Raw genomic sequence first — 144179 nt, forward strand, 5'->3', positions numbered from 1 at the left:
CTGTGCCCACAAGAGGCCTGTCATTAGCGCTGTCGTACGTCCCCCGGCGTGTTGCTAACTGGGCCTTTAGCGGACCGATTTGGAGAAAAAGCAGAGAAGCGAGATGAGGATCAGCCATTAAAATAATGCAAAATAGTTGGCGAATGGTTCTGCCTGTGGCAGACCGCTAAAATGTCAATTTGCAAAATGCTCTGGGCCTGCCAGCCAGCACTGATGGTGGTCTGATAGGTGCTTACTCGCTGGGCAAGTCCCGCTCCCTAACCACTGCTCAGCACTGCTGCTATTTGCCACCTACACATCACAGTATTTAAAACGAGACGATTCCCTGCTATATCAAAAAGATCCATGTTTAGCTAGAGTGATACTGGTTTTAGAAATATTCTTTATATATTATGTATGTAATAACCTTCGTCTACATAATGCAAGGCACATGTGGTGGCTCTGCAACTAACTGTACCCTCGGAAAGGTTCTCAGGATACATTTGTCTGTCACCTTTATATGTGTTGGTGTGGTAAGTCCAACTATATCTTTCCACTTCATTTTCCAACACTTACTGCAGTTTTAATTGAATTACAGTTATACATAAGATCTTGGTACAGTAGACATGCATGTGTTAACTGATATTTAAAAATAAAGTAGTACCTGTTTTTGAGCAGTCACTAGATCCATTTTTAACTCTGCAGCAATTTGAACACTTTCTTAATTGTGCAGATCTCGTTTTGACTTGCATTCTGGGATTAAGCCTCGCTCTTTAATGACTTTTGTGATTTTCCACCAAACATGTCCAGAGAACGGTAAGCAGAAAACGGCCATTTTCCACGGAGAGAGGAACACTTGAGTGACAGTGCATATGTAGCATGAAATTAGGGAGCACCATGATGGATCTGCCATTCACAGAGCCCACAACACAGTATCACCAGGCAAGCTTGTACATTAAATACGGACCTGTGGCTAATAATTTCTTCAAATACTTAACTATATTTACGTATGCACCTACTGCTTTCAGAATCTGAATATCACACAAACAATAGGTCTTTGTGGAAACATTAGCAGAAGAGTGCTGGCTACCTGCTATACCATTTCACGGCTTAATAAACACAAGGCAATTATAATAATTTTTAATGTTGCTGTTTTAAATATTTTGACCATCACAGTCACCACACTTCCATTAGTGGTTGTTCAGGGCAGCATCGCAGGCCTTTTAAATAGACTAAGCGTTTTTGTTTAAGTCAACACAAAATGGAAATCGCTGCTTTGGAAAGGCTAAAAAGTAAATATTATTTTGGCCGGCTAAAATGTAAATATTATTTTGGCTGGCTAAAAATAGTTCCTGAGGTACTCCCGAATGAAATTTTCTTTTAACTTAATTACTCCGTGAAATAAAATATGCGCTAGTTGATGTGTTTTGGCCACTGGTAGCAGAGAAAGCTGGGTGTTTACTTGGGTTTCTTTTCCAGTTAATCCTTTCAAATTGCCCAGTCTTGATTCACAGTGTTGAGACATGACTAACTTCCCTTCATTATATTCGTTCAACCCAGTATGTTTTGGCTATAGCTCTCTAATTAAAGTACACCTGATTGCTCACTGATGTTTTGTATGATAAAAGCAGGGGGCGGGCGATGGTGGGGGCAATGCGGACATCGACTGCCTAAGCTCCTGCACACGTTGTTGTGTGATTATGGCCATTCCAGTTCCTACCTCTGAATGAGAGCACTGTTTCGATCACCAATCACACAAACCGCAAAAGTAAAAACAATCTGAGGAAGTGTGGTGAGAGTGTGTGTGTCGCTCTCTGATTTCAATTTGAAATGTATGCATTTTCCCTTCTTTATTCGCCTTTGTGTTTCTTAAAATTTCCGTCCATTAGCTAGTCTATTGTAAAATCATAGGCACAAGGGATGTGGAAAGAAAATGTTCTCTACTGGCAAAGTTAATGGATTCTGAAGACTAAAGATTAAATATGTTTTTAAGATGAGTCACACCAGGACTCGTAATAAATGTGAAATTAACAAGCCAGCAAGTAAATGCACAAAAAAAACCCCAGAAGCCACAATGAGAGACATTACTTCTTGTGCTTCAGAGCCCAGGCTTCAACAAATTAACTTTTAAGACTTCACGTCCTAAAAACACTCAAAGTGTTTAGATGAACCCTGATGTACACCATTGTGGAGTGTCATAAGCCAGCCTTCCTTCCAAACATTAGCGTTTCTTTACAAGGCATCTAGGATTGTGATATGAGATCCTTCTATTAAACTAATACCAGGAAAAGCATCTACTTTCACATCCAAAGTACTTACAGACTTAAGAAGTCTTGTGAGAAAGTTAAGAATAAAGTTCTGCACTGTCCTACTCACCTCTAATTGTTGATAAACAAAGCCATGCACTTCCTTTATCCTGTTGCATTCAACAAGGTCTGATGGGCCTTGGAAACTGGCAAAAAAATCTGGTTTCCCTGAAGGACAATGTGTTTAAGAATCAATACAGCCACCAAAAGAAATAACGCAGCATTTTACCATATAATTGCTGGAAAATACGAACCCTTGTGTTTATTTACTGAGAAAAAAATAAATCATAGTTTGGCTGATTGCGACTGTTTATGCATTTTTTTTGCCAAACTGAGCTGACAGGACCTTGTCTGTTAAGCAGATTGTCTGTCTGATTGGGCTGCTTGACTCATTGCCCATTTTCAGATGTTTTGTTATTTCCAGACATGTGTGAATGACTGCATTTTACAGAAACCCGACCCCGCGGACTGCTTTTCAAACTTTTGTTTCTGTACAACGCAAGCGTTTTAATGAGAGAAGAATCCAGTTTTGTCAGTTCCGTATCAGATGTCAAAAGCAGCTCAGAGGGAAAGTAGGGAAAAAAGCAAAGAAAGTACAGGCCATGTGAAATTAACCCATTTCTCTTTCTGGCTGTTGTAGGAAAAAAGAAGCATCTTGAACTTCTTTGATCAGTAAACACATGTGACTGACCAGGCCCCTGCAGTGCCCCTCAATTTCAAGTTTGATCTCAGACCTCACACGAATAAACCAGTCACAGGCCTCCTAACAGCTTCTACTCTCTCAGCACTAATGCCAGACCCAATCACAGGTCTGATGACAGTTTGTGCTCTCTCAGCACTAATGCCAGACTCAATCACAGGTCTGCTAACAGTTTTTGTTCTCTCAGCACTAATGCCAGACCCAATCACAGGTCTGCTAACAGTTTGTGTTCTCTCAGCACTAATGCCAGACCCAATCACAGGTCTGCTAACAGTTTGTGTTCTCTCAGCACTAATGCCAGACCCAATCACAGGTCTGCTAACAGTTTGTGTTCTCTCAGCACTAATGTCAGACCCAATCACTGGCCTGATAACAGTTTCTGCTCTCTAAGCACTAATGTCACAACCAATCACAGGTCTTACAATGCTCAGCAACTTCTTGGCACTAAAGCCAGACCCGATTACATGTATGAGGGTGGCTGGGAAACATGACATGGCTGAAGACTACAGATCTGATGAGGGAACTCGGGACTGAGCGCCGTTTCCATGGTGTCTTTCATTTGGACCCCCAGGCTCAGTTTCGGTGAGGCGCTGAAGAAATTCCCGCTGGCTCCCTTAGGGTACTGCCTCGTCTTCTCAGCTGGCAAAGAGGACAGCAGGTGTGAGCTTCTGTTTATCCGCCGAGCTCCAGGGTGATTGGCAGGCCCTGCAGGTGTCAGAGTTTGTCCTGTCTGCTGCTTGACGGTGATGTGTGTGTCCCCCAGCAGGAGAGAGGTGGTGGGTTTGGGGGGGGGGGGGGAGGTTAACGGTAGCTCACGCATATTTGAATATCTGAACGAGGTGTTTTGAAAGCTGTAGCTACTGTGACAGAGTTTTAACTCGCCTCAAAGGTCTGTTTCCACGCGTATCATCTCATGCGGTGTTAAAATGCGGACATACAGATAGAGTTAGAACACCTGGAAAAATACTGATTAAGGCCCAGTAGCCTGTATATAATTTATATCAGGGGCCTCCAGTCTTTACCATGGAGTTGGAGACTTGGCCTAACTAGCTTTAGTATGCAGCCAGCATTATATACATGGATAATGTGTAAAATAAATAAGTAAATAAATAAATAAATAAATAAATAATTAAAACATCACGTTTTTTGATACATTATTTGTATCAAAAGCAACATACATTATGTTGCCTTTGGTAAGAAAGGCATGTAATCAAAGTCGAATGATATTTTTGAAGTGTCACTCGAAACAGTAGGTGAGGAAAATGCTGGTGGGTTTCTGCACGGTGGTTTGGTTCCTCAGTTAAAACATGGCCCAGTTTTCCTCCTACACAGCTGCCAAATGGGAACATGCAAAAAAAAAAAAAAAAAAAAAAGCTTCAGCTTGTAATATGATATCCCCAGTCTACCCCAACTGTACTAAATATTAAATTGTCCTTCACTGTCAAGCCATTATTTGGTTTATACCAAATAGCAAAATAAAAGAATCCAAATAAATAAATAAATAAATAAATAAAGCTAGTATGGATTTTATTTTCTCTAAAAACTCTTTTAAAAGATGTTTAAAGAATCAATTTCAATTTCAATGCTTGGCTTCATAGAGGATTAAACAAGATACAAAAACATAGAAGCAGCCATAGAAAAAGTCCTCTTGCTGATTACTTTGGCTGATGTGTTTTCACAGGGTCTCAGAGCGCTGAAAAACAAACACAGATAAACATCTAGGTTTAACGTTAGATTTCACAAACACCTCCACCGAGCCTGATCTCAGTGGTAAGTATTCAAAATAAATCCACTGGCAGCGGTACGCGCAACAGAACTCGTGTGACCCCTGATCAGGTCTCGCTAGAAGCGGCGCTCATCAACCAGTTCCTAAAACAAGAGCTGAGCGGGTCTTGAGCCAAGTTTCCCAAGTCAGGCGTGCCAAGCAAAAGACAGAAACTCACCTCAACTGCTGGCAATGTGCAGGCCCACCTTTTTGTGCCATAATGTTCATGACACTTTAGATGACCAAAATTCCACATCCACAGCGGTAACGGGGTACAACGGGCCTGCTTGGTTCCAGCTCTAGAGCAGTATAAAGCAGAGGGCTTGTTCCATCCTTACAGTGGGAAAGGGATATAATGAGCTGGGCTTGTTCCACCGCTACAGTGGGAAACCGGTATTAGAGAAACAGCCTGGTTGCAGCGCTACAGTAGGGAACTGGCATTAATGAGACAGCCTGGTTCCAGTTCTGAAAGGAGTGTTTTAAGCCAGACTGGTTCCAGCTCTACCGTGGGAAAGGGGCACTAATGAGACAGCTTGGTCTCAGTGATTAAAGGGGCATAATAAGCCAGGCTGATTTTAGCTCTACAGTGGGAAAAGGGTGCTCTACTGGTTTCAGGAGTACATGTTTTTGTTGTCCTGCTGAGTCCAGTGACCCTGTGCCAGTTGTGACTGACCAGGCAGTGACCCAGGGCAAGCAGAGGGAGAGGGGGCATCTGGGGTCACAGCCTCTCAGCAGTCATCACCCCACAGTAAAGGACTTCTCATCATGGCTGGCAGGAATGTGCTATAAATAGCCGAGCCTAACTTACATATGAACATGCAAATATCCTAAGGATCTTTTACTTAAAGACAAAAGTAATACATGATTTTAAATCTAATGTTCCTTCTTCTTCATCTTCTCTTTTTTATTTGAATCCCAGCCGGGGTGTTTCCATGTGGAGTCTGTATGTTCTCACTATGACTGTGAGAGTTCCCTTCGGGTACTCCGGTTGTATTGAAATGCATTGGCCCTAGGTATGAGTATGTGAGCGAATGGTGTATGAGCCCTGTGATGGACTGGCGAATAGTCCGGGGTGTTTTCCTGCCTATGGCCCAATGCATGCTGGGATCAGCTCTGCTACTACAACTATGACGGCTACCACTACCATTTCTACTACAAAGTATAACTTTCCAGTGCAAGTTCTTCATGCCAATTATTTCTTAAGAACAACAACAAAATCTTTGAATTGTGAATAAAATTTTAGGAAAGCCGATTGTATTCAGGTAATAACTGAAGAACATTTCTTTTTTAAAGATAAGATGTTACATTCAAATAGAACACATTTATTACATGTCAGTGTTTGCAGTGAAATTCCACATACCATGAAGTCATTTTTGTGCACTCACAAAGCTTTTGCAGTTTTTTGTCCAAAGGCAAGTAAGATGAGCTCAAGCATAAAGTAAGATGAGCTCGAGCATTCAAAAACAATATAATCTTTGACGGGGTATCTGCCAGGAATTTGAACCCCATATGGACCCGGCAGCTATTCCAGTCAGCTGATGATGTAATGTATGCTTCACTAGGTTAAACATACATTTCTTCTTGGTCAGCTACTTCCATTGGTAAACGGATAGCTATCATATATGCTATCTGACCGGTTAATATGTGAGTGATATTGATTCCCCTTGGAACGAGAGGGTTATCCACCCCACATGCTCCTCTCACCGGCTGATCCTCTCTCAGAGATAACGACTGGCCTACTATTGACACGGACTATCTGCTAGCTAAGTATTAAAGATAACAGCGTTTCAGCATCTCCAGGCTTATGGCAGTTTCGCATTCTTCAATGGTTATGGAAGCTAACAAGCGTAACTAAACAGGGGCCTAATATAGTACACCTTTGTGCCGTATGACGTTTAGCCAAAAAAAAAGCACAAGAACGAGGAATATACTTTTACTTCAGTGTAGTCAAACTGTAATTAAAAGTAGTCTCCTGTGGTTAGTTTGAACCAATTGCATTAGAGCTATACTCTTCCTACAGTGATTGTTTATATACTGTTAATGCAATGCAATTATATTTACTGGCAGTATTCTAGCTGTGAATATCTGTTTTATTGGAAGAAATGTAGCAGGTGATAAGGAAACAGATATTATAACCAGAATGGTGTGTGCCTGAAAGTCACACTGCTGTCACACCGTTCAGCAGAACACTTAGTGTGAATTTTTAATCTTCAGATTAACATGATGAGATAAAATTAAATGAGCAGTCTGTAAAATCTGAGATTGTAGCAGAAGCAATAATAATAATAATAATAATAATAATTGTCATCATCACCATCATCATTATCGTCGTCATCATACTCATAAAGGCACAAAATGATGCTAACTTAGCTTAAATGTGGCATCTTGTTTTTATGAGTGTCAAGATCAAAGTTCCTTGGTTAAATGCATTGATTTGAAAATTAATATACTTTATTATTCCTCAGAAAGTAAATTCATATTGTCATCCGTCACAGACAAACAGGCACACATACAGGTAGGACACGGGTTCACTTCAGACATTGGGAAGTAATGACATAACCTCCAAATGCAAAGTGCATAATGCAGTACTATGGCTCCTAACTGGCCACCAACCAATGAATACCCCAGCAATAAAAGCATCCGGTCACTGTGCTGTTAGGCTTTTGGAAACACCAGTTGTAATGTGACCCCAAACTAGCTAAATATAAGTGCTATGGAGATCCACAGAAGTTATTGACCGGAAGTCTACGGAGATTTCTGGGGGAAGGGAGGTCAGGTGGCAACAGCTGTGACCTCATAGTGTGGTGACACCAGGGCTGCAGTGTTTGTGATGCCTTGGACAGGAGGCAGCAGGAGGTTTCTGCCTCTTTTCAGCGCTCACTTGCAAAGCGAAACGCTGGGACTTAGGACATTTTTCTTAATTTCAAGATCAAAATACCAAACGAGTAGCGTTACGAACACACTGCTGCACAGCCCGTTCATTAACCCAGCACATTCACAGAAGTAACACTTCAAAGCAGCTTCCTTCAAATTCATGACAGGAAGGAACCTTGATCCCCTGCATGTGTGCTATATCAATATTACCAGCGACACTAAGACGAGTGAGAATGGCAAAGACTCCCGCTGAGCCTCAGTCACCTCTGCGCCGCATTATTCTGTAAGAGCTAAATTCACATTACCTATCAAGTCAATGCTGCTGAGATGTCGGCTTAAAGCGGTTTAATGAGCTGACACAGTGACATGCCGTGGGTGGCCACACCCAATTTCTCTGCGGATTCCCAAGCCATTTTCATTACTTTATTACCGGAGTGCTAAGTAGGGTAGGATAAGAGGAACAATTAGCAAGGCTAGACAAGGTACTCTTGTCCTTGCGCCTTAAGTGCACGTTTATGTTTTATTTATTTTCCTTTCTCCCTGATTACATTTGTTTGTTGGTGTCACGGAAATTAAGCTATCCTGCAATGTCGTAGCAGCTGTGGGGCATTCACTGTCAGACGCCGTAAGCATCCAATCAAATTAAATTGTTGTATTTCAACTGAAAAAATGACATAGACACTATTTTTAGACTGTTTTAAAAGAGGGTGCTCATTGTCACTGCTCCTTCCTGCCCCATTCAAGTGAACTACTGCTTCACATCACTATCATATTCTTAATGTTATATTCTTTTACCCTCATTTCTGTGGCATCGGGGATGTTTAATGGATTTAAGGAAAACAGTACAAAGGCTAAGTTTCACTGTATATTCTATTGAAACATCTCCAGAAAGTCATTCTGAGTGAGCAACACGCTTCCCTGTCTGAATTCCAGTTTGCTTTAGGTCTTTTTTTCCTGTCTGCTGTATTTATCTGTTTGAGTGTCTAGGTCTTCTCGCCCTGAATTCCTTACTGATGTCTTTTTTTTTTTTTTTGTTAATCTTTTCCCTGAGCAACTAATCAGACACAAGCTGCATGGCATGAGCTATTTTTGAGGCTTACAAAGATGCTACAGATAGACTATATTAATAGGTCTGAATTCCCCAGACTTGGAACTCGCAAAATGCAATTGCTGCATAAAACAGCGGTACAATATTATGCATATATCAGCTGCCCTGGTCTGTTAATTGTATACTCACAAATACTCAATCTAATAAAAACTTGAGCACAGTGCTGCCTTTGCAGTATTTTGCTAGGACATTTAAATCACATGAGAAGATTCTGTTCATTACCAATGCATTTAGCTTGGTGTTTTTCATAGCACAAATTTGTGTACACTCACACTCACAGACGCGCGCGCACACACACGCACACACACACACACACACACACACAAACTAAAGCACACCAAACCTGATCACACAGCTGTTGTCTCATTATGAAACAAATACCTGTGACATGTCAAATAAAGTGAATATCAAAGAGAATACAGTTTTGATTAATGATACACTTCCTAAGTTATTGTGAAAAAAGTTATTTGGGACAGCTCTAATGTCCCAAACTCATGTTTACAACATTCAAAACATTGATTTTAAATGGATTGAACTTTTTTGTAGTTCCTGAGATTTATTGTCTACATTAAAATAAAACAGCAGATTGCTCATTAGGTTATTGTTCAACAAACCCAGCAGTATCACTGTCAGTGTCAATGGTAGGAATGGAAATTTAGGCCAGATGCTCATTAGTTACATTTTAGCGGACGTCCTTATGCAAACAGACTTGTACAACTTTTCACACAGAATTTCCACATAGCATCAGTTTATACAGCTGGATATTTACTGTCGCAATTCATTTTAAGTACCACGCTCAAAGGTATCACGATATTTTCCGAACCTGGGAATTAAACCTACACGCAATAGGATACAAACCCAGCTCCCTACCCATTTTGCCACACAGCTACCATTATATTAATCCAATGTGAATTTACTGAACATACAAAACGTTCTATATCTGCAACGAACAAACGGAACCATTATGACTCGTTAAAATTATTGTTTATATTTTCTATTGCAACTGCTTGACAGTACTACTTTGCTTGTATTTATTTTCTCGCGCGGGTTTTCTAATGGCCGATAGAGGGCGGCATTGACTGCACAAAACTGGAAACATCATGGACGAGAAATGACCAGTTTAATTTACGAAAATAAAAACAATATCAAATATATACATATATATATATATATATATAAAATCCACCAACAATAATATTTCAGATTAGTAACATATTTGTAAGTAAATTTGTGCTTTCTAGAGAGTGATTTACATTTGCTTTTATTGGTTTCTTACAAGGCGTTATTAGATGTTAGGTCTGAAACAACATAACCGTCATAGTCATGACACACGTAGAAAATAAATAAATAAATAAATAAATAAATAAACGTGATTTAAAAAAGGCTGAAACCACCAACAGGTTTGTTTAACAGATTACGGTCCACTGTTTGATACAAAACACAGAATTTATTTCTGGAAAATTTCCCACGTCCTTACCGCCAAAAAAGTAGAGAAATGGAAATATAAAATAAATTAAAGAATAATAATAAACCTTTAAGAGACAGTTCTGGCATAAAACAGTTTTGAAATTTTAAAGAAAACACGTTTTTATATACCCTTGCAGGTTAATTCGGCCCGGATTACATCTATTGGAACTGCATAACGCTGGATGAGAACCTCAAAGTGCGCTGTGATTGGTTGGAAGTCTAGGGGCGGTCCTCCATTCGTTGGAGCATCAGATTTCGCTTGCAGATCGTGTGAGGAGGGCGCAGTTTGAGCGATGCGGGCGAATAGAATGTGACAGTGATCATATTCAGAGTAAAGGGAAGCGAGGGAGCCGCAGCTGTGACTGTATGATACTATTTTTTTTTACTTATCTTTGCACATCAAACGGAAGGAACAGCTTTCGACACTCACCTGAAACTGAAAACAAATTTGCCGCGATTTGTTGTCACTACAACGTTGCCTTTTGGACTACGCGGTTTGGTGTGGATTGCAATGCACGCATGGTAATACACAAAGTGAGACGAGGAGGGAGATGTTTTGCAATTATTAAAATTGTTGGAAATTTACTGCATGGGAATGGAATATTGAAAGGTAACCTCTGACCAACGCATTAAGGATATCGGAGATAAGCGTCCTTTGTCTTATGTGGAGAATACCTCGAGGAAGAGGCACTTTGGACAGAGATAAAACGAATATTTTGGAGTTGGCATAACCAAGGGATGGACATGGGATTATCAATTTAGTCTCAGAGGCTAGTACACAGCACACACCTTGAATGTGCACATATTTTCAAGAAAAGACCAATAAAACGAAGGACAACCCAGTGAAAGATATTATTTTGTGTGTTATTGAGAACTGACAGCACGCTACCTGGTAGATAGGGTACATCGCTCTACGTCCGTACCAGTGCGAAAACTACATTCTTCGAATTTAACTGCATTTAAGAACTTTCTGAATCAATCTAAATCGACCCGCCCGTCTCATTGACAACTGATGTGAACATGCCTACGAAACTGTTTAGAATATCTCAATAAAACCCCAGTTTCACTTCGCTACCGTGTGGCATCGCTACTGTGTGTGTACCTTCACCAAGGCTTTGCAGTTTAACCAAGGACACGCGTGCAAAACGGAACACTTACAGTTCTTAGGAAAGTCGGATTTCCATTCACCGTCCGCTGCTCATGTCTTCTGCTTGTTGGCGAAAGAAATCAAACTACATGTGGCGGTAAATCCTCTGGGTTCACTTTGTGTCCGTCTCTTTTGAAACACAGAATTACTGCGAAGATCGGTCGCGTTACCGCTAAAAGCTCGGTGATAATGGCTGGAGCGGGTTGCTGTTGGAAATATTACCTCTGGATTTTGATTGCCATGTGCAGATCAGCGCTACCAGTTGCAAAATCCCTGGAGTCGGTTATTTGGAGCTCACAAAATCCAAAGTAAGTGACTTCTTTCCATTGGCATTCTGTATGAATCTATCTCGAATACATACTGTGGGTTTGGGATCGGGACGTTGCAAACTTAAAGATGTTGGGGGCAACTAGAACCATTATGGCAGTTGTAGACTTCGTGTTCATATTTAGTACCCCCCAAAAATACACCTCAAGCGTTTCGATTTTTGACATTTCTTAAGAATATCATGCGCCTGATTACAGCGTAAGTTGTCTACCGTTTCAGCAAAAGGCCTTGCATACTTGGAGCTCTTCCTCGTTATTTTCTATACTTCAGTGCGGACTAGTAAATATTGCTTTATGAAAACATAGTCCATGTTTGTATTGTGTCGAAATTTTGCTTGCTTATGTGACACGACAACATTAATCGAGACGAGCTGTCGGCACAAAGTAAATTATTTATTTATTTATTTATTTATTTATTTATTTATTTATTTATTTATTTATTTATTTTTGAGGAAATCCCACAATTTTATTTTATGCGCAAAACTGGTGGGTTGACCAAAACTGTTACGGCGCGATGCGCGCAGCGCATCAGGTGAGCTATCGGGCCTAGCTAGTTCATAATTCATCCACCGTTTTTGCTGTTCAGAACATTTGTATTGCCAGCCTAATCAATCACACATCGATTGAGTTTCTAACAATCAACGAAGACATAACTATGCACTGACGCGCATTATGAAAACGTGATTGTCAGCTCCTGACAAATTCAGCTGTCCGATTATATTTTTCGGAGTTATACACCTGCACTGTTCATATTATTCTTAAGATTACGTTTTGATATTCAGCACATTTAGATTTAATGTTTCCGTGAACACTAGCGTGTGCCCGAAATGCTTTGAAATGTAGGCAAATAGTCATAGGTGATCATGTGGCACTTCTCGATTCCGTTGCGTATAATTGACAATACATTTTAGAGATGATATCTTTTCAGTTCATTTTTATCCCTGTCTCGACTGGTGCTGTCTTTTTAATCACATAAATATTTATATCTAACGCTCAGTATGCAACTGCATACTTGTCCATATCTCTAACTATCCAGACGACATTTTGCATTTTTAAACAAAGGAGGTTTAGCTTTTATCATTCAAATCAATATCAGAAACATCATTTGTTCCCCTTTTGCACATTAGATAATCATTTATTATATATAAACTTTGCAAAAACGAGTGTTGTACTTCTCTAAGTTAATTATTGATTCGATGCTAATCAGTGTAGAGAAGTTGAACAAAAGATTACGCACCAATAATAGTAAAATGGTTAATGTGTGCACATAAGCTACGTGTGTACACACGCACGTTCGTAATTTATTTATTTATTTATTTATTTGTGAATTTTTAAATTTGATGTCAGAATTAAACACTGGCCAAAATAAGTCATTTTGGACTGTATGTGGAGATAACTGTAGGATCCATCAACTTAGAGCTGCTTTGTGGCTTAGGTCGTACATTACTAGTAGCTCTAGTGCAGCAAACTATACATTTTTTTAAGCAGAAGTTTATCCTTAAGAGTTTTTCAAAGTAGCAGGCAAGCTGGAATTGTAAAGTTCAGTCTCAGTATGGTATCTGTGTGCTATTTAAGCTCATTCCTCTGCTATTAAAATTCCCAAAATCTGCTTTGTGTTGATGAAATCTGTCCTTTTAAAAGGAAATCTTTTAGGCGTTTCTTAACACTAAATTTACTTCTCAAACTCAAGGCAAATGCACTTTTCAGTGATTACCTACTACAACAATATTTTTAATATTGAAAGAGAATCAAATTGTAACACACTTGAGTAACATGCGACTTTATGCTTTTTTCTCTACATGGGCAGTAAAACAATCTTTATGATTAGGTGCATTTAGAGACCGTGCGTTCTTGTTGCCAGCATCCTATTCATCAGTTTTTTTGCTTTTTAACACAGTCGAATGACAATCGCGCACAGAGGCTTTTGTCAGCATGTTGAAATCTGCAGGCATACAGTCAGGGCTCCAGCGATATGGCCCTGTTCTGAATGGCAGGAGGGCAGGTGTGAAAATAAGGGCCGGTTTTTTTTTGCAGCAGTTGGAGGTTGTTTTGTCAAGCAACCCAAAGTGTTTACTCATCCTACCAAGTGGCATTCCATTTCTTTATCCCACCCCCACCCCCCATCCCCCCACACACACAGAAATGTGATGATTCTGCCACATTACAGACCCCCAGAAGCATCAGAAGCGACACTTAAATTTAAGCCCCTGTTTTTTGTGTGAAGATCACCAAGATAATGACACCATGGACTAGATAATAACCTAGTGAATGCCTGAAGAAGTAGAACACTTTTAAAACGGATATTTTGTATGGCTTGCATTCATTTGTTTATTTAGTTTTACATTCCTTGGAAATAGAAAGACGAAGCATTTGCTGTGGAAAACATGACCTTCTGTGTTTTTTTTCTTTTCATATAATTTAGAGAACATTTGTTGCTTGAGAACATTGAGTTTATTTACCATTTGTGCAACTGACATTTTCATTAGCATTGACAAGTTATTTGATGAATTCATGTTCATAAAATTAAATTTTCAGTTTTTCAAAAAAATAAAAAAAACGGTTACTTGTTACTATTTTATAAAGAAAACTTTGCTGTGAAGATATGATTTTGAAGGTTTCAAAACCACTGTTTGGAGTTGAAGCACCATTTGTGAATCATTGAACATTAGGCATGCCCAGTTCATGAAGAAAATCATTGTGAACTGGAGTTAAAACCCTTGTACATTTTCTACAAGGTTTTTAATATATATATATATTTAATTTTCATTTTGTTTTAGCCATTAGGTTTAATAGCTGTGTTATTCATGTTGATATTTATCAGTCCCATCCACACACAGACAAGCATGCATACACCCGCACCCCCCCAGACTCATACACACACTCACACACTCACACACATATATGGTGTTGCCATGTCCATGTCAGCAGGGTGGTTTGCATGGGCCGACATGTCTGTTTTGCAGGGCTGCTGAACAAACATTTGCTCTGTTCCCGTCGGCCATAATGATTTTACGGCCGTAGTTGATCATCCAGTGGGAGGCCTGCAGATATCCAAACAGACTCGGAACAGACGTGTGCAGTAACGGCACGCTGTTTCTCAGGCCAGTAAATCCCCCCAGAGGAGGCTTGTGAGATGTCTGCTCGACGGAGTTTATGTAAACAGGCACCCAGGCCTTTTAAGGACGCCCGTCTCTGTGGGGTCCGGGGCGTAAAAACGCTGCACTGGACGATACTGAAGGCAGAGATAAAAATGTGTTTTTTTTTATCTTCCTTCCTTTGCTTGTGGCACATTTACTCTGAAATTTTCTCACTTGGCTAATACTCACTCTGCGGTGGAAATTAAAGTTTTAAAAGCCTTAAGCTTTCCATTTACACACACACACACACACACACACACATATATATATACAGTGGCAGACTTAATATGTGCTGTAGTGTTTTACTCGTACATCTTATTGGCTACTGCTATTTATATAATAAAACCTGCACTCAGGCAATTAAGCAGATGCCATTTTAAGGACCATGCCTTGAAGCACACAGCAGGGTGCTGGTATTTGTAAGGTGTGACCTGCGGGATTCTGCTGTGTTGAATTCTGTGTGCAGCGAGTTTAATGAGCCAAACTCTTGAGCAGTTTGCTTGGTTTCTTCAGTTACGTAGGCGCACTGTAGTTTCCTGACAAAAAGACTCTCGGATGGAGGTTGTAAGGGAGGTCTGACAGTTTATATATATATATAAACATTTCCAGAGAAATTATTAAATGTGGAGTGTACAACGGCAAGAACGTGTGTAAAAATATAAAGTAAATTACACTACAGTAGATATGAAATAATTTTAGGGTACTTTCCCTTTGCTCATTGTGTAAGAATGTTGAATTTTCTAATATATTTTTAAAATTAATGCTTCTGTCCTAACTGCTTCTGCCCTATGTCTTTGTCAGCTAATGCATGTCATAGAGATAGTTAAGCATTATTTATCTGTGATGGGTGTAGGGAGTTTTTATCTGGTTAGTGTACTTAGCCTTATCCGTGTAATGTGTTTACAATGCATATTAATGGCACTGAAATCCATGTTGTTACACCAACTTTCGAGTTTTCATGATAAGGTCAGTTGCAGCGGGGAAAGCTGTGCTTATTTAAAAGAAAGCGAGGTCTGAAGGCAAATTAGGGAAGGGGGGAAAATGGATGGGAGCCTAATCTGATTACAGACTGATTGATGTTGCCTATTTAAGGCTAATTTCTCAAGAGGAGCTCGAATGACCGGGGGATTGGAGGGAAAAAAAAAGCCTGCCTTTGATTAGCAAAGGTGATTTGCGAAGTTCCTAATAGAATTGAAGTTGTTAAAGTGCTTTAAACCGATTTATGGTCATTTAAATCTGGCAGGAAATTTTAATACTGCCAGCTACCGCGGCTGCTGGTTCCAGAGCCGCCGTGGAACAGACGGGGTGCGTTTCGGCTTGCTTGAGTGCGGACTTGGCCTAGTTTGAGCGCTGTCCTTCCCAAATTTACCAGCTTGTGCAACAAACGAGAATTTTATCTGGATTTATTCAACATTCGTCCTTCAATTTTAACTAACAAAAGAATACAAAGCGTTAGTATTAATTTAATCACAGTTGGTGTGCTCAGGCAACCACCAGCATTTAGTGAAGCCTAAGATCTTTCAAGGCCCATATAAGAACACTGTTTTGTATTTCTCATATATTTTTTAATATCAAAATATCGTAATATCATTCAGTTAACTTATTAAATTAAATAAACTGTCGTGATCTAATGCATGGCAAAAATGTTGATTGTATCCGGGGCCGTGTGCTTGGGGACAGGGGAAGCTGATCATAGTGGAGGTGTTGTGGTTAAGTAACTGGGCCTATAATGGAGTGGTCGCAGGTTCAAATCCCTGGTGGGTGGCTGCGTTGTACTAGGTATTCAACCTGAACTAGTTAATCCAGTATCTAGTTGTTTTAGTGCCTAATGGGTAAGGGGAAAGAGTAACCTAAATGCTGGGCTATGACGGTCTCGTTTTTAAACTGGGCCACGGTCGCAGCGTAATGGCGTGGGAGTTATGGCGTTTCGTTGCTTTGGCATTGCGGCGTAGCCTGCTCTGGCTCCGCGGCGCGTAGCGTCGCTGCTTTTGAACTGATGAATGGTTCCCTGCCACTTCCCCTGCTCCTCTGAAACAATAATAATCCAATCTAGCAGAGCCCTTCGAGCCAGATGCTCCGCGGGACCCTGAGTTATGCTTTCGGGGGGGCTGCTGAGCAGGTATTTCAGCCAGTTATATTTATTTCCCAGCCCGCAGTTTGTCATCCCGGACCTTCGTTCAGCCCGTGTCCTCCCACACCTTTAACCCAAATGGGAAAACGGACTCGGATTGATTAATTTCAACCCTCCTTCTCCCCTCAAAAAAAGAAAAAAAAAAAAAAAGAAAACAGCAACTCAACTTTACCCAGAAGCAGGAAGATGATAAGGATGAGAAGGAACAACTTTTTTTTACTAGGAGTGAAAGATCTAATTTCAGACAGAGAAGATGTTGCTTGGAGGGATGTGAGGATGTGCTGGGTTTTTTTTTTTTACACTACCTGCCAAGATGATGATGCTTTCTTTTGAGCGTTGCTTTTAAACTGTTGCTTTTATCCGCCCATACTTACTATCTGAGTTTGGCAGTTTTGAAGGCATAAATGTGCAAGGTTGTTAAATGCATACACGATTAGCAAAACGTTTAAGGAGGTGATTATAAATTATATAGAGAGAAAAGCTTGCTGTTGCAACATTTTGCTCTGCTGGCTGTAAACTAATTCAGTGTGCTATATTAATGCAGTATTTTACAGCTAAAGCAGTGTTTGTTTCCAAAAAAGTGTTAAATGTATTGAGTCTGCTGCACATTTATGGATTAAAATGGGCAACATTTTGTGCAATTTCAGTGTTACTGGATCATTTTGGGGTTTACTGTTCACCCTCAGACCCTCACCCCCATCCCCCTGCAATAAAATTTCACAGTTAATTTATAGAGCAGTGTAAAAGTTTGCTAGTTTAAAGCATTCTCAGCTGCATTATGAAATACTTTTTGTGGCAGCAAATAAATGCTAACTGTGAGGAAAAAGAAACATGTCCTTATTTATTTATTTATATATTTATTTAAATTAATTAATTTGAATTGAGTTTAATCTGCCACCCAACGCGGGGCTGTATATATCCAGTTCCCAGCCCGATCTGGAATGTCTGACTTGTTTGCAACCGCAGCCACGTTCCCTGCATGAGAACCACCTTGTAAATCTGGGAGAACAACAGAGACATCCGCGGTTCTCCGGAACGGGCAGTGCCCAACAGCTGCTTCTGTTTGCGTCGCGGACCTCAGCTCAGCTTGCGCAGGGCGGTGTCGGAGGAGGACCGTTCATTCGCGGCTTTGACACGCAGTCTAACGAGCGGCCTTCTCGGCCAGTGGGGGCTTCGAGTGCGGTGAAGCGTGGATCCCTGTCCGACTGAGCCCTCCTGTGCCCTGGGGGACGCAGGCGTGGAGTGGGCGTCGCCCTATGGAGCTACCGGCCGCAGACAGCGCTGGCACGGTCCGGGTCCGGATCCGGTCTGATGGCGTGAGGCTCATGCGTGCACCACAGCTTGCACGTGCCCCCGTAACCGAATGAGCCATCCAGCTGCCATAATTATGTGTATTTTCCTCTCTCCATTGGTTTAGAATGATCCGCCCAGTTTTGGATCATTCCTATGGTTCTTACTGGGAATACTGAAGAGCGTGGGGGAGTGTGACATTTCCTTTGAGTTGATTAGTGAATAATTATGTTTAACAGGTGACGGGCAGGCCGGCTTGATTACACGGCCGCGAGTGTTCTTCGGACTTTCACCAGCGCAAATGGAAGGGCTAATGCCCGTAATTCGTAGTTTGGGATAATTGCTCCAAGTCAACTCGGTGGCTAAATTGCACATATTTTAGCCCATTAGCTGTCATAGCAATGCCCACAGGGGCCGATTATTCCTTTTCCTCGGGAAGCGAAAGGGAAGGGGAACAGACGAGAGGAGCCGCGTGGTGCTTCCGCGCGGGCTCCCACCAGCTCCATCTGAGAACACTCTGCTCATTAACGTCTCCTCTGAGCTGGAAAACACCCCCCCGCACGCGCACACACACACACACACACACACACACACACACACTCAGCCACCGAGTACAGAAACTCTAATGCTACAAAAAGGAGTCACGATCGATTCGCATTTTAATTAGGCTTTTCTCAAAGTTTAGCAGAAACCGCAGTTCCGCGGTGTTGCTGTTAGAGAGAGGCTTAGTCCGGGCCCAGGTCAGGTCCCGTGTTATGCATTATAAGCCAGGGGGGGTTATTGAGTTTTAAGTCGGCCCGGAGAAGACCGGGGCTGCAGCCTCTGCCGTGCCCTCGCGATCAACGTTCCTGTGATTAAAAGTGACAGTTCCGGGATTAACTGTGTCACGGTGTCTGTGGGTGACGCTGGGCCCTCCGGCTCCTCAATAAACTTCCCCTCCGCGTACGTGGAGTTCACTAAAGGGAGCGGGACTCTGGTGAGAAGTGCCACAGAAGGGTTTTTGTTCTGTAGCTCCCCCCCCCCCTTGCCCCCCTCACCTACCCTCTTCACCCCCCCCCCCCCCACCTCTGTTCTCTTCACGTAGCTTCTGATCACGTTTCACAGGGATGGAGATCTGATTACAAAGACCAGGGGGGGGGGTGGGGAAGGGGGACTTTGAGCCACCTAAGGATGGCTTAACCCAGAAATAAAGCAGAAAGTAAAAGCAGGCATTGTTAGATTAGAGGCAAACTAATATTCCACTTGTGGAAAAAGCAACTGGTCTGTCTGCCCGGGAGAGCGTCTAAGTCTGGAGATATTTTGGGCAGCTGGGGTTGTTTCAAAGACTTGGGCATCTGTCCTGAAAGACTGCTTCACACAAAATGGTTATCGTGGGCGTGGAGGTGTTGGGTGTGTGTGTTTATTTTTTTTATCTGCGAGCATCTAGTGTGTTCATTCTGTATGTAGTAGTATCCAAGGCCAAACTATGTAGTCAGGGGGTATTGGGTCTATGGTTGCGAAGATTCTGTTAAATGCACCATTGATATCCCAGTCAGCTGAATGGTGTGGTAGGGATAAGAAGACCATATGGTTTAGTGGTTGGAGCATTCCAGTCAGCTTCATAGCAGATCTGGATCAAATAAGTGCTTGAAATACTTTAACTCTTATGATGACAGTAGAATGTTTACACAATCCAGAATGTCCATGAGAGTTTTCAACAGAATGTAAAAATGCACAATCTAATGAAAGAATATTTTTGTTCTTTGTGAATAATCTTTAGGAATCTTACTGGTGTCTCGAGGGTTCAAGTCTTTTGAGTAGATTTCTGGCCCTGGTCTGTTTCATGGTCCTGCACCCCAGCTCTTTCTGTTCTAAAACCACTGAACAAAAGGGCAGTATATAGAAGTATGCAGAAGGTGTGACATTTAAAGTTTTTTGAATAATATTTTTGAGTTCAGAGTAAATTAATATGTTTTTGCATTGGACACGTAAGACTTTTAAAATGTCTTGGCTCTTTATGAAGCAAAAAATCAATGTTTATTTCGAGATGACCTTTTCCAGTATTCAGACTTGCAAACAGGAAGTGTATTTTTATAAGAAGGGAGAGAAAACAGTGAAAACAGTGACCTCAATACCAGGTTGTGTCATAGGTCAATGAGTGTGACATTTTGTATTCTCTTATATAATAGGGTACCATAGAATACCATAGAAAGTCACGGTATTTATTTATTTATTTAGAGCCACACATTTTGTGTTAGAAATAAAAGACAACAGAGAAGTTGTTTTGTGCTTTATGTGAAGTTATTTATGATTTTTTTCTGTGTTTTCATCTTGAGCTTTCTTCCTGTCCCAAGGCTGAGTTTTCTTTTGTGCATGTCAGCTGCGTTGTTGAAGTGTTTTAGGTTGCCCTGGCCAAGGATTTTAACCAGTAGTCATACGACTGCATGGATGATGACCATAAAGACATGGATACCTGCACTCTGTTAGAGAAATTAAGAGGAAAAATTAGGAAGTAGGCTTTTAATTCAAACGGATGCTGAAAGTGGCTTGCTTTCTTTGAAAGCGACTTCTCATCTCAGCATCGCACTGTATTACAGTGTAACATAAAGAATTGAAAGTGTGAAACTTCCTGCCATCTTCTGCAAGAAAAGAGTGTGGGTGTCTGTGTATTATATCTTGCTGAGTTTCTGTACCTGTTTCCTTGACACTTTGAGAGCAAGGGGTTTTTCATGGATATTTCTGATAATGCTGATTCTCCACACAGCAACCGAGCTCTGTGGTTATAAATGCCAACCAGCCCTTATTCCACAAGTGTTTAATAAGTCACTAATTCAAGCAAAACAGTGAACATGCTATGCCGGCAGGAGTGCGGGTAATGTCAAATACCATCCATTATTCAAGAGTCACTTTGCGGTCAAGTGTGGATGCCTTATTCACGTTGCATTAGTTCAGATAAAAGCATACTCGTGGGTCAAGCTTCGCCACTGTGCGTCTGAAGAGCGGTCCTGTATTTAATGTTGGAGTTCGCACTAATGGATCAATGAAAACAAACAGAAAACTCGAGAAAAATCCAAAGGTTCATGTCAGTTTGAGAGGGCTCTAGGTAGGCATTAGTACACACATATTTTGCATTTCAACCACGCGGCATTTTTGCATGCTATTTTTTTTCAGAATTTGTCACTTGGCAGGTATTCAGTATGAATAAAACGAGAGACTTCGGCTATGATGAGGAAAACATGCTGAGTTCTTTGTTGTCATTTTTTATGAGCCCGGTGTACAGAAATAGTCTTATCTCAGAGACACCTGTGAGTTTTAAATGTGGGTATGGTGGTAGGAAGATGATTTGCTTTGAGTTTCAGCCCCATCCTGCCTTACAAAGTGGCCTTGTTTCCCTTCCTTACTAAACTGTAAGTTGCTCTGGATAAGATCGTCTGCTAAATGAGTGTAATGCAATGCCGTGTAAATGTAACCCAAATAGAAAGAAAGCTACTGCCGATTCTATGACGCCGCTCCTGGAGGAAATCTCTCATCGAGTTTGCAGAGGCACTCTACTTGGGGAAGTTAATTAGTCATCCATACAGATAAAATGAGGTAGATTTGTATTAGGCCTGTCTATGCAGCAGATATTATTTCGCAATCATTTAGGCAATATAACCGAGGCAGCGCACGAGAGGAAAACTTTAAACAGTGAATAAGCTTCATTTTTTCCTTTATTGCGATCACGCCTCGCTGAGAGCGAGTAATGAATGGCCCGTTTGACGAGCCTTGCGGGACCGAATGTGCTGTTCTCATCATCCTGCTCAAGTTTTTTGTGCTCTCGCCGCCATTTGCCGCCGTATCCTTAGTCATGTGTAGGTAATAAAATAGAACTGCAATTAAGCTCCCTTAATTGCAGGAACCAGGCACCCCCATCTGAGATGAATTCCGATGGCTGGGGAAATGGTTTTTAAAGGTTTGGGCTCTTTCACCTACACGCCAAGGTCAGTGGGGTCAAGCCACCTTCCGGCCTTGTCTGCCACCACCTGTGAAAAAGTGAAAACCTCTGTTCCAACCTGTGAAATTTATGGACTGGACCGGAGGCCATTTTCCCGTCCTGAAGCTAATAAATACGTCCTAATTGGCCCCCATCACCCAGACTCAAATGCTGATTGCAACCAGTTGGCTATCAATTCTTAGAACGTGTGCATAATTTAGGCTTTTCATTGTCTAGTAACCTGACACATCAGATTTTGTCTCATGATGGGTTTTATTAAGTGTGATGATCTTTGTCACCCTGGGTTGAGCCTTAAGAATGGTTTCAGACACAAGGCCTTGAAGGTTCCTTGCTACTCGTGTATAATTTTACTTTAAAGATTATTATTAAATACATTTAAGCATGTTCAGGCTAATTGCATTTTTCCCACCCTGTGTTTTCATCATAAAGTACATGTCAAGAGGTTAGCCTGTTCCTAACATGTGCAGTCCCCAGCCTAAAGCTGTCCAAAATCGACTGGAGGCTTGAGCAGGTACATAGCAGGATAAAAGCTTTAGGGTTGTGAGAGGTGTGAGACATACTGTCCATGAGGTGAGATGTCAAACTGTTCATTCAGAAATATAAAATCATTTCTTTAAATTGATAGCAAACCCGCTGTCTAGAACATTGCAAACCCAGCAAGATAGATGTTGTTGAAATTCACGAGATGGAGGACGCTGGCAAGTAAACTGTGCGATTGAGGGCAAACATATAGCTCACTTCTGATGGGTGCGACTTGAGAGCTTTGTGATTGACAACCAAATAACAAGAGAAATAAATGGCAGCCTGTTCTTGTTTCCAGTGTTTACCCCCTCCACAACGTACAGAGGCCACCTTTAATAAAGGATTGATTACTGCTCACTTATTAAGTAGTGCAGAGCAGGAAGGTTTGAATTTTACCCACTTAAGTCTCATGATCGCTCTCATCAGAACCCATTGATCCGTCTAATAGGAAAAAGCAAAGCTGGTCCTGAACCACGGCCTGAACCTTTACTATCATCTGGGGAATTATGGTTTCAAGATCATTTGTCTTTACATGAACCGAGTCAGGCGAATATATCTATGCAACGCATGTTAACAAATAAATGCTAATTTACTAATACTACTACTACACGACTACCATTGCTACTACTACGAATACTGTACTATTACTGCTACACTGGTACTAGTACTACTACTACCACGGCCTACTTCGTCTCATGGGTGTAGACTTTTTTTTCATTCCTCATCTTTTTCCTCACACAAACATGGCTTTGATAAAGACAAATACTGTGATGTTTGTCAGATCCTTTCCAGTTTTGGATGCGTGCCCTTTGGTGAGTGAGCGGAGCTGCTGGCTGGTGGACACGGGGCCCTGCCCTCTAACAGACAGATGCTGAATCCCGCAGGCAGAACCCCGAGTCCTCGCAGGCTTTGGAAAACATGCGGCCTCCCCTATTTCTCTCATTACACGTTTGTAACGCCACTGTCAGAACTGATATTCTTCTTGTGCTCATCTTGTTGTAATCTTATAATACTTTTGAACTCGTTGGGCGTACTGTAAATCAGTTTTAAATTAAAGTCACATGTGCTCACTTTCAGGGCATTCAAGCTGAGCAACAAATGCAGGAGGTTTAATTAAAATGGCAGGCCTCGATACTTTTGGAGGCTGGGGTTTACGGTTGGATTCTGTTGTGATTGCTGGTGCAAGTGACAAGGTCGGATGCCTGTTAAAAAGCTAAACTGTATCCTATTTCTCATCGTGTTTTTTTTTATTTTTTAAAAAGAGTCATTAAAAGCCTGTGAGTTCATATTTACCTGAAAGGTATTCAAGCTAACTCTGAAAGGCTATAAACAAGGTGCTGTTGGGTGAACTTGATATGTAGCAGTTCAAGTAAACAATAGGGACAATACAAAATTAATTTGGTCCAGCAAAATGACTGAGAGAGCTGGAACATGGCAGCTAGGCCTTCCTTTTCTGTGTCTTACAGTAGCTCAGGACGGCAGATATTCCCAGGGGTCCGTGCCGAGCGATGGAAGTTATATTGGAGAAGAAAAGGTTGAACACATAGCCGGTCCACCCAGCAGCCTGGGTCATTCGGATAGGGCAAGTGCATAGTTCGTATGACTGTGCTTCCCTGTTGCATCATGTGATTTCACTCCAAGGTGGTTCTTTTTTGGCGGTGGGGAGACACAACATGCCTGTCTGTGGGATTCTTGCGTGAACCAGGAGTGATCTTCTGCCATCGTTATACATTATTCATCTTTTCCTGTCCTATTCTGAGAGAAGAAAACCAAAAGGTCTGTCGTTTTTAATCTGTGAAGAGGACAAAGATTACTGTAATGTACACTGACAGCTCTTGGGCTGAACCAATGAAAGCCTTCTGCAACAACCTGCAAAGATGCCTGGCACTTTTCTCCTGGCCCTGCACAGACCCCGCCCCTGACCTGTGATTGGTCTTTTCATAGTGGAGGTAGCTCCAGCCTGTGTTGTAGTGTCTCATACTGGATCCAGGCCTTTGGCAATGAGAGTGATGGAGGGAATGGGATGGAACCAGGCACAGTGTAGGGTGGGGTTAAGGTAAAATGGGGGTAAAATCGGAATGGTAATCAGGCTGTTGTTCAGCCATTTGAAGTCTCCCTGTGTGAGAAGGGAGGCAGGGGGTGACAGAAAATGCGGAAATTTGATTCATTTTTATTTATTTATTAAATGCAGTTTTGTTTGTTTTTTTAAAAGGCATCGTGAGACTTTTCCCCTGCCTTGTGACTCACAGAAACGGGGGTATCTCTGTGGAATGGATGGGGTGTGACAGCCGTCTCAAAGCCTGTTAGAACCCTGCTTTTTTCCCGACCTGCGGGTCTAATTGAGTAGACGACATCCCGTCCTACTGGGCGGAACCCTCCGGAATTGTGTCACGGCGCTAGACAGACCCTCGCTGACTGCCCCATTATTGCTCATAAAACCGGCCCCTAATCTGTCTGGTGCTTAAATAAGGAGAAATTCAGGGAGATCATTACGGGCAGAGGTATCACTGCACAGTCTGTGGGATTTCATCACTGTTAGTGTGGCCCCAGGGGTGAGGACAGACTGCTAATTTCACCACTCATCAGTTTGGAGCCACCCCCTAGCACCCGGAGGTTACCGTCAGCAGAACAGGAAGGATAGTTGCCATAAGAAGCAGCAGTAATGGTTCGTGAATCACTTTTCTTCCAAGTGCCATCCGTGTTTTTATCCGAAGACACGTTCTGTAATATTTTATACGTAGTCTCCAAAATGACCTGGAATACACTTCCCTGTACAGTAGCTTGTCTTATTATTTAATTGCTCTATTGTACAGTAAGTCACTCTGGATAAGAGCGTCTGCCAAGCGATTGTAATGTAGTGTAATGTATGTGGCTGGTTCTGCACTTGTCATGTTACCTGTACATGGAATGTCACACCAATAGAGGAAGTGTCATGTCTTTAAATGTGACTAACAAATGAATCGGAGACCGAATCTGAATTTTGAGGAACTAGCCATGAATGTTTAGGAAATAGGTTGTATATGTATGGGGTGGGAATTGCAGATCTCTCTCTCTCTCTCTCCCTCCCTCTCTCCCTCTGTAGGTGAATGACAGATCTACATGGGCTGAATGGCCTGTTCTCATGGTTGTGTATTCTTATGTGCTTATTTTCTTAACCCGTACCACGGGGGACCTGGCGGCCTGGCTTCGCTTGTTTTCATGTTAAGAGACGGGTGTAGAGGAGGGGGGAGGGGGGTGGGGGAGTGGGGGGCGGTGGATTTAGCTGAGTAGCAAAGAAAGGGGTCGGATTAAAAGTCACGCTGTTAAACTCCCCGCATTGGGCCCAAAGCGCCGAGAGCCCTGGCAGCTGGGACGGACCGGCTCAATGGCCACACCCCGGGACGCCCCTGCCCCCCAAATTCTCCCCCTTTTCACTCCTCCGGCCCGGACCCAAAAGCATGTTACATGCAAATCCGGAAAACCTACCACCCCCCCCCCTTTATTCCACCCCCTCTGCATACCTCAGTCAGCTCATTCAAGTATGAAACATTTTTTGGATTTAACGGATAATATGTAAGTTCTAGCACCCGCACATTCAAATGCATTCTTTCCAGTTATCATAATGGTGTTTAATTTTGGCTGTGAGGAGACAGACTGGGCAGGTCATGTCACCAGCACTGTGTGTTTTTCTGTAGGGCTGTTTGTGAACAAGATAACCAAATAAATAAAACCATTATGGAAAGATTTGGTTCAGCCTTTGTGATATGAGTGGCTTGGAGACAAAGAAGAACTGAGTCAACTTTAGGGCCACAATGATCTCTGTTATGGTTGTTAGAGGTGTGTGCTCTGGCAAATGGCAGTCTAGATTTGAATGCATTCTTATAAGATGAAAAATGTAAAGGGGAGAGTAGAAAGATTGTGGAGAGGTATGTGGAGTTACTGCTATTGTAGTATAGACGCGCTCTTAGCTGCATTTGTCTGCCGGCATGCATACGTGGGACTTAAGCCAGAAGGATTTGATGTCCTGTAATTGAATTATTTTGATTGACTGCTTGATTGATGGAGTCAGATGTTCGCGGATTTTCTTGCTTTTTTGTCTGCCTGCTATTCATTTCTCAGACCAAGGCATTTCAGAAACAATCAAAGACAATAGGGGCCAGCAATCGGAGATTATCCTCGGTAACAAAAGCAGTTGTTTGGAAGCGCTCCGAGCGAGGGGGGTTAAAGTTTCAGGAAACAGCACGAAGTCTGGGCCCTGCCAAACCTGGCTCCAGTTTCCTCTCAACATGTTCTTTTTGGGGAGTTAAATATGACAGGTTATGAAGACGCAGCATTCCCTGAGGGGTTCTCATGACTGTCTGCTCACAATCCTACTGGGGAAGGATATTACCGGTGGGGGAGAGGGGGGTGACGGGGGGGGGGGGGGGGGGGGTGTCAATGAACCACCACTGACACCGTGTGCAACCCATCCCCCAACCCCCCCTAGGATCAAACCGTTTGTCCCAAATACAGTTGGTAAACCATCTGAACCCTCGGTGTGGATTCCTCGACAGTGGTTGGACCAAATCACTGTATGGCTGTCCTTGACCGAGGTTACAAATCTCTTCTGATAAAAATGCTATTTTATTTTTATTGAGCAGTTGCACCAACTATATAATGAAATTATCTATTTATCTATCTATCTGTATGCCTGTCTGTCGAATCCATCTATCTGTCTGTCTGTCTGTCTGTCTGTCTGACTGTTTTTCTAACAGTATGTCTAGTTATACATTTATGTGTTTACCTGTGTGTCTCTGTTCTTCTGGCAGAAGAACAGTAACAGTGAAGAACATGGACAATTTATGGGGATGGCTAGCCCTGCTGTATGAGCAGGGCCCTCAGTAACTGAATTTCCAGTTAGGCCAGCCAGGTCGAGCCAAAAGCTTGAGCCAGTTTGTGCTGACAGCCTCATATTGCTAACTCGTTGGCTTGTCCCCTGTTAGGGCTCAGAGGCGCCACCATCACTCTGTCCATTACAGCATTTGCTTGGCACTAACATTGCTCTCCCTTTTAGAGCAAGCTGCTAACTTCCATATTGTGATGATAAGCTACCTCATGTAATCCCCTCTTTGGCCATGACCCATCCCCTTCACTGTACATCAGCTGGTCTGAGGAGGACCAGGAGGACTGGCAAATCGGAGCGCCAAGGTTCAGAAGCATGAGCGTGAGGCACTGAGAAGGCACAGCAATCACCACCAGAGTCCGGAGGCATCTATGGAATCCCCCAATTGGCACTACAGAAGCTGTCAAAATGAAGGAACCAGAAGGTTCTTGGATCAAATCCCTTGCACAGCACAGTTATTCTTTACCTGCGTGCCCAATATATATTAGTTAGAAAACACCCATTTGTATAAATGGGTAATATGCAAAAACATTGAATGAATAATAATAAGTTCCAGTAAATTGCTCTGCAGGAAGATTAAAAAAAAGAGTACAGAAATTTGGACGGACTTTGCTTGTGGTACACAGGCTCTATAATAGTGCTGTCTGACCAAGAAGAATCTCCAGCTAACCCCTGTTCCGAAACGATGTTCCAGTTTGTCAGACAAGCAAAGTGCTGAATTTAAGGGCTGTGGTGCTAACAAAGCTCTCATCACTATAATAGGCCTCAGCCTGAATAATGCATTAAGCCACTTATTCCAAATCCTGTCTGTCCTGTTCTTTTCTGTCATTATGTGCAAGAGATGGCAACTATTATATAGTACACATGTTGTTAAAATTATATATATATATATATATATATATATAAACCAACTGGCACTTTGCAGCATTTTCTCAGACCTGAACACTGGATGTAATTGGCATTGCACTGCTGAAAGGGCTCAATAGTAGACAAATTGTCTCTGCTTCCCACAATGTTCAACACGGTTAGATTTGGGGCCTTAATTAGGGCTCGGTTAAGAGTAGACTGAGGCCCTTGGGGACCGGAGTTTTATCCTCATTATCCCCTAATTCATCTGTTACATATACACGTGGGCTCGCTCTGAAATGCGACCTGTTGCTTGGGGCCCTTGGGGAGCGCATTTTCGAAAACGGGCCTCAGCTTCGCCTCCCATCACCTGAGGCGCAAACATGGACCTGACCCCTTGACCTACCGGTTTCTCGCTGAGGTCACCCAGGTGGTCACATGAGCAGCTGCATGCCGGGGAGCTTAAAAAAAAGAAAAGGGTTATTTTAAGCTGCGATCCTGAGTTCCTTTGTTAATTCTTCTTGACACTGCACGTGAACTGGGAAGTGCTTAGACGCTAGACACAATTATGCTTTCGAATGCTTTTCAGTCCTCCCCACCCCTGCTGTGAGTCTTAAAACATAAAATTTTTATTAATCTTTTTGTGGAATTTGTACAAAAGTAGTGGATGCCCTCCTCCCTAACCCTGCCATGTGACCTGAACTTGTGTTGGGTCACAATAGCTGTTTCCCCTATGGAAAAACAAATAATAACCTTTATTATGTTGCCACTGGAATTCTGTGTTTACAGCATAAGTGGTAAAAATATAAGAAGTCAGAATGTCCTTTGTGTGCTTAGCCATCACCTTCATTCAGAGTGACTTTCATAACTTACGTTTTTCCCTCTACATTTTACCTCAAATTTATAGCACTGAATGGTGCCCTGCTCAAGATCACACCAGCTGTGTCACACTCAGGATTTGGGAATTGAACCTGCAATCCTGTGGTTACAAGCTGAACCACCATAGCCACTGTCTGTGCGCTTGTGTGGGTGGGGGGGTGGGGGACTTAGCTCGTGCATAATGTCCCCTTTTAGTTTGACGGATGAAAAAAAAAAATCTGTGAGTGACTGCCATGGTTGCTGTGACCTAGTTGTCGTTGGCTAAAAATAAACTTGAATAAAATACAACGTAGCCTACATCTCAAAGTTTATATAATATGTGAGCCATTAACTCAGGAAATGGGTAGTGATTAGACTCAGTAAGTGATGAGCAGTATTTCAGATGCATGTTATCTGAAGCATGGATTTGCATGCATGTATCTCATATGTAAAACACGTTGGGCACCACTTTTCATGTGGTTTATCCCTCCATACCACCTGCAAAGTAACCTATATCTCTATCATTTTGTCAACATACTTATCAAGTATGTTTTTGGGAGATATTCTGTATTTGTACTGTACGCTATTCAGTTGACTGTGTTTGTTTCCATCCCTCAAAGCAGTGCATTATGGGGCTGGAGATGGTTGAATTTGGGATGGATTTTCATAGCGCCCCATTAGTGTGAGATAGAGCAGGGCATCATGGGAAGGGGGTGCACCTGTGGCATTTTGGATAACAGGTGCTGCCTCGATCCCCCACTCCCCCCTTTTTGTGTCTCACATTGCCTCAACACTGGATGGGCCATTCCAGAATGGATTTCTGAATGAATGATTAAATCTTGTTTCGGTTTATCAGATTTACCCACAAGAAAGTCTTGACCTTCTTTGACGTGTTTCACTTACTTCGTTGAATGTGCTTTGAATCCTACGCAGGCTCGCCCTGCTAACCCCTCTAGCAATCCCAGTGTCTCAAAACCGAACCCGACAAAATAATTGGTTAAGAAAGCGTGGGGCTGCTCTGAAAACAGGAAGTCTCTGGGTGCATTGTACTGGCATCAGGGTTACCAGCTGCCTGTCCAGGGCTGTTAAGGCAGCGTGTTAACATTTTTCTATTACAGGGCTCGATTTGAAAAATAGCCTGGGTGCATTGTGTGTCTGGCTTGGTAACTGCAGCAAATAGCCTGCTGAGTTTTACCAGTCAGCCCTTTTCCCCCTCCCTCTACTCCTGTTCCCACCCCCATCCCCGCTCCCACCTCCACCCCCTCTGTCGGCTTCTAAATTCCGGAAAATAAAGCTTTAGGATGCCCTTTAAGGAAGTGTGCGAGCCGTCGGGGCAGATATTTGGATATTTGGAGTTTATTACAGTGACAGCTGGGGGTGTTGGGGACGGGGGAGGGGGGCGATCAGTTTCCTCACTTTACTCCAGACCTGCCTCCCCCCCACAGTCCCCTGCATCTCTCATTGCCTGCTAACCCGTTTCCATTGTAGCTGTTGGGCATCTGAGCAGAACCATTTCCCTGATAGATCCCACCCCCAAAAAGACACACACACATGTGCACACACACGCACACAGACACACACACACATGCATGCGCACACACTCACACACACACATACACAGACATACACACACACACAGACATACACACACGCATACACACACGCACATGCACAAACAGACACACATACGTACGCACACACACACACACACGCACTGGTCTGCCATGGCAAAGCATGTGTGAGCATTGAGGGTGTATTTGTTGAGTCATGCAAGATGAAGGAGACCTGGTTACAGTGACTGTACTGGGCACTTGACATGACAAAAGCAGTCGTTTGCCAGAAGACCTGGGGCCATTAGGCTGAACAGCTCAAAGGAGAGTGGGGATGTTCTGCAGGTTCAACCCTCCAGAGCGCAGTCCAACATCTGTTTGTCTGGCAGACCTCAGATGTTTTTGCGATCACCAGGGATACAGTATGTTTACTGGCTTTGTCAAAATTTTTTTAAGGATGGAAGGTTATGGACTTCCATAAAAATGTAGCATATAAATGTATTATAAATGCATGTGATTTGTATTATTTGCTTTGTGAAGCATTTTTCTTCCTGCGTGCTGGCTGCAGCTGGCATTTTGCGGCAGGTTCCTTTCATTTTCTAAAGATGTTCCGGCAACTCGTGTTTTTGACCTTCCAAAGTCAACAGTGAAACACAGCCGCTCGGTGGATGGGGAATACCTGTTTCCTCCATTTTGGCCTTCATTCCTCTGCAGTGTGTTCTTGGTAAAGGGCAGTGCTGTCAGGTGCCGTAGGAAGAACATTCTGGACCTAGATCTCGGCATGGCACAGAACCGGCAAATGCCTTATGCATCACACAGGAAGATGTGATTTTTCACTACCCAGTCAGCGAAGCCCATGTGACCTGCTTTCAGTCAACATTTGCTCGTAATCTTTTACTTAAACCCTATTAAGGATTGGTCTAGGTTTTCTTCAGGAACATTGTTTGGCATGTTCAGTAAATGTCAAAAATGTATTTGCCAAAGTATGTTTTTTATGAGAAAGGAAACACTAAATAACTGTAAAATAAAGAATGAATTTAGATCTTGGTTGGAATTATCAGGTTTTAGCTTCTATTTTTCAGAGAAAAAAGTGTTAACGAGGGAGTATGCGTTGACGTGTCTCTTTCCTAAATAGCTTTTTATAATCATGTTAACAGATCAAACACTGAACAATGCTGTTATGGGTCTTGAAAATTCTGTGCTTCACATCTAAAAACTATGCTGTCTGCTGATAGAACTCTGTCGTTCCGAGCTGTGGAATCGCTGATTCAATCCGGGCCTGTGTGCTCTGGTCAAGTGGTTAGGAATAGTGCGTCCCTAGGCGGGTCTTTTCACCAAGACTGCAGCTGTTTCAGAAGAAGGGACTGCGGGGGTGGGGGGGTGTTTGTGCTGGGTTTCGGGGGTGGTGTGGGGGGCGGGCAGGGGTGGTGTTGAGGGGTGTCGAGGGGGAGTTTCAGGTGTCGCTTCGGTCAGGCCCTAGGGAAGATTAAGGCAGCGTATCAGTTGCACATGCTGTTACATGTGATAATTTAGCTTCCCCAATGGCATGTCTCTCTACTTTTCACTGGCCAAACAGAAATTACATGCATGTCCTCAAGCATCTATGCTATGTAGGCAGATAATAATAATAATAATAATAATATCTGGAACTGTAGAAAAATGGCTGTAAAAGCACAAAGAGCATTTACATGTGCACTACATATTACATTCTTTGAATCTTATTTTTTAGTATTAAATTTTTTAAAAGTTTTCTCTGACACTAATCCAGGGAGATCTGAAGATGGCTATATAATGCTGTTTAAATTGAAGTTGCTCTGTGATTTAATGCTGATTAAATAGATTTTCTGGCACACCTAGGAAAACCTATAATTTACGTATATATATACTGTAGACTGTAACCACGGCAGCCAAGAAGGATATCCCACACACATGCACATGCGCATGTACACATACTCTCCTCTGTTCAAAAAGTATAGCTATTTATCAAACCAACTGAAAATCTGACTTTATTGACTATCATCACCATAAAAATGACATTATACGAGCACAACAGGGTATCTATAACAAGAAAGATAACAAACAGAATGTCACTTTGATTATTGTAGGCCGCATCTGTGACCGTTTAGAAAAGAAGGATGTGTATTTATTTTAAACATGCACAGAGAACTCAGATTATATATCTGTCTGACATTAGCAGTGGGAATGGTCTTGTGAATACATGTTTGCATATGGAATCAAGCAAACAGTTTACTCCGCTTTTGATACAAATCAGCACTTTCCGACATTTCTTTTCCATTTTAAGTGCTGTTCTTCCAGTAAATATTTAAATGTAATTCCCTTTCTAACCATTTCAGCACAATGTAATTACAGATTTGGAGAGGCCAAACATGAGCGTTTCTGTGACTGCCTCTTGTAGGTCAGTGCTTCCCAGACCCACTGGTGGCTTACGGCTGGGGTTGAGGTGGGTTTCGAGATGACATATGGAAAAAAATAAATAAAAATCTAATTACACGTGCACCTAAAACACACTGCAGTGACATAAACAACAATCAAATGAAACACTCCACTTGTTGCATGCACTGCAGAAGCTATGGTGTGCATTCGTTTTAATCTACGTAAAATGACATTTTAGTGTATGTCTGTAGGTTTTAATAAGGGGTGGGTTACTGAAAATCACTCATTAACTGGGTCATGGGCACAGACAGTCTGGATGACTCAAAATCAATAATGCTGGAACACATTCCTTCATTTGCTGTGACTGAAGCAGCTGAACTCCTCCATGTGTCTGTGGAGCACCAGCCTGAGTCATGAAGGACAAGCAAAATGACTGATTGAATAATGTGAGGTTTTTCTTTGTCTCGGTATAGATAGTTACGGCTGACTTTGCTGGGGCAGGTGTGAACATGGCGTCTGGTGCATTTTGGCCATATTGTGGTTTGTTCATTGAAAGACGTGTGGGACACCGAACAGCAGCCCCCCTCGTCCTTCTCTCGTCTGTCTTTGAAGCTCCAGTCTTCTTTTCTGCCTTTGGGTTGGGGAACAAGAGGAGTCATTGAGGTTCGCGGATGGAAAGGACTGTCCAGGCCTTACAGCCCTTCATCGCACTGCTGGCCTTCCCTCTTTTGAAGAGAGCGTCGACAGCATTAACATTAGGGACGGAGAAGGAGTCTGGTCCACCCCCCTCGTTAACCAATGACAAAAGGACGAGAGCTTACGCGCCGTCAACCGGGGGTTTAAATTTGACAAGGTCACATATATACCCACCCCCCTATTTTACAATACAATTATACATTTTTTTTGCCCCGAAAAGTTCAGTGAGCTCCTGTGATCTTCAGAGGGCATAAATGGGGGCGGGGCCTGCTGTCCACTGCCTGTGGAGTAATGGAGCCATCTTCTCGAGTGACAGGCTGTCGTTTCAAATGCACATTGTTCCCATGGCGCATTTCATGCTCCGCTCCATGTGGCAGGAAGCACTGGCTGTTTACAACAAACGAGCGATCCAGACAGTCTTTTGATATTCGCAATATGATTGCCTCAAAGGGGGGGGAAACAGAGTATAACTGAAGATTCAATTCATTCAAATAATTTTTTGAGGTCAGAATTATTTCTTTCTTTTTGACAAGCGTATAACGCAACCAGATAGGCCAAGTCAAGATTTATTTATTTTTATTATTATAATGTGTTTACAATTATCCTTGTACTCTCGTGAACAAATACCTCCAGTGTCTGCTACTTTGAATTTGACTTAAATTGAACACAGTGTGCTCACTGTGTTCACTGAAACAACCTGCTCTCAAAAGAACGGAATCTGCCTATATTTTTGCAGCAGTAGAAGAGGGCCTGAAACTCGGATTTGTGTCGTTTACTCCTGACTGGGTATTTTTAGTCTTTAAAGCTTCCTGAAACAGAAGCCAGAGGTGCTGTTCTCTGGGAAAATAAGGGCATACTCTTGGGAATCTGGCCTGCTTTCTTTCTCACTTCCACAATCAAAATTTGTCCCCATGACAACCTGTCAGACGGACTAAGTTCCTTAAATATTTTCCCCAAGATTAAGTGGCTTGCTGCAATGTTAATTTACCTGTGCTAGCCTTGGGCTTCTTCAAAACATAGCCTTGAGTTCAACTTCAAGTCTTTCGCTGCAAAGACATGTTCAGGACCAGGTGTTGACTGCATTTTTTTCTTGCATGCGTTATCCACACCTGGGACTGTGAGGCAGGGGTCTAACATCCCCCTTGCATCGGGTGTCCGTACAATTTTTTGTCCTGAAACGATTATTTTTTTTTGAGGGAGTATTGAGTGGGGTTTCCATAACAATGGGAGTAGGTCGTTATGTTCCCAACGGCCAATCCAGGATCCCAGTGAGGAGCGTGAGCTCGGTTGCTCCAGGGAAGATGACTGCCCAGACTTGTCGAGGGGAGATTAGAATTGGGAGCAGGCCATTCGCGGGTTGGCGCTTATTGTCTGCGCAGTCGGGGGAAAACGTCTATGGTAGATTGGAGTTCAAGGCTGCCGAGGTGCGACAATTCACTGCTGGACTTCTCACAGCGCTCGGGTTTTTCTCGCTGCCACCCGCTTCAAAAAAGAAAAAAAAAAAGCCCATTTCCTTGCGGCTGCGTACAAATAAAACTACCTTCGAAACAAATAGCTATTGCGTGTAGGGGCACGATTCTTTCTTTGGGGAATGCGGTTTTTAAGAGAGACAGAACCGGGGGACCGCTCCCCCAGGTTAGAGCAGCCTCCATCACCTTGAGTGTTCTCTGCGGCTAGAGTGTCACCGAGCGGAATTAAACATGCTTTATCATCGCAAAAAAAAAAAAAGAAAACGGCCAACGTCTCCTTCTGGCAAGGCGGAAATATTTCCGCGTGATAACGGCGCCGATTTCTCCGAAGCGCGGACCTGACGCGTACTCCTTCGACTGCGAGCGCTTACTTAGCTCATTTATGTAATCAATTCTTTGTGTGGCAGGTTTTTTTTCTTTTCTTCGCCGGAACGGCTGCGGTGGAGCGCTCTGTCCCAGGTTTAAGGGTTTTAACTGTTAGTGTAAATAAGCTCATTGGTGTGGAGGTGCGGAGGTGCAGAGGTGCGGAGGTGCGGAGGCGGGGGCCTGAGGTTAAGCGCTCGTTCACGGGGACTCGAGGAGTCTTCCAGCGGGGGAGTCAGCCCCGAGGCACACTGAACGCTCCCCCCCCCACAGGCTTCGTCGCGTGCGCCATGCTTTATGTTTCATTTTGCCATCGCGGTTATGTGATGCATTTCTTAAATGAATGAATCGCTAATTACCGACGGGGGAGGAAGAGGCTACACACAAAAACGCTCGGTTGGTAAAGCTAATGTACGCTGTCACAGGCTGGTAAGCCAATCATAAACGCTTGATTCCTGTATCGGAAGCACTTTCCACCAAATAATTGGTTCGAGTCAGTCATTTGAGACTCTTATAACTCATGAAAAGTTGCCAAATCAATGATAAAATAGCTGCAATGAAGCTACACTCTCCCTGCACGTGATAACGTAGCTGTATTGTATATGCATTTGTTATATCCGTACGCGTATGTACACTGTTATTATTAAGCATTTATTTATGTGGCCGAGTTGTCTGTCCATTGCGGTGCCAGATAAAATGGTAATTCAATTATTTTTTCCCCTTTGAAAGGCAATTCAAAGCAAGAATGTTACCCTGAGAGGGGCGCTATTCTCTGGTAGAATTTATTCTCCTCGTAGATACAAAGCAATTACAGAGCAGCTGGGACCGTGCGCCGGTCTGAGGTCACAATGAACGTGTTGAATATTCATGATGACGTTAATGAAGTTTAGAGCAAATGCTTCTTGGCAACCAGTAGAATCCTGGCATGGAAACGACAGACCCTTTCCAATCAATTATACTAATCAACCGCTCCAAACTGAGCAAACTTTCACTTTATTTAAAAAGAAAGACCCTGTTCTATTTCATCCAAATTGAACTCTCTTCTTCCACATTTACCACCTCATTAAAGGGGAATTTATTGCACAGCTTAGATGTGTTTCTGAGGTTATGCTCTGTGGAGGATTAGTTTTATCTGAGATAACGGTTATTGCTGCTAATTGGTATAACGTGGGGCCCCCCCTGCATTTTGTTCCATTTGAATTGAGATTCAGTGTGGCTTGCTGCTTGGATTTGAGCTCTTTTTTGCTGTAAGTACCTACATCAGCCCCTAAATTGCAGCAGGTCTGTTAAACTATGAGAACATTTGGATAAGATAGTGTTTTTTTTTTCAACACAATGGACTGCTTTGGAAACACACCACTGAAACGTGTGAATAATGAGGAGACTGTTACGCTGCTTTTTCAGCACAGAATGTTTCGCATTGTTAGCCTTTTCTGGCGGTCGTTTCAATGGCTCGAGGTTTTTATATTGTCGGTGTTGGCTTATTTCCGTAAAATAATAGTCTTCTGCAGTGAGAAGGCCAGATTCAATATTGCAGTGATTCGCCCTGTCCTTAATATTGGGTTACCATTGTAAGTAAATGCTCCAGTCTTTTTATGCGCTCACTTACTTTCTTTAGTGTCAGCAACCGTCCAGCCCATGATTTGTGGTCTTGTGTGAAGTGCAGAAAAAGCAACAGTTTTCTTAAATCCGTCAGTCAGAACAGAAGTTAAGAACAGAGTACGTCGTGGCCAGATTGACTCCGAGCCAGAAGCAAGGAACAGGCTGGCATCCGCACGTTGCTGTTGAGGCTTCTTTGGGGGTTGAGGGGGAGGGGGGGATCTTTGTCTACTTTTATTGACTCATGGTCCTGTCCCCCTGCTCATGGCCGACTGGTGGGTCGGGGGGGGGGGGGAAGAGAAGCAGTGGGGAGGTTTCGGTGGGGTGGAGAGGAGGTGTGTGTCCAGGGAGCAATGGGAGGACACACCGTCTCCTCTGCTGTGCGGGAACACCAAGGCAAATGTGATTTGTGACAGTTAATTTAAACAGAGATAGATATTTAACACCGACAGGGCGGGAGGGAGGGAGGGAGGGACAGACACAGTGGGGGCAGTAAAATGTTTATTCAGTTGGGCTGGGGAAACATCAGGATTTACGAGCTCTCTTGATTTGTTCTTGATGCGTTCGGGAGAGTTATTGCCAGTTAGGCCATGCTGGTGGGTTGCCAGGTTTGGAAGGAGGGGTGAAAAAAAAAAATAGCGCAGTGTTTCCAGGCGAAGGCTGGCTTCTATTCCTGGCCTGTGGGGCTGTCTAGACCAGGAAGGATGAGAAGTTTCATGCAGGGTGGAAGACTTGCATTATCATTGCGAAATAAAGGTCCACGTCTCCTCCAGGGGAGAGGATAATATGTCTGTGTGATAGCGAGACCAGCAGTTTTTTAAGTGCAGACCGCGGGGGTTATTTCTGCAATCAATTATTCACGTGATAATAATTGTTCCTGGTTTCTGATTCATCCCATTACTGTAAACGCCTGAGTAAGAATCCAAGGACAAAGATGTTCTAGGAATGATCTAGGACCACGGATAGGGGTGCCTGTTTTCAATTTGCATTTCTCTTTCCAACTTTCAACATATAATGCCTGCAGTCTGCGAAATGTCATTGAAATTCTGCTGCGGCAAGCTTCACTGCAGAATATTGGGCTTGGGTAGAAGATTAAACAGTGAGACTTTCAGAAAGTGAGGGTGGAGACCCAGAGCTTAGCGTTGTAAAACCTTTCTGCTCAAGTTCATGATTTGCCATTTGCAGAAGCACCCACTCTCTGCTGGGCCCGGGTGTAATTGCACACAGGTAACGATTTGCAGGGCAGATTAAAACGTGGAACAGGCAACTCGATTCTATAAGAATATAAGAAGGGGAGAGTGGAAAATTCAGCTGCCGCCCACAGACCAAGCATGTGAATGTCAGATAAAGTTTGGTGTGCATTGAGGGGCATATGCTGTATCGTTTAGTACCCAATTAAAATGTGTTTTAAAATTTGTATGAACAACCGCACGTGCCCCGTAAACTACTGTGGACTGCATGTAGCAGATGCAGCATTTTATGCACAGATTTTTTTTTCTTTCTTTGTGTGGCATCTTGCAACCCACTACAATCCATCCAGCCATCTCCCACTGGGTCCCTGCCCACAGTCTGGGAACCGCAGGCCGATGCGTATGCGGGTAACTGGGCTTCTGAGTGATTGAGCAGAAGCACGGGTTTGACTGCAGCCCTCTTTGGCACCGTGTCACTTTCACGTGGCCGTGACTCGCTTTGCTGAGCCTGACGCGTTTCGCCCTTTTTTATTTGTATAACTTTATTAGCTAATGCGTGCCAGGACAGTCGACTAGTTTACGGGCTGAGGGTTAGAGCCGTTGCGATTTACCGCCGGCCTCTCGGGGCTACACTTCCCTCCCCCCGCGGAGTGCCGCTGCCGTTCGGTTCCTCGTCTCGGCGCTGGCGTTCGTGTTCCAGTCGTTCCGGATAAGAGCATCTGCCAAACGGCGGGACTGTAATGCGGCGTAACGATCAGGCAGCAGGAGCACAGCTATGAAGGGACGGAGGAGAGGAGCGCTCGCGAACATTTGAAATATTCATCTGTCAGACTAGGACTCCCCCTCCACCCCTCCACCCCTCCCCCAGCCCCCCGCTGCCCCCCCAGCCCCCCCCAGCCCCCCGCTGCCCCCCCTGCCCCCCCCGCCCCCCCCGTCCCATTCCGGCCCCGACAGGTGTTCGTAGCGGAGCTCCAGGCGCAGAGTTTTCCTCATGTCTGACCCGCCTGTTTTTCACTTAAGCACACCGAAAGGGAGCAGCAAGCGGGTTTTTTTTTTTTTTTCTTTACACGCCTCCGAATAAATCTGAACCTGGACGGGACGTTTCACAGCCCGTTTCCTGCGCCTCGCAAGGAACATCGCAAGGTCACCGGTGATTACGTAATTGACGCACGGCTCATTAGAAACCGCAACCCCCCCCCCCGAGCACGACTGGTTTCAGAGCCGCAAGCGTACCCTCCTGCCATGCGATCAAAATGGAGAAAATCGCATTTTGCTATTCTCGAAGAGAAAGAATATGCGGGAGACTGAATAAAGAGCATTCACAGCCTTGCTTCCAGCACGTCCCCTTTTTGGGGGCGAGGGGGAGGGTTTGTGGGAACGTTCTCTGCACCTGTTGAAGCAGGCCAGGCTGACTGGGCACCCTGGAGACATCAATCACATTCTGATTTTGGCAACAGGGAGAATCCGCGTCACTGGGAGACGTGGCAGCTGACAGTAGACACTAGATAAACACTGGGCTATCACGCTGCTCGTGTGGTTTGTTGTTCTCTCAACGGTCCCTCCTCTGACACATTAATAATGGAACCTGTTTAAAAACTTGGGGCCCCTGTTATCTGCTACTCTCTCTCCCTGCCCTCAGATTAAATTCAGACTGTCAAAAGTGAAACACTGCCTCTGATCAATTTCTACTGTTTCTGCCTTCCCTTTTTCTCTTTCTCGCTTCACTCCATCAAACTGTTTTGTGTGTGTGTGTGTGTGTGTGTGTCTATCCGAGTTTGCCGCAGTATGTTAGCACAATTTCCTATAAGACTAAAGCTGTACATTGATATCCATCAAAGAAGAAAACCATAATAAAAGAAAACAGCTTTGCCTTAAATTAACTTCCTGTTGTCAGTTGAAGCAAACTGTCTGTCTGTGAGAATGGATGATAAAAGTTTTGTGTTGAAAGTCAAACAAAACTGCCTACTGGCAAAACACCCGCGTGATTCTTTGTGTCATTTTTGAGAAATACCAAAAAAGATAAGGTGTTTTTCTGACCTCACATTTCAGCTGACAGTGTAAATACGTAACTATATGCTTCTGTGATGATTAGACCAGGTGTTTTCAGGTCATTGCATTTGAAGTAATTCATAATGAAGTAATTCAATTACATTTTTTCTGCTCTTAAAATTTGATTACTTAATCATTCAATCAAAGCTACCCCACAATGCACCTGTACTCAAGTATCTACGACTTCTTCCACTCAGACTGCATAAACCTCACCATTGGCTCAGACCTTACAGTATTTTTACTGCTGCTTTGCTCTTATTGGCTTTGTCCAGGTCACGGTACTGGTGAAGAACGCTTGTATCACTTAATTTCCTCAGTTGAAAAATTCCTTTGTTCTGGGAGTCTTGCATAGATTATATATCGCATTCAGATTCCAAAGCTGAGTATTTACTGAAGCCATTCACGTTAAGTACCTTTGCTCAAGGCCCCACCCCGGGTTTGAACCTGCAGCTCCAGTTCCCTGACCCTTACAGTGCGTAAGTCATTGGCTCAGAGTTGCCATGTGTACAAATTTTGGCCCTGTTTCACTGATGCAGTGTAATAACATTACACCCTAATCATTCAAGTCACATTGGACCTGTGACTATGCTAATTGTGTAAATTAGTCATTTACACCTGTTTTCTCTCATTTACCATTTTCAAATTGACTTTTCATTTTTCAAGCATTGCAGATGGCTACAGTAACGAAGAAAAACAGTGGGAATCGGGGGGGATTGGTCTCAAACTGTCGTGCAGAAGTTATGCTTTTTGCTGACGTCAGTGACGGTAAAATCTATGATTCAACTGTTAAAGCAATAACTTTGTGTCAAGATATGAAGTGATTTCTTTAACAGATGGCAGAAGCGAATTTATCTTCTGCTGCCTCCCAGACAATAACAAAATAAATAAATAAATAAAAATAAACCATTTGTAAAAAGTCAGGCCGAAGTTCCAGTTAAACTGTGTGAAGGGTGTCACTTGTCCAGCACAGCTGGACTCAGTAGCTGCTTTACCTCCCCTCTCATTCCATCAGTGGTTGGACTAATCCGGATGGAATATGGGATTAGATGGCTATCGCTCTGTTGAGATGGAAGATGTCAGTCCTGTTTTTTCTCCAGCACATAACGACAGATGTGATGAAGGGGGGTGGGGGGAGAGGAGTGTAGCTGTGTGCGTGTGCGTGTGTGTGCGCGTGCATATGTGTGTATCTGTTCAGAATTGGTAAAACACTGCACGTACACCGTTTTATACTTTGTTGCAGTTTTGTTATCAACTGTCTGCTGATTTCTTTTGAACGTCAGTAATGAATGGGAAAACTTTTCTCTCATTTACCGTTTTTTACTTCAGGCTGATGAGTTGCAGCACTTCCTGTGCTGGGAAACAACATGTAGCCACTTTTGAGTGACAGGCTAACTCTAGTCTGGTGTATGCAACTTTAGCATCATTAAAATGTTGTTTGAATCCTGACCAATGGCCTTTCTATTTGGAGTTTACGTGTTCTTACAGTGTCTGCGTGGGCTTCTGTTGGGTACTTCTGTTTTTTTTTTTTGCCACAGTCCAAAGACATGCAGTAGGCTAATTGGAGGCTCTAAATTGCCTGTAGGTATGAATGTGTGAGTGAATGGTGTGTTGGCCCCGTGATGGCTTGGCTCCAGCCCCTTTCCCCACTGCCCACCTTCTGTTGGTCGACTCACATATTTGGTGAACTGTTCTTGTAGCTTTTCTGGGTGTAGGCTTGCCATGTCTATCGCTGTTATGGGACTGAGGTCAGGGAGCTCCATGGAGCCTCGTGTTCACTGGGTACCTTGGAGAGACGCGCGTGAAGCGAGTGCAGACTTACGCACTTTCCCGCTGAATCGGGGATTTGAGTGGGCTGCACCGAATACTGACTCTTAGGTGTTTGAACAGAGGGCCATAAATTAGCCGCTGCCCCATGTTCCCGGGTTACGGGGGATAATTGCTGCGTGTCTAAGGCACTCCAACGCTGAAAAGAGGCAAGTGCTTCATCTGAAGGGGATGCTCGACACGGGGTCCCTGTTACACAGAGCCTGCAGCCAGCAGTCAGAACAGGGGCAGGAGGGTGGGTCCGCTGGTTCGAAGGGGATGGCCTGTACCAATATGAGATTTATTTGCATTTAGGTTATTAGGTTATTAGTACCAAATTTACAGACTTTTAAAACAGTGTTGTTGATTTAGAATTCACTTTCCTGGCAAGATGTGTGGTGCTGTCTGTAGAGTGACACACTCTGGAATAGCTTATACGGGCCTCCATGCACGGGTGGGGGTTAGTTTCTTCTGAGCTGTGATCCCGTCTCTGCTTTCTATCTGTCTGAATAAAGCCAAAAACATGAAAGGAGGGTGGACTGTCTGTTCTGCTTGAAATAATAATAAAAACTTGTCTCTCTCTCTGTGTTTGAGGTCCTCAGAGAACCCCAAGTGTCCCCACAAAGTTGGTGTGCGTGTGCGTCTGTGCTTCTGTGAGTGCTGTGAGCTGTCACGAGTGCAGAAAGGGAACACACCCCTCGAACTCCCTGACTTGGCACAGAGGAGAACTTTCCAACACCGGTGCTAATTATTTGTACGCAAAAAAATAAAGGGAATATTAAGCGTGAGGTATTCAATTCACCGGCTTGTGCTGTAATCCAGCGGGGGGCAAATTAGCTTGTCTGTGAGAAAAAAAAAAGAAAAAAAAGTTCTAATTCTAATTGAAATAAAAGGGGTCTGTTCACGCTGCTTTCGAGATGCAGAAATCAGTTTATTACAATTTGCACCATATGGTTTTTTTTTTCTTCTTCTTTTATTCTTTCTTCCATTCAGCGGTATCCTCCGCACGCTTGTATCTGGGTTCACAAAAACCCGGCTTTGAGTGTTTCCTCGCCGCCGGGCCAGCGTGAGGCCTGGGGAGGGCGGTGTGAATGCCGGCGGTTGGCGGGGGTTGAGGCCTAGCCGAGCCGGGCACCGGGGGGCTGCCAGCGCACCCCGTAGCTCCATTGTATCGACACAGCAGTTCTGTCGGGTGGAGGGGGGGGTGGCATTGGTTGCCAAATCATGTGCTTATATTCTTTCTTGGAATGTATGAAGGGGGGAGGGTGAAGGGGCGCACATATCTGGGCTGGGCATGGAGGACCGTCCCCATCCCTCTCGCTCGAGAGTTTTCTTTCTTTCCCTCTTTATTTTCTTTTTTTTTTTTTTCCCGCAGCAAATTCAAGAGCATTGTGGCCGGGATGAACGGAAAAAAAAAAGTGTGAATGAAGTTCATTTGCATGGGCCGAACAAAAGGGGAGTAAAACGCACACTTTAATTGGTTGTATTCAAGTCAGTCTAAATCCCGTGTTCTGTTGTAGGAAAAAAGAAGGGGGCGGAGAAGGCTGGAAATACCCACCCCCCTGCTATTTTCACAGAGTGGTTTGCGTCGAGATGGGAAATGCATAATGCTGCAGTAATGATTCGCTGTGAAGTTAATAAGAAATCATGCAGGAAGGAGGCATGGGGGAGGGCTTTCTGTTTAATTGCAAAAAAAAAAGAAAAAAAAGGGAATAAAAGGAGGCTGTTTTTCGGGTCACTTTTGTCATTTAAATAATTAAGATCACACAGCTTTGGGCTTTAGGATTAAGATGTTCCTGGGTGTCAGTTATAGATTTGGTATGCATGTATGGTGATAGTTAAAGAAACTTTGATATATTTCTTTCGTAGGACATTTCATGGACGTTGTACAGAATGTAAAATACACCTTTATTTGCTAGACTTGGCTCCATGTGTAAAACGAAGGAAATGTGCATTCGATCATTGATCGGTCTGTTGGAGTCTGGGCCATGGACATACTTATATTTTCCATTGCAATCTCAGGGTGGATCCCCCACACAAGCCACATCATCGAACCCCCAGTGTGTCACTCTATAATGTGCACTCATATGCCATCTGCAAGTGGCCCTAGTCTCCTCTGGATGGCCCGTGAGCGAGATGGAGTCCTTCTGAATTACAGTAACATAAACATCCAGTGTACTGTAAACAAACACGGGTGGGGCTGGGAGGTAGAGAGAGACATAGGTCTGACCAATGTACTGAGTGATGTGGTCACCCACTGGGCATTTTTAAGGGGAAAGGGGTAGCTTGGTGGAGTGGGGGTGGGGGGTGGGGTGGGGGGGTGAGCATGAACTGCATGCCTGTTGCTTTATGTGTTTGGTGGGTGTATTTCTATTGAAATTTCTGTTGGTACTTTTGAGCTAAAAAAAAAAAAAAAAAAACCGTAACACACTACACAACACTGTACAGCTGTACAAACCTGACACCTGAGAAACGTGGAAAATATTTTCACCACTACAATATAGACAGACAAAGAAACACCATAATAATAATAATAATTATTATAATTATCATCATCATGATCATCATTTTATGTTTTATGTGCCAATAGGGCTTTGTATACTTGCAACTTACATGATTATTTCATGTTTTGAAAATGCAGGTGCATGTATGAGCAATGTAATTAATTCTGATAATACAAATACTAAAATACTTTATTACTTTACTGTCGTATTACGGCAAGGAACATTTAATACCAACATTTATGAAAATTTTTATGATTCTTTTCGGTCACTAAAAGTAACATCTACACACAAACCTTAGCTGATTAAGTCATCCTACTCAAGTGCACTGTGTGCACTTATTTAGCGTACATGTGTGTGCGAGCAAGCAAGAGTGTTTGCGTGTGAGTGAGAAGGAGAGTGAGAGAGCGGGAGAGAGAGGGAGGGCAGGAGAGAAGGGGGATCAGCCGAGAAGCTCGGCGTTTCCATGGCAACTTGTTTATGCCTGACTGGTGCATCTTGTAATTCCAATTGGGCGGGGGGGAGAATGAGGCCTTGTGTCCTGTTTGGCCTGAATAGCCTCGCGAGAGAAAAAAGTGGGTTTAAAGTTTAAAGTGTGTCGGAGGCCCCAATAAGTGAAGAGGTGGGAACAAAGGATGGCTGGTTTCTTCTTATCTCTCCGGAGTTTATTAATCGGGCCCTTAACCCCCTGCACATTCGAGGCAGACTTTCTCTTGAGGCCAAAGAGTGCGCACATATTGCAGCAGCTTGGTCTTAGCACCTGGTACATTTAACATCAATCACCAACGCCGTTTCCCTTTTTAACATTTACAAATCTTTCTTTTTTTTCTTTTTCTTTTTCTTGGACTTTCAAAAAAAAAAAAAAGAGTGATGCAACTAGTGAAATATCTTGAAATGTGCACTCTTGTGCAAATCTGGAAGGAGTTGGAATAGCTGGCTCATTTCAAATTGTAACAGCGTCAAATGAAATATTTACGTGGTAGTTTTATTACCTCCATTTCGCACAGTGAAGGGTAGATATTCCATCTCAAGTGGCTCCAATTACCCCAGCAGGAGGATAATGTCTGTAGCATTAAAATTAATAAATAAAATAAAAACACAAAGCTGGTGTATACTATTTTAGACTCTCATTTTTATAAGTAACATGACTTGGATTAATTAGGTTTGATTAAAAAAAAAAAAAAAAAAAAAAATTAAAATAGAAAATACTTTAACTCCAATGTGCTGGAAAATCTGCAGTTGTGAGTGGTCTCGTTAATGTATTGATAAACTGAGAGATGAGAGTCAGTGGGAACGCTGGTGTCGCTGCACGTCTTGAGGACCGTAGTTGGTCTCTTGGGTGATTATGCGGCTGCGTGTGCCGTGGAGATAAGGCTCGATACTTCAGTATGCAAAGGCCCAATCCCCAGCGAAGAGACGCCGAGCGGCTCGGAGATGTGAGAGACAACCTGTGGTGCCACGGGGGAGTACGCTCCTTAATTTAATAACATTACATCATTGCCCTCCACCCCCACCCTTTTTTTTTTTGTTGCGCCAACGGTTTTTATGCTAAAGTTGGTTCCTCGATCCAGAAACCCCGGATCAGAGATTGCGCTCGCAAATTGACACGAGGCAGATCTATTTTCATTTGGAGCTGCTGCACCTCAGGGCATACACACCACACACACACACACACACACACAAACACACAAGCATGCACGCACATACAGGCGCAGGCGCTCACAAAAGAAGGGGACAATTTTAGCGACGCCTATATCCTAGACAGCGTGTTTTGGGACTGTGGGAAGAGGCTGTGTTTGAAGTGGAGATATACTTAATAACTACATTTAACAGAAAGGAGATTTACTGTACTTACATGGGCAAGATTAACCCCACAGACAAAAGATGACTGATAATCTAACATTTTTGTTTTCATTTCCTGCAAAGCAGAAATTGTGGTTGAACAAAAAAAAATACATGAGAGGATTTGTTAGATGGCACAGTGAATCAGATGGCTTCTGTTGAATGTGCTTGATGAATATGTTAATTTTCCTAATTAATATTCATTACTTTCCAAAACATGCTGTATACCCTACTTTGTCTGCTCTTTTCTTTCTAAATTAATAAAAGCGACTAATCTTTTCTGGCGCTTTCGGGCTGTTTCCATGAAGATTGTGTGGGGAGGCGACGTGAGATAATCAAGCCCAGTTTGGTATGGAGAATGACCATGGACTGAGGGAAGGAATAACACCCCCTCCCCCTTGCCCCCATCCCCCCACCCTCTTTTGCTAATCAGACAATTAGTTGTTCTGTTTGAAACGCATTCAAACACAATTCTGTTTGACTGGCCCGTTGGGAGGCAAAAGTTTAAGCCCGGCTCTAATCAGGGGGCAGGGTACTTTATTGATAAGATATCAGCAGATAGGCTAACCCCACGCAGCTGGGAGCCATAAACAATATTATCACGGCAGCCCCAGGGGAAACCCTTTTCTCTCTTCATATTGCATACATTTGCATTTCTGTAATCTGTCTATGGACACAGGTGGAAGCCAGGCAAATACACTTTACTTTACACACCCTTTTGAGTTTGGCACCCGGTTTCCTCCGTGCCCTCACACAAAGGGCAGCGCACGTGGGTCACCAATAGGGGGGGCTAGGGAGGGAGAGCGGTAGTTACGCGGGACAAGCTCAGCAGTGAGTAAATGGGTGTGGCCAGGATAAACCACAAACACAATTTTTGCATGAGGGTGTTGAACTCTAACCTAAGAAACAAACAAACAAAAGTTCAAACGAAGGCCAGTCACTCAGACACACACTATGTGGGTCTATTGTTTCAACACACTGTACCTATTTAGACTTAAAACATGAGAGAGGCCCCAGGTGTTTTTTTTTGTTTGTTTTTGTTGTTGTTGTTGTTGCTTTCTTTTCTTTGATGATCAGCATTTCAGGTCGTCCCAGTTAAAATATTCTCATGGGAGAGATGAGAGATGAAGTTTTTTTGGTGCTTTTGGAAAATTTGACCAGAAAACTGTGCTATTTGCCAACTGTGAAGAGGAATGTTTACGGTGGCCTCTGCACCTTTCCCATTGGGGGAGAAATGATAAAAGGAGAAGAAAAAGCAAGGTTTGGAAACAATAAAGAAACTTACAGCGCAGTTACCTGATAGCGTTCTAAAGAGAGGCGGAGACCAGGACCTGCAAAGAAAACAGGAGTCAGGTTATGGAGGCAGCACTACGCATCAGGGGCTCTAGGGCAATACGGGAGAGAGAGGCAAGGAGGGGGTATGACCGAGGCGAGAGAGTGTCCCAAAGAGCAGAATGCCTACCCCTCCTGGTGGGAGAGATTGGGGTAACTGTGTAAGATGGGGGCACACGCTGCTGAAAGGAATTTCAGAATAAAAACCCCAAGGAAAGAGTCAGAATTGGGGTTGTACCAGTAGATCAGTAAACAAGCTTTGAAGTGACTCTGGATGTGAAGCATTACACCTTGGCTTTCTTATCGTGATTCATTTCAGGCTATGCGGGTTATCTGAAAGCTTTCTTGGCTATTATGCCTAAAGTAATGTTCCACTTAGCTAGTTGCTCTATCAACAATTGACAACTGATGGCACAGTAGGGCATAACATTTTCTTTCCAACCTTCCAGCACAGGTGTGGAGTTTCTCTGAAAGGAAGCAGTTACAATATCCAAACAGTTGCTGTTAGTTTGCTGCAAACTTGCATGACACAGTTATGTTTCATGGATAAACTCAGATTTCTACTTTCCTGAGACTTGGACAGGTGTTTTAGGGTAGTATGCGTGATAGACAAATATTGTTCATAATAACAATGTGGTCAGACTGGTTACCCTCTCACGTATCTGTATCCTTTTTTAAATTGCACTTAAATCTATGGCAGCTTGGCTGAAGGCTATATTACTTGTCTGGGAAACTGAGACATTTAAGAAATTCAAAGGCAAGAAAGCAAAAAAAGAAGAAAAAAAATCAAAAACTATACGTACACCATTAATTGAGCCACTGGCATGAACGTATTTGCTTGGATGTCCATCAGACACATATTTAATTCAGGTCACTAAGTCCTGATGTTGATTGTTCCTGGTTTTAAACTGTAGTTAACAAGACGTACTGTCTAATGGAAGAGAAATAACAGCGATAATGTGGCGAATCCCTCCTACAGCCTCTCATCTGGCTGTCTGCTCTGGTATTTGAGACAAGCTAATTGCGGGTTTTCTGTTTCACAGTGGAGACATGTCACCCCCCTGTCCACCGGCGGGGCAGAAAGACGGGCAAGCCGAAAAATTGCGTGTCGTGAAAGGAAATATCGCGGCTCGCTCGTTATCCCGTCCTAGAGCAAATCGCTACCCGAACGAGGAGCCTTTGAACCGATACCGTCTTAATTTAATCTCACTTAAGTATGTGCTCGGTAAGACTGTAAGACTGTGCGGGTAAATGCTGGGCAAAGTAGGCGTGTGCTCTGAGTCTGTGGGAAGGGTGGGGGGCCGGTAAATTTGTTGCCGGAGAGAGTACATCCGGCCTAGGATAAAGCACAGGGGCACAAGCCAATGCACTCTGCATCTTAAATATTTAATGCTTTACTGCTGACATTTTATTTACACTCCTACGGTCCCAGCTTCCTCAGCGACATTATACAAGCCACAGGTTCTCACTGCAGGGCTTTTAAAGTCTTTTAGAGAGTTGCATGTTTTATAGTCAAAGCCGGCTTCACTTTCTGGATTTTTTTTTTTTTTTTTTTTTTTCGGTCTTCGTGTCTGAGCTTTTACATCAAAAGTATACGGTAAACATGTGGAAGTTTGGTGTCTTTGAGCAGAAATAAATATTCATGGATTCAAAAAAGAAAATTTGTGGGCTGCATAAGATGTGGTAATGAGTTTATTTGGATTTTTTTTTTGTATTTAGTTAGTATTTGTTTGGATACTTCTTTGATGACATGGAGAAATTGGGCTAAATGTCTCTAGCCTTGATAATGTCACTGTGTTGATAGTTCATGTCAATCCATTTACTTGTGAAACTTGTGTTTTTGTGAAAGAGGCAGGATTTGGTACATGGCTCCAAACACTACAGAGAGCCCAAAAGGAGAAGGGGATAAGATGACCTTCAAATAGAAAGCAATAACCAGGACTGAGCCTCAAAGCTCATATGTCTGTTTTTTCAATAATCTGCATCGCAGGACACTATAAAAGGAATCGGGGCTCTGGCTGTTTTTTCCCGCATCACTGTGGTCTTTGACAAGCCTCGAAGAGGACGTTGGCCGTCGTAGAATTATTCCCAATCTTTCCAAACCTACGACTCACTTAATGAGCAGAAGCATCTTATGCCTTGGTGAATTCATCTTTAGTGCCGTGGTTAGAAACATCTTATGCGACTCCTCGCCTCATTAAAAACGATGCCCGCCATGTTCAAACACGGAATTAAGATATCTTCAGCATGTGGTAAAACTCCATGCATGTCGCAAGTAGGTTGTTCAATTTGTTTAGTGTGAAATATAAATGGAAAGTGTAGGATTTACAGCATCTGCTGCAAGTGCATCTTCTGACCCATCTCCAGCCCCTCTCACAGTCCGCGGGTTTGGGAAGCAGTGCTGCGCGCTGAAGAGGAGATACCGGAGGAGGCCTGGCGTGCGTCTGTCCCGGGCGTCCCGAGGGGACGGTCTATTTAATTAAAGGAGAAATGAAAGATCAGAGGGGGCTTAAGTGACGGAGGTTCACGGTGGTTTTTTGGAGAGCCTCTTGCGGGAATTTGAGATTGCGTCTGCCGGGATTCCTTGGCTCTGCTCTCCGTGATAAGGGGGAAAAGTCTGGATCAATCAGCTGTGATGTTAGAGCAGCCCAGGAAAATTTGTTGTCCTCGTGTTCGTGTGTGTGTGTGTGTGTGTGTGTGTGTGTGTTTGTGTACAGTCTTGCGTGACTGGGTGTGTTTTAACATGGTGCTAGTTTTGGTGCATGAAGGATGTTTAGTATATAATGAGTTTGCTTTTTTATTACCAAATAAGAAAATTGATGGTAAGGAAAGAAAAAAAATGGATTCTGCTCGACTTTCCCTGGGCAAAGGGAACATTTGTGATTGTCAATATCCCTGCTTGTGCTGGCTACAGAGTTTGGATGCCCTGCTCTTCTGGTTGTAATGGGCCGAGGGACACCGCTGTTCGTATGAAATTTCTGGAAGCTAGTCGATAGTAATTGTGCCGATGCAGAGCACCGCTCCTCTGGGAACTTGTGTCATTTAGAATTGCACTCAGCGAACTTTGGCCCACGAGATAACTCTTTATTTCCTCTCCACTTTCCCAATCCAAAGCCACAATCCCTGCAGTGTCATTTCTGAAGAATGACAGCCGACTTTCCAAAAGCCCTAAAAGCTGTGCTGCTTTTGTTCCAATACGTGTTATTAAAAGAAGTCTTTTTTTTTTTTTTTTTTACTAGTGTACAAAGCTTAAAGCAGCTTCATCAAGTTCTGCTACCACAGCAGTGTGACCTAATTCTAAGGGAATCGACCGTGAAATGCAAGTTAATACGGGGCACAAAATAACATTATTGTGAAACATGGGGTTGTGGAAACTGGTTGACTTATCAGGCTGCAGAAATATTACTGTTCTTATGTTCTTCAGACCAGACGCAAGAGATTATTTTCGGAACAAATGTTTTTCTCCCTAAGTATTAGTGTTGGTCCGTGGTATGAGATCACACATGGAAAAGATGTGATCTGAACTCCATCTGTTAGAGGCTGGTACTGTGCTAAGGATGACTGAGTAATAAAGGGTGCAGTTTGAACTAAAGCCACTGAAGAGCCATGTACAGCATTAAACTAGATTCATGCGATACAGCTGCACGCATGCTAATAGAAGCACATAGCATTCACAATTCACAGTCCTCTCTGCTGTAATCAAACTGATGGCATCGACCTGTCTGGGTTAGTCGCCCGGGTAACTACGGCAGCCAGCATCATACCTGGTTGATATCTGAACCTGGGCTGAATACCAAAACCGAGAATTCTGCCTCGCCTCTACCGGAACAAAAACATTTGTACCACTTTTCAGCAATATCTTCTCTTTCTCTTTCTCGTTCTCTTTCTCCAAGGAAACTCCCTAAAGTGCCGAGAAGCCCAGAGAACTGTGAAGTGCACAGTTTTTTTTTGAATCCTTAATTACAATGTTTCAAAATCACGTTGCTGTGGATTGGATGGAAAAATGTGAACACAGACTTTTAGAGATGAAGCACAGAATGCCATCTGTGTTCAAGGGCGGACTTTTCATCATCCATTTTCTGCTCGATAAGCTCAGATTAAACATTATCAGGGGCAGAACAATTCTGCTGCTGTAGATTTGTTGACTGTTCGACATCTGCTTAGATATCATGTGTTTGATAAGATACATTTTTTAATGATTTTTGTTGTTTTCTGTCGCTGCTGTTACTGTTATGGATTTTTTTATTGTTCCTGTTCTTGTTTTTGTTGCAGCATTGAACTAAAATGTTAATAAAGTTGATGGAGGAGAGGTGAATTTTGAGATATAGCCTAAACAGAGAGAAACAGAGGAGCAATAATAAGCTTTTTTGTTGATTTCTTTTTCCAAACACAGTTGTTTACTGAAACAAGCAAGCCCCTCCTGAGAAGTATATTTAAAGAGAACATTCCAGAACACAATACTGGAAAAAGAACAGCCAGGCTCTAATTTGTGGATGTGTTTTGTATGTCATCCCCATTAAATCAGTTTTTTTCTTCTGAGAATATACCACAAGGGGAACATGCAGGGCTATTTAGAATACACAAGTAAGATATGCACACACACACACACACATACACACACACAGAGTATTTTTTTCTTAAACAAACAAATTATAAAAGCTGGCAATTGAACCAGTAGAGTAAGCCAGGAAGAAAGTAAAACTTGTCAAAGAGAGACTTCACTGTGCATGTCAGGGCAGGCTGACTAACTTGCAGGCCTGGGTTTGTGGTGCTGTGTTGGTGGGTGCAAATTTCCAAATGAAAGTATTCTAATCAAGCATTTTCAGTATGTCTTCCAGAATCATTACTCATGGGCCAAAGTGCTCTTTTTCTGATGACGAGTCCAGCATTTGCTAGTTTGGTTTTATCCCAAACACACGCACACACACACATACACACACACACAGACAATGGAGGAATGCATGTCTGTTTCATTACTAGTACTGTGTGTGTGTTTTTGTGTGTGTGCTGCTGGCAGGTTTCAGTATTTTTTCCACAATGGTGTTACAAATGTTGAATTGAAAATGACTCTGTGTGAATAGGAAACACGAACAGTTTAGTTGTTGGACAGTTGTTGTATGATAGTTTTTTTTCCGTCACCACATTTATTTTTTATTACTCTGCGTCTGTTTGGATGTGCATGCATAATCCTTTCATTCAAACATGAACAGTTTGAAATAATCAGTTAAAAGAAAAGTGAAGCGGCCAATTAAAGGGATCTGGCATTGATGTGGCTGACACTGACATTGGATTGCATCTTTGATGAGTCATGTTTTGCCACAGTAACTCAGACTTGTTTTGCCACAGTAACCCAGGCTTGTGTCAGCTTTACAAGAGCCTTGCCAGCAGCACATTTACATTAGGAACGGATATTGTGAATTCAAGGCCTTGAAATTCAAGGAAGCAATTAATGTTTTGGTGTAAGGAGTGGGTAAACCATCTTCCTTCATAGCTGGACTAACAGCAGTGCACTGCAGGCAGTCAGCTCTGGTCAGTTTCACAGGCTTAGGCTTGTATCTTGGAGCCAGGCTTGGGTTTGATTGCAAGGCCTGCATTTATGTTACATTTTAAAGCTATTTGAGGCATGGCACTCAAGAAATCACACGAAGGAGAAATTGAAAGACCAGTGCCAAGACCAAACATTATCCTTTTGTGAAGCTGCAGCCCAGAGGATTCTGTAAAATAAAAAAAAAAACACGCCCCAATTCCCCCAGTGCTTTCACCCCCCAGACTTGCTTTGAGAAACTCACATGTTAGTCCTCTGAATAATGCACAACATGGGAGTTCCTCAAAGCAAGTCTGGGATTAGGGCAGCTAGGTATGTTCTACGATGAACAATTTGGGTAATTTACTGCGTGATAGCCGAGTAACCATTAGCATGGGGCCATCCAGTGTGTATTCCCAAAACTGTGGTGTGAAACTGTTCCGAGGAATGCCTAATGTCAACAGCTACTTGTCCTATCCTCTGAACAGTCCTCTGGAATCTATTCAGTTGTCCGTGCCGAGTGGGGTTGCTTGTCTGTGGCCCTTTTAAAGGATGATTTACAGGCACTTGGCTACGACCTGCATGTCAAACCTTAGACTCTCACTGGCAGTCATTTATTTATTTATTTTCTTTAAGAAGGAAAGCAAGAGAGTCCACCCTCCTTTTGTTTTTTTTTGTTTTGCTTTATTCAGACAGGCAGAAAGAGGCAGAGAAGGTAACAGGTAGAAAAGGGACCACAGCTGAGAAATTGCCATGGCAGGGATCTGGTGCCGGGAGGGTGGGGGGTGGGCGGTGGTTAGGGGTGCTACATTATGTGTGGCTGAGAGTCAGCTCCCCTATGGGCTGTGCCACACGTCTCGCCCCTGGCAGTTGTCTTTGTCACAGGAGCCTCCGTGAATGCATTTTAGAAAGTGCATGGACACGACAGCAGATCTGCAGATCTGATGCATACTGTATATCAGCTACGCCACTCCGTTTGCCATTTATGCTGAGCATGCAGGCTGTTGCATTATTTATGGTTACAGTTATCGTCATGAATAATATATTTGATAAGGTTCATCCTTCAGTGCGCACCGTTTACCTGCTTATCTCTTTACGGTCTCTACCTCTTGACCTTTCCACTGAAGTTCCCCATCACCCCATCCCCTGTTGTTCCACTGCGGTTCTACCAAGGTCTGCTTCTCTGTTGATCCTTTGTCCTGTTTCATAAGTATTGAATCAGAAAGATGGCACCTGTCACATCACCGGAGAAAGCTAAATCAGTCTGGGAGATGGTAGACTGTCCATATTTGCATGATGATAGAAAAACAAGGTTTGATGACATGATTTCTGTTGGCCTAACCCCTCCTCCTCTCCCCTATGTGTGCTACAGGTTCCAGGCGGGGAAGGGCCTAGTGATCTACCCAGAGATCGGGGACAAGCTGGACATTATCTGCCCCAAGGCGGACGTGGGTCGGCCGTACGAGTACTACAAGCTGTACCTGGTGAAGAAGAACCAGGCTGATGCCTGCAGTACCATCATGGACCCCAACGTGTTGGTCAACTGCAACAAGCCCGAGAAGGACATCAAGTTCACCATCAAATTCCAGGAGTTCAGTCCGAACTACATGGGTCTGGAGTTCAAGAAGAACATCAACTACTACATCACCTGTGAGTCACCATCTATCTATCTATCTATCTATCTATCTGTCTGTCTGTCTGTCTGTCTGTCTGTCTGTCTGTCTGTATGTGATCAACCTATTTTGTTATTTATTCCTTTATTTGGTGAATATACTCATCCTGATTTGCTCATCAGGTCAGTGCACACACAGTGACAGTGAATGTGTAGTTATGAAGGGTCCAAACAGGATGCTAGTGCTAACACAACTGGGAACTCACGGAATCTCATTGGCGTGTTTAATGAGCATGTGCGTAAGTGCATTTCTGCCTTTCTTTACTGTATGTGTGTGACGCTGAAAAATTTGGAATCAGCTCGGCCACTGTCCCCTGGGGGAAAGGCAAGGGTGGTGTTCATTGGCAGCATGCGTCACCTGTGCCGGCTGTAGGCCACCTCACTTACCGTACAGACGATCAAACGCGGTTAATCCACATTGATATTGCAATAACACGTTAGACATTGAAATGTTGTCCTGGGGCTTTTTTTTAAATTGGTGCTTTTTTTGCCCCATCATGTTAAACATAAATACAGCATGTAAAAACAGTTTTGCTGTTTATTTTCTCATGAGATTATAAGAACACAATTGTGAGTGAGAAACAAGAAACCAAGGCTGGGCTTTGAATGACAAATCTTCATTATCTCTGCAAACACCAAAAATTTGTATGTGTTGCTCTCACTAACTGCAATTTTCTTTGTAAATATTTGCAAATATTAAGGCAAATATCTTATTGAAATGGTAGATATAAAAATATATAGATATCTCTGAAATTTAGAAATGTGTGACATATTTATATGTGAAATTATGTGCCCTATTTGGTAAATATTTCAGGCCAGGTCCTGTCTCTTGTTCAGCTTTAAAAAATGAATAAAATAAACATATTTTCAAGACTCGATCAGTTGCTCCATTGCTGAGGCCGTGGTACAAAGAGGTCAACACAGGTTGAGCTGTCCTGATTCTCTGTGTTGCATGGCAGCCAGGGCAGGTGACAGGGCTGATTTCCATACCCCCATCTAATCCAGTCCCAAGGGCCTCTCTGTGACACATCATGACATCATAAGGCAAGATCAGGGACTGTGATCCCATGTCATGTGACGATGTTGGCTGCCTCTGTGTATGGGGTGCCTCAGGCTGACTTCAGACGGTTTCTGACTAGTTTTGTCATTTCTTTTCTTAATTTTTTGCCTTTTTGATCTGAGGCTCTTCCATCGGACAGATACATTTCTCAACATGCTGGGGTTTCTCAAAACTTCCCACCTTCCCCTTTCGAGTACAAAGTTTGACCATTCCACCAAAAATGATGAATGTGACAGTGCTAATGCTATTGGTGCCGCTGTGGAAACTTAATATAAATAATTTGTGGCTTTGGGCTCTTGCGACTAATCAGCAGCGCCCTGTGAGTCGAAGGTGCGAAAAGCTCTGTGCTTGCTGGAGTGTTTCGCGGCGCATAATGGCTCTAGTCATTCGGGTGTTTCGGGAAACTCGCTGCGCGCTGGTGTCGAACGTTAGCCCTGTCACGTGTGCTCGGTTCCTCTGTAGCCCCGAGGACCTGGGCCTATTTTCCGCAGCCTGTATGCTGGGGGCTCAGGATTCTTTTAGGATATAAGCATGCGGCGCCAACCCTTTAGCCTTCCTGTTGAGAGAGCATTTCAGACGTGACTTATTTTAAATGAAGGAGCCATTTTTACACTCCTGAATTTTCTCCTGAACAGAATAAACAGAGCAGGGCCCCCAGAAAAAAGAGTGCCTTGATTAGAAACATTTGGAAAATGTATAAACCGTGTTGGTTTTATTCATTAGCTGAGCTGGGTTATCAAGCCTGTCACAAAGGGTTTGTTTGCTTTTTACCTGGCATACTTAAGCCTCGTGTAGCTCCACACATTGAAAAATGTTTGTCTTTGGGAAACTTGAGTAAATGTGAAAGGATGATATACTTATCTGTGATGTTCTCTACAATTCAACCTATTCCCACCTGTTTATGTGCAATACTCAAAGCAACACACTTGTACTTTGCTTGAGAGACTCTCTGGGTCTGATTAATTTTATCAATCAGCTTCCTTGTTTGGCTTCTGGTTTCGGAATGCAAGTTGTTAAAGAGGACCTGTCACATACAGTGTGCAGTGTCTGTTTAATATTACTGACATGACACTAACTGATGATTGTGTTTAATCAAATTGACGAAATCAGATAATTCAGAGTTTGGTGTGCAAAACGTGTTAATCAAATGAATGAAATAACACTTATCATAAAACTGCAATAAAAATCTTGGAAACAGTAATGATGTGCGTGCGCTATGGAGATATGCAGCTTAACTGCAATCATTTAATTACACTATGTGTGCGGATGTCATTATTGAAGTGATTACTAAATAAGTAGAAAATAATGTGAAACCGTTACTGCTGTGTTGCGACAGATATGTCAGTATGAAGTATGAAGACAGGCCACCCTGACCTTTGGCTGTTGACCTTTGACCCTCAGCTGGTCCAGGCACCACAAGTCTTCCAGCTCTTTAATATGTGTGCTGCTCAGTTGTGTTCACTGCATCGGCTGGTGATTGAGGATTGCAGGCTACTGGATTTGGCACCTCTTCTGCGTGTTCTTTTTAAAAAAAAATGTGGAATCTTTTTGTGCTCTGTTTCTGAAAGCCTCAACTTATGTGGAAAAACCAGTAATATCAAGTTTTAATTGTATCAACCCTTTCGCGTCAGATATTTTTATAGTACTTTATTTCGTAATCATGTATGTTTGTATGTGTATATGAGCTGTGTATGTTTATATTCAGTTTATTATTCATTGTCAACTACACAAGATCACAAGTCCTGAAAACTCTTTTAATTCATACACAGGGTTGTATACACTTTCTCAATTCTCATGTGGCTTTGTAAAAAATAACATAAAAAATGATGACACTTAGTCATCACATTTTGCATAGCCTGTCGTTTTAAGGTCACATGACTTTGTTATGATAAGGTCAGAATGGAGGAAGGGAGGATGAAAAGCCCTGTGGCAGTTTTTGTACTGACCTTGATAGGAAAGTCAGCAAAGAAAAACAAGTCATGCGTCAGTTCCCGAAGATGGCTTTGCATGATGAAATCGATGTTTAGAAAAAAAAAAAAAAAAAGAAGAGAAAAATACTAGATTTTTAAGGGCATTGCTCACACGTCAGGGCAAATCGACACAGACAGTCGATCTTTTATGGGTGCCGCGGAGCGGTCTGAAGTGATTGTGACCGCGGCTGGAGCTGTTTCCGCGAGGCAGCCGGAGAACGCGCCGCGGCCGCAGACGGGCCCCATAAACGCGGTTTTAGCGGGTGAGGGGCGGGAAGGGGGCGATGACTGACCTCGTTGCTATTTCTGCCAGATTATCTCCCGATGGTTGAGCTTGCGAATGCTGGGATTGACGTCTGGGCTGGCCAGCGCTGTCCGTGATTCACTTCCTTTTAGGGATGGCTGGTCTCTCTCTCTGTCCCTTCAAAGTTCCTCTCTCCCATCCTTTCCTTATACTTATTTTCTCCAGGGTGTGCCAAAGATGTTCTTTACTCTTTTTTATATTCCCCTCATCCTTTTCAGTTTGTGTGTGTGTGTGGGGAGTGGTTGTTACCCACTAATCTAAACTGTGGCTGGCCCATTTAGGGTTGGGGTGTGGGGGGGGCGGGCAGTTGGGATCAAGGAACCAGTGTCAGGCCTGATTGAAGAATCGGTCCTGTTAAAAAGTCTGATGTTCCTGTGAACAAAATGCTCTCACTGGTCTGTGTTTTCCCTGCCTGGTCGTTCGCTGTTCTTTCAAAAAACGCTTTTCAAACATTCTTCTGCTTGAGGTTACTGACTACGGCAGATGGCATTATGCATGGTGAATTGCGCAGCGCACACTTTTAAAAATGTAACATCCATTTATTCGGCTAGATATTAGCTGAAGCGCATTCAGGTTAAGTGTCTTCTGCTGAAGGGTAAAAAGATGAGGGTGTGAGTCCTTATGCTGGATTTGAGTGTGTACCCTTCACGTTTCCACTTCACTTTCCTTACTCACCTGCTGTGTTACTGCTCTGTTTTTTCAGTTCTTTTTTTATCTTTACTTCTCTTTACTTCTGCCGTTTACTTCTTCTGGAAAGGTACGGAGGGGGAACCATGCTGTCAGGACCTTCCCAATGCAGCTGGCCCTCAGACAGGCGAGGGAGTGGGCGAACACACCCACAGCCTCCCCCCTCCCACCCCCACGCTACCCCGCTAAGCCCCACTGGCAGCCTGCCCCCCCCTCCGCTACCCCACTGAACCCCACCCACAACCTGCCCCCCCCTCCGCTACCCCACTGAGCCCCACCCACAACCTGCCCCCCCTCCGCTACCCCGTTAAGCCCCACCTGCAACCTGCCCCCCCCCCCCCCCCCCCCCCGCCACCCCGTTGAGTCCAATTTTTTCTGCGGGCTCCACCGCTGAAAATGACGTGAAGTGACGGACGCCTCTCTGGCCAGGCGGCGAAGGCGTCATCGCCCGGGCAGCGCGCACAGCGCCCCGAGGCTCTTGTGATGTAGGGACGGCTGCGGCGTGTGGAGGAAACCAGGACGGTCTGCATAATGAGCGTTAGAGGATTAAAGGTCAAGGTTAAAACTCCCACCAGAACAGTGGGTCATCTGATCAAATGCTGCTCTTATTTCAATTAGCCCCATGAGCCCGGAGGATGCTCTCTGCTTTTCCAACTGCAGCCTCGTGGTTGATTCAATCAATGCAGTTTGACCCGCTTGTCTTTGTGCAGACACCGATATGCGCTCGCCTATATCAGATGCAAGTAAACGTGAATGAAAAAAATCATACATTTCCCAGTCTTATTCCAGCTTGGGCTTTACATCACAGAATTATTTTATGGTATTTAAATTCCGTGTTTGCAAAGAATACACGATGACTAGACTAGTGTTGAAATTTTGCATCCATCCATCCTAGTTTTCCGGCCTGGTCCTAATTCCCTGAGCCTGCAGTGCCTGTGATTTCTCATGAGCTCATTCTCCTTTTCCAAATAATATGTCAACGAATCCCATCTGCGCGTCTCAGAAGTGCCAGCTCACCCCCTGTATCAATTCATGCTTTGCATATCGCAGATGACATCCAGCGTAACTGTAAACCGCTGAAGCTTCCTAGGGTATGGCCCATTTATAGCTGTCCTCGTGAGGTCATATGCGATTATCGTTAGAATCATCATTATCATAATGCACTGTATACAGCATGGAAGCTCGCTATTAGGCTACTTTGTGAGGACATCTGTTTTCGTAGCATTTGGTTTCTCTATGTTTGGAGAATTCCTGGATATTTCCCCCGCCTTGCTAAAAATAGCATCTCATTGCATCAATGTGTTTGTTTTTCCGCATTCAAACTTGATGTTCCTCAAAGCAGTGTGTCGAGTTAAATCTCCCTCCAGGCCGCGCATACACTCACACGCACAACTAAATGCACTCTCACACAAACACACTCGCATAAACACATGCATACACACACTCTCACTCTTGCACGCAACATCCACACACGCTTCCTTCATGGTCGTCTCTACCTCTTCCAGTTTGAATCACAAAGGATTTTAATGTTTCGGTTGAGCTGCAGCAGTCCAGTACGTAATGTTGGGGACTCAACTGTGAAGCAGACAGGACGAGCCAGGGCCCCAGAACAATATCGCGAGGACAGATGCTGAGACTCGGTCCGGTGGACCGCGGTGACACCCCCCCCCCCCCCCCCCCAAACCCCGGAGCTTGTTCCTCTTTCATTGGCGCTCGTGGCTCTTTCGGCAAGCACCCCCTCCCTGACCAAAAAAACCACAAAAAGAAAACGAAAATGGCAGTCAATTATGACGCACCTTTGCTTGGGCCCAGCCCCCCTGTAGCGCGCGACCGCGAGCAGGAGAGGATTCTGTTTGATCCCCCCCCCCCCCGCACGCCGGGAGTGGCGGCTGCATGAAGGCCCCCTTTTGTGGGAGCCGTTTCGCCCGCCCGAGCGTTCAGGAACATGGAGGCGCATTGGAGCAAAGCCTGTCGGTGAGTCCGGGGGGGGGGGGCGCTTCTGCCTCCCATCGAGAGGCTGTGTTTCTGCCTCCTATGCCTTTGAAGATGTTTTAACTCTCCACTCTCAGACGCGGTGCGCTTTCTGGGCTTACAGTCGGTAGTTTAATGAACATATAGATCAAATTAAATATAAATTGGCAGCAGGCGAAACGGGCTTTGCAGTTAGCCCTGCGATTAATGAGGTCCTTAAAACGAGGAGACTCAATTCCCTTTAAATTGTGCTCTGTCTTCACCTGGAAATGCAATAGTAATTTTAAGCACACGCGCGCACACACACACGCGCGCACATGCACACACACGCTGACGCACACACACGCACGTGCATGCATACCCACGCACACACACACACACCTTTTTGGACAAATTTTGAAGTTATCATGTTATCTCATTGAGTTAGGTGGACATTAAAATGGTGGCTAACATAATTATATCAAACCTTGCTTTGCAAACACACTTGTGCTACATTGTCGATCATCGCACTTGCTATAAAAACCAGGATCCCTGATATGTTTTTTATTACACGTGCCCCACTTTGCAAAGAGTCAAAACTGTCAAAACTGCAGTATTCCAGTTCATAAAACAGGGACTGAAGGCTGAATTTTATGCTTCTCCAATGACCTAGAATCCCAGGCTGGTTGCAATTAAACTCGTTCTGCACCCTCCGGTACGCCTCCTGCAGTGTTGGAGTTCAGCTTGGAGCTCTTTGGCGGTCACATCGATTAAGGGGGTGACATCACCTTTTCTAGATGCCACGATAGGCCCAGTTTGCAATGCGAATCAAATGCATTTACTGTATTTTTCATATATTTTGTGACCTGTAGGCATTTTTTCATTTTTTTAAAGCAGTTTTCACATGTGCAAGAAAAGCATTAAATAAATACATATGGTATATGTAAGAATATCTTCTTCTTCTTCTTCTTCTTCTTCTTCTTCTTCTTCTTCTTCTTCTTCTTCTTCTTCTTCTTCTTCTTCTTCTTCTTCTTCTTCTTCTTATTATTATTATTATTATTATTATTATTATTAGTAGTAGTAGTAGCAGTAGCAGTAGCAGTAGTAGTAGTTCTAGTAGTAGTAGTAGTAGTAGTAGTCAAAGTAGTAGTATAGGTAGTATACTGCCCCCAGTGTAGAGATTCTGCAGTTATCTTTTAATATTTGTGACCTGGTGTAGAAACCATTTAAAGTCACTGGATGATATTTGTATGCACAAGATGTAGTACTGTCCCAGTTACCAACATAAACACAATGCAAATGCAGCTTTATGTGTGTTTATTGGTAAATGTAGCAAACTTGGTAAACGTCCTGCATCCTCCAAGCTGAGCCGGCTCAGTCTAACTCAGAGAAACTTCTGGAGGGTGAACTGGTGACTTTCTGTTCCAAATAGCTGCCTGCGTGCAGACCCTGTCTCCTTTATCTCATCTGTGAGGTGGTAAGGAGTGGAATGGCCTTGCGGATCATGCTCTCGTGTGATGACGCAGAGCTGTTGAAGTGTTTTCCCCCCATCTCTCCGGGCTGTTCTGATTTATTCCTCGCCATACGCGGCGCTGAAACTCATGCCAGGTTTGCAGATCCCTATTTACAGATTAACGGGGAGGAGAAGCATTAGTTGGCAGCGGCGGGCCTTGTCACATTCATGGACGGGATCCCACCGCATCTGGCCCAGATGGGGCCCAGAAAACTCCTTCCCCCCCCCCCCCCCGGAACGCTCCGCGTGGAAATGGGGCATCGTCATGGAAATCTGTGGAGACGCCAGGCTGGCCGGTGATGTCATCCGTTCGGGAAGGCGCTAAACGCGGCCCAAAGCCCCAATCACTGTCACCGAGTTTGCTCAGGGCCGGGCGGAGATGGGATTTGTGTTTCCCGAGCACAGACTGGTTTGTTTGGAGAGCGGTGTGAACATCCAAAGTTGGATTTGGGGAAGCTGCTAAATGGCAAACAGACTGAAAGCGGGAGATTGGGGCGGTCTGTCTCCCTCGCGCGCGTGGAAAGCTGGGACTCGTCTTTCGGAACTCTGTGTGTCCTTTATCACGCGGCTTCACACATTCGCCTTCGTCTTTAGTAGAAAACGATGTGAGATTTCCGCTCACTGTTTTCAGAGAAATCAGCTCTTGAGAAATGTGTGGGCATCAAAGTATTAGCTGTGAGTCTGAAACCTGTCATCCTTGAGACAACACTGTAGAATGCTTTATTAGAATTTTAAAAAAATGATAGTAGGAAAGCAGGACTTTTTTCCTGTCAGAATAATAGACCACTGTCCTGTCAGCCCACTTTACTGCTGAGAATGCTTTATGAAACACGTTATCAACCAAACATAAAAGGAAACAAATTGTTTTTTTTGATTATTGGAAAAAAAAAGGTTTAAAACTGCCAGTAATTTGCAGGACCTTCACTGGTGTGTAAAGAGTTAATAATTTAAAGTAATTATTTGTTCCAGGTCTGAAAGCACAAAACAGGCTTGTTACGTGAGCACCTCTGAGAAATAGGTTGATGTGCTCATAGGGCTAAATGTTCTGCCGCACTCAATGTTGAGAGAGTGTTGAGTTCGTTATCAGAGACTGTCAAAGCGTCTGGGGTGGGTGTACGTGTGGGTGGGGTGCAGCGGTGACTGTGTGTCCCCCCCCACACTGTTTAGGTGTGCTTCCAGCACTCAAGTGTTTCATCGTTGGCAATAACCAGCTGCCAAAATACATATATTCATATATTTTTTATACATTTATAAAAATAAATTGTTTTGGAAAAAAAACAAAGAAAGACTGGCGTAATGAAGTTGTAGTTCTGTAAACATTAATTCCTTATGAGGTATGTGAGTACTGGGGGCAAGGCTGCAGAAGATGCCTCACTCGGAGGTTTGAGCTTGACCCTTCCATGGGGTGGGGGCGGGGGGGGGGGGGGGGGGGGGGGCATGGTGCTTGTGGGAGTTGAGCAACGGGGTCGCATTAAAGCACGGACATCTGATTCTAATCTACAGCATGTTGCTGTCACTTTGAAGCCCTCCCGCCCTGGCTGCCTGATTTGGACGTGGTTCTTGTTGAAGTTTTTCATAATGCCGTAGACGAGGAATGCAAAAGCCACGGATTCATTCGTCTCGGGGGGATGCGAGGGTGAGGTGGGGAGGGGGTGAGGTCATAGGTTCGGGGGTGTAGGTGTGGGCAGCGGGGAGGTGATGTGTGTGTTTGTGGTACAGGGAAATGGGGGTTCACCTGTCAGCGTTATAATGTTCCGTATAAGCGGTATGTGGCCAACATTCTTATGTAAGAGAAGTTTAAAAAAATCTAATTAAAAATGGCCTGGGCAGGGCATCGAACACTGAATAAAACTTTTGCGGTGGCAGTTTGGGGAATTTGAGACAAGTGCTGTGAGTTTGTTCTCCTGAGCGATGAGTGGTAGATGAACAATAAAGGGGCAAAACACCATGAATCATAGAGGGGAAAGAGAGAAGAAAGAAGCAGAACTGCTTGCGGTCGTTCCACATGTACAGAAGGGTAACGTATCCCTCTGCTGCCAGGGGCACAATCCATTTCTGTGAATTCAGCCCCGGGATCTAAATGGCCCGTGTGTCAGTGCTACTCGACCATAAACACACTCCTCAGAATATAGCGCTCCTCTGTGTCTCTGCTTCGCACTGCAGAGTTTTGCAATTTTTCCCCCCTCTCCAGATATATGCAAAGCCAGTGAAAGATACTTTCAGTCTCCGGTCCTTGCAGCAACGGTTGCCTTATCCTCATTTTTTAGCTTTACTTATTTATTAGTTTGACTTTGCTGTCTTGTCGAGCCATTGCACGCAGAAGTAAAACTGGTTGTGTGTGACGGTGGAGTTTTTTGGACAGACACCTTCCTGCAAAGCCGAGATAATTTAGCAGCTAAGCAGCAGTAGCAGTAATAGCAGTAGCAGTGGCGGCGGCCCTGTATGTGAAGGAGACAGATCAGATGGGTTACCAGGTTCTCTCTGTCTGCAAGAGAAATTGATTCGTGATCTAACAGGAGCTGCCTGTTTTGACACCTCTGGCAGTAATGAACAGGTGAGGTGGAGGGGGGGGGGGATGGGGAGGAGGGGGAGTAGTCTTCCAGTCAGTCACGCCTTGTCACAGCCAGACAATAACCCCAGGCAGATAGTTCCATGAATAGCAGCTCTGTTAAAAAAAAAAAAAAAAAAAAACTGAAGTCTCCTCCTCTCTCTTGGGACAATATTGTGGCTGAACCGTGGCACTGCAGTGCGCTAGCTGGGGGAATCGGGCTGGCGTGTTTACTGTAAATTGAAAACAGCAGCACTCTTAAAGGGCCAGCTTGCAGTTTCGTTCGGACGGGGAGGGAGAGGAGGTGAGGGCGGGGCTGGCGGTTTTGGGGGGCATTCCGGGTTTATATAACTGGAATTGTCTCAAAGTGTTTGTTCATTCATTACGGCTCTACTCAGGATTTATCATAATCTTTTTGCCTTCCCTGCTTAATCAATGCTGGTTTATCTGGAAGCCTGACCAGCATCCATGAGCCATCATCCATAAACACCTTTTAATCAATACAAAGGAAAAATTATACCTTCAACACTGTGAGTGAGGGAGGGGCAGAGAGAGAGAGAGAGGGAGAGAAAGAGAGAGCGTGCAAGGGAGAGATAGGGAGAGAAAAATCAGAAAAAAAGAAAATCAGACGCTCAGACACCTGGAGTCATGGAGTGAAATGTTGAACTCTGTCTCAAGACTCAAAGGCTAGGCCTGTTTAAAGGTCAGAGTTTGACTCCACTCTCAAAAGTTTTACTGTGTGACTTCACTCACCAAAAGGCTTCTTTTCTCCTGCTTTCTGTTGAGGTCACAGATGAGAAATACCGTATACTTTACAGGAAAAGGAAAGAAACATACAAACGCACACATGCACACGCTCCCTTCTCACACACACACACATGCACACACACGCACACGCACACACTCCCTTCTCACACACACACACACACACTCCCTTCTCACACACACACACACACACACACGCACACACACACACACATGCACGCTCTCACACATGGACACACACACACACACACACACACACTTCTGTGTTCCCACACAGTCTGATTTTGTGAAATGAGAAAAAGAGAAAGGTCATTAATATTCAGCTCGTGGGATCTAAAACAAACCTTATTAAGCGGTCGCACAACATACAAATGCTAATTTGTGCGCGCTGCTCCGAAACACACACAGATTCTAAAGTGGTTCCTGAGTGCACAGAGATGTCTAGACTCCAGCTCCTTCAGGGGCAAGATCCTCGGTCCCCCATAGGTTTTAGCGGTATGATTGAATTGAAGCCAAGAATGCTATTTTAAATCGCGTTCACTGAACAGGCGACAGAAGGAACACATTTCCATTTATTTAGCCTCTTCGTTCAGTAAACAAAAATGAAAAGCAAAAGCAAAAAAAAAAAAAAGAAGAAAAAAACTTGCATAAGCCCTGTTAAGGTTGAGCGCTCCTGTGATCTTAAAGAGGAACCAAGCACACCATTGGATTCCTGCTAATTCATTTACTTCATTTGCCTCCATGACTCCATGTTTATTAACCTCTATTAAGTTTGAAGAGGAATGAAAAGCGAACGCGTTTCTGCCGATCTGCCGTTAATGTGGACCGTGGACCGTGGACCGTGGAGAAGCAGCCCCCGAAACAGCTGGCATGATAAACCTCTCTGTGTGCGTTTATATTCCACACAAATCCATTTAGCGGAGATAACGCAAATTACAGTTTATCTGCATTTCATTCCAATGTCAATCAGGTTTTTTTTCCAGAATTCGTTTTCGTATGCAGATATGCAGTACTTTCATGTATCCTGTAAGTGATTGCACTCTTCAGAGGTGATCTATCATGTGGCTTTTCGCCAGGAGGCTTAAGCGAGATTGTGGGATCAATTGCAGCGTCAATAATAGGTGGTTAAAACTGGTGTATTAATGTACATTGGTTGTACACACTTTTATTAATTCCTTAATGAGTAAATGCCTTCATTTGTTTACACTGCGGGCACATGCACATATTTGTTATTATTTATAACGGAGGAGTCCATTGTATATTATTTTTTTAAATAAACTTTCCTTTGATGAGGAAGTGGGCTGAGAACATGTTCTCATTTGCGGTATTTGAATCTGATGATTTTTCAGCTGGACTAAAGGAGGATTTAGATAGCACTTTGTTTAACAGTTGGGCAGGGTTAACTCCTGTACTATTTCGGTAGTTACTGTGGATCTCTGCATGCTATTGGTGAATCACAGATGCTCTGTTTCAATCAATTTCACATGTTGGCAGTGTCCTTAGAGCGCATAAACTTCTATGGTACAACCGGCTAATTCCGTCGGTCGCTGATGGCGTCCCCTCCCCTGGCACTGCAATGGCTGTTTCGGTTAGCGGAAGCATATTTACTTTTGCCTTTCCCCCAAACTACGGTTTTCTTGGTTCTTCGTTCACGCCAACACTCGGGGGTTAGACATGTGCTTTCCATTTTTAATCTAATTGTAAACATGGCTTATGACTGGAGGCCAAGCTCTCCTTTTGGACTGGAGATGATGATGGTGATCTGATGGCCCCATCTGCGAGGCTCTCGCTCCAGCCGCATCGCTCTTCATGTGGGTCCGATGGGTTCAGTGAAAGCCGGAGCAGAGGCGGCGAGCAGCGGGAGTTTAGCATGTCCGCGTAGGAGCTGAAGGGAAAATAAAGGGAGCGCGTTTAGCCTGAGGCGAAATCTGTGGGGCAGAAGCATGTAGAACGCTCCCTTTTCTGTCTGTTTAAAAAGCGCCCCACAGGTCGCCTTTGAGCTACCAGAGACCTAGGGAGAACGTTTGTTTGGAACTATGCAGGATTTTTTCGAATTTCAAACCCTTATGCGAGCACTTAACTTTGTGTGTGTGTGTGTGTGTGTGTGTGTGGGTGCATGTGTGTGTGTGTGTGTGAATGTGTGTGCACGCACATGTGTGACGGACAGGTGAAGGCATGATGGGACAGCAGTATGGGATAATGGGAATTGGGCTTGTAACCTTGGAGGTTGCTGGTGCAATTTGCAGGTAGGACACTGCTGTTGTACCCTTGAGCGAGGTACTTAACCTAAATTGCTTCAGGGAACATCCAAAATGGCTGCTATGTAAAAATACAAAAAGTTGCGTGTAAAGCCGCTTCGAATAAGAGCGTCTGTTAAATGCCAGTAATGTAATGTAATATAATGTATGACGGGGGAGAGCAATGGTTTTTACCTGATGGCCATTGGCTGATGAGCAGAAAACAAAATGAGAGCCAATCCCTGCGCTGCCTTGGGCCTTGGCTGGCTGGCCTTGCGACAGCTGAGCCAATCAGAGGCTGGTGCTGTGGCTTTTTGGAGCCCATGGCTCACAGTAATCCACCTTTGCGGAACAAAATGATTTACAATAAATCATTGGAAATGTTGTAAAAAAAAGAAAAATAACAGATTGTATCTTTAAAAAAAACAAGAATGCACTTGTTTGGCAGAAGAATGCATTATTCTAAATGTCATTAGATTAAGATCTGAAATGAGAAAATGACCTGTAATGCCACTGCTGTCAATCATTTCCTTAGAAGACTATGGAAAAATATATTTGAGTGCTATTACTGATGTTTAACCGGTATTTGATGTGTAAATCATGGCAGTAAACCAGCTGGTCTGTGTCCTCGATAAGAATAATTCTTGGGAAAATGCTTGTCATGGCAGGGGCTTGTTCATAACTCATTGTTGGCTGGAGGCAGGCTGCGCTTGATTGGTCGTGAGTATGAAGTGCTGTGAGAAGGAAGGAGGTGTGTAAGTAGTGAGAGACATGGGAAGGGAAAAACAGAACACACACACAGACTCACACAAACACATACACACAGTACACACACGCTGACTCACACAACCACACACACACACCGACCCACACAACCACGTACACGCACACCCACACACACACACACACACACACACATACATACACTGACACACACAACCACACTCAGACACCGACCCACACAACCACGTACTCGCACACCCACACACACACACACACATACATACACTGACACACACAACCACACTCACACACACACACACACACACACACACACACACAGACTCACACAACCACATACACACAGTACACACACGCTGACTCACACAACCACACACACAGACTCACACAACCACATACACACACACCCACACACACTCACACACACACACATACACACGCTGACTCACACAACCACACACACACACCGACCCACACAACCACGTACACGCACACCCACACACACACACACACACACACACACACACACATACATACACTGACACACACAACCACACTCACACACACACACACACACACACACACACACAGACTCACACAACCACATACACACAGTACACACACGCTGACTCACACAACCACACACACACACCGACCCACACAACCACGCACACCCACACACACACACACACACACACATACATACACTGACACACACAACCACACTCACACACGCATACTCACAGTACAAATGCACACACACACACACACACACACACATACAGTACACACTCACACACGGATACAGACACACACACACGCACACATACATGCAGTACACACACAGACACACACACACACGCACACATACAGTACACACTCACACACGGATACAGACACACACACACGCACACATACATGCAGTACACACACAGACACACACACACACACACACACAGTTATCTATATCTGATACACAGCAGGCACAGCGGTTGGTACTCACCCGGTGCTAGCACAGTCAGCTCAGGGACCTGGACCAGCCAACGGAGGTACAGAGCACTTCATCCCTGTAATGTTTTGCTTTTATAACATCGTTCATAAACTAATAGGTAATAGTTTAGCAAGTGCCCGTATTATATTTTTACAATATGGACGCTTGCCGAGGCCAAGCGGGCGGGGCCGTTTCGGTGCAGTTTAACGAGCCGCCCCTCGTTTACCCCATTTCCTCCGCTCTCCGTTCCCTGCCAGATCGGGGGCATCCCGCGTGGAGACGGGGAGGTAGTTATGAGGAGGCTACTTCCGCGCCCACCGCGGTTTGCAAAACATGCATCTGTCCAACTGCCGCTCGTCAGAGAGCGAGCGTCGGTTCAATTTGTAGCTCGGTCTGCGAACGCACGAAAGAGGCATAAACGTTATTCGATAATAAAATCGGCGATGACATGTTATGAATCACCGCCATAACAATCGGCAAATAAAATTTTCCTTTAAGGAAATGATTTGGTGTGAAGAGATGGCTGATTTGATACTGGATGCTGGGAGATTGCAGCTGGAGCCAGTGGTGGTGGGGGTGGTGGGGTGGCCCACCATGGAGCTTTCTCTGCCGGTGCTCTGATTTAGGACAAACTTGTGAAATGGAGGCAAGGGCTCTTTGATTGATGTAATGCTGCTTGCGTGAGAGGTATATAGCTGTGGGTTTAGGCCTGGATGTGGTGTGGCCGACCTGGGGGTGTGCGATGCCAGGAGTGCCTAGCACACAGTGAAGAGGCTTCTTCAAGGATCCATCACTTATTAATTCATAACATGAAAAGGATAGAGAGTCTGGGGGCACACTTTCATATGTCATGAGAGATGAGTGAAGTCAGTTGGCTCAGCTGAACACCCAACCCCCCCCCCCCCACACTCACACACACGCACACACACACACACACACACATGCACATACGCACACACCCCATTCCCCCCTTCCAAAGCCCTGGAGTTACACTCTCATGTGTTCACCATCAAACACTATTCAGCTCTGATTGAAATATCAAATTACAGACACTCATATTGCTGTCACTGAGGACATTACAGATGCCTCCTGGAGAAACACAAGGGAAGATTTATCTCTCTCTCGCTCTCTTTCTCTCTCACTCTCTCTCTCAGCACACACACGCACACACCACACATTGCTCTCTCTCACCCCTTTCTCTGCCTCTCTCTCTCTCTCTCTCTCTCTCAACATGCATACACACACACCACACATATTCTCTCACTCCCTCTTGCTCACTTTCTCTCTCTTCAATAGGCCATCTGTCAAGTTTTTTTTTTCTTTTCAGCTGCCTAGCAATATCCAGCATTATGTACAACCAGCCCTATGATCTATCATTCATTCAGGTTCTCTTGATCCTCAGCGTAGACCTTGATTGATATGCTGGCATGCTCTTCCCCGCCTACAGTGCAACCGGACAAAGTTCAATTTAGACATTTGCTTAATTTAGTAAAGTAAACATGGTGCCTGTAGAAGTATATGCAGTTATTTTATCATCTATTCAAAATTACTGTTTTATTCCATGTTTAAAAACACTGGTTACATTACGTTGTGTGACGGGTCGCAGAAAATACATTGAGTCATTTACAAGGTTCTGTGTGTTGCAGTGATTCCATGTTTGGGAGGCCATTTGTGTTAGTTGATGGTCTGATTTAGCACGTTAGCACTCTACACTGGTTTACCTGCTTGCTTACTGACCACCTGACCAAGGACAGTTTGCCGTTCCCTTACTGTGATATGTGCATAAAATCAAAGATTAGGGGTTGCACTATTGCCAGTGTGTGTGTGTGTGTGTGTGTGCACGTCCGTGAGTGTGTGTGCGTGCGTGTACGCGCACGTTTATTTTTTTGAACTCTGAAAGAGGGCTGAGAGCTGAAGAGTCTCTTTTCCCCCGCCGCTCGTCCCTAATGCACTGTCCTCTGTCTTTCTGCTTGGCTTACCCCGCCGCTGATTGGATTCCTGCCGGGATTTACCGATCGGCCGCCTCGGCCCGCGCCAGCCCGTCGCTCCGCTGATGTCAGAGACGGGGGCCGGCCGCCATGTTTTATTCATGCGGCCCGCTTCAAGGGCGCGCTCCGCCGCGACCTTAAACTCCGTCGCGGGGAGGGGGTCAGTCGCCGCTGACCGCTTGGCTCTTGGCCGTGACTTCCCACGAACACGCTAAACTGACCGTGATGTATGGGCGGATTTCACGGGTCACACGGGCTGTATTTATCCACGGAAGGGAAGAATTCCATTTGGGTCCTTTCTCACTCTGTCGATGTGGGAAGAAAATTCCCCCCCCCCCCCACCCCCGACCTTCTTAATAGATTATTACTGTCAGATGAAAAAAGATTGTAAACAGATCAAAAGAAAACATAAGATGGAGGATACCTAGGTCTCAGCCTGAAGAAGGACGGAGAAACTATGTTCCCCTGATAGCCCACTCTGTTATTTATGAGAATGACACAAATTCCGAGATTGGACAGATGGTACGAGGTGCTTATGTTTAGAGTACAGCTTCAGTATGGCACAGTTCTTATTTCCTGGCTGTCTCCTTGGTGACAAATGCATTAAATGCTGTATACCTGTGTGCCTTTTTTATCAGTCAAATTATGATGTTGGATACCAGATATTTCCTGGAGGAAAACTGAGAAACTATGGAATTTATCCAGTGAGAAAGGCTTTCATTAATACTCTTTTCATGTGTGAAGGTATGCAAAAAGATACGTCTAATGCTGCAGGCTGTTCTTTTCCAAAACAGCACTTAAAAAACCATAGTAGCAATTATTTGAAAAGGGTTGTCTCTTTATTAGGTAGTTTTGGCCCCCCTGGAATTTATATCCAGTACCTAGCTGGAACTGGAAGGAGCAGAAAGCATATCTTCTGTTAATTGCCTGTTGTGGAATACAAAGCGACCAATTCAATTAGCTTTCTTCGGGTAGATGCCACACACATACTCCAAAGGGGGGATTACTATTTAAAAGGCTTCAGCCTGGTTTGCACACAAACATGCATGCATACATGCCCCCATATATACACATATACACACATTATCCTAAATATTTAATGTGAAAGAATATAAACTGACTCAACTTGCTTGAGTTATACTGAATTTGAAGTTATCTCAGCTGGAATCTCTTGCTCCTGACTACGCTGTTTGTTTATGGGTCAGGGCATAGACCTTGCCAGAACTGTTCAAACAAAAACACTGCAATAGCTTTGCAGCATTTTTTTTTGTTTTTATGTTTGTGGAAGGAAAGTATGAAGTAATTTTCCATGTCTCCTTTTTTTTTTTTTTTTTTTTTTTTTTTTTTTTGTAAATCCGGTACCGTAACCTTGAGGAAAACAAATGCATTCTAAAGGACAGTCCTGAACAAATTCTTTGTTCTCCCAAAATTGCCGTTTTCGCCACTCAATTCCCCCGCGGCTCCCGATGCATGATGGGAAACTCTGCCCGAACGTTTCCTCTGAAGCGAAAGCAGATACTCCCCGGCTCCGTGGGAGGAACCCCCGGCGGAGGGTCACGGAGAAAAGACGGCGTCTCCCCCGACGACCCGTCTCTCGGCTGCGCAAAGCCTTCGGGGTCGAGGAGCGGGAGAGGAGAGGCAGCCAAAGTCAATCTGCAGGGGCGTGCTCGCCGCATGCTTTTCATCTGAAAACACACTGACGCGGGCTTCACAGGAATCCCGTCCAGCATCCAGTTTCCCAACCGCTCCGGAGCCCCAGCTCTCTGCTCGCACACCATTTTTTACTCCGGGATGTAGACGAGGGGGGGTGGGGGGTGGGGGGTGGGGGCCGGGGCGGGGCGCGGCTTTGGTGTGTTATTAAAGCTCGCTACAAAAAGGAAAAACTAAAAATAAATACCTGGAGAAGGCGCGAGTTTGATCAGCTGTCGTGCACATGAGCGTAGCAGCGGAGGGGGTCACCTTTAAGAAATTAGGTGTTTCAGATTTGACAATGCAGGAGAAAAAAAAAATGACCTGCATTTTTTTCCCCCGTGTTTGTTTTTCATCATTAATCATTTACCGAGCACATCCGCGGGTTATTCAGAATGATGAAATAGGGGTTGGATGTGAGCAGAGGCCAACGGAATTTCTGTTTATCATTTTATGTCGTTAAAAAAAAAAGAAAGGATTTGCTGTGTTAGGCTTTGAGACAGATGAGCGGTTCTGGTCCGAACGGCCCCGAAGACGTTCTCTCATCTTTCATCGGGGAGAGAGTCGGACAGCTGTGGAGAAGGCTTGTTTACCTTTTCAAGCTGCCATGCCAAGACAAATGCTGATCTGAAATTAGTGGGGATTAAAATCGCATTAGGACATCAACTCTTCGGCGCAGAGAAAGAAGAAGAGAGCTCTCGCTAAAATATTTAAGATGGCATTTTTAACAATTTTCTTTGTATCTCATCCAAATCCTCCATCCAATTGTCTGGCGGTGTTGTATTGCAGTTAAGGGACTGGGTTTGTAGAGTTTGCATGTTTGATCACCTGTGGGGGCAGTGCCACTGAAACCTCTAGCAAGGTACAGTTTAACCTGAACTCTATTATCTATATCCTGCTCATTGAATGGATGAAAAAATAATAATTTAAGCAGTGTAAATGGCTCTGGATATGGACATCTGCAAGCTAAGAAATACAATATAAAAATATTTTAAAACTGATAGTGGTAGCAGTAGTGGAGGCGCCACTGTACTAGATTTGTTCTGGTTTCTGGCAGAGTGTGCCCCCCCCCCCCCCCCATCTCGCGGAGTCCGGTAAGACCAGACAGCGGAATTTCCTGCCCTGCTTAGACCCCCGAACTGCCGCCCACGGCTCTGCGGCTCCCAGATCCCATGGTACGGCTCAATCCCGGGATTTAAAGGTCACCTTCAATATTACTGCTGGAGCTGAAGAGAGCTGTAATCTCGCTGCAGTGCTGAAATCTCTCCAAAACCTCGGCTTAATTTGGCAGGGGGTTGGACAACTGTTCCTGATCTCATGAGGCAGCCGGGGAGCCCGACACAACCCCCCCCCCCAATCCCCCCACCCCCCAGTCTGAACTCTCTCTGTCTCTCTCCAACCCCACCCATCATCCTGCCAGTACCTCAAAAAACACAGCCAGACCTTCCCCGTAATTAAATTCTCTCTAGTTTAAGATTATTCAGAATTCAAACCCATTAAGTTGCATATTAGTCTTGATTTATTGTGTTATTTCCTTTCATGACTTCTGTTTTTCTGCCATAAAGTATTATCGTTTGAGTTAAGGTAATCCATTTTGAAAAGACATTTCGTATGAATTGTTTACTAATTCGTATTTATGTCTTCATCTATTAAATGTTGCTCTGCTCAATTAAGTATCGGGCTGACAGATTTTATGTTGTTTGTGTTCGAGATGTCAGAAAGCATCCCACATTATCATACTATTGCTGACCATGTCAAGTGCATCAGTGTAATATTGGTGAAAAAATATATACAAACATAATCTCAACAGTTTAAAGTGAAAGACTGTGAGATTTAATTGCTGGGGTTTTGAATGAGTGTACAATTATATTTTAACAAGGCATTTTTATGTTTTTAAAACATTTTTTATTTCTGAAGTCATTTCCGTCCAACCGTGTCCTAAGGCTCACCTGCTGTCTTGGCTTCAGCTTTTCGGCAGCGTGGGGATGGGGGGGGGGGGGGGGGGGGGGGTGGTGGTTGGGGTCAGCGAACGCATCAGGTGGAAAAAAAAATCGTTAAAATGCATTACCGAGCTAGTCAGTCTCCAGCTACTCTCTTTTTTCATTCACCGTTTTTTTTTCTCTCCTTTTTTCTTGAGGCGGGCTGGGCTTCTCGCCACTGTCGCGGAAAAGTTCTCCCGTGCCGCGATGGCCGCTCTCTGAACCCGGGCCTCGCGGCGGCGTTTAACGACTCGTCTTTGTGCCGCTGCCGGCCGAGCGCTCGCAGCCGTCTGTGGTAGTCCCGCGGCAGGCTACCCGGAGGGTGCCAAAACTGAAGAGATTCACATCCTGAGCGAATTTTAAAAAAAGCAAAATGTCCACAAATGGTCACTTACTACAAACTGTGTTCTGTGTCCTCTGTGAAGAAAGGGGTAGTCAAGCCTCTCGCACAATGAGACTCCTGCTAAGACTGTCACAAACACAGAGAATGGCTGGGAGGCCTTACAGCAACAAATTCAGTTTGGCTGGGACTCAATCTACATTTTTTCCCAAGCTCTAACTTTGCAATAATTAGCAAGGACATTTTGGTCAAAAACTTGGTTTGAATTGAAGATTTTGAAAGGGGAAGGAAAATTATAACTTAAAACAGAACACTTTCTCCAAACAATTGTATTAGTACAATATAACATACGTTTCCCTTTTTCATTTTAAGTTTATATTGTACAGGGTTTTTTTTTTTGTAATCTTTATCAAGGGTGCTAATATTTCTGGACCTGACTGTAGTTTTGTTTCACTGGAAACAAATTAAGTTAGTCAATCACTGAACATGTCAAAGCACATTTGTGAAGATGTCAGCTAAAGCTCGGATTTGGCATTTTGAATCAAAGTTAAGGGCAAATGTTAATTGAGCCCCGGCATGACAGATGGTTTTAGCTGGACCTACGTGCGCTTGGCTAGCTTACTAATGGAGAAAGAGGAGATTAAGGAAGGACACAGACTTCATATTAATACGTGTAACTACAGCGCTCTATGTGGACAATCTAAGCATAAACAGCTAGATAATACTCATCAGCTTTTACCACCTCTTTGACATCTTTGTATTTTAAACTGAAAATGAAACTCCTTCCTTCCTTCCATCTGCTCATTTTCTATAAATTTGTTGATACCATTTTTATTTCACTGAATTTTCACTCTAATTTTATTTTAGTAAATGTTCCTGGCAAACAAGTAGCTTACAGAAAAATGTCTGAATGCTCACAAATGCAGGTTAATCTGAACGAACACCAGGAAACCGTGACAAATGGCGAGGCGAAAGAAGACAAAAACCCTGGATACGTCCCCCAAAACACTGGAATACTTTCCCAGTGGCAATACCCTCGAGGAAGGTACTTAACCTGAATTAAGTCAGCAAAGTATTCAGTCATTTAACTGGATAATACTTTTAAAACGTAAACGATTGGAGCAAATAAAAATAAACGCGGCCCCTGGAGCCGCGGGCGGATCACACCTGCCGCGGTCAGTTGGGGGGGTGTGCCGCCATGTGCTTTGAATAAGTGCTCGTTAGCACCGCGAGGTGGGGGCCGGGTGATAATGTCGCTTGCGGAGCGGGTCAACGGTACGTTGGGGGAATTGCGGCCGGGCCGGAGTTTTCACTGTCGACCCTAAAAAATGTGGGATCTGCTGTTGATTACAGCTAATGGAGGGAGGCCAGGAGTTATAGCACCCCTCACCCCACAAGCCCCCCCCCCCCTCCCCAGGCGTGGGCTGAAGAGAGATCCGCCCTAACTCCGTGACGCCAAGGCTCCAGGGCAGTAGTGAACACCCCCCCCTCACCCCCCTCCTTCACTCCGGGCCGGGCCATGCCACAGCAGATGTCTCTCCGCTCAGAATGTTGGGCCAGATCGTCTTGGCTTGTTTGTTTTTAAAACTAGGGTGCAGACCGTGGAGACAAACAGGGTCTTGTTGGAATGGACTCTTGCTTCTCTGCTGTAGCTACAGTTTAGAGGGGGAAAGAAATCAGTTTGGCGTGTTCTGTGTGCGCATCAGAAGAGCATGCCCTGTTTTATTTGTGCATCAAGCTTACTTTGTCTGTGTCTCTTGTTCTCTTGCTCTCTTTCACACACTGTTTTACTCAAGCATGCACACACACACACACACACACACACACACCCACCTTCTCTCTTCAGGAGAAATCAGGCTCCACCCAGCCCTTCCTTGTCAGAGGGATTCTGGGAGTTTAGTTCACAGCAACCCTTTCGCTCGTATAAAGCCTGCTCCTCATCCCAGTTCTTGTCAAGATGCTTCGAAGTGCTTGCTGTTATTGGATTGGCTGGACCTTTAGAGTGTTGATGACCTATGGACTTGTCACTGCCAAAGTAATGTCCATCTTTCCATGAAGGAAACTCTCATGTCACTCTTGGGAGCGTGAATGATGCACATGCTTAATGAAAGTTCTTTTTTTTTTTTTACCTCCAAGGTGCGCAAGGGTATTCTGGGATGTCAGACATAGTTCTTCCATAGTAGAAAAGTGTGGGAATGGAACTTCACCTGTTTCCATTGAACCTGTCACGGTTTTTCCACATTGAATCTTTAAGAGTCTACCGCTGTATTCATAATGGAAACAAAGACGGTATGACGATGCCGTTCACGGACAGGAAACGCTGATTTTCCAATCACATGGGAGACACAAATTAGGCCCTTTGGCACTTTAACTTCTGGCGACTGACTGAGTCACTTACTTGCACGTATGCTCATGCAATCTTTGGCAATTACATATGCATGTAATTACCGGCTTTCTGCACACATGATTCACATCAATGAACACCATTAACACAGGTTCTCTCAAAGGCATGATTGCTTGGTTGGCATTAAAATCCTGTAATGCCTTGACTTTCAGATAATTAAGCTGTTTATCCCCCAAGACAATCTAGCTGCTACTAGGTTTATTCTGAAATGCTTTTTTTTTTTCTCTTCAGAGATGAATGCTGGGATATCGTCTTTGGAAGCGTGTTTTATTTTTAATGGCACACCTTGCTTTTAGAAAATGCCAGGTCTATTTAGCAGAACTTTCAGGCTGCAATTTCTAACGCATTCATAGAATCTTGCTGTTGATTCACCTCCCCGTATTCATTCCTGTCACCATTCCTGTGGTGGCAGGAATGAACTCACGCTGGATGCGTGTTTTGATTTGCATTCGTGGAAAACAAAGCCACAGGAAATAACATCAGCCTTGCATGCAGCCGTTTATGGTGGGCGAGAAATGAAGCTGTCTTGTCTTTGTGTCCCTGCTTGAATCACATATTAATTTCACATTCACCCAAACCACCTTCCTCCCTCCACCAAATTAGAAAGTCCCCCCTTGTCTCGCACAGTGAGTCGTGAGTCAGTGGGTCAAGCAGCTCCTGCAGTAGTGACCTTTCACCACTAGAGAGCAGGAAAAAGGGCTCATCAATGCAATGCCATGGCAGGCTGTGAGCAGGCCCCCAGTTTCAGCTCTCTTTTAATGGAGGATAAAGACCTTACTGTGACAAGACTGTGCTTGCCTGCTAAGGGATTGTCTGCCAGAGGAATAGACAGGGAGAACATGAGGGAACAGGTTTTTGCTTAATTAAAGGTGCGAAGACGTGCAAGATTGGGAGAGGAACATGCTCATTTCTGAATCGTAATAGAATAAATGTGTCAGGGTGTCACAAGGTACTGCATTCTGGCTTTTGCTTTTTTTTTTTTTGAAAGGAAGTTCAGTTCTTTTGCTGCCCCCTCAGTTCAGGAGCTGCAGACTGCTTTCACGTATGCAAGAGTTCTTGGGTCTTCCAGAGGCCCCTTAACTGGGGATTTCAGTGCCTCACGTATGTCTTTGCCATGGTTATTAATTGGGAATGTATACAGAATTGGACAAAATGTAGAGCATATTGCCCCATCTGTGTGAATACTCTTGCGTGTACTTAAATATGTGCATTGTTACCAAAGCTCGATTGGTCTGCCTCATCTCAATAAGTGTGTGTATATTTGTGTGTGCGTGTGTCTGTGTATGTATTTATGTGCGTCGGTCCCAAAGCCTTACCGGTTGGTGGTCTTTCCAATTCTGCATGTCTTGGTTTGACGGCTCCTTTCTAGTTGATCCAGGGGAAGGCGTCAGTAGACTTAACGAGCTGTTATGGGAGTGTCTCGCCACTAACAAGAGGAGAGGGGCCACACGGAGAGCGGTGCACCCTGGGAAATACCACCCTCCCCATGTGTAGCATTATTTAACTGCCATTGAAGCTTCTATTTGCTCAATTCAGGCTCCTTTCCAGGGCCAATTGCATTGCCATAGGTTACATTACATCTATTTGCAAGGCTGAAAATGTCTGAAAGCATTCCTTGCTAAATTCTTCACCTTGCTCAATGGCCTAGCATCAGTGTGAAAATTGCAACCGTCTGGTCGCATTCCACTATTATGACTGTTTTAATTGTGTTTTGAGTGATTTGCACCAAAGGTACGTTGTTTAATGTAGGGAAGCAGGAATGTTTCCAGTCCAAAGACAAAATGTGCGTAAAGTAATACAAGAATACTGAGGGTCTCCCGTGGTTTGAATTTCGCTGATATTTTGAGAGCAGCACCAAACATAGAGATGAAGAGTCCAAGTTTTTTTGGGGCGATTGCAGTTCCCACAGGGCTGTTCCTGGCCGTTTTCCTCCCAGCTGCGAGCAGCGCACGTCACCCCCAGACCGCATCGCCCGCCGAAAAGCGCCTTTTAACTCGCTGCTCTCGCCAAGGCCTGTAAACGCAGCCTTGCCCTGATATTTAACACCTTTTATTTTTCTTTATTGGGGTGGGATTCGACCGCGTAAATGCCGTGGATGTTGCCGGGGGAAACAGATTGGAAGAGAGCGTTTGCACGTGTGCCTGCAGGACCTCGGGAGCCGGCTGAGACCGCAGCCTCCCGGTTTGGGCCGTGCGGCTACTGGGGCGGAACGCCACGAGCGGTGGGTGTCGCCGGGGTAACGGCGGGGAGCAACGTTTAGGGAACTGGGAAGGAACTGGGACGTCTGAGGTCGCGGATTCGGTTACCAGTTGGGACACTGGTAATCGAAAACTGCCATTTTACCCTTGAGCAATGGTGAAACCTTAACCTTCAGTAAATATTCAGCCTTATAAATGAATCGCAAAAAAACGTTGTGTAAGTTCCCCTGGATAAGACTATCCAAATGGTAAATGCTTAAATTTAATTTAAACAGCCCGGAAAGAGCAGAAATCCTCTGCACTCAATAGTATAGTTGGCATTTAAAAAATGTTGGCAACAACAGACCCTAAAATAAAACCTGGCATAGATCTCACACGCAAAAGAAAATGTTTTACATCATCAAATACTCCTTATTAATGCACTTAAGCAGGAGAAAGACGGCCATTTTAGCACTCAAGCCATCATCAGTGTCAAGAAAGGTTCTTCCCTCACTCAGCATATGGTAGAAAAAGAAAAAGAAAATTCCCTCCGGAAAAGAGCATCTGCTAAATGCCATGACGTAAATGCAATGCAACGTGCACGCATGCACCCACGGTCTGAGGAACCCAGTCTCTGCTCTTCTTGTTTGGTCACAGGCAGGCAAGAAGGCATGGGGCTCCACCAGCCCTATATCTGGACCTCTCTCACACCCAGTCTCCTGAGATGCCTCCCGATTTTAAAAACGAGCTTCAGGGGATGAGGGTTCGGATCGTCAAACCCCCCCCCCCCCACCCCACCTCCCGGAAAAATGAGACAGCACGGGGGATGGACTCAAAATGGGGAGATTGCGGGTTCAGATCCCAGATGGTTCCGATGGAAACATGTTACGCAGCTCTGGCCTTCCTCCCGCCCCCCGGCCCCCGGCCCCCGCCCCCCGCCCCCCCGCTGAGTAGTATGGATAACACGCGGCGAGCGGGCGAGCTAGCGAGCGAGCGGAGCAGAGCGGAGCGCGACTCCCTGGGCGAGGAGGAGCACCACACGCTCGGAGACGAGATAAAACCGCATTTTAGACACACTTTACAGGATTACCAGCTCTTTTTTTCTCCAGCGTCTTCCTCCCACATAATTACTGCTGTGTTTAGGCGGACGGGAGAGAAAGATGGCGCCGGCCTCTACCCGGCAGCGACAGCGGCGGGTGTGAGAAGCGAGAGGATCCCATCGCTGCCTTTCTGGGGGTGGGGGGGGGGCGGGGGCGTCGGGGCTTCTGAATCAATAGAGTCATCATCTCCACTAGCCTTACTGCTGGGAAGATCTGTGGCTTCCTCGCTTTGTGCATCACAATATGGTTGAGTTTTGAGGGGGTGGGGGGGATGGGGATGTCTTGGCACCTTTCCCAGACCCATTGCCTCTTAATAGTGATGACATCATTTAGGGGGAAGGCCACACCCCCCCCCCCCCCCCTTCTCGACACCACCCACCCATCTGCTAATAGACCATTAAAGAGCCATTTGGAAAACGACAAATACGACATGACGGGCTCAGTGGGTAATTGCTGCTAGCTATTGATTTCCTTCTTTCCTCGTTTCTTCCTCCCCCTCCGTTCACCCCCCTACATTTTTGCTGTCCTTCTGACTACAAAAAAAAATAAAAATAATAATAATAGTAATAATAATAATAATAAAAATAAAATATCATTCTGCATGTTTGTTTCCCAGTAAGTGTAGATTCAGCGCTGAATAAAAAAAGGTGGAAAACGTAATAGTGAGAAGCAGGTGTGCGGTTCTACATGTGGAATGAGGCGGAACCGTGGGGTTAGCGGGTTCGCTACGCGCGTTGCCGGGGAGGCACCAGCAGCCGGACGCCATCCATGAATTTAAAAAAAAAGGAGTTTCTTCCTCCGCTCTGTCGGACCCCGCGGAAAGCGAGATGTCACTTTGGCTTCCGTCTCAGCCCCCCCCCCTCTCGGGTTCTCCTCCTGAGCTGTGGAGGGGGAGTGGGTGAAGTCGGCCGTTGAGGCGGGGGGGGGGGGGGGGGGGGGGGGCACGGGCCTTTGGGAATAGAGGCGGCTGGCAGGCTGGAGCAGGCGTGTGGGTACGCCGCTCGCTCGTCCCGGCCCGTTCTATATTTATTCCCCCCCTGTCTGCGAAAATTAGGTCACCCAGGTGATTTTTTTATGTTTTATTTTTTTACCCCACTGCTTCATTTCCTTCATCATGAATCATTGTGCTGTTTACTGCTTTCACTGTCTCTCTCTCTCTCACTCTCTCTCTCTCTTACTCCCTCTCTCATTAATGCACGTTTGTGCTGATTTTAAGCCGTAAATCTGAGGCTGTGGACGGGACCGGGCCGGAATCCCGAGCCCCGAGCGTTCAGAAGCGGGTTTTTCCGTGTCGGGTCGGCTTCGCTGCTTGCGTCCGGTTACCTGACGCTGGGCTCCCCGGTTTTCCCCTTCGTGACCACCGGCGGTTGAAGGTCTGAAGGTTTTTTGAAGCGTATCCTCCCATGTTAATGTGCAGGTCTAGTGTGATGTGATGAAATTCAGGTTCATCCATGGAGAATCCTAAAAATCCCTCTTGGCACCTGGCAGCCTGGCTCACCAGAAAAACTAGAAGTGTTTTTTTTTTTGTATTTACTGTCCCGGAAGTGTAAAATTAGCCCAATAGCGTGCAGCATGGTCTACCATCTAAAAGACACTACTTCGCTAAACTGCGCTGTGGGTGTGCTGTATCAATGTAGTTGTGACTAGTTTCCTGATGACTTAAAAAAAAAAAATTATTGGATCATTTTGATGTCATGGAACCATTATAGATGGATGTAAACATCAGGGAAGCTATGATATGGTGTGGTGCCCTTTGATTTCAATTTTAAGTAACACAAGCAAGTGCTGACACCGGCACTGAGTTTGAGTGTATAAATGAAACAAAAATAAACCCTGGCCTAGCCCTCTTGGTCAAAGCGCGGTTTTTGTCTTCGCTGTAAAATCAGCAACCAGTTCTGACCAAAGAAACCACAAGAGGTGAGTTAAGTTGTGTAATCAGCTGCTTAAATTGACCAATTAAGTGCTGAGTAACAACGCAAAGCTTTACGCCCGGGGGCTCTCCAGGGGCAAGAGTGAACTCCGCTGATTCACAACATTGGCTGGTTTCACCGCGTAGTCCTTTTTGCATTGTAGCCACCGTATTTAACCACATTGTTTAGAGAACTGAGAACCCTGTGCAGAGAGAGTGAGGCAAACGTGGAAGGGTTCCAGAATGTCCATTTCCATAGTTACAGGAGCTGCCGTTCACCTTCCATTTGTATAAACGCCGAGACCCTATACTTCGTTCTCTTAAAGTAGGGATTTTTTTTATTTAAAAAAAACAGCGATATTATCATGCAGAATATATCGCCGCGCTCCCTCTGTGTCTCGAATGAGAGTGTTTTAGGTGGTGAAAAGGCGGCTATTGAAAATGATGCAGAAATAGCATCGCGCATAAGAAGCAGATAAAGCAAAAGATGCCTGAACTCAGAAACTCGGAGCGTGACATGTCTCCTATTAGCGGGAGCTATGAAAGAACACGTCGAAAATGCACTTGATCTTCAAAGCCCCTGTTTTGTATAATCCCGCTCTTGAAAGGTTCATTAAATGAAAACCTAAGAAAGAGGAATGCTGGGAGCTTGTTGGCGGCGGCGGCGGTGGTGGTGTCTGTGTGTCGGGGGTGGTGGGGGGGGGGTGGGGTGGATTTATCGGAGGCAAGGCTTGGGGGCGGCCGGGGGGGTAGAGGGGGGTCAAGGGAAGAAAAAGAAACACGAGGTTAACGAGCGTTCCTTTCTCCCGGGGCCGAGGCGGCGGGGGGATTGTGGCCACTTGTCTGTGGCGATACCCGGCTCTCCCGGTTCTCATCTCCCTGAGCTATTGTGTGAGAGCCACAAAGAGAGGGCTTTGATTCTCCTGGAGTGGGATCTAATTAGCTGACCACTTTTCTAAATGGCTTCTCTGTCACGACACTTTAATTGGGGATGGAATCTGGACAAGTTAATAAGGCAGACGGAGCTCGAGTGGAGGGAGAGGGAGAGGGGCGGGGCAGGGTAAGGGGTGTTTTCTTATTTTTTTGGAATGGAGTTTTGGGGTGGTTTTAAGAGAGGGATGGATGCGAGGCAATGAATGGTGGACAAGGCTGGGAAAATGAGGGGATTGAAGGTGAAAATATTCAACATGGGGGGGAGGTTCACAATAATGGAGCACAGCAAATTTCAGGCTGACGGGGAGGGTGGGGCTGTGGGTGCTCCTTGTGTTTGGGCCTGGGGGTATTACTGAGATCTTGCCAAGACCCCCAACCCCCCCGGGCCCCCCCAGCCCACTTCGAACAGACTCCCAATTGAGAGACATTGTCCATTACATTGAGCTTTGAGTTGTGAGAGGGAAGGGGTCTGGGTGGGTGTGTGGGGGGGCGTCTCTGTAAAGTAAGGGTTTTAGCCTACTGTGCCACCCAGTCACTAATTACAGACCGTACAGACGGAGCAGCGCTAAGCTACAGGCATTTGCAGCTTGCTATAATTGCTGCTGGCATGACTCACCTTGCAGAATGCTCAGTAAAATTCACTCAGCGAAAGGAAGACCAAAAAAATAAAACCGTAGTTTAAGTGTTTAAGCTTGTCGCAGATGGAGGAGAGTGAGGCTGAGAGAGACAGAGAGAGAGAGAGAGAGAGAGAGAGAGAGAGCCTGAGAGAAACAAAGAGAGAGAGAAAGAGAGAGCCTGAGAGAGAGCTAGATAGAGAGAGAAAGAGATAGAGAGAGCTTCACGCTAACACAGAGCGAGGAGCAGGGCTGTCGCTCTGGCCTGAATCATAATTACAGCAGCCGGGGGGGGAGGGGAGGGCACGCCCCCCCGGGGATGAGATCACGATCAGAGTCGATACCTGCGTGCGGCCCCCACGAGGAGTCTCCGCGCGCTTTTATCAGCCCTGATTGCTGCTTTGCGCACTGCCTGTGCGTGCGCGAGCGTAAACACGCGGGCCCCTGGGGAGCCCCTCGTACCTGCGAGATGGAGGCGCCCCAGCTTCCCATCCGATGCTTCAGGAACCCCTATAAGGGGCGCGGCGGTAATGAGCTGTTTATCGCTGACTCGTTTGATCCAGCGATAAGGTTTTCTCTTGAGCATAACGCAGCGGATGGTTGAAATCATTTTTGGTTCAGCTTGACTCTTTTTTTTCATTACGAACTGCAGGAAATTCCCTCGTTCGCTTTGTCGTTACTTAGCGTTGTCCTCGAAACCTTGTTAATGCCACTGCTTCAGCTACGCATAAACAAGCAACATATTGCGGTAGATATTTTTAGGTCTTTAGCTTGTGAACCTCCCTTTTCTGACACATCACATCAGTTCAAGCTTTCCCTTGTACATTTTCAATTGTCTTTTTTTCCTTTTTTTAATAAAAAATTGTTGGAAGCTGGAAGCAATGCGGATTTGTGTGCGTTTCTCTAACTCTGGGTCATGTGACTTGTCTTCTGCAGCTACATCCAATGGGACCCTAGAGGGGCTGGAGAACCGAGAGGGCGGAGTCTGCAACACCCTCACCATGAAAATCATCATGAAAGTTGGACAGGGTAACGTACAGTTTTAATTAGCAGTCATTGATTCACAGCATGTTCACTAATTGTTAAGGAAGGAGTAATAACAGTTAACTCCATCTAGTCAGCCATTGAGAGTGTATAGTTGTTGCTGATTATTGTTATTATTATTATTATTGCAAAGTATGAATCGCTAGATACATATTCTTTTGGTGAGATTTTTATAAGATATAACTATGCATAGAATCCATAGGGTGGTATTTAAAAATAGCTGTCCCTAAATTAATATATCACGTACTGTACCATACAACGACTGCGAACAATAACTTAATAACATATATTTATTTGAAAATACAAATTCAGAATTGTGCATGTATGCCACCGAAAATCTTAGGATGATAGGCCCACTTGATATTTGCAAAACCAGTTTTCATTTTAGACTTTGCGTGGGTCTTTCTGATTTACTGTGCTCCGCGGCAAAGCGCGAAGACCTTGGCTCTGAACCGCGTGATAACATCTGTGTCCAATGAGTGTCCAATCGCACGCTGAGGTCTTCATCTGAACCAGGAGGGACGCTGAAATGGTGTGCACCGTAATGGGAGCTCTCCGGAGTGTGTGAACGCCTGGCTGATAATGTGAGCTTTGTGGACTGAAAGCCATGGACTTCACAAGCTATTGTTCCTAAAGTAGTCACCCAAGGGTCTGGAATTCACAGTGCATACTCCACCCCCCCAACTCCCCTTACTGATGGTGGAACGTAGCCCAATGACTTCATTTAAAAAAAACTCGCTTTTTAATATTTTGCTTTGTTTTTGGAAAAATTCTATTTACAATCTGTCGGATGAGAAAAAAGAGCTCTTATTTTCAAAAAGAGATTTATTATTTTTATATAATCTCTCAGTACATTTAAAACAAGGTTTTGGAGGCCGCATTTGCCTTTTTCATGTTATGTGCCATTTTCCTGTCCACTTGTATACATATTGGGTTTTTGTTTCCCAGAGCTGTTCAAATGTGGGCAGCCAGATTCACTTGTTGCACTCTGGGAGGTGGGCCTGTTGTTTCTGGGAGTTGGTGCGTGCAGGGGCGCCTCCGGACTGTCCCGGTTGCCTGATAGGGGCCTCCGTCACGCCTCTGCCACCTGGCAGTTGGCATGGGCTCCGCCGCCGCCCTTGGAACTGGGTCTCTGATTACCCAGCGGTCCCCGGTGGGGCGGGGGAGGGGGAGGTGTCAGCGCTGGGCGGGCGTAAAGTGGGTCAGGACGTGATGCGCGCGGTGATGGCTGCTGTCTGATCCGCGCTGGCGTTCCGTGCCCTCTTCCAGACGGACCGCAGCGGCTCTGCTCGTCTCTCAGGTGCTCAGAGCGCACGCTGGTCCCTGTGCTTACGCCATCCGCGGCTGCGGGTCTACTCCTATCCGCATCGCTATGACAGAATCAGAAACAAAAGCAGAACGGCTGTGTCCTCTGCTTCAGGGAGCTGATTGGAGGTCAGGAGGAGCAGAAGGAGTAGGGCGAGGTCAGGAGGAGCGGTGGGGGGGGGGGGCTGGGGGGTGTGCGGTCTCTCTGCTGCGTGAGAGCAGGGCGACCATCGCTCCAGCTCCCGCTGCCGTCCTCAGGTCCACACGGGGGCCAGATCGCTGGAAAAAACCACCAAAACCCATAAAGAGCAAAAACTATCCGACTGCCTCAAATCACACTAACTGTAATTTACTGTCCCCCCTTAACTCTCTCCCCCCAGAGTAGCCTTTTCCCTTTCAGTTGCTGGAGTAAGGTTTTTTTTTTTCTTTCTCCCCCCTCTTGGGTGGTGGAGTGGTGGTGGTGGGGGGAGGGGGGGAGGAGGGGATACAAGCCATTTGGCCCCATTAACTGCATGAATAATGAAAAACAATGGGAAAAAAGTGAATGTATGATCGCTTTAACCCCATTCTGCCACGGCTGTGAGCGGGCTCCGTATCTCAGCCGCGGAATGCGGCCCGTTCTCACGGGCCCTCGGCTCCGGCGACGCGCGGCTCGCTGGAAAACGCCCCGCTGCGCACCCTTTTGGGGAGACGTTGAGGTATCCCGGCGAAGAACGCGAGCCCCCTTTTCGCTTTCCATGGCGACCGTGATGCACTGCACAGGACGCGGAGACGGCGGAGAGGAGAAAATTAACTGTTTTTTAAACGATTCCTCCTGCCGCCGGGAGGGCAGACGTATTTTGTGAGACGGCCCAGAAATCTGGCAGAGTAGGGGCCTCATTAAGCCGCAGACATATTTCACACTGGATCTGTAAAAGGCGGAATTTGTTCCTCCCACATTTATCAAGGAAAGATAAACCCGGTAACAAAAAAGGAAACAAGATGTCCTCGAAGATAATTAGCCCTGCGCATTGGAGACAGAGAGAACCGGAAGGGAAACAAGGTTGTTCTTAACTGAGCCCCAGTGGACATCAGACATTGATTGTTCTGGCAGGCCTATCAAAATCAGAGTTAACGTATGCACCGCACTGACAGGCAAGCCAAGCGATCGGACAACCCTCAGTGTTGACTTACTGTTAGGCTACTATGCTGGCGGGCCATGCAGTCAAACAGGAATCGCTGAGTTACAGCCGAAACGCTGACTCTATCACCATTCGTTTTTTTATCACAGGCAACAATCTCATACATCAATATTATGGGCTTTCCACTAAATGAGCAGAAATATTATATATCTGTATAAAAAACATCAGGGTGTGAATTTCCAAGAAATGTCCTGGGGAAGTGGTACGGTAGTAAAATGCCAGAAGACATTTTAGTTCAGTGGCGCACCCGGTCATGAAACAAACCGTCGAGCTGTTAAACTTCCACCCCGACATATTTATATAAGGCAAGTAAACATGTGTGTTTTTATAGGGACTATTTTCAAAAACAGGAAACTGCATTTTAAAACGGATATCCAGCCACAGTCGAAAGATTACCCACGTCCCTGTGGTTACCTGTGTGATGGAAAGCCAATAAACATCCAGCCATTTGGCAGGCTTTGATTTTGCCACCATTTTTGTCTAATCTAGTTCATTAAGGATTGAGCCGCTGCCCAAACACGAAAACAAAGCTATTTACAGTGGAGGCTACATGGTAACAGTGTGTGAAATCGGTTACATTTTCTTTTCTTCTCCCTGTGTGCATGGCCATCAGAACCACGGCAAACAGGGAGACAGGAGGACGTCTTGGACAGAGGTCAAAGCTAAATGCAAAAGACAACTATAGAAATGGATTTTTTTTTTCAAAAATGCAAAATGTGCATTTTTATTACTAGGGAAATTAACTACTATGTTGGTTGTGGACTCATTTTTTATTTCGTTTGAACGCCTATAATTACACATAATAATCACAGATTCTTCATACTCTAATCATGAAGGGAGAAGCAGTCTGTGGTCTGTGTATTTGTGCATTCCGCGAGTGGAATGGAGCTTATATCCGTTGGAAGCGGTGGCAGTTTTCTCGCCCGTTCTCCCAGAACGTCCTGCGCTTTGCGTCCGGGCGAAACGCAGATGTGCGCTAATAAAGCCGCGAGGCGTGAGAGGCGGCCAAACGTCGCGGATTATCGGCACGGAAAGGACGGCTTATTTAGCAGCGCGAGGACACACTGGAGTGTGTCGTCTCCCCGGCGTGTAGCTTGTTCCTCCTGACGGAGCACAAAAATACGCTCCGGTTTCAACCCAGAACCCACAGCGCACATAAATCATGGGTTACTACATCTCTCTGGCTGACTGGCTTCATACTGATACTATGGAGAGAGTCCAGCTCAACCATCCCACTTACAGTACATGAGGAATTGCTACTTTTTACATTGGTCTCACTTTTTTTATAATAAAGTTGCAAAGTAATACAATATTTGTGCAAAGTAGAAGAAAAAATAGGAATTTCTTACTTAGATATGTGAATTGAATCTTTCTTTATTCCACTAAGAGAGAGAGAGAGAGAGAAGGTTGTTTCTGCTCACGGCTTCTGGACTGCAATTTTTAAGACTTTGCAGGGTAAATGAAACCAAAGTATCCAGATGGGGGCATGTGTGTGATAACACGGAATGGCCGCCAGCAGAAAATGGCCGTCGTGAAAAAAATTGCTGCTGCGATTCCCTTAACCATAAACCCCAAGATGCTGCTAAATCTTTCACAGAACTGACATTAGTTTGGCGAAAAAGGGGCTGAATTAAAGATTATAGTGTATGCTCTTAAATGTCATGCTTGGAATGTAAATGCCTGGAGAGGTGTGCAGTCAGCACTTTATTCAATATGGCTTCCCTTTTTTATGACAAATTAAATTCATTTCCTTTGGGATCCTGGAGTCCCCAGTCGAGAGAGTAAATGGTGAAACATACCTGCACTAATGACCATTTTCCAAGAGTCGGTTTCTCTTATTAGCCAATGTCTGTAAGTGTTGCTCTCGACTCAGTATACAGCACCCTAGAGATGCGCCGTAAAATATTTTAACGTTGTAACAATCAGGGAGTTTTAGTGGCAGTGACAAGTAGCCGTAACTATTTCTTATGCTCTTCGTTAAAGCTTTTGTGAAATGGCATTCAAGCTTGCAAGACTTTTTTTTTTCTTCTCTCCTGTACATTTTTACTAAGGTAATGTCTCATTTTTAATTTTATGAAATTCATAAAGGTGTCTAAATATTGGGTTTGAAAAAAATACTCTTCCCAGCCTGGCAGCCTAGTACCTGTGGATAAAATTGTCAGTGAAGAAGACAATTAAGACACTAGCGATTTGCTAATTAGTAGCATTACCAGGGCTAATGGCTACAGGGATAACAGCTGAATGTTTGCGTGCCGTATGCTAACCAGGTATCTTCTGCTGTCCTTTTTTTGTCTGGCATTTTATGCTGGTTCAGACCCAAATGCAGTGGTTCACGATCCAGTGGTTACAGAGGATCCAGGAAACGGGAAGGACGAGTCTGTGAAAGCCCCCACCACCAGCCCTGCCAAGAAAGAGGGGCCTGTGGAGCCAGGGAACACAGGTGAGTGCACCTGGACACGCCCCAGTTTCCTGGCTTTGGCCCAGTTTGCTGGGGTTTGGGGGAACAGCTGCTTCAGCTGAAATAGCGGCGAGAGGGGGTGATTCATAACCAGTGTGTCACACTATGATGTCTGGGCTCACATAGGCACACATGCACGTACGCGCACACACACACACACGCACACAAGCAGACTTACAAACTTGTGCACGCACACACACACGCACACACGTGTACAGATGTACACACATGCACAAGCACACAAACACACACACACATGCACACACACATATACACATGTACACACGCACACATACACAAACACACACACACATGCATGCGCACACACACAAACACACACACAGTAAGTAACCAGGTACTGTAAGATTGTGATGAATGCATTTATGCAGATCATACGGGCAACATAAATTTTTCATGCTGAAGGGAAACATTCAAAATTAGGACCAGGAGGTGGTCTTTGAAATTTAATTCACTTTTTTTCCCCCTGTACTTACTTGGGTAGTTTTTTTTAATGCAGAGGGGAAAAAAGAAATCATTCTTGGAAAAGAAAAAAGAAACAATAGCACTGATGCCTCGGCTATCTTTAATAACAAAATGACTCATCTGAATCCGAGTGATTCCTTTTTTTAATTATCTGATTTTTCAGACTTGATCCGCACTTCAATCCAGGCTTTAATTTTCCCTCTGTGGCTGTATTTATGACTGAGTCCATTACGCACATCAATGCAGTCCCAAATTGCTCCGATGTGATTGTAATAAGCACTTGAAGCAAATAATCATTAAATAGTTTACTTCTTTCTCTCCCCCCTGCTCTTTCTCCTCGCCTCTTACCCTCCCCATTTTCCCTGGTTTTTTTTTTTTGTTTTTTTTTTTTCAAAAACTTCTCCTTATTATCTGGTCGGGGGATACTTGGTCTGCCCTAGTTTTTAATTATGCGGAGCGCTTGTGCAGATAGACATGCAACTCAAGTGTGATAATGAAAAATTAAAAGCGTGGCTGTGGCACGGCGATGGAGTGGCGGATAAGATTTTGAGAGGCTGTTAGAATCCCTCGTCGAGCTCGAAGCAGTCCAGGGGGGCTCTCTGAAATCTGCATGGTAGACGTGTTCATTTCTGTTTTGTTTTTTTGTGGGGGGAAGCTGAGATGTGGCTCACTAAAGCTACACTGTAATTTTTTCTTTCTTTTTACTGAGCCAAGTAAAGAAAAATCTAAGCTCACAAATATTGAGTCCCCCCCCCCCCCCCCCTCTGAGATTTTGGCCTACTGAGAGACAAATCAAGATCAGATGTGCCTAAAAGGACTTTCTCTTCTCTACAAAGAGTAGACTTCTCCCACAGCCCTCTCTCTGCATCCATACTACTGTCCATAGCCAATAAGCTCCTCCCTCTCATCCATACTACTGTCTATAGCCAATAAGCCCCATCCTCTCATCCATACTACTGTCCATAGCCAATAAGCACCTCCTTCTTGTCCATACTGTGGCCCATAGCCAATAGGTCTGTCCCTCTCCATCTATACTACTACCCATAGCCAATAGGCCCCTCCCTCTCCATCCATACTACGGCCCATAGCCAATTAGCCCCTCCCTTTCTGCCCTTACTCCCTTTCCCTACTAACACAGACACAGTGCCGTAGGCCTGCTGTGTTAAATCTGAAGGCCTTTTAAAGGCCACCAGTTTAAGCCCTTAATGCTATCATTAACATCATGTTCCTAAGGACACAAAAATCCAGACAAGCTCCCATAACAACCTGCAAGGCAGAGCGAGCTCGACAACTCCACCCCCCCCCCCCCCTCACCGTGCCCCGGAGCAGAGAGGAATGCAATAAAAGTGTGCATTCGATCATGGCTGTCTGCAGCCGGTCTACACCTTCACAGCAGCACAAAGCCACACAAAAGCCAGTGTAGCCAGCCAGGAAGCTCAGTCAAACACACGCAAGAAACATCACAAAATGACTCCAGCTCCATCTAAGTGACATTTTCTTTTTTTTTAAAGACTACCATTTACGCGCTTGGGGAATTTAAGGGGGGAGGGGGAAAAGCGAGTCACGGTGCATTGTGGGAAGTCGGGAGGGACGGCGGGCGCGTCCGAGGCGTGACGGGGCTCCGCGTTCCGAGCGCGGAGCCCCGGCCGTTTCCTTCCCGCCGCAGCGCTACGGCGGTTAGCGAGTGAGTGATCGGAGCGGAGAGGTGAGACGCGTGTTTAATGGGAGCCGCGGTCGACCGGATCCACAAATCACGGGGAAAAGCACCGAGGCCGCTGGAGCAGGGGCGAGCCAAGGCAGATCGCTGTAAACAACTTTCACAGCTGCGGAATGCCTGCATTCATAACAATTATAATAAGGAAATAAAGAAAATTGCATTGGCGTCTACAGCCCTCTCCGGGGGAGGGAACTGACTTCATCCAGCACTGACATGTAGGACTGCACTCTGGGCAGACGGTCAGACCCAGAATACTTAACAAAATATCACAAAATTATTTATTATATTAATCTAGTTCAACAAGGAATGATGATTCTGGGGAATTCAGCCAGTGTACCTAGTGGGCTCCTAATGGAGGCCAATTTTTAAAATTTAAATTACATTATTTTTTGTTCGAGCTCAGCTTGCAGCATTAGCAAAATGCAGTGTTCTGTGTGACAGAGCTTCATGTGGTAGTGTTGTGCTCAACATCACAATGGTATAAAAGTTCACATGGAAATTCATAACTAAGTAGAACACTTTTCACAAATTTTAATGTTTTTAATTTTTGTACATTATTAGACACCCTGATCTAGCAGACAGTGAATTGACGTATCATTTGGCTGTCTGCATATCCAAACTACTCTTTGTACTCTTGTAATAATTTTTGATTGGTGCTCTCTTTGGTTTGTGGATCAGTGGCTCCTCCCCTTATATGAGGTCAGTGTCACTGAAGGGGATCTTAGAGGTGATTAAAGTTTGAAACACACCCTTTCTAGGCTAACTGACAAAAGCTTGGTTCATGCAGTATGTTTTAAGTCCTCATTTACTTTTTCCAGTGCAATGAAAACTCACTGAAATCCTCCAGTGTGACCAATTTTAAATGAGAGAGAGCTCACGTACAACCAGTTTTCTTTTGGGGGGAAATTCCCCGAGAGTCCAGCACCAGCAGAAAACAAAAGCGTTTGCATAAATGGGTAATTTGACACCCGAAACTGCGTCAAAGTGTTAGAGGAACACAAAGAATCGCTCGTGGTCACATGTTTGGAAGCTAATTTGCAATATCACCATTGCAATCTGCTCCTCATTTACCTGCAGGTGGCCTAACTGCATTAACTGCTGAGAGAGGGGAAAAATATATATAACGTTTTTCTATGTATATACAAATGGTATTTGTGCAGGCAGAATTCCCAGTGTGAGAAAATCTACATGCGTTTCAAAGACAATAATTTAGTGGGCTTATGATGTAAGGTTAATAAAGGAGAAAAGTTGGAAATAAAGACGGGGAGAGGAAGGCATGGCTCTGAACAAGGATTCAGTTCATAGTTTTATAGTTTCATCCAGAGTTCAGTCGCAGGTGACTGCATAAAATCAGCCCACTTTCAAAGCTTCACAAGAGTTTCCCACCATATTCGCTTTTTTCGTATTCCTGGATTTGGGTGAACTTGATTTAGTTCCCAGGGCTCTACGCTAACATTTATTTTCCAAGGAGCACATTTGATCCAAAGTTGAAAAATTTTGAAGCGCAATAATGCATTCCCAATTAGTAGATGTGCTCCTAAATCATTTTTCCAGTTGGCACACACAAATTTTCAGGAGCAAATGCTGCTAAAATGGGAGCACTGTGGAGCCCTGGTTCTGTTCGGGGTTCGAGCGAGACGGGGAGGGGAAGCCATCTTTCTGTCACTTTCAGGAGGAGTGTTAGCGCGTAATTTGACGGCACGGCACAGGACAGGAAGTGATGCGTCTGTCACGGTCGCGTGGGAGGCAGGGGTACTGCAAGGGAAACCGTCCTGTCGTCTCTAATTGGAGACTCGTCTGTGGGGCCTCTCCATCTAATGAGAGACTGCTGCCTTCTCTTCCTCCGCACACCCCCTCCCTTCCACGTCTGGAAATCTCTAACACATGGTGTAAAGTAATCAGGCTTTAATCCTACTCACAGACAGAGCCCAGTGTGTGTATGCGTGTATGTATATACAGTAATGTGCACTTACAAATTATTTATGTTGTATATTTATGTTGTATGTATATGGTATTATGTCTGCTTTATGAACCATATGGAATTCAGAGAGAGTGGTCCCTGCTGGAACTGTGTCTGTGGATACTTTACTCCATGTATTTTCCTATGCTATTTTTCATATCCGGCACTGATTTATTTTTGTATCCCTCTCCGCAACAGAATCCATCAACGACAGGTCCGACATTGGCGAGGGGATCTTCAGCTCCAAGGCGGCCTTGTTCGCGGCCATCGGGGCGGGCTGCGTCATCTTCATCATCATCATCATCCTCCTGATCATCCTGCTGATCAAGATCCGGAAGCGGGCTCGGAAGCACAGCCAGCCCCGGGCCCCGGCGCTCACGCTCAGCACGCTGGCCAGCCCCAAGGGCTCGGGGAACGCCGGGTCGGAGCCCAGCGACATCATCATCCCTCTACGGACTACAGAGAACAACTACTGCCCCCATTACGAGAAGGTGAGCGGGGACTACGGGCACCCCGTCTACATCGTGCAGGAGATGCCTCCTCAGAGCCCCGCCAACATCTACTACAAAGTGTGAGGAAGAAGAAATTCGAGAAAGAGAGAGAGAGAGAGCGTGTGTCGATAGCTTATTGGACGTTTGCTTTTTTAAAGGAATTCTGGCCTACCTTTTTTTAACTACCTTGACCTTGTGGCTTGAGAGGACGCTTTCAGTGTTTAACACACAGAGACACCGAGAGAGAAAGTGTGGGGGAAACAGAGCAGAGGTTGTCAACAAACCAACCCGGAGGTCAACCTCTTGCTTCACCCCCCTCCCCCTCCCAGCACCTTTATCCCCCATGAACTTGTTTTTTTGGACACAAGGCACAGGTCCTCTCCCTCTTGTTTTCCACAGTTTCTCTGTTCTGTATCACTCTTAGGAAAAAGGTGCCATCTTATTTTGGTCAGGTCTTTTGATGCAGGACAGTGTCTGTATGTGTATGCAGTGCGTCAATGAAGGGGGGTGCGGTGTATTTGAAAAGTAACAAGGACCCCCCCACTTAAGCAGACTGATGTGAGGGCTCCGTCGCCAAGGTGACCCTGTTGGGAGATTGCTCAGGTAACCGGGGACGATGCGATGACAAACAGCTGAAGACCATACTATTTCACGTTGTGTTCACCACTCTACTTCCTCATTGCAAGTTACCTTGTTCCCTTCTTCACAAAATAGTTTCTTTGCTTGTAAGACATTTATTGTTGGTTGATTGATTGTTGTTGCTTTTTTTTCCTCCTCTTCTCATGTTTACAGTATACAATATAATGGTATATTTTTCACTTCATCTCATTCGTTAGCAGTGGAGGTTTGTTACGTAGAAGGTCACGTATTTAAGCAGACAAGTATCTAAACAGAGGACAGGCTGTCTTCACTCGTCACGCAAACGCAAATGTTATTTTCCTTACGGCTGCAGGCAGAGCACGTCCACGCTTCGGGTATTTCGAGCCGCCGCTGGCCGCTAGTCGCAGCCGTTTGAGTGGCTTTCTCGGTCACGCTCGCTCAGGAATTTGACCGGTTAAAATCTGAGGAGCCTCAAGGCGCTCGCATGGCTTCCCGCAGAAAAGCCGGCAGGTGTTATTAATTAAAACAGCAAACGATGGCGGGCTATGAGGGGCGAACTCCAAAGCCACTGAAACGTAAATAAAACCCGGGGCGGGGTCACGTGCGTCCCTGCACCGAAATCGATCCGCAATTCCACACCTCTACCGCTGCCGACCCCAGGGGTCCTCCTGGTGGCAAGAAACAATAACAAGATCAAATTTGTCCTGCAAAAACAACACCAGTGTGGAAGCAATTAGGGTGTTATCTGGGGAAAGACTAGCACATTTATTGGGCACGTTTCCTTGTTTGAGCTATAGAAGGACAGGTCGACCTGGAACGGGACAAGATGCAGTGGGAATCGTTTATGGTGGCTGGACATTCATTTACTCCCTGTTCTATGGAAGCTGATTGGCTAGGAATGATTCTCATTGATATGTTGGAAGGTATTGAGCTGGGCAATCACACTCCCCCCACCCTCAGTAAGCCTGCGTCAGTGATCAGCCATGACCCATACACAGCTGGAGGGGCTTGGGGGTTTGGGGGGGGGGGGGGTGTTTAAAATTGTGCAACATTCTTTATTGGGTGTGTCTCCCTAAAATACACTCAGGAGAAGAGCGTGCGAAGGTGAAACACTCCACAGACCTGCTTTAGCTCGGTTCTCAGCAGGTTCTTGGTGATAGATGTCAGAAAAATGACAGATAATGGTCAAACCATATTCCTGATGCATTAAACAGTCATGAGAGTACAATTTCAAGTTGTAAATCCAGAGTCAAGAAATAAACATATGTTACTCATAATCCACCCTGCAACAAATCTGTATTGCTCTACTATTATTAATCTCAATAGTTTTATTATTATTATTATTATTATTATTATTATTATTATTATTATTATGGACTACATAGATCATGTAAATGAAATACAGACCATTCATTTCTTTACTACAAGGAGGTTGTTCAAAAGAAGAACTTTTATACTACCAAAATATCCAAATTTCTTGTGTAAACATGAGTCTGTTTCACCTCAGGTTTGATCTTAGGAAGCGCACATGACCCCCCAGAATCCTCTATCAATGTCAGCCTTCATAACATGACCTTCCAGTTTGCTGTTCTTTATTTTTGCCCTTATTTGACCATCTTGTGTTTATGGAAAAATAGAAAGATTAAAAGACTGACTGTTTCACTCTAGCTGTCACATCTTTGTAATGGCTGAGAAATTGCAACCATCTTTGCTTTTCCTGTCAGTGTCTGGCTTTTGAAATCAAATAATGTGGTAGCTCTCACTATAGATGTTGCCCACAGCTTACCAAATCTATGAAGTAAGCCTGGAACGAGGCCTTCTGTGCCCTGGGTTTGAGCCATTGTAGCCTGCCATTACCTACGCCACTACCAATTTACATACTTACAGACTTTCAAAAATTAGATTCAATTAACAAAGAGAAAACCTAGTGCTTACCTTGAAGATACATCAACAGTATTCGCAATGTGGGAAAGAAACAGCGCTTTGGATCTGCTGTTTAGTTTGCCTGTTGGACTAGTGACAGTCGACCTACATTTATCTGCTTATAAGGCTTCACCCATCATTTTTTTCAAAATATGGTATCAATTGGCCGTATGTATGCTACCACAATGGAGGGTCTGTTTATAGCACATCTAGATTGTTCTAGAAATCTCTGGAATAGATTATTCAGTGAAAGGCAGATCACTCAACTGAAAATGTACTGCACTGGCCTAGATTAAAGTCATTCATAGTTTGATTTGATCTGCACGTTTTGGGTTTTCTCCCTCTAAAATGCATTCTGAAATACTTGTAATGGAATACTGTGGCTTAAAGGTGATTCAACATGCATTTCATTTTTTTTTTTTTTTTTTTTTTGAGTGGTATGTTGTTCATCCCATTGATTACAATCCAGCAAAAAAAACAATTGAAATGGTGTAAATATGTGGGGAAAAAGATGAATTTAAAAGCTGAATTTATTAGAACCCCTTTTATGAAAAAAATATAAAATTAGATTTTTTTAATGCAGAATTTTTTGTAAATAGCTGTCTTTTTAAAAAGGCATTTTGTATAAACTTTAATTATTTTCTTGTTTGATTTTTTTGTTAATAAAAATAAAGATAAGGAAAAAAATCTCTGAGGCCGAGCGTCACACATGAGCTGTCTAAAGTGCCAGGTATCTTAACAGAACTGTACATTAAAGTTCACAGCATATGAGATTTTTGTTTGTTTACTTTCTTTTTTTAATGTTATTTACATGGTTTCAGTGACACAACTTTTGTTGTGAGGATGGGGGGCACATGGGAAGAAAAGTTTGAGAGAAAAAAAACATGTTTATTCCATTTTTCTGTGCGTTTGATTAAACTGAGACACTTGTGGCACAGGGGATTCTCTTGATACGAGTGAAACCATAGTAAAACTCTTAGAAGTGAAAAACCAGCTTAGAACACTTGTTGCCTTGGAAACGTAAACAGAAAGAGGGCTGCCATGGTGGTAGCGGCCATTTTATTATTTTCATACCACTATTTCAAATGGGGGGCAAGTTTCTCCCCCCTTACCTTCGAGCTTGTGTATTATTTCTGCTGATATGTCACTGCTCTTTGAAGCTCTCTGGACCCTCTAGTTGCTCATTTGTGGGGCCGCTGCCTAACAGCAGAGGTTGGCTCCAGTCGTCTCTTATCGCATTCCACAGTGGGACCAGACATGCCAAGATGGAGCTGACTCAGTGTCCTTCAGATCCTACAAAGCTGGTGGCTTTGCCGATTTAAAAAAAATCCAGTTTGAAAGCGCTATCTTGCACCATGATCAGCCCCTGAAGTTCGGCGGTGGACGACCTCTCGACCTCTAACAGATTGCCACGGTGTTATCGCAAGCTCGCTGTAACGAACAGTGCCAGCACCTGACTGCAGGGGAGAGAGACAGTCCTGTTGACGTGCTGTGAACCAGAAGACCCTCAGTGGCCACCTGAGGGTGGAAATGTGGAGATCCAAAATGGCAGCTTGAAGTGAACTTTCAATACAGAAAATCTGCATAACTGTACCACATATTTTTTACACCTCTTTGTGGTTACATAGAGTGGTTCAAATGAAGCTAAGAAGAATGGCTTTAAAGCATAATTAAAGCCAAATGAAAGCATACCCCCTTCCCCCCAGTCCACTTCTGGTCTCCACAATGCGCCTGTGTTAATTAGATTTTTCTTTATGTCAGAAGACACAGTTTTATGTTTGATGTACCTGTATACAAACCCAGTGGATTTGTGTCTCTTTGTATTTTGCTTCATAAATGTCTGTTCATTTACTTTTGCCATTCACAATGCAGCTTTTCCCAATTCAGCATAACCAGTTTCTATGGAATCAGAGTTCCGTTGGCCACGTACGGGGACCTGATATTACATATTGATAAATACATTTTTTTCCTATGGAATTCTTTGTCAAATGGTCGTCATTTCTTTTGCTTTTATTCAATGAGCGAAATGTGTTTATTGTACTTCAAGGGATGTCTGTACCATTTTGAAAAAATATTTCCTACGTGTACATGTGCATCTGTAAATTCAATTTAATTAATCTCCAACGTTATTGCACAATAGCTAGAAGTTAATTGCAACAATTATCATTTTAACATCAATGAAGTTAGATAATCATAGCACACATTTATTTTTTATGCAATAACATAAATACTGAAATAAAAATGATTTAAATTACATGAATCATTAATTGGATAGAAGAAAGCGCTGAATGCATTATTTGAGTCCACAGAGAGCAATGCAAAACCAATTGATCCACAAAACTATTCAGTATCATGAGAAAGGGCTTTTAGTATGATGTCTCATTCTTTTCGATGAACTGAGAATGGCTCTTTTGTTTTCCCAGTTGTTATTTCATCTGGCTTGACAGTGCAGATCTGTTCGAGCATGGAGAGAATCGGATACCACACACATACAAGCAACCATTCAGAACAATTTCATAAGAGAACCAGCATCACTGAGTCCAAACGGCCTGCCCTCAAACTGGAAAAGACCTCTCCCATCAGGCCTTGTGCACAACAATTAACTTTCCATAAACGAGTGAGTCGAAGTGGGGGGTTCCGAGCCATTGCTACTCCTATCCAGAGTCTTCGTGACCCTCTGCAAGAACAAGGGTCAGCCAGAATTAGGGTCAGCCAGAAACGTTAGACCGGAGCAGGACCAGAAGTCAACGAATGGGCGATGTGGCCCCCGAAAGCAGGGATGGCGGTGTGAATGGATCACATGGGGGCCGTCACACAGTATAATATGCGGGCTTGAGTTCTGCAGCTGTGTTGTGTTGTGTTGGCAGAAAATCCCTGACACATCAGCAACAGCTCTGCCTGTTTCTGGGAAAGAGAGAGTGAGCAAGAGAGAGAGAGAGAGAGAGCCACAAATTTGACACAAAGCAATATCTGGAGTCTGTTCAATGAGCACATCCGGCAGTGTTTCCAAGCGCCGTGCTTATTGAATTGTGGTTTTCAGTGCAGGTTTTGTTCAGGGTTTGTACGGCGGCGAGTATCTGCTTTGAAGAGTGTACCTGTATGTATTTTTATTAATTTATTTATTTTTTATAATGCATTATGTGAGTGTACCTCTCATCAGACACATGGAAGCATAAAAGAGTGCTCTTGCTGATTGTACCATAGAAATAAATTATTATTACTGAGGGTATTGTAAGTAAGCCAGTATAAGCCTGCCACTTCACTCTCCATGCAGCTTCTGAAAACTCAAGTGCCTGTCAAAGTCCTTGTTGACTAACAAAGAAATCATTAACAAATTTTTAGCACAGCATCAATTATGGGAAAGGAAAAAAAGCTTCACAGAAATCATTGTGTCCCATATTCTATTGAATGTGCATCTCGGTTCAATGTCCTCTCTCATTTTTGCGTCCCATGCACAGGGAAATTAAATATGCCAATCAAAATGATGAGTATATCCCTCGGAAGAAAGGGTCCCTGTTGGCGAGCATGTTTTTTTGCTCGAGCCGTTTGAGAAACGCCTGCAGCTACATGGATTGCGTTTGTACATCAACACATCGGTTTGTGTTCTATGCTAATTAATTTTAAGTTGTCATTTGTGGTTGCCGTTTCGAGATTCTGTCTGGAATGAAATGTAAAAGTTGATTGGACAAAGCAGTTTGATAAAAAAAAAAGAATAAGAGAGAGAAAGAGAGTGAAAGAAAGAAAGAAAGAGAAAGAAAGAGAGATGATTGAGACCTTGAGATGGGAAAACCCTTGCACTGTGGGGTCCAGTCTGGCTGATAAAGTAATTGAGGAATAAGCTCAGACTGCCTGGGACTTTAAAGCAGTGGTAGCAGTGGCTGCCCCGGGGCTTTTCAGAATCAGATGTTCCACCGCTATCTTAAAACGATGTGACCAGCAACAAAAGCAGCATCGGGGAAGTGTACCTGCATTTTCAACGCCGCCAGTAAACACCCCCCCCCCCCCCAACCCTCAAAACGTCCTCCTGCTCACTTCACACCTGAGGTGCTGCGTTTGCTCAACACCTCAGAGCGATGTTATTAAAGAATTTATAGATTCTTGGTCATGCCCCTTAATGAATTTTCAGCAGATGCCCCTGAATGTTTTGGCATCAACGGTAGAGAGCTTTTAATCTTCTGAGCCGATTATCTGGTGCCTCTGTAGAATCTGTGATGTTGTTGCTCTGCATCAATTCTGAAGTGTGGGGCTGTGAGGAAGAGTGGGTGTTTTTTTTTTTTTTTTTTTTCCGAGGGTGGAGGGACTGGGCGTAGCGTATTCCTGATTTTAATATTTCTCGGGTGCTTTAAAAATGGGCTGTGCTTTCATTGTTTCATCTCTGTGAGGACTCACAAAATGGGAAATTAGTTTTTACAAGAACATACTGTTGTCATTTCTCGCCGCCTGTGAAACCCTGCGAGGCAGGGGAAAACGAGCATCCTCGCTACGAGGGATGGGGTAACAGGCGCTGTCTTTCCAACGAAACGGTCCCGAGTTGTACTAGTGTGTTGGGGATTACAGAAGTTTATCTGTGATCCAGAAGGGTCAGAATGCTTATTCCCCGTGGCCTTCATGACTGACGTGCGATCTGTGTCATGTACGTACTAAATAACAGTGTTTTTCCAAGCAGATAGAGTCTTGAAAATTATGACTTCCCAAGAATCTAGAAATGAGATCACTGTAAATGAAATCCAAGCACAAAGCAACCAATCACTGAACCTAGAAGTGATGTAATTAACCTCTGTCTGGTCCGGCCCACCTGGCAGCTCCAATGTGAAATGAATCATTAAACTAACTGCACCTCATTATTGCTTTGGGCTTGGGGACTGCAAGAGAGCCCTGTGTGTGTGTGTGTGTGTGTGTGTGTGTGTGTGTGTATGTGTTCATGTGTGCATATGTCTGTGTGTTCCATGACTGATACATTTCATTACATAAAACAGTAAAAGCATATGATTTATCTTTAATCAAGCTCAGGCTAACTGAATCATGATGCAGGTGTTGAATAATTAAAATAATTACTGTAGGTTTGGCGATCTTTGATGCTAGAGTGAGGATAGAACCCCCGCATGCCTACTCTCTGACATCGAATACATCATCAAATCGAATCATGGTTCATGTGGTTCCAGTGCGGTTTTAACACCGTTCGAGCACAGTTTAACACCCGTTTAACCACAACCACAGATTTTTTTGGGGTATCTCCTGACAGTCCAATGTCTGAGGTTTCCCCCACCCTGAGCCCTGGGCTATAGGAAACAAGGCTAAGATGATGTGAACATTCCACTGTCTGGCTGATTCCGGTGCTCCGAGCCGGCGCCTGTGAACCCTACCATACAGCCAGACGGACCACAACAATGAACCTGAAGCCTGAACAAAACGGCACCTTAAATTCCCTGCAGTGATTTCTCGGCGCATTCAAAGTTTCCTTGGAGAACGAAGAGAGGGAACAAAGGCATATTTTCCAGATGAATGAACGAACGCCACATTAACCTGCCTCGACTATTAAATGATGAATGCCTGTCGCTAAGAGTATATTTCCATAGAAGTGTTTTTCAGGTGTAAAACGTGTATAATTGAGGCCACTGTGCTGCCGGCAAGGTGGGAACACAAGAGGGATGCATGGAATCTCTGAAAAGTGAAACTGCTCAAATTAAAAAAATAAGATTTACTTAGTAATTTTTCTACAGCATTTAACTCATTCTAGCTACTTTCAAGCTACTTTGGAGCTGTGGGCAGCCACAGTGCAGCACCCAGGGGCCAACTCCAGTTCTGAGGCCAGTGTCTAGGTCAAGGGCAATCGTGGGAGTTTATCTAACCTGACATGCATGTCTTTCAGTGTGGGAGGAAACCGGAGTTCCCACAGGAAACCCATGCGAACACAGGGAGAAACTCCACGCCGAGTGAACCCAGGACTTTCTTCCTGCGAGGCAATAATAAAAAAGAATAAAATGTGACATGCTCAGAAATTATAACAAATTATATCTTGGATATTGACTTATCATACAGCTTTGACATGTAGAAGAGTTACAGAGGCTGAACCAGAAACAAAAGAAAAATTCATTAATTTATGGACACAACATGTGGCTCTGACGAGCCTAGATTTTCCTCACCCTTTGTGAAAGGACTTTTCTGAAATACCTCTACGTAGAAGAGTTCTTCATATAGTGGCAGCTTGTCCTAATTGTGGTGTTGTACAGCAACAACAATTGCAGGAGGATTGTGGGTAATGCTCCTTGTAAGAGCATAGAGGAGAGGAGTGATTGTTAGTGGTGTCTCCGCCAGACATCGCTCCCAGCAAGTCGCCATCACTCCTCCACCCTATCAGGGCTCTAGGCTGTTAAAAGTTCATCACAGCCTCTGTTATAGATATGGGAGAGTACAGACAGGCATGTGCTCTCCTCCACAGTCGGTGATGTCACCACGACTTCTTTTCACACCCCACTTCACAAGTCGGGCTTGCACAGGCATGATTCAGAAGAATGCACTTTTCCCATTAAAATCAACAGCCAGCTCAGACCTAAGAAACCAGATAAATTAGCAATCAGTAAAAAAGTAACACAACTTGTGGTCTTCCAGGACCAAGGTTGGAAAGTTCAGGGCTATAACTTTGCCGCCAGATGCAACCATTTGAGCCAATCTGCCTGCAGTGCCTCACTCTCAGTAAAAGCAAACTCGGTTTGAATGCTTTTTTGTCTCTCTTTTTTCTTGAGCCATCGAGCAATCTCTGCTCAGCCTCTCATAATAATGGACAGAATGTATGTTTCACACAAATTCTGTCTGGCCTAACAGAGACAGGTCTGGCTCAAACTTCATCTGAGGCCAGATGTCCGTGGATGAGGCTGTGACAGAACGCTTTGAGAGCTCTGAGGGGGAAATCAGAGCCTGGATTCAGGCTGAACTGAACACAAAATCAGCAAGGCAGTAGACTGGTTTTAATGGAACATGCAGAGCTCAGATATGCAGCCAGCGAATATGTTTTCCTGCCACAAAATCAGTTCAGTAGCCACAATGGAATAATCTACTGAAAAATATTTGAAGTAGCTAATCAATATTTTCTTCTCAAATGCACAGGAGCCAACCCAAAGCAGAGTTCTCGAGCTTTTGAATCAAATGAAGCTGGAGGCTGAACTATATTATAATCTGAAGAACAGACACTTTGTGATCTGATTATCCCAAAAAAACAGGATCACATATTTATTCAGAACTCAGTGCTATTGTCATATAATACTCCATCACACATGTCTATTCTACTGAAGGGACATACCGTAAGGTCAAATTACTGAATTACTTCCAAATAGAGAATTGTTCATTGTCACATGAAGCCTGCAAGGGAAATTGACAGTGACAGACTATGCTTCATCATATTAGAAAAAAAGGTGCAGCTTGCCGGAGAATTATAATTAAATTTAATATTTTATATTTCATTTATTTTTTTCACATTATTTTCATTGGAGAAATGAGGCAAAAACAAACGGTAAGCATCACTCTTCTTCTTCACCAAATGTTGTTTGAAGAGGCATAATCAGTGTGCATACCTGGATTTTGAAATCCATTGGTTTGCTTGAAAAGGCAGGGCTTGATTGTAAACTTGCCTACAGTATACATTTAAAGTGTGTGCACATGGAGAGCATAAGATTGGGCAGCGTCAGCAAACAGCAGAGATGTAAAAGCTGAAAAGGAAACATCTCCGGATTCGTGATTTCTAAGCCTTCCACCTGTGCCGAAATACCCTCACAGGCCCCCTCCCCAGGAGAGAGCGAGAGAGTGGAGTGGATGACAGCGTGGATAACTTACTTAGCTCTCTCTTACTTTGAGCCCCCGCGCTTTAATTTGCTCCACCAGGATTGGGCTCAGTAAAAACTACATATCTCCGGAAGCCATCTGGGGACCCAATGAGTTGTTGCCCCTTCAAATCATTTTCTCATCCTGGTCACAAACCATTCCGAGGCTCTTAAAAACACCGTCCCCGGCTCGGAAATTAAATTCCCAGGGAGGACCCCCCCGTCTAATTTCGCATGGCTGATGCGCCTCCCATTAAAACAGAATGCCGAATGATTTACACCAAAGGTGTTTTCAGACTTTCAGGGGAGGTATCAGGAGAGGGGCGAAAAAAAAAAACATTAATATTAATTTTGAATATGAGTCCCAGAACATTTGTTTTCTGGCTTGTGCATAAAAGATGCGCACTGCTGCTCTGTATTCCGAAGCATCTTGGTGCCGGTGATAAACTTTGCTCTCTTTTTCGCGAAGATCTGAGGTGCGGGTAATTGGACGTGAAATAGACGTGATGCAACCACAGGAATGTAAGAAACGCCCGAGATTATGAGGCGAAAATTGATCAGGGATGATTAAGGCTCTGGCAAGGCCTGGCTCCAAGCAAGTTTACATGCAGAGCATATTCAGAATATGTTTTACTTCTCAGTGCATTCTGCTTTCATACTCTGAATACTCTATTCATTTGCGAACAAACTTTATTATTCCCTTCTTGGAGGAAGTGACCATAAAACAGGGAAACACAGTGATCCAGCGGATTCTTTTTGGTTCCATAATGATGTGGGCTGCATTTTACAGTCATGGTTTGGACTTAGTCATGACCTTAGAAGGCAAGGTGAAGTCAATCTTGCTGTACTTCTACTGTATGATCGTCAAACCAGTGTTTTCTATTCTGCAGAGTGGGGTCTCTAAAAATGTCATTCAAGCAGTAAGTTCATGCCGGCAGGGCACAATAAATTCTCTTGTGCGTCCTTGCCCCAGACTGCCACACAGTACATGCCCATTATGATTACATTACAGATTCCATATAAGCTATGACAAAACACACATTCCTTAATTGCGACTGATGATGCCTTATCTGGCTGGCAATTCTGCTGACTTGCTCCCCATTTTCGGTGCACAAATCACATGACTTTATTCATTTGTTGAAAGCTAAGCACGAGTCCCGATTGTTTATGAAAGGGCATAATGCTGAGACTCAATTTTATTGAGACAATGAATACCCATTTTCTGTTACACGAAAAAACTTGCTTGAATGAATGAAGCTATTGCAATTGGAACTGCTTTGATATCTAAGAATTCAGTATCCGCAGATTTATTTATTTATTTATTTTATAGATGCATTGTGTATACTTTCTTCTGTGTGAGTCAGATTGTTTTTTCTTGATTAATTACTAGGCATAAACAGAGCATCTACTCATCAAGAACAACAAACACGAGGCAAAGAAAGCTACAAGAAAAAAAAAAAAAACGTGAGGAAAGGGGCAGAGGGGCATTTACAAACATAAAAATCACCCCAGCTAATGATGCCATAAATGCGCCCAAATCATACTGTTTGTGTTTGGTGTTTACTCTTATGCATGATGTAGCAATCAAAGCTGATTTCTGATTCCAGAAAACTACCTGCAAGTGTTTTCTCAGCATTGTTGTGGTTAAAGCTTTTTTTCAGCCTTACTTTAAACAGCAAAAAAAGAACCTGTGTATGGGGAAAAAACAAGAACAAAAAAACAGATGTTAGTACATGCTTGTTGGGAGGCTTGTGGATTGAAGTTTAACAATTGTGTGGTACAGTAGAAGCAGTAGGAAACACACACACACGTGTTTGTGTGTATGTTTTTAGTTTTACTCTTTTTTTGGAATTGTAATTATGACCATCCAGCTTCAAATTTTTACTAATGCAAGTTGAATGAGCGCAGTGCCAGGGCTGCCTGTGAAAAATAAATCGTTTTAATAAACGGCTTGGAAGTAGCTAGGGCATAACTGCGAGATTTTTTCCAGCAGTGACCATCCTTACACTGCACACAGAGATAAATAAGAAGAGGAATAACAAGGCTCTCTCTAAATTCTGCTTATCAGCAACGTGCTGTCAGACTGCTGCTTAAATTTGCGGTGAAATTACTTTTTTGTTGCCAACTTTGAATTTTATAAACTCTGCGCTGTATCATATTGTCACAGAGGGGAAGGTGTAGGCTCACGCAATCTTTCTGCTCCTCTCTCTCTCTCTCTCTCTCTCCCTCTCTCCCTCTCTCCCCCTCCCTCCCACTCTCTCTCTCTCCCCCTCCCTCCCTCTCTCCCTCTCCCCCCCTCTCTCTCTCCCTGCATGGAGTGCATGTTTGAGCTCTCTCGTCCCAGGGCATTTCCCATGCATATCACAAAACGTTTGTGACGTCGGCAGAATGAAAAATAATGCCCCTCGCGCTATCTCCGCCGCGTTAAAAGGGGCCCATTCATGACCCACCGTCTCCGCCAGACATCGCTTGTTCAATTAGCATGCAGCGGCTCCGCTCCGCCGCCGTCGCGCCGCTGTCTGCCGAACACACGCGGACGCCGAGCGCCGCGCGCGCCCCGCGCACGTGTCGTCTGCCACGAGGCTCTGCCCGACGCCCCGTTCCCGCCGGCAACCGCTTCTCATTTCTTTTAAGTTGCCTCAAAAAACAATATATATATTTTTTAAAAATCGTTTTCGGATGATGATCGGGAGCAGTTCTGCATGGTGCGCTCCCGCGCTATAAACACATTTGTCTCTCTCAAAGCTGCCCTTACGGGGACAACGCGCTATGATGGAGTGCATTAGCTAGCTTAGCTGTGGCCACTGAGGCAGAGAGGCCTGTGGGACTCACATGCGTTACACATGCCTTCAGTGTACAATAACTCCAATTTAGCTTTAATTTAAACATCGGGAATGGTGTGCTATTACTTTGTGGAAAGTTTCAGTGCACGGTTTATGAAAAAATTGAATTTATTGTGGGCAATTCAGAGCTTTTGAACTGCTTGCCATAGAGAGTTGCGGGATGCCTCATTGGACTTGGTAGAGAGCTTTTTGTTGAAGGGTGAAGAACCTTTGCCCTAACTCGAGCTGTTACACTAACCCTAACCCTAGCTGCAACCCTAACCCTAACCCATGCTGGAACCCTAACCCTAACCCTAGCTGTAACCCTAACCCTAACCCTAGCTGTAACCCTAAACCTAACCCTAGCTATAACCCGAACCCTAACCCTAGCTATGAACCTAACCCTAACCTTAGCTGTAACCCTAACCCTAACCCCAGCTCTAACCCTAACCCTAACCTTAGCTATAACCCTAACCCTAACTGTAACCGCAACCCTAACCCTAGCTGTAACCCTAACCCCAACCCTAGCTGTAGCCCTAACCCTAACCCGAACCCTAGCTATAACTATAACTCTAACAGTAACTGTAACCCTAACCCAAACCCTAGCTGTAACCATAACCCTAGCTGTAACCCTAACCCTAACGCTAGCTGTAACCCTAACCCCAACCCTAACCCTAGCTGTAACCATAACCCTAACCCTAGCTATAACAGTAACCTTAACCCTAGCTGTAACCCTAAACCTAACCCTAGCTGTAACCCTAACCCTAACCCTAGCTATAACCGTAACCCTAACCCTAGCTGTAACCCCAACCCTAACCCTAGCTGTAACCCCAACCCTAACCCTAGCTCTAACCCTAACCCTAACCCTAGCTGTAACCCTAACCCTAGCTATAACCGTAACCCTAACCCTAGCTGTAACCCTAACCCTAACCCTAGCTGTAACCCTAACCCTAACCCTAGCTGTAACCCCAACCCTAACCCTAGCTGTAACCCTAATACTAGCTCTAACCCTAACCCGAACTGTAACCCTAAGTCTAACCCTAGCCATACCTGTAACCCTAACTGTAACCCTAAACCTAACTCTAACAGTAACTCTAACCCTAACTTTAGCTGTTACCCTACCCCTAACCCCTACCATAACCCTAGCTGTAACGTGAACCCTAACCCTGTCTGTAACCCTAACCCTAAGCCTAACAGTAGCTGTAAACCTAACTTTAACACTAGCTGTAAACCTAAGCCTAACCCTAGCTGTAACCGTAACCCTAGCCTCCTAGAACACCCTAGCAACCGCATACAACACCCTAGCAACCACCTAGCAATTGCCTAGATCTCCATATCACCTACCAAGCAACACCCTAGCAACCACCTAGATCTCCATATCAACTACCTAGGAGCCAAGCAACCAAGCCAAGAAAAGCAACACCCTAGCAACCACCTAGATCTCCATATCAACTACCTAGGAACACCCGAGCAACCACCTAGATCTCCATAGCAACTATCTAACAACACCCTAGCAACCTTCTAGAACTCCATAGCAACTGCCTCCAACTCCATAGCAACCACCTAGCCACATCCTTTCAACAAACAAGAACTCCATAGCAACAATCTAGCAACACCATAGCAACCACCTAGAACTCCATAGCAACCATCTATCAACACCCTAGCAACCACCTAGCATACCCTAGCAACCACCTAGCAACCATCTAGAACACCTAGCAACCACGTAAAACACCTTAGCAACTATCTAGCAACACCCTAGCAACCACCAGAACACCCTAGCAACTGCATACAACATCATAGCAACCACCTAGCAACACCCTAGCAACCACTTTGAACACCATAGCACACATCAAGTTTTGATGAAGAGTTAATTTAGCTCTGTATATATGTGTCACAAATCACCTCATTGCCGTGATATTATAGCACATACACAATACTCTGTTTCTGCTCATACTACAGACACTGTTCACTCTGTTCAGCACAAAGTCAACTTTGCATTGGCGGCAACCACACTTCACAATTTCTGCAGGAATTGTTTAGTTATTATTATTATTATTATTTTTATATAAATGTGCATGTGTATGTGTGTGTGTTTCATCAAATTATTTCCTGTGTGACTATCAATGAACTATACCAAATTTGATTGATCAGGCTTTCATTTCAGTGTGTGTATTCATAAAATGCTCTCCTTAGCATCATCTCAGGGAAATGCTTGAGTTGTATGAGGAGTTATGAACCGGCACACGGCCCCAATATACATCATCCCTAAAACATTAGCTTTCACTTTCACAAGGCCCCACATTCCATCATGCAGACAGTATTAGGATGCATCCATATAACTCCATATACAGATTCTAATTATATGAAATGCTGTGTGTGCATGTTCCCATCTGTACATGTATTTGTGCAGGTGCCATGCTGTATGTATGTGTATGTGTTTGTGTGTGTGTGTGTGTGTATGTGTATTTGTGTGAGAGAGAAACTAACCTTTGTTTATCGAGAGCGCCTTGCAAAGATGCAAACAAAAGATTTCAGCAAAGAGCAGAGAATGTCAATCAATGTGTCACAACTAAAAATAAACCTGCAAGAACAGAAGAAAACAGCTTTTAAGATATGGTGTTTATAGTGTTAGACGAAACATAGGTAAGGCTCGTGAACTCATAATAAATCATCAGTGTTTGCTGAGCCAAGATGCTGTGTAAGCATGTATGTTTTCAGTCTGTGGAAGAAAATAGACAATGACTTGGCTGTCCCGTCTGTACTGGGTTTTCAGTGGTACTGAGTAGAGAACAGACATGACTGAGAGACTCTTTAGGGAGGGGATCACAGAGTCTAATTCAGACATAAAACACTGAGCTGGGGTTTGGGTTCGAGACATTCAGCCAGCACGACAGTGTACATAAAATGTATCCTAGTGTGAAGGTCAGAAAGGCGGGCATTCAAATTTGAACATTACGGTTCGCTACCCAAGTGCAGTACTGCTGTAGTACCCATGGACTACCCCTTCTGAAACATATCAAATTTATGCCTGTGTTTACATGTCTTAGGGACCTGTGTCCCCCCCCCCCACTTATTATTACTGCTGTTATTTCTGTAACTTACAACTGGCTATTGAATGGCCAGTAGAAGAAAAAAAAATATGTATACAACTTTAAACCAGGTTATTTTGCAAAGTAACATCATTCAGTCTAAGCATTACGCTAGGGTTTTAATCATATTTATGCCTTCACGTTTCGAGACTGAAGGGTCCCCGCCCTAGTAAATTTCCCAGGGGTCACCACGGAGGTCGCATACCGCGTAGAATAAATGGGCCCGGAGGTGGACATGGCGTCCCCTGCATTTCACCATTTTATTATGCGGACATGAATTTTTTATGAGTTGCAATTAAAACAAGGCCTATTCATTTTTAATAAAACGACATTAGAAGATGATTAAATATGTTGGCGATGAAAAATTCCAAAGGTCAAACTTAAAATAGCTGTGTTCATTATACATGGTCCTCTTTGCACATTCAATCAGAGTGCGCTGTCACAACGGCCATTTGATGAATGCACAGCGCACTTTTGCACATTTACACATTGATAATCAGTAATAAACTATGCTACATGGAGTTAATAACACCCTAAGCTTCAGTATATTGCACCTCTTGCAGAGGAACTACAGCACTGTCACATCAGCAATGAAGATCTCCCATACATTCCTCATCCTCTTTTAGCCTCTTTTAATGGGAGATAATTTAGCACACCATCCGAGATTTAAACTGAACTCACAATGGAAAAATAGTTGAAATGGAGAGGTAGATAATAATGCAGACATTACATTAGACAGATGTTCTTTATTGTCCACAAGGGAGATTACATTTATTTAGTGGACAGTTATTATTATCATTGGTGATGCTGTTGTTAAGAGGAAGTGTCCAAGTGTGTGTGTGCTTGTGTGTGTGTGTGTGTGTGTGTGTGTGTGTGTGTGCACGAGCATGTGTGTTATTGAGAGGGATCGACAGAAAGCAAATACACACAGAGAGGAGGAGCAGTTTGGACACGGCAAAGCAAGGGCTCTAATTGGTCAGACAGGATTAGGGCAGTGAAGAGGCACATTGAGCAGGTAGCGTAGAGCAGCTCTGTGAATGAACTGATGAGCTGTCCTTTCAGGTGAGAGAGAGTGAGATAGAGAAAGTGAAGAGAGAGAGAGAGAGAGAGAGAGAGAGAGAGATGATGATCGCTGGGTACTGTATGTTGAAAAGTCAGGTCAAGTGCTGTGAGATTCCATTAGCCAATACGCACGGGAAGCTTTGGCGCTATTAACACAGATGCCTTCCTTTGGAGATTAGCTCACAGGGAGCCTGATCTGTCTCTCAGCCCGTTAATCTGATTTTCCAAGAGGGTGTCTTAACTGGATTTACAGAAATCTTTATCTCAGGCCTCTGCTGTGATGCATTCCTAGATCTGCTCACAGATACACGTGTGCTGTAAATACATATACATGAGAATATGTATACATATACACACATACTGTACACATGCATTGCACATACATGCACGCATATGCATCTGGCTGGTTATTCTCCACAAAAAGTATTATATGTATGTATGTATGTATGTATGTATTGTTAAGACACACAAACCAATATGGTTGATACTGTAAGTAGGTAAGAAAGCCTCTTTGAACGTTTGGGACTTTTACATATTGGTACAGTTGGCTTCAGTATATTTCTATTCTGTTTCTTTCTTACAGCCCAGCTGTTTAATTAAAAGAATCCTTGTATTTTCACTTTAATGAAAGGTACCATGAAATTGGTCAGATTATTTGTATTTTTTATTTATATATTTATTTTTTTAGTGGATCATATGAAATTTTTACATTCAGCTGTATATTAATTAACTTAGTGTATTAAGAGATCACGGTGCAATTTTCAGGAGGAGATAATACAGGAGCATATTTTGAGTTGTGTCAAGAAGTTCTGCCAAGAAAAGTGAATCACTTTAACAGTCTGTATGCTTAATGAATGTGCTCTACAAACTTGAACAACCTTGAACAGTGAGTTCCTTAGTCTTCTCGGTGTCACTTTAAGTACACAGAAATATTTTCTCTTAGAACAAGGACTGGTTTTCACAGCCTCTACTGTATCCTCTTTTTCATATATTCATTTCTATTCTACAACCTCTAGAGAACCGGTTGCTATACTGCACTTTTTTTAATATACTTCAGCAAAAAGAAACAGGCTCCTGAAAAAAGAACTGTTTGATTAGAGAGAGCACAGGAATGTGAGAAAATTCCATGCTTGCAAGATTTTCATATGTACAGATGGGGACAAAGATGGAGCTGCACTTCAGCAGGTCTTTAAACTTTATGGGAACTTTAGGAGAACACCATCAAACATGATAGCAGAGTTTATATATCACAAATTCTAGGAAACTGAATTTTCTCAGTGTTACCATACCACAAGAAATGAATGTCACAATCATTTTTTGTAAAAATGCACAGAAATGATATAAATAAATATTGTTTTGAACTTGCATTGTTCATTTCTTTTTTTTTGTTTGTATATCTACACTTACGGTGCAATATATCGGAATGATCAGATTATTGCTAGCATTCATAAAGACTAGCGGTCGTCTAAAGAGGGTAGGCATGATACATATTCTAATTTCCCTACATTAATACACATTAAACAAGGATAATTATTTTGTTCAATTTAACAATCATACTACTTACAGCTACATATCTCTAAAGGCCAATGAAGACAGAACAGCTGAGACATTAACATCAATCATCTTATCCTAAAAATAAAACTCTTTATCGGTCTCATCAGAAAGCTTTTAATAAACTTAGCAACAATGAAACTACGCAACGTTCTTATAAAGTGTCTTTCGTAACCTTAGGCTATGTACTAAAATTGGCTATATATTAATTTTAACCACAAGAGAGAGCCAGCTGCCAATGATAAGTGTAGAACATAGAATGTCAAAGTTATTTCAGTGCAGAAATATACATTCACCTTGAAGGTTTATTGGTACCAAAGCATGCACTGAAAAATATTATTCGGTTTTCCATGAAAATAATTGAAATAAATCAAATACAAAGTATTTCATGTGTAAATGTATTTGAAAATACTTCAAATATGTATTTAACTACATTTTCAAATACAAATACAAATAAGTATTTGTATTTGACCCAGGTCGGCAGAATACCCTGCAGCAGCAAGCTTTCCATTTACAAACTGTTTTTCTCAGTTCAGCACTGTGCTGTTACTTATTTAGTGGGAGTTAAGCCAGACCGAAAGGTATTTTCCAATTTGACCACACAGAAAATCCCAAGGTCTTTGAAAGTAGCTTCTTGAAAGACGGAAATGAAACATTCATATCAATACAACTCCAAACTATGAACGTACATTTGCTCTGAAACTTTCTGGTGAAAAATGGCAAAGCTTCTTGTGCGCTGTAAGTCCTCCCGGTTGATCTTCCAGTCATTACTCTTGATTGTTTTGTGTGTCTCAGTTCCCTTGAGAAGAAGAGGCACATTTGTGGATGAAGTACATTCTTATGCAGTATATCCCGGAGGCATCAGGGGGGTGATACGGTTTAGGGAATGGCTTATTGAATGGCATGGAAAGGCATTTGTACCCCACTGAGCCTCAGAACTGGAGTGAAATGGGCGTTCAAATAGGTCTTTTTTTCAACATTTTTAACAACTTGCACAGCAGAAGTGCTTAAGACTCCGGCTCGGTGTTCTTTCAGGCTTGCTTTATCTCTTCGGCACCCCGAAAGAGGCACCGATCCACCTCTTTCATTAGAAATTCTTCTCTTTTTTTAACTCCAGCCATCACCACCACCAGTTTAAATGGGTCACTTTGGCAACCTTACCTTCTAACCACCACAGAGAAAAGATCTGAAATCACTCCACTGGACAGCAGAACACAGAAGGCGGTGTAATTATTCATGTCGAGAGAGAGAGAGAGAGAGAGAGAGAGAGAGAGAGTGCGTGAGAGTGTGTGAGTGTGAGAGAGAGAGAGAGAGAGAGGGGGGAGAGAAAGAGAGAGGGAGAGAGAGAGAAAGAGGGAAAGAGAAAGAGAGAGGGAGAGAGAGAGCGTGAGGGGGAGAGAGAGAGAGGGAGAGAGAGAGGGAGAGATATCTCTGCATGTGTTCTGTGCGGTCCACACATTCCGCCTCCGCCTTGTGAATGGCGGGCTGTCAGGACAGATCTGTGACACGCCGCAGCACTCAGCAGAAACCCACTGCAGACTCCACATACACACTGCCTCTGTGTTTTGGAGTAGACACTTGTGCTACCTGACTAGCTCATGATTTTTTTTGTTGCCATTTTACTCCTAGTCACATAATCATTGCGCTGTTTTTTTTCCAATATGATCTTGCATTTGATGGAATATTGAAAAAACAAGCCAGAGGACAAATTTAGTTTGTCCAGTTTCTAAAGCATTTATTTTTGGAGTACACCCTTTAAATATATTTTCAAAAAAAAATCCATCTTGGAAAAGTTAAGGAGCTGACAGGTAGGGGCTGTATTTGCAATGTGTGGACTGATCTCCTGTAAACAGCGTTTCTCACCGTGGGAAACGTGTCTGTTGATCTCAGGATGGAATGGAACCATTGCCTCTGTTCCTGCCAGATTCTCTCTTGGGCCTACACTCCATCTCACAGGTCATCCACCTGCCTCCTCTACTCCCACACTCCCCTGGGACTCTCTGAAATACCAAGGAAAGGTGGCTTTTGTCATGTAAAATGGGGAGGGCGGGTTTGTGTCATGGCTAGTTGTTGAGCTGTGCATCGTTTGTGGATGTAGGGAGTGTGAATACCTCTGAACATGAAGTTAGTGGTCTTCATGTCTGCTCTCCTAACCATTTCAATAGTGAGATGCGCACACACACACACACGCAGACTCACATAAGGTGAGGTGAATTTGATAGAAACAAGTTTGAAAATGTCAATTCTCATTCTCATTCCTGCTCTCACACTCAAACTGTTTTGTTTCAGATGAACCCAACCATATATAACATGTACAATATTATGAGACATAGCACTATTTCACTGGTATGCCAAAACATTTCAATCTTCTGCCTCATCTTAAATGAGAAATGTCAAGTGTGAACCTTTCAGGAATGTAATTACAGAGTTCTTTTGATCTATACACCTCTAGTTTCTACCCAAAGGCTGAAATAAGAGTGCAATCAATTCCTATTTAAAATGTCCGTCATATACTGTAACTTTCGAAAAGCTATAGAGGTGGCACTAAAGAAACATAAAAAAGAAGATTAATAAAAAATAAGAGACACCAGACCAGGGTGAAGATCAGAGGGGCACATGCTCTACTGTTTAGGTAATCTCGATTCAAAGGTGTTTTAGAAAAAAACCCATCATTTTTAATAATTGTGATTTCCTGCATCCAGACTGACAAGCCCATTTCCTTAACCAGTACACCACGTAGCCTATTACCAAAACCAAGGCACGTGTCTCTAGATAAAGCAGTACTTCACCCAGAAATTGTGCGAGATTCTACTCAGATGACCTTGAAGAAAAACGAAAGAGTTTACGAGGAGAGCTTGACTGATTGCCATTGGCTCAAAGTTAGAAATTCGTCTCTGAGCACATCAGCACACTGAATCCTCCTCAATACATTCACTGTGACTTCACCCTGAATGTCCTCACCCCACCAGATTCCACATGGACACAGGCACTCAATTGCACACGTTTGACAGGATAGGCAGTCACCTTAACCTGTGTTTAACTATACTGCAGTTTCTAATCAAGGTAAGATGCTTATCCTGGCATTCACCAGATACTTCACATGTCATTTATAATATATAAGTAGAGAAAGGCCAGCTTTTCTAATATAGTACGGTAGTATATAATGAGAGATTTACCACTGGGTTAATTGACCTTACTGTTAAAAAAAGTTCAGCTTTAAGGTTATGCATGCACTTCATGCCTTTAAACTAGAATAACAAATATCCATGCTCAGGCAATGATATTCATGTTTCTTTAATATGTTATTATCTTATTTTTAGATGTGAGTAATGATCGTGTTCACAATATAAGCATCCAGCACAGGGGGTTTTGTCAACAGACAATTAATTGTTATTTCAAGGTTAGGGCGTGTGGAGCATTAATTAGATGAGCATTGGTCACATTTATTCACAAATTAGGAAAGTGTAATTAGTCTCCATTAAATCTTGGCCTTTACCAAATGACAGTGCACATAGCATTGAACAAACAGCATGTGAGCCAATGCTTTTAAACAAATCCAGAAGCAGTAATGGAGGTTCTGCAGGTAACGACTGGGTATTTGTGCTTTCCCGTTTAATAATTTGACAGAATAATGCATGAATTTAAAAAAATAAACAAGAAGTGATCACTGAAATGAAATTAAAGGCATCGTTTCAGTAAGATCTTTGTTTTCTGCCGACATATATTTGAAATTATTTTAACTCTATTATTATGATAACATCAGATTTGCGCTAGACATCCCTAGGAATCTTTAATAAAACATGTTACTAACCAAACATGCAATCACAGCAAAATATTTTGTTCTGAATTTTATTGAATTTATTTCCCTTAAAAATGGTCAGGAATTAAGAGCTGGGAGTGTTCAGAGTGTTTAAAGGGCTAAAATATTTCAAATGAAGTATTTGGCAATGTTCTGGCGCACACAGGATTTTCCGCAGATAGACAGCTTGCTGCCACAACGGCTTTCGCTGGATTTGATGAGAAAATGGGAAGCATGTGTAGTCTCTGCATGTAACGGTCCATGATTTACTTACATGCACAGAGAATGTGGTAGCAGTGCCATTATCACATTCTCAGTGTGTTTGACCAATCAGAGTCAGTCACATGGCAAAAGGAGGAAAGAGACACTGGATCCCAGGAAATGCGCAAAGAGCACTAATGATCCAGTGACATCATCAATGCTGGCCAAGAGCCTGCCGCAGTCTTCACCCCATTTTTCTCATACACCAGCATGCCAGAAAATGGCTATATAAATATATGTAGGTAACATAAATCATAATAAAATTAGAGATTTTGAGCTTCACTTTAGAGAACACACTGCTGACAACCCAATGAAGGGCAAAAATATAGCTGTGAAGAAATGAAGAAATGGTGTGTAATTTTATGCTGGTTATAATGGCCGGGGGGTTGAGGATGATACTTAGGCACAAATGTGCCAAAATGTTGAGCTAACAGTATTCTCTTTCAGCCTCAGGCTAGAGCTGCCAGAGTAAGCCTTGACTCCCCTCCCCCCCCCACCAAAAAAAGGCAAACAGCTATTCAACATAAAATTTATGGTTATGGTTTAACTTATTGCTTTTTCACACCATGTGTTTTTAGTTAGAGTGTGCTAGGCAAAACACTGACAAAACATGAAGCCTATTACAAAATATTGTCCCTTCAAGTGACTGATCTCAGTTCACACGACGGAAACAGGGACCTCTTTATTGTTTCTCTAAAATAGGAGTTCACACATCCAGAGCCACCCGGGGCTCGAGCAAGGCCATGTGAGGTAATACTTCAGGCCTTCAAAGCGACTCTCCAAGGCTTCTGGGTCACATATATGCCCGTCCAAGCAGGGAAAAAATATTGACTCATTTTCCTTCACACACTGTATGGGGACCAGTTTTTGGAGATTGAGAACTCTCCAAATTCTGATATTGATATTAAAACTAACACTTGCAATTCAAAGTTCAGGACAAATAATTTAGAATTGAACAATTGAAGCCAGGCCTATGTTTTCATTGGTAAGTGAAAGTCGAAAAGAGGATGACAGGTTCAATGGAAGAGTTCGGCATCTTCCCCAAATCTGACTTCAGGGATCTCAAACTTCAGTCCAAGACATTTTTGTGGGTTCCTTTTAACCCTCCTGTTCTGTTCATTTTTTAGGTACAGCAAAAATGTTCCCGGGTCAATCCCCATACAGGGGGGGTTTGCAAATACATGAAATGAACCATTTTCATTTAAAATGTTGATTACACTAATTAAGGCCAGTAGAATAAGTTTCATACTGAAAAAATAATTTTAAGTATTTTTCCTAGATTTTCAAACTTTAAAAAGGGCCAATTTGACCCGCAACATAACAGGAGGGTTAATCAGACGTCAATTTAGGGCTTGGAAGTATTGGTGTTTGGACCTTTTTGCCAATCAACGATTTTATTGAATCACTTAAGCGTGGAAACACACTTAAAACCAGCAGCTGCAAACCTCCAGTGTCATATGGGATGAAACCATTGTCACTTTGAATCAGACTATCAGTGCTAGACCAGAGCTTTTAGTGGAGGGCAAGCCGAAGCTCACATTTCAGACGACAGGGTCTGCCAGGCAACCCACTGGGCGGCGGCAATAACCATCGTCCTTGTTCCTCGCGGTTCTGATAGCATTCCAGCCACAGGCGGGTGGGGTGGGGTGGTGTGGGGATTCAGAAGAGCTGGAGGATTCCTGCTGTTCACACCACCCATCTTCTCTCTCTGCTGGAAAACAAGTTCCTTACAAGTGGAAGGACAAAAAAAAAAAAAAAAAAAAACTACAGAAAACTTGTGCTACTAATGCAATGAAAGGAGTCTGGAATGAAAAGAAAACAACTCTGTGAGTGAGTCACGATGAATTACTGAACATTAAATAATGACTGGATGAGGAAAAGAAAAGAAAGGAAAAAACAGATTATTTAGATTGCTCATGACCTGAATAGAGGTCTCAGCATTGAATTTACTTCACAATAGGAAAAATAAGCCTAAAATTGATATTATATGACAATAACAATATCTCTGTCGCATAGTCCTGATTTTACTTAAATACAAGGCCTGTTGGGTCTCATTTAATTAGTATTAAACCTAATGCATGAATCACAAAAAATCTGATTAGCTTAGTTTCCTTATGCTAGTACTTTTTTTAATCACACCATGCACTCATAGTACAATACTAGTATAAATCCTGAATCACCTTTATTTTAGAATAATTGTTTTTCCCCCAGTAAGACACTTCAAATGCAACCTTAGTACCTTCAAAAAGAAGAAAATAATTTTGATCATTAGTCAGTGTCCTCAGGCTATAAAATAAACAAGGTCCTAACCGCAACAGCAGAATGTTTTAAAAGATGTACAAATTATTACAGCAACACAAATTTTCTGCATTATCGTTACTATTAATATGAAACTATTTCTGACGGGGGTCTGCGGGGTGGTCCTTAATGTTTGGGTTCTGTCTGTGCTCTGGTGTTGAATCAAGACAGAACCAGCGCTGGCTGTGGCCAGAAGCTCTGCAGAGCAGCCCATAATTGGCACTAATCAGGGGGGGAAGGATTTCAGTCGGTGGGATGTCCATGGCTAATCATGCATCAGCGATGTCCTCTAGGCTCTCTCGGTTTGCCAGCACAAACTGCGTATGAATCTTCCCCCTGCAGCTCCTTGTCTGTGCCAGCTGAATCTGTAGACTTTGGAGTGAAGAGAAACAGTGGTGTGGCATCAGAGGCTAGTGTGTGCCCTCCTGAATTGGCCTTTCCAAAATGGGAGAAAATAGCTGCAAAATTAAAAAAAGTATATATAAAATAAAGAATTAAAAAAAAATCTGCCAATGATGCACATAACTCAATACTTACCATGTGACACATTTGAACTGAATTTATTGTTGAATAATAATGTGCAAACCAGCAATATGTATGATAATTTATCACACAAACAAAACAGCATACATGGAAAGGACCTCATGAGGAAGCCAGAAACCTCTTTCCATATAATATTTAATATAATATTCATGCAGCCTGGGAGAACTGAAACCCAGCCCCGGATGCTGGACAGTGCTTCTATGGCCAGTGGCATTTCAGTGGTCAGTGTATATTTAGAGAAGCCTGCGATGACTGCTCAGCCTTCTCAGCCCCTTTGGCACTGATGAAAAAAAGAAAATAAACAGAAATTGCCAAAACGGAAATTATTTCAAAAAAGGAAGAAAGAAAGCAACAAACAAAAACCCAGACAGTGTAGAACAAAGAAATCAGATGTCAAGATGAGGCACATTTTTTGGGGTTGTTTTTTTAAAGGGCGGGGTGCTACAGCGTGTTCCTCTGACCCCGGCCTTTCCCCAGTTTGGCCCTATTGCGCCCCGCTTTAGTAGGCTGGATGCATGGGGCCCGAGCTGGTTTCCCACATGCATCCGCTTGTGGGCAGACAGAGAGAGCTGTGCGAGCACTAGCGGCCATTGCGGACAAGCTGAGGCTAAATATACAGGATAATCAGCAGGTATAGCCCATTCAGCGGCTTTCTCTATTGGCAGGTTCACCAATAGTTCTGAAGGAACAATGAGTGCATTGTTCCGACTGGGGAGCGCAGATATGATGACGTAGATGTGCCTCGAACGACACCTGGGTTACATTTGGAGGGGCATAAAAAATACACAGTGTTTAGTGTTTTCAACAGTGGACTGCTACTGTGTAGGCAGAATACTGGAATTTTGTGTGTGTGTGTGTGTGTGTGTCTGTGTATGTGAGCACACGTGTGTGTACAGGCATATGACTTATGTTCATATTTATGAGTATATTTGTTATGTGAAAATGCTTTATGTGCAATATTCTTTCAATTAGAGCTTGTTTACTTTTGAATTTGCCGCAATTAGCTGACAAATATTTAGGAAGGTCTTTGTGATGGACACACTAAACTGACAAACACAGAGTACAAGGAGCTTATGCAGATTATTAACAAATGATTGGTGCATCCAAGCATCAAATAACCTCATTGTCATAACTTTATTCATTTGAGCATTACGTTTAGTAGTATATCAATGTTCTTTTTTTTTTATTATTATATGTTAGGTATCTATGCAGGGACTACAGATGAAAATTAGCCTATGTGCTAACTGTGCTTTGAACTACCTTTGCAATAACATGTTGAAAATTGTACATTATTCCTGTCACATAATACCTGTTCATAGTGTACTGAACAGCACATCTTTAAACTCAGCAGTAACTGACTTTAAAAATAAATAAAATAAAAATAAAAAATAAAAATAAAATATTGCGCGTCACACGAAAACCTTGTTTGTTATAACGAAAATAATTCTTGCAACTATTAAACAAAAAATGATTTATTTACATGGAGGAATTGAACCAGTTTAATCAATTTTTAATTAAAAATGAGACAATATAAAACAGAGGTATATGGGAATACTGAAAAAGTAATAAATAAATAAATAAATAAATATCTAGGCCTATTTTTTGTCATATGAAATATGAATATTTCATATCAAAATGATAATAGCTTTGTCCATGTTGTAGAAGAAATTAATTTGACATATTTATCAAAGATGCCCTATTAAGTCCCATTATTTCCTCTGTGGCTACAAGCCATACAGCATGGAAGACTCTCATACAGCACAGCAATAACCTCCACTATTACTGAAATTGCCTTGTTGGCTGTTCCGCTCCCTACAGTCCTGAAATGAAAGCCTGTTAAAATAATCTAATTTGATATAGTTCATTGATAGTCATACTGGTAATTATTTTATGAAACTGTCACACACACACACACACACACACACACACGCACACCTTGTTTATGTGCTGCGGTTTTAAAACATGGGGTTATGTCAGCTGGGACTTGTTTTCCTGATCCCTGCCAATGTTCTTCTGTGAAAGTGGGGCGGGGCAGGGGTCAATAATGCTATTATAACTTATTAAAAACAGCAGGTACGCAACTTTCCAGAGTCCCCACAACACAAATATAAAATCTCCACAAATAAACAAACATTACCCGAGCTTAGGAATTGGCCGTGCAACACGATCAGTTTTAAAAATCACAACAAAAATGAAGACAAGAACGACAAAAAACAGCCTCTGTATAGAAATATTGCAGACATATGAAAATGACCCGGCTACCCCCACGTGGAAAATTCAAATTCACTGGGCTTGCTGCAGGCGGATACAGACAGTGCAGTGCAAGGGCCTTGAGGGAGAAAAGGAAGGGAGGAATGGAGAAGAATTCATTGGAGCTCGTTTGCCTCTCTCTCTCAGGCTGATTGAAGCAAAATGGAACTTGGGGAAAACACTACTTAGCTATTTGATTGAGCAGGCTGATTCATTGTTTTGATAGAGTCCATAAAGTCCACCCCCACCACCTCCCCCCACCCCCCACCACAAAAAAAGAAATTCTTTGAGATCTAAGATAGGGATCTCAAACTCTTAAACAGGCCTGAGCCAGAGCGTCTGCTGGTTTTTGATGCCTTCAACCAATCAAGCACATAATTATAGACATTGATTGACCGAAAGAGTTCATCCACCTTGTCTCCAAGGCCTACATTGGCTCTGATTGAAAGTAAACCTCCAAAATCCTGCAGCCAATGCGATCCTCCAGGACAGGAGTTTGGGATTCCTGGCCAAAGAAGTGGAAATCCTGCTCTGCTGTGGCCCTCCAGGACAACGGCCAAGCGGCCCAGCAATAAATTAAATTATTACGTGCTCCATTAGTTTGAGACAACGTGATATCAATTGCACAATTGGTATTTCTGTATTGAAACTGAAGTGATATCGGGTGTCGTGCTGTGCTTTGCCATACACAGGCCCCACTTGATCAAGACCCCCCCCCCCCTTAAAACAGCAGCTAAGACGTGACCGTTGTAAATCTCTTATCCCGGAACACCTTGCCTCATTAAAATAGGAATGGAATCCAGAACCTGGGAATTTAAGCTTTCCTTTTCAAATAGCTCACACTCTATGGATCTCAGGATGACAGGATGACATTTTAAAAATTTTTTAAAATATTTTATTTATTTCTTTTTTTAAAGTAACAATTCCTGTTGCTTGCTTGCTCTCTCCAGCTTAAGGCGTGGAAGCCACAGATCACGCATTTGAATAATTCTGCAGCAGCGATTTATCCAGCTGATTGGCCGATACTGTCAGCTCAAAGAAAGCTGCATTTAAAGTATGAATTCCTTAATTAGTAACCGACACCTTCTTGGCCGCGAGCCAAGAGCTCTGATTACCGCGGTGGATCTTGAAAAGAAAATCCTCTCTTCTCCTGTTGCATCGTCTGACCCCAATCAATCTTGGATGTCAGATATACGCTTCCTCTACGCTATATAATGCTTTCCTCTCGCTGGTGGTCCACAGAGCTCTTTAAACCTCAGTCATCACCTCTTACCTGCTGGCCCCTCAGACTGGGATAAGCACCCCAGCCACAGACGGCGTCTGTTTGCCCAGCACTTGCACTCTGCGTGTTTTAAAATTGACACTATGCTACGGTACAACCCACCGTGCTAACACAGCCTGGGGCCTCGCTGTAATGCACTATTAACTTCCTCCACAAACAGTGGACTCTAGTAAAACAAGAGCGGGCACCTCTTCAGGCATCCATTATTATTAGGGTTTTTTAAGACTGCAATACTCTGTCAGAAAAAATAAAATAAAATAAAATAAAAACTTTACATGGCAATATATGATCATATTTAGTTTTCCCTTTCAGTGATTTTTGGAATAAAAAAGTTTAGCAGACTTTCAAAAAAAGAAGAAAAACAAAAAACCTCATGCAGTTGATTAATCAAATCTTACATGCGTAATATGGACCGCTGGAGTTGGGCCACCAATCACGCGACACGCTGGTCTGTCCAGACGGGGCCTTAAAGGGATGCCAACGTGGACACGAGGAGGCGGCAAGGCAATTCATCATTTTTACGTCAACTTCATTTTTTTTGGGGGGTGGAATCCTGCTATGAGAAGCACATACGAGGAGACATGTGGAAGCCATAATCGTGAGGCGAGGGGATCTGTCAGAAGAACACACGAGACTGCGAGGTGGAACAGGGGGTGTGGAAGTCTGAGAAAAAAAAATGAGAAAAGTGTACATATCATTTATCTGAGATGCCTGCTCCGTGTGGAGCGATGGACCCGAGCAACTGGCCCGTATGCATGTGAGATATCTGTGGCGAGATCCTGCGGTGGCAAAAATTCTTTCCTAACAGCCAGCTGAAAAGTAATATAGGTTGAATGCCCATGAAAGATTTCCAAAGGGCAGGGAGCTAAGTGGCCTTTCAGTCAAATCACCCATTGGCTGTTTCTTCTGGACTGTTATTTAGAGGCTGAATCAAGGTCACAGTGGAAGACAAATGGTTAATTTTCTATGTGCTTTCGGTACTATGCATTTTTTTTTCCGGATGCCAAAAATGGAAAGATCTCCAGCTACGTGCAATGTATATATCTCATGACTAAAGGAAGCAATAAAAGACAAAGCCCCATGTGACTAAGCCATAAGTTATTTGTTTATTTTTCATTGCTGCTCCTGAAAATTTGATTTGTTTTACGTTTTGTTTTTGCACATAAAGTTTTTGTAACATCAACAATGCATTTATGTGTTGCAATAACTCAATGATAAAAATACAATACCCTCGCGTGATACAGGTCTGAAACCAACCGCTTGTGCTATAACATCGAAATCATTTAAAACAGCTGATATGACTTCAGCTGGGATAAAATATGCTCTGAGTTTATTATCACCGAACCTGAACATCAGTTCATACCCCAACCCCTCCTTGCTAAATCTATACTTTTTTCCACCCTTTTTTTTTACAGTAACATCTGCACTGGATTTTGATTGGTGGAAAGAAGGGTGAACAGTTCGCAGAGTCTTTTGTCATCTTGTGTCCCTCACCGCAGGAGTTGGGGGCATGCTGCTCACAGAGGCCTGGTAAAGCCATTACCTCATCGGGTTACGGCTCCAGGCACCCCAGGAACAACCTCTGAAAGTTAAACCTGGACCATTTGTCCCAAGCTGATGGCCACTAGCCATGGGAGGGTGACTCTAGTAAATACCTCACGGTCTGGAACGTTTTTTTTTTTTCCTTCGGTGGCGTGGAGTAGGTCGCGGGGACACAAAAGGTGCTTTATGAAATGGACGTCCCTGCAGCGGTCCGCTTTCGAAACAGACGTTTAACGGGGCAGGAGAAGGCCGAGGTCACGCCGCCACGCAGGGAGGGGAGACTGTCTCTCCAGAGAGGCCGGGAGTCTCGTACACACACGATTAACCCACTCCACCGGGGCACTGAAACCGGTCAGCGAGCCAAACCCCCCTCACAAACACACCCGTTCAACTGTGAACCAGGTGTCCATGTTCACCACACCCTCTTTCAGGCTCATTTCCTCTCTGACTTAAAAGGCGAATCCCTAATTTTAGCATTTATCAGGAAATTAATTAACATGAATGATGTCATCAAAAAAATGGTAGCTGGTACATATCAGCACGAATGATACAGGTCTGTTTTTAATTCGACAATATTGAAAAATACCTCACTTAGCCACTATTGAGAAAATAATAAAAATACAAAATTAAATTCTAAATGTTCCAGAAGGGAACAATAAACAAACCCAACCAGCACAGCCTGCCATTTTGACTAGTGTCACTCTATAAAGTTGTAAATTGTACATGTTATAACACATTACACCATTGACGTGTCTACTGTGCAGGATTGGCTAAGGAGTCCACACCCCTTGTTTCCAAGATTGCTGATTGAAAGGGAAACTCAAAACACTGTGAGGACACTGTGGCCCTCCTGGACTGGAGCTTGTCATTCCTTCCTCAAAGACTATCTAAAAAGGTATGGACCAGGGAATTGGAACATGAAACGATCTCTGCAAAATGTGAGATAGGCGTACTACCGCTAAGGTGTAACAGTTACATGACCGTTGCACACAGCTATGACCTCCATCAACAGACAGCAATGAACTTTCACATACTTATGATCTCACCGTAATGGAGTCACAAAGTTATATTTCAAACAACTTGTAATGGTGATAATTTTTTTGTATTTGTGTGGGCCGATGCATGCAGTGTTATTAAGATAAAGTGTGTTAATATCTCATTTGAAAACCCCTGAAGAAATGTAAAAGCCGACCACAGAGGCCCAAGATTTTGGAAAAATAGCACCGAGCCAGTGAATTAATATGTCTACCTCCTGAGTCAAAGAGGGTGTAACGGTAAAGTAAGCAAAAGCTAGCTGGCAGTGCCACTTGCCTTGGCTCGCAAGACTATTGGTCTGCCAGAGGAGAAAAAAGAGAAATAAATGAATAAAATAGTAAAATACTAAACCAAAGGGCACAGGACTTAATGAACATGATTTACTAGACCCAAGACTGTGCTTTGTCACAAGAAAACACATTTACAAGGCTGCTGGAAGTCAGAAGCTTATTTTGGACACCAAACCACATCTCAGGATCCCATATGGCTCATCTTGATCCAGAATAAAAAAAATACATATTTTAATGGTTTTGAACACATTGGGAGTACCATACTGAGAGAGGCGTCATCTGTTCACAGAATCGTTTGAATTACAGTGAGAAACATAACTGCATAACTGTACCAAGCATGACCCCATGAAACCGGCAAATGCAAAAAATACTTTGATGAGCAATCTAAAACTAAAGGCAACCTAGTAAAGGCATCACGTAATTTTAAGCATACAAACAAGCACTGTAGAGGCCTCTATTTTCTGCCTTTTTTGTGTGTTTGTGTGTGTGTATGTGTGTGTGTAAGTGTGTGGGCAATTGCGTGTGTGTGTACAGGCATATTACTTATGTGTGTGTCTACACACAAGCACACCCACACACACACACACACAACATCATAGATATATGAGATTGTGCGATTTGATTGTTTTCACATGAATGGCAAAATTGGATTTCAGGCTCTTGGGTGCTTCCAATTGTTTTGAATTCTGTGGGCAGAGGCTCCCTGTTCTTGGTAGCTGATAACAGCCCCTCCAATTCCTCCAATTATAGGTGAACAGTGCCCAGCTCCCTCACCCAACTGGCATGCCCTGTCCACTGTTTACTGGGTTCCATCTGTCAATCAGACCTGTGCCAAGCTGTTGTGGGTGCTGAAAAACAGCCTCTTTTTTAACTCTCAAAGAGAAAGGTAGAACTGGGAACATGCCTAACCAATCTTTGTCCGCTGGCATGATTTATTTATTTATTTATTTTTTGGCGGTCTTCCAGGATAGACCTGGCATTCACAGCTCACAGCGCCTGCGTTGGCAGATGGATCCTAAGTCGGAGATGAAAAGTGTTTGTTCAGTATCTTCCTTTTATTTTATCGTGCTTTAGCCCACATGTGTGGTGCGGCATGGTGATTGTAATTTAGCACTATCCTTTTTTTGGTTGACGTAGTTGAGGCTTTTGCTGTTTTTTTTTTTTTTTTAACCCAAAAACCAGAGACTAACAGCAGCCCCATTAAAATGAAATTTAACTGATGTACTGCTGAGATACTGTAATACATTGTTCAGTGTGCAGGAGGATAACAGATGGCAAGTTGCTCTTTCTGAAGGAAACATATATCTTGTCGGTGACTTTGTGTAAAAAATATCACAGAGTACCGTGAAGCTTTGAAAGGAATACCTGCAGAGAGAGGAGAGGGCTAGTGTCTCACGCAGAGAAAGTGATTTTTGGGGAGAGACAGAAGTGCGCAGGTGTGTTTTGGAGGGGGGTGTGGGGGGGGGTGGGGGGTTATTCCATTGTTTCCAGGCAAGGCTAGCTCAGACTCCCAGCTCTGTGGGCCACCGGTAACAAATGAGGTGCATGATGTCAGCTCGTACCCGAACCCAGCGGCTTGTGAAATGTTTCTTTGGGGACCCCTCTAATCTGGGGGACATGGTCGACGGAGCGCATCAGCAGAACGGCTGTTTGAGGAGACGGCTGTGACAAACCCTTATTTGTTTTTTTTGTCTGCCACTCTGCTTGGCGGTAAACCTCGGTTTTGCCGGAGTTTCGCCGACAGCGTATCGCGCGCTGCTCCAGCGCAACCACCACGCTTGCTGCTCATTGTGTCGTGGCAGATGTGACCTAAATTCCACGCGAGCAGAACTCATGCTCCGCAAACTGCTATCTTCCGTTCTTCTGGTCAGCATTCAGCTTAACCAGCTGACCTTTCCCCAGGGGGCTCCGCCCCCCACTCCTCCAATCCTTGCCATTAAATAAAGTAGCATGCACGCCATAAGGATGGATATGATTCTAAGATAAGCGACAAAAAGTACATAATTTATTACATAATATAAATGCCAACATATATATATTATACGATTCCTACTCCAAATTAAAACTGCAGTAGTTTCTGGGTCAATTTCTTGGTACCAAACAGAAAGAAACACTATGAAGAAAAAAGAGAAGGGCAACAAGACCGATTATGAGGATACGTGTGGATACGTGTTCAGTCATGTGAGAAGGAGACTAAGACGATGTTTGATGTTTGTTAGAATTTAAAAAGAATAATATGCTGAGTTTGATCAGAATAAATGGAGCACATAGGTGGAAAAACGTTTTCGCAGGAATCTGGTTGTACAGAGACCCTTCCCAGTGAGCAAAAGGTTGAGAGATGGTTTGACATTAACGGACTACGTTAGTCCAGGTTAGCTCCAATATATCTCAGATTTAGATTTCCATCCCTCTAGATAAATAGATTCAAGCGTTTGCTCATTGGGTTGCGGGTCATGAGGACCAGGTTTCACACATTGCTAAATGCTAAAAAAGCAAGGTTCTCAAGGACTGCTATTGTATGAATCCTGTCACATTTTTGCAACTGATTGTGAGAGGTTGGGTAATGTCACTGTTAAAAAGAATGGAAATGTTGTCAGTATATGAGACCAGTTTCTAAATTCTAGTTATTTGCTTATGTGACCAAATTATATGAAATATGAAATAGTATAATCCTTGTTCAGGAAGGAAAAAATTATTGGCTGCATTCAAACAATTTATCCCAGATCATACTGAAAACAAAGTACACAAACTATCCTAGCTATGTCCTTTCATGGAAAGAGGTGAACAGAGACTTTTGACTTTTTTGAATGATCTAAGAATACAGAAGAAACAAGTCCATGCAGGTACTAAGTGAAAGGGGGGCCACATGCTGGAAACTGAAATAGTTAAAGATCCCAGGTCTTGGCAGGCAGAAACATATCTGAGCTAATATAATAACACTGTCATGCCGTTGAATGTAAATTACAGCACACCATTAACAGTCTTCTCATGGGTCTCCGTTCTTTGCAGACTGCACAGATCCAGTAATTGTTCTTTTATGTGGCGGACTATTATTCCATACAGATGATATGAAGATGAGTTGAACTGTGCAAAACTGGCTGAGGAATGATGCCCAGGAATAAACAGCATACCAAGCCAACAACACTCAATTCTGTAAGAAGAGTCTATTTAAAGCGACCCATCATGGCTCCATAGGCCAGGATTCAACAAAAAAAAACCCAAAAACAACAAAAAAATCACATGAAAATATATATTTTTTTCTATCTGAGCCAAGCACAAGCACCCCAAGCTTGATTTTGTGCAATGCCATGCATCATAAATATATCGCCTTCTGACAGTGCAGTTGGGGAGAGCTGGGCAGCAGCTTGGGAACTGGGCTTGCAACTCTCAGGTTATAGGTTTGATTCCCAGGTGGGACACTGACATTGTACTCCTGAGCAAAGTACTTAAACCCAAATCCCTTACTTAACTGGAATATATAATGAAATATACTGAAATAAATATATTATCCATATATCACAACAATTCATAATACATTGACAGCTATACTAATTATTACCAATTCAAATAGTAATACATTACACTTTTGTGAAATCCATTTGCCATTATATTTTCCACATACAGTAGGTCCACATATTTATTCTATTTTCATACTGTACAGGCTGATTCAGAAGATATCCAGCTGCATGACTGGATTGTGTGAAGAACTGAAGCCATATGAGTTGCTTCAGTTGAAAATGTAAATTCAGCTCCTGTTAATATGAAAAGTATATGTATATTCACAATAATGCTCCCCACTGCATGTCCTTATTTTTGAGATTTAAAAATCAATCCTCTACATGTGTGGATACTTGAAATCTGTCAATATAAGAATTTGGCATCTCTATGTGACGTTTCTATCTTTAAATCTTTCTTTAATCATTTCTTGCAAGCAGTCATTTTCATATTCCCCTTGCCTCAAACTCCCTTAGTTCACAGCACAGCAATTGTCTCTGATATCTATGAAAGGTGTAATGGTTAATGAGCACTGAATTGCAATTACATTACAAATTGGAAAATGTTTTTGCTGAGCATGGCATAATTAAAAATCACCTTAAGTAGCAACATATGAATTGTAATTCACTGTAATACAGTTCAATTTCCTTGAACATTGCTTATAGAAATAAATGTTTTCGGTGAGTCTATTTCAGTGATAGCTGAACTCGCAAAATGGTGTCACAGGATAATTTTTAACCAACTGTAGTTAGTCCATGCACCAATATAATAACAACAACAACAACAATAATAATAATAATAATAATAATAATAATAAAAATAATAATAATAATAATAATAATAATAATATTCTCTTTACTATTTCATGTATGGCATTATGAGATATAAGATCATGTCAGTGAGAATTACCTTCATGTTTAATGCAATACGTATGTTAATACAAAGCTTTCTGATGGATTTATATTCAATTCTCCAATCAGCTTTAGGGGCCAAAGAGCTTCCCACCCCTCCACCAGTAGAAGACAAGTGCTGGAATCCCCGCAGGCGGTGCGCAAATGCATGTTCCCTGGTAATCCGCATTAGTCAGGGAGAGAGCGCGGCGATGATGTCATTGCATCGCCCCAAAGGCTGCTATTACGGTTGCCTTTCTACAGCTATTTTGTACCATCAGTGCTGCATTATCTCCCTTACCCCACGTATTGTCTGTGCTTTGATCCATATTTCACACAAACATTAGATAATTATTATTGCTTTTTATAACCTTGCCCACAGCAACCTTTTAGTGACAGGTCAGAACAATATTGCTTAAAGCTGGAACAGGGTCAGACGTCATGACACTGAAGGTCCACTCCAACCCACATTTTCTGACACAAATCATTAGTTTCCAGCTACCTAACATTAATGCGTCCATTCAAAAACAGAACTATTTACAGAGGGGGAAAAGCTTAATCAACAATGTTATGGGTTACCGTTTGCCATGGCTGACTTTTATCCTCATGGACAGTAGCTTTGTAAATTGGTATCCTTTTATCACAAAAGCCATTTCAAAGGCAGGGCTTGCTGACATAATACAATAAGGTTAGCACATATATTACTGGCAAGCAAATGTGCAGTACATCCTGTTTTATTTTCTAACCACTTTCAGTGAACAACCTTCATCAAATCTATCAAGTGCATATAAAAGGAGAGATGATTCTTAACCCAGGTTCTGGTGTGACTCTTGCATGCAAGAATCTCTATTAAACAGTTCCCAACCTTGATAGTTACGAGCTCATTCTTCCATGACCCCCAAAATGACTGAACCGTGATGCAGACTTAATTTAACGGTGGGTAAGGATTCGCTGTGTGAGCCTGATGTCAGACCTAATCATTGAAGCTCCTCATAATTATTTACTTCATTCTTTTGTTTAGAATAGGAGCAGAGTTATGCTTCCTTCACACACATAAATGCAGACACAATGACCAACATCCTGCCGTTTTATTCAAATCCTAGAGAGCAAAGCAGCGGAAAGAGACTTTAAGATTAAAGTTACGGAAGAGCAGAGCAGAGATATAACGCCCTGGGGAAGATCACACAATTAAAGTCAAATTTGAGAAAATAAAAGAGAACCTTTGCAATGTCCATCTTCTCTGCCTTTGGCTGAATGACGTGTGCTTAAGTGCTCACAGGGGATAAAGTAATGCAGGAGGCAGAAGCAGAAGACACAGTTGTGTCCTGGGTAAACAATTTTGGATCCATGGGTTTGTGAGGAGCTTCTAGGGCACTGTAAGGCACTGTAATCTGTGGGCTTCCTGTTCCAACACCTGAGTAGACAGGAAGTGAAGGGGCGGTCTCAGGATGACATCATGGCCCCACAGAATTCTGAACCGTCATTCCAGTGCTGATCCAGTGCAGGTGGGCACACTGTGTATATCACTCATGCCGCCACTAATTATGAGATAAAGGGAAGACTGCTCTCTAAAATCCACTCCGCTGATTTAAAATGAGGAGTACAGTAAAAAAAAATCACTTTCTGATTGCCTCCATTGACATAAGATTTTTCCATCACTGTGACAACGAATGCCATTTCAAATATAGCTAAATTAACATAGTTGAAGACAATATGACATCCATTACACCCATTTTCATTCCCAACTGCATTTTGCATTTAGTGGTTTTATGACAAAAACTGCGGTTGCGGTGTCACTTTGAAACAGGGTCACTTCGTTCTCCCGGAGAGCTCCCATCATGCAGTGCACCTGGATGTCCCAGTTTGGCTCTGTCTCTCGTTCTTAAAGATGCGCGTTTCAGCAGGGAAAGCACTGCGGCGAGCGCGACAGCATGGCGCGTCTCAGCGAGCTGCCTTGTGGCTGCGCGACCTGAAAGGCTGCAGTCAGGGTTTTTACGTAACGGGAGATTTACAGAAGACTGGAGGAGGAGGAGGAGGAGAAGGAAGCAGCTGGCAGGTTTCTGGTGAAGAGCTGAATGTGCGCTGCGCTGTGCTGTGCTATGCTACGATGTGCTGTCTGGCTTATGGCCCCATCACACTCCAGTGCACACTGACACCTGCCACACTTTTCTGGAGTTCCCATAACCCTCAGAAACGAAAAGGCTCACACACACACACACACACATGCATGCACACGCACCACACGCATGCATGCACGCACGTACGGACACACGTACACCCACATGCAAATTCATGGATATGCGCATGCAGACACACAAATTAGAAAATCAAATGACTCCAATGTCGCATTAAAACCACACCACGGAAGAGAGCTCCAACAGATGGTATTTAATTAAATGGCTGACGTAACCTTGTGGCGGAATTATAAAAAGTCTCTTACTTTATTATTAGGATCACCGGCTGACAGTTGAGGCCTGTTTCTGTTCTGTCTTTAAAATGAAAAGTATTTTTCAGGCACTCAGGGGGTTGTAATGGAAGCTGCCGTTGACAGTTCCTGGACACTAAGCAGGGCAAACTATGATTTAACCCACTGCAAGGCCTGAGGAGTTGAGCCTGTTACTGAGGCTTCCAATAAAGAACTTTCCAACTTTTATCAAACTGATGTCCAGTTACTGTTCAATGACTGTTTTTTTTTTCATTTGAAGAGTTCATGCATAGTTCATCTTGAATACAAGTTTTTATTCAGTTTGACATTTCCACGGTGCTTACCAAAATCAACTTGCTAAACTGTGTTTGTGAAATAAAATTAAAAAAAAAAAAAACACAAAACAAAGCAGCACTTACATGTATTTGCAATCAGAGGAAGGACACATTTCAATTGAATTTGATTGAATTGAAGTCTATGGCAGTTTGATCTGTAGTTCCAAGTGTAAAACATGCACATATTAATACATGGTTGCTTGCTACAAGTAAATGCATGAGACAAGGATAGAACAGTGCTAGGTTGGAAAAGTGGAACAATGTGTCCAACAGTCAATTCGCCTTCACAGTTAAGGCCAAAACAGTAAAATACCCTTCAGGGAAACATCAGAGAGGTAGCTTCCATTTCTAGATTTAAGTCACTTGGTGATGTCATACATGTTATGCTACCTGGTTTTCTTTTCTCATCTGTGGTACTGCTGTTGTGACACAATTTGAGCACACAGTTTGAAAATCTCTTTATAACAAGCTATTATTTTATTATAATACAGTATATATTTGAATTTATCCTTGGAAAGCTGTCTGAAAGATTGGAAAACTTCCCCTTGGCACTACAGAGACTTATTTGACTGATTTGATTAAGTTTTCACTCACAGTCCAAAGACAATGTAAGAAAAGTACATGAACTAATATTTACACAATTAAATAATTTGAAAACGCTTTCCCAGATTTCCTTCTCTATTAGATTGCCTCTTATGGATTTCCAAGTATAAAAAAGAAAAGAAAAACAACATTTATGTAACACTTTCCTCCTCCAATCCAATTTTCATATTTTTTAATCTCATTGGCAAACAGAATTATATATATGTCAGTAGACACATCTTTAACCTTAGGGAATTTAATTACTTGGCAGTTGAACATGTCAAGGGTGGCTTACGCAGATCATAGTTTAACATGCTACCCATTTATACAGCTGGTTGTTTGCTGAAGGAAAGCAGATTACTTTGTTTAAGGGTCAGGCACGTGCAGAGATAGAGGTCCATGGGACTTGAGCCCCTCTTCTTTTGGCCTGTCACTCACAAAAAGCCCTCAGGGATTTTTTTTCTTGTATAACTTTTTTTTTTCTCATCAACATCATCATCATTATCATCATCATTGTTGTTGCTGTCATTGTCATCATCATAATCACCCCAACATGATGTGCATATCTCTGTTAAAGGTAATGACAACAACTTGGGAATTGAACCTATTGCCTCTCAGTTACAGCCTGCAGTATTAAAAAATATATATAATAATTTTTGTATGGCACAAGTACTAAATAGTCTTCTCCTTTTTGTGCTATGCAAATATAGAACAGTGCTTATTCGCAAACTTACATGCACCAGATTGCATGCTTCAGAACTCAGCTAAAGTCTTTGAATGTCCACTCCATCAGGTTCTCTCAGAGAAACATTCTTGAACCGTTTGAAGACGGAAGTCTTGATTTCTTTAGGCAGGGGAGGCGCAGTGGACTCAAGCTCTTCTCAGACATAAAAGCAACCTAATCAAAGACCTACCATTACTTCCCTCACACAGCGGTCTGTCCTCCGCATCCCTCCTATTATTTGACTAAGTGGAAACAAAATAAAATGTGCGGCTCAAATCGGGCTGTGATGTGATTCACTTTATGCTAAAAACCCGCTAAGCTCCTTTAGTTTATTATGCTTTCGGTGCGCTGCGCCCACTTCCCGGCTTCTTCCTGGGCAAGAAAAATAACCGCCCACATTTGTGTCACAAGGTGCTTCCTCGGAACCTCTCCACCGCGTACGCACATCTGAAATCTACAAAGCTGCGACTGCCCCTCGGCAGTGACCGTGGCGACCAGGAAACTGTCTACTCCGGTGGTCTTTTCTCTCTGTCACTCTTTCCTCTTTCTCGGGGAAAGCCCGATTAGCTGCCTTACCTCTCCAGAACCCTGGGCTCGGTCTCCGCTGCGCATCCTTCCTCCCAGAACTCCGCTGTGGTGCGAGGCCGGCGGGCCGTTGATCACGTGACTCGCAGATACAGTAGCCCGCTGCTGTCAAATCGAGGAGCGCACGCCGTTAACATTCCACCCCGGGGTATGGGTGCAGTGCGCAGTTCAAGGACGCGTGTCTGACATTGTCAGTGTAAAGGCCCGGGCTGAGCACACACAGGTTGGAGGCTGCCACTGCTGTGAGCAATCTGTTCTGTACGCTTGGGTTTTCTCATTCTGAGAGGTTTCTGCATTCGTCCATCAACAGTTTGGCTGCTTTGTGTCTGTATGCTGTATGCTGTTTTTTGTGCCTTGGATGTGGTCCTCAGGAAATGAACCTCATTTTACGGTGTCTTACAAACACCTTGCTTAATGCTCAGCTTGTCTCAATCTCCTTAATCATTAGCTCAATGGACGACATGTTAAAAAAATATATTTTTTACATCGGGTTATATTCCTGGTGAGATTCAGGCTGTTTCTGCACCCACTCAGCTTTTTAAAGACTTGTTTTAATAGCCCCTTTTGTGTTCTGCAATAGTAAACAGCTGTGCCTGGATTTCCTCAGCTACTCTCTCTGGAAACTTCAGAAGCAATAGCTGCAGAAGACGAATCTGCGCCGGATTTATTTTGTGTCTTTTTTAGCCTCTAAAGCCCAGAGTGTGCGGAGGCCCGCTGCAGATGCGAGCGGTTTAGAGCTGGCGCCCCATTTCAAAGGACGCCGCTGAATGCCAGCCTCTCAGAGCTTGAATAAGTGCTCCGAGAAAAAAGGGAAGATAGGTTTCATAAAATTTTACTGGCAAACAGCTGGGTTGCCATATTTTCTTCATAATTGGAGCCCTGGGTGAGAAGAAAAATGCCGTCCATTAACGGTACGGCGGGCTGTTCTGAGGTTATTCATTGCCCGACCGATAAGCGTAGAGAACTGAAGGGATGATTATCAAACCTGTGTCTTACTTCTCCTCTCAGGAAAGGTGGGCGATTTTTTGCAATGGCTCAGCAGAGGCAGGATCTATACTACGTTTCAGAAAACAAGGACTTTTCTCCAGTGTGGAAGAGTTTTTTACCAATGAGTTTCCCATAACTTTAAAGTGATCAAATACCATTGCTACTACTGCTACCTCTACCACTACTACAACTCACTCTAATGGTGAGTGCAGATAGAAAGCCATTATTTCAGGAGGCAACACTGTGTCCTGTCATTTTGAATGAGAGGCAACTGGCTGCATCAGCTAGCTATTATGAGACAGCTGATGGTGCAGGGTGAGTCAGAGGATTGGCAGGGGAGATTTTTTAATTTTTTAAACTTCAAGCTCAAAGTGGGACAACTTTGCTGCATGATAACCAATCCTATTTAATCTAAAGATCCAACCTGTAAATTGTTCCCCTTTTCTAATTTTTGTTTCAAATTCCATAGTTCCATCATGGGGGACACATTCATAACATGGTAATAATAATAATAATAATAATAATAATAATAATAATAAAAATAATTGTCCACATTTCAAGCAGATTAAGCAATATTCATTTCAGACCAGGCTCAGGCTTTTGGATGATATGGTTCCAAGGATGTCATCTTAGCCTGCCAATGGTGCAGAGTTCTAATTTTGAAGAGTAGCTGAAACAAAACATGTTTTACAAAAAGAATAAAGCCCATAGAACAAAATTTCTGGAGAGAAAAAAAAAGAAAATTAAAGAAAACTCTTATTAGACAAAATCCTTGAAAATTTATTCCAATGTGGATTGGATGTACATAGATTTTTAAAATTTTTAAGTACATTTTATTACAGAACATCTTGAGCTGATGGTCACTGAGGTAAATAAGACAAAAAATGTACTGCTTCCTTAAATCAACATATCATTTAAATGCTAACATAAATGCAAATGCAGTCAGACTGAATCTGTTCCCAGTATGAGAGAGTGATCAGCCCTCCACATGAGACATGTCTCCCCTTGGCATGCATCAGAGACTGTTGGCTTTACAAGCAGCATGGTACTTTTCAGGGTTAAACTCTCTAAGTCCCCCCCCCAAATCGCCTCCTCATACCTGGTGTAGACTGCCCCACTGACAGATGGCTATGCTCACAGCCTGGCAGCAGTGACTGCGCACCCAAATCTGGACCCGGGTTAGACAAGGCCGGGCCCCAAACGTTAACGGTTTTTGGTCAGGTTCGGAGCGCTTCACGGCGCGCTGCAAATCCACTCTCCTGGCACTGAAATCCCGAGCTTTCTCTCCCCCCCCCTCCCCGGAATTTCATCTGATCCCAATCTCTTCCCAGTGCCTCTGGACACGCTCTACCCGCGACACGCGACTCTCCGTATGCCACTGACAGCTGCGGCAGTTTTCTGTGTAGTGCATGTTTTTCATCACTCAAGACATCCCTTATCTCCTCGGTCTTGCTGTTGACCTCATTTCTGTTCCTCATTGCAGAGCAGCATCTCAAATAGACTTTTTTCAAAGCAAAATTTCATAGGTTCCTTTTAATGTTATTTATTGCCATTATTTGGAGTTATTATTCTGTCTCAAAATATTAAAGTTTAAAATATGGCAAGTAACATATAATACTAAAGGATAATAACAATTAAAATAATAGCAAAAATGTGCATACAAAGTGTTTTCAGACTGACCCCTCAAAAAGGGTTCAAAAGTTCTACACAATGTGTCGGAAACAGTTCAATAGCAGATCTAATGCTCTATTCCTGCAGAGCCATTGTGCTCATGTTTCTCTTGGAAGCAGTCATTGGCTGGAGTTTCTGAGCAGCCTGTTGAGTTATCCCGCTCTGAACATGGAAAAGAGCCATGGGAGGGTCCTGAAACCCCCACCCCCACGCCCCGCCCCCCTCACGGCACTTTGGGTCCAAAACACAGCAGAGGGCTTTAAGCCCCGCTAGCCAAGCTGTTCAAACAAACAGGTTGACGATGTCTCTCAGTCGAGCAGGTCATTACCTCCCCTCGTCTCTCCCCTCCAAACTAACACCCCCACCTCACACACACAGCTACAGGAGATGGTTGCCAGGGTGATTTGTGGTTGCTGGGATCTGTGCTTTGTCTTAGCAAAGGATGGCTCTCTCTGTAGGGATCATACTGGGGCATGAGAAGGATGCAAATATGACATGTCTTCTGGAGACTGGTCTGGGCCACACTGACAGCCTGAGTAAACACATTTTTCTCTCTCCCTAGGAGGCTGGGGGAAAGGAGTGTTAGATCTGTTTAATTTGTGCATGTAATAAATGGGGAGGTTTTATTTTTTTAAATTATTTTTTATGTTCTTTTTTTAATGTCATAAGCCCGGTTAGCCCCTAGCTTTCCCAGCCTGTTGTTTGGTCCTGCCATGTTGTTTCTGTGTCACACGCGCAGAATTCAGGCGACTTTATACCAGAAGGAGAAAAGTGTGTGTGTGTGTGTGTGTGTGTGTGTGTGTGTGTCTGTGTGTGTGTGTGTGTGTGTGCGTGTGTGTGTGTGTGTGTGTGTGTGTGTGTGTGTGTGTGTGTGTGGGGGGCTGTCTGGAGACTGCCGGCTGCCGCTTCGGGACTCCAGTCACGCTAAGCCCATCTCCAGGGACACTCCCAGTCACATGCTGCTTCAGCTGCGCCTGCTATGATGCAAACAGGCATATGTAACTGTTTTCCAGACATAAAAATACAAATATAATAATAATAATAATAATAATAACAATAATAATAATAATAATAATAATAATATTACAAAGTGTTATGCAGATTTCTTTCACCTTCTCACCTAAGAAGGACATTTGAACACCTGGAGCAGATATTATTTTAATGCTTTGCTGACACCACTGCCCACAGAAACTTAAACATCTCACATTGGGCACATGTGACATTCGTTTATACAGCTGGATATTTAAAGCGGCAATTCAGGTTAATTGCCTTGCTCAATGGTACAATCACAGTTCCGCTCCTGGGTGATCAAGTCAAACATCTGATCACAACTCTGGTTCGTTAACACCTTCTGTTATGTGCTAACTCTCTGTATATGGGAACAATTATGCAGGTCTGAGTTCATTTTCATAACGTATAAAGTGTAGGAATGCTAATCTAGGATCACTTTCCATACACTAACCCTTTCCAATATGAGCTAAATGGCTGAACTGATCTTTGATATACAGTCCTACTGTGAGATACTATTAATATGGGCCCAAGTTTTCTCTGTACATTATTATAGCCTCAATATGAGCTGAATACCCAAACCAATCCTGTATCAATGTCCCTAATCTGAGAACCTTTATCAATACAGGCCCAGGTTTCAGGCTCATGGGCTGTTCTACTGACCCCATTCACAGAAACACAATAGCATCATTCAGCATCCCAAACAGGACGCAAACCTGCAACCTTTCTTCCAGAGCGCTGTCCCTCCTGAGCTCAGAAAGCACACCGCTGCATGTCTCTCTCACGCCCGTCTCCACGAGCTGGCTGAGAACCGGGGCGTCGAGGGGGACCCTCTCTCCAGTTGCTCTCTCCACTCTTTCCACTCTCCCGTAAGCTTGCATGCAGCCCTGCTCTGCGTCCGCGTTGTAAAAATTAATGAGAAGTGACTGGTGTTGATACCCATCGAGCCCTGCCATTTTTCTTACCACACGCTACGCTTAGGCTTCAAATTACCTCAAAGTTAGAATGGCCGTTTTGGTCATGCAAACCAAGCTTTAGCATACTTTGACTTGATTGCTCACGCTGGTTTAAAAGAACACATTTATAAATAAAATATAATTTTTTTGTTGTTGTTCCTTCAGTGCCCTAGGTATTCTTAACTCCTTCAGTATGGGAGAAATTGAAACTCTGCCTTCAGGGGATAAAATACCTCTGAAACGCTAACAGCCTTCATCACTTGCTTAAACAATTGTTTGACTTTCATATTTGCACAGTTTCGCACAGTGCTTTTCTGTTACTTTTATTTGACACAGCCACGGATACAATTACCCATATGAAAGTAGAAAGTTATTTCCTCATTTATCTCTTGCTAATTTATACTTTAATTAACCGCATACCTATGTTGATTAGCTTTTGATTTATCTGGCACATTCACCTGTAAAACTTTGCCTGGATTAATCAACCAAAGCAAAGGGAGTCAAATGAAAAAAAAGATAGAGATAGATAGATCAATGTTTAATTTATGAAATTAATTAATACCGCAGAGAACGACTAGCCAGGACAGAGCAAAAGAGCGTGATGTTGGAGACACAGGCGACTGTGCTAGCTCTCCAGTGCTAACTGTGGTCAGCAGCCCCACGGAGTGATGCATATTTGGCTGTAGCTTCGGCCTTTGAGTTTGCTGCTCATGCAGGGTTCAGTGAGGGGTGCTGGGAGTCAGCTGAGGGTGTCTGTGCTTGAAAAGCAGATGGAAGCTCTTGACTCGGATAATGTAAACTTCAATAAATCTGGGTGAGCGAGAAAGAGAGCGAAAGAAACAAGACAGCGGCACACATTGGTTCGTCTGTTGGTCCCGTAGGGAGAGAGCGAGAGATGTGGGTGGTGGGGGGCATTGAGATGTTGTTGAGATAATGGCGCTGTTCAAAACTGTGAACGGGAGGTGGGGATAGGTCGAGGCCTCGTTTGTGACCCCAGTCACGAGACTTTATTCTCCACCCAGAAACATCACTCAGCTACGGATATTCAGACGTCTGAGGTAATTGCACAGGAAAAACAGGAAGTGGATGATACAGAAAAGATGGGCAGGATTAGCAGGATTGGCCTGTTCTCATCCATAAATGTCCACATGAAGGCCATTAAAGCTTTCGCATCCACATGGCGGTTTAGAAAAGGCCCTTGTCTTGTTTTGACACCTACTAAACTTTGCTAACTGGGAGCACGTATGGCAAGTTCTGGAAAACAGCAGCTGGAAAATGTAGGGGCATGGCAATGAGCCATAAAAACGTAAATGAAAAAAGAAACGCACAGGTTCCAATTAAAAACCACACGGCAGGCCACATCCACATGTTTTGAACCAATAACAGGCACAGGATGCTTCCAAACCGCAACTTAACAAACCTAGAAATTAAAATATCCTCTTTTAAGTTTCGCACACCGAGCAAATAAATATGTCAGGGAGGAATTAAGCCATTAAGATGTTGGCGGGCAGACACGGTTTCATACCCATGAAAAAGATCAAAGGGGCTTTTCAAATATTGCTCGGATTTCCTTTGGATTACTTTTTAAAAGGCCAGAGTGTCAGCGACATATAAACATTTACAAACATTTATTCTTCCAGGGATCATTTTATAAAAGCACTTTTTGGTTTAACGTAATTGGTTTATCCTTGTCCACTAAGGGCCCTATTCAGACTCAGAAGATTTACACACCAACTTATGCATTTCTGGCTAAGAAAGAGTAAAATGTGCTTTCTAAACAGGTATTCAAACCTGTTTTGAACACCTGCTTATCACTATCATTGGGAGGCTCTTCCATGCCTGCATTGGAAAAAGTAAATACAAAAATATACATATACACAATGACAAGAAAATAGTGCTGATAGAATTTCACTTACACTGCATTATTAGTATCTCCCACTCCTTTAAACACAGACAATATTTTGAGAAAAAACTATTAACTTGAAGAACTCATGAAATCGTGAGGTGTCTGTACATTTGTGAGAAAATATCCTTGTTAGTCATCACCATTATTCTGAAAGAAAAAAAAAAACTCAATTTTTGTATTGATTTACAGCCCATATTCAGTTTCTGTTTGGCCAGCGTGATGAATGTACATTCTTAAGGCTCTGCTATTTAAATAAAAAAAGCTGCAAGCCTACTCAGAAAATGTGTTTATCTGTCTCTACTTACATTATGAATGCATAAATGGGCGAAATAGGTTTCAAATTATTGTCAGATGAGCTTTAATGCAGAACCCATAGAGACTGCAAAAGGCCACTCTGCAAAATCACAGTAGGCTATATGTATGTATAATAATGGCTGTAATTCCTACATGTACCATCCAATATGAATATAAATACCCTCAAATTAAAGCTGACAGTCTCATATTCATTGTTTTATTTAAACGCTAATGTGCTGGACAACAGAAAGAAAGTATATACCAACCAAATTTGAATATGCTATCATGTTCCCCATCCCAATAGCAAGCTAGAACAAAACTGTAATAGCTCCCAAGCCCATTGACTGG

At 43.5% G+C, this 144179-nt stretch overlaps 1 protein-coding gene across 1 annotated transcript; it reads left to right on the top strand.

Moving 5' to 3' along the window:
- The first annotated feature begins 10469 nt into the window (after positions 1 to 10469).
- On the top strand, positions 10470 to 100312 carry LOC118223129 (ephrin-B1-like). The gene is made up of 5 exons (XM_035409302.1): positions 10470 to 11654; positions 54975 to 55252; positions 86110 to 86202; positions 91018 to 91143; positions 95520 to 100312. The coding sequence occupies exons 1-5, from the start codon at positions 11536 to 11538 to the stop codon at positions 95894 to 95896; spliced, it is 993 nt and encodes a 330-aa protein (XP_035265193.1). The 5' UTR covers positions 10470 to 11535; the 3' UTR covers positions 95897 to 100312.
- The last annotated feature ends 43867 nt before the right edge of the window (positions 100313 to 144179 follow it).

This window comes from Anguilla anguilla, chromosome 3, assembly GCF_013347855.1.
Source record: "Anguilla anguilla isolate fAngAng1 chromosome 3, fAngAng1.pri, whole genome shotgun sequence".
Lineage (NCBI taxonomy): Eukaryota > Metazoa > Chordata > Actinopteri > Anguilliformes > Anguillidae > Anguilla > Anguilla anguilla.

Bases quoted from the DNA above. Each gene is read 5' to 3' on its own strand.
- LOC118223129 (XM_035409302.1), top strand. From the start codon at position 11,536: ATGGCTGGAGCGGGTTGCTGTTGGAAATATTACCTCTGGATTTTGATT. The intron at 86,203-91,017 runs GTAACGTACAGT...ATGCTGGTTCAG, and splicing joins CATCATGAAAGTTGGACAGG to ACCCAAATGCAGTGGTTCAC. The intron at 91,144-95,519 runs GTGAGTGCACCT...TCTCCGCAACAG, and splicing joins TGTGGAGCCAGGGAACACAG to AATCCATCAACGACAGGTCC.